This window comes from Aquarana catesbeiana, linkage group LG01 (assembly GCF_042186555.1).
Source record: "Aquarana catesbeiana isolate 2022-GZ linkage group LG01, ASM4218655v1, whole genome shotgun sequence".
In the NCBI taxonomy this organism is placed as follows: domain Eukaryota; kingdom Metazoa; phylum Chordata; class Amphibia; order Anura; family Ranidae; genus Aquarana; species Aquarana catesbeiana.
The window spans coordinates 12,098,715-12,242,893 of NC_133324.1; the positions used below are offsets into that span (position 1 = coordinate 12,098,715).

The 144,179-nt window shown below is 41.8% G+C and overlaps 1 protein-coding gene across 1 annotated transcript; it reads left to right on the forward strand.

Moving 5' to 3' along the window:
* Positions 1-29,985: 29,985 nt before the first annotated feature.
* LOC141124158 (vomeronasal type-2 receptor 26-like) lies at positions 29,986-106,251 on the forward strand. Its single transcript, XM_073612239.1, has 4 exons — positions 29,986-30,729; positions 89,318-89,539; positions 97,716-97,839; positions 105,359-106,251. Exons 1-4 carry the CDS (start codon positions 29,986-29,988, stop codon positions 106,249-106,251), a joined length of 1,983 nt encoding a protein of 660 aa, XP_073468340.1.
* Positions 106,252-144,179: the final 37,928 nt, after the last annotated feature.

Consider the following 144,179-nt stretch of genomic DNA (forward strand, 5'->3'; position numbering starts at 1 on the left):
GGGATGCGGCCAAACTCTAATCTTTTGTGGTATTTTGAAAACCTTTCCTGCAGTGTTGACGTTGCAGAGTACAAAAGCATTCTGATGATGCACAAAGTTATCAATAGGATTAACAGCAACCCCTATCTTCTTCCCAATGTTACTCTGGGCTATCATATATTTAGTACTTGCAATCATCCAATACATACTTTGGCATATGCCACAAAGATATTGTCTGGAGAAAGGGAAGCTCCTAACTATTACTGTAAGCAACATGGAGAAGTGGCTGGTTTTATTGGTGACACTACTTTTCATACAAATTATGCGCTGGCCCAGTTACTTAGTCTGTATAGGTATACACAGGTAAGTGATCACTGCAATATATTATATATGTAATATGGTGTGTACGATAGATGGCTCAGTACAGTCTAGGTGGAATTTTTGTATCTTTTATTTCTCTAGAATGAGTGCAGATCAGAATTAACAGAAATGTGAATATTTAAGGCACACAGAACATTGTAACTTGAAGAAAATTATTCTGTGATCATCCTCACAGCCCACTCATTCCCACCATTTTTATTTGCCTGGATGTGAGAACAATCCAGATGGCTCAATCCCACCATATCCCTTTGGTAGGTCCTTGGGGATGTCTTCTGGTGTTTTTAATGCCCAGAATATTAGCTCAACAATTAAAAGCTGTAGGAAAACAAGTTGTGCCATTGGTTCAAGTCTCCTTTAAGTAGTTGCTTTTAAACTGGTCAGAACTGAATGTATGTGGACATCTGCCAACTGTAGTTTGTTTCATTCTGATTTGGAATTCAGACAATCTTTTCATTATTTTGAAATTCAGATGTATCTGAATTTCTGAAGTACAATAGTAATGACCAATCTGAAATAATGCTATGGAATTTGGTCGAAATTCAAATTTGATTAGTTTTCAAATTGATTTAAATTTTCAAAGAGAATAAAACATAATAGAACATAATGGAATGAAATAGAATAGAAAAGAAAATAATAGAAAAAAAATAACAATGGAATAGAATACTGTAAAAAAGAAAAGAAAGACTATAACCAGCCCCAAAAATGCAAACAGAACAAACTCAAATAGAATAGAAAATAACATATTTTTCGCTCCATAAGACGCACCTGACCTTAAGACGCACCTAGGTTTTAGAGGAGGAAAACAAGAAAAAAAATATTCTGAACCAAATGGTGTCCTAAAATATTTACCAGTGCCCATGAAATGCAGCTAGACCATTGCCATAAATGCAGCCTCTCTGTGCCCACCAATGCAGCCTCGCTGTGCCCATATTTGCAGCCTCACTGTGCCCACCAAGGCAGCCTCTCTGTGCCCACCAATGCAGCCTCGCTGTGTCCACCAATGCAGCCTCGCTGTGTCCACCAATGCAGCCTCGCTGTGCCCACCAATGCAGCCTTGCTGTGCCCACCAGAGAGGCTGCAATTGGTGGGCACACAGAGGCTGCAATTGGTGGGCAAAGAGGCTGCAGTGGTGGGCACACAGGGGCTGCAGTGGTGGGCACACAGAGGCTGCATTTGTGGGCACAGAGAGGCTGCATTTGTGGGCATAGAGAGGCTGCATTGGTGGGCACAGTGAGGCTGCAATGAAGTGAAGCTGCATTGGTGGGCACAGCAAAGCTGCATTGGTGGGCACAGCAAGGCTGCTTTGGCTTAAGCACTGGTGCCACAACACTGCAACCCCTCACAGATACTCTAGTTGGAGCACAGGAACGAACCCTGCTGCAAAATATTGCATCACAAATTGTAATTACACGCCCCTGTTGAACAGGGGCTGAAAAATTGGGCCTTAGCCACTGGTGGCGGCGCTCAGAAACAAAAATATTCTTACAAGCTATCAGCATGATCATTGAGGAGGAAGAGGATAATTATTCAGCATAAGAGGATAGTCACTCAGCATCAGCGTAGGCAGTCTTGAAGGAATCTGTCATTTTAAAAAAAAATATTCAGTAACATCAGCATCAGGTGCTTGGTATCTGGTGGTGATCCAAGACTGATTCATTTTTATGAAGGTCAGTCGATCGACCGAGTTACCGGTTACAAAGCCTCCAGCAGCACTGAATGTGCATTCCGAAAGAACGCTGGATACAGGACAGACCAGTAGCTCAATTACATACTGTGTAAGCTCTGGCCAGTGATCCATCCTCAAGACCCAGTAACCCAGAGGATTTTCGGTGGGAAAGGTGTCCAAGACAGATCTTGCCCCTAGGTATTCCTGCACCATGTGAAACAGACGCTGGCGATGGTTGCTGGAACCGATCATACCTTGGGGCTGCAAACTAAAAAAATTGTCTGAACGCATCGGTCAGACGGCCACCTTCTCCGCCGCTCCTTCTTTTACTGACCGAAGCCTCAGCAACACGTTTTTCAGGAACAGGAGTTTGTAACCTCCCAGTCTCTGGGAACGCGTTGCACAGACCTTTCTGCAAGGCCTCCCGAAGATGTTTCATCCTCTGCTCCCTCTGTGACGGCAAGATAAGGTCTGCAACCTTACCCTTGTAACGTGGATAAAGGAGGGTTGCCAGCCAGTAACGATCCCTCTCCTTGATACCACGAATACGAGGATCCTTCCGCAGGCTTTGCAGGATCAGGGAGGCCATGCAGCGTAGGTTTGCTAAGGCATTCGATCTGGAGTCCTCTGGGTCACTAAGGACGACATGATCCACAGGCACCTCCTCCCAGCCACATACAAGTCCATGCGTTTCTTGGGACTGTAAATGATCCCTTAAAGACTGCTGCTGATGCTGAGTGCCAGGCTCCACCTCCATGCTATATAAGAAGGAGAGGGCACCCGGTTGTAGATGTCACTATAGCAACAACATTGATTGGTGGTTTTCAAAAATGCTGACTGTATTACCAAAAAGTATAAATCTATTTATTTCATAATGATACAATTCATCACAAATAGAACAACAACCTTTGATTAAAATGTGAGGTAAATTAAAGCTGGTTCGGTCCATGGGACCCAATTGTTGCATGCATTAAAATGCCGGACTGGACTAGACAAAAAAGAACCAAAACGATACAAAAACCAAGACAAATCACACACAACGAAGAACAACGTCCGGACGCTTAAGGATCTCGCAGGGTGTCACTGGTAGTGTGATATTAAATGTTAATTATATTTTATTGGTGGGATGTCAATAACTCTTTTTCCAAAACAACCATGGCAGCCACAGAGATCCTATAGGGATGGATGGGGAAGGGTGAGGGGGAGGGGGAGGGATGCAAGTAAACTACCTCCTAATTGGTAAAAGAACTCTGGTATTATGGCTACGGGGAGATATAAATAGCCTATTTTGTTGATTATTTAAATAGGAACGGTAAGGATCCACAAAAGTGCAATCTGTCCCATAAGATGGAGTTCAATGAATGGAAATATTGATATGGCAGAGTCCAATTGAAGGTGGTAATCACCGTGAAATAATACAACAAAAAGTCACTTACAATGAAATGATAGATGTATATAGCAGATACCTTAATTGGTAAGATTAATGAACTTTACTATTTGTTGCTCTACTGAATTAGAGATTGATCCTATGGAATTCCATCAAAGTAATGATGCAGTGTGATATAAACTTCATAAAACAAAAGGCTTGTTTAGGTGGTGCATGCAGCTCCTAGTATAACGTCAGTCACTGGAGGGGTAGCGGGAGATATGAAATAGTACACTGCTAACTTCTCCTCCTTCTTGATGGGGTGCCAAGACGTCCGCCCGTTGAAACGATCTCCCGGCTAGTAGTGTGTCCCAGATAGAGCATGGATCCACTGCCAGTGGGAAAGGGCACTCTGTCCTCTCGAATACCGGGTTGTACGGGTAAGGGTCTCGGATCACTATACGGCTGCAGCTGCCTCCTCATAGTCCTTCTCACCCACACCGCCGCATCTGTGACGTGTCCGCGTTGATGACGTCAACGCGTTTCGCTAATGCCTATAGCATAGCTTCTTCTCGGACGGTACTTGGGCTGGTGAAGGCACTCCTTTTTATTTTTACGGCTGCGTTCAGTCACTGCCCAAAAGTGCTTGAGTTTTGCTATGTACAGGTCTCGAACGGACTAATGATACTTTAGTTCTTCCGTCATGTGTTGCCAGTTCGCCATTACTGAGGATTTTTTTGAACATTCATAAAGTGCCCAGAGAAGAGAGAATTCAAATCTTATAAATTGATAGCAGTGTTATTCAATATTGTTATTACATTTCCATTGGGATATTTAATTAACTACAATGCCTGACATGATGAGAAAGTAATCAAAAAGAACAAAGAACAAGAGGGACACTAGGGGAATATAAACAAAACCAAAAACAAAAAATGAAACATGTAGTGCACCAATGCTATTAGGCATAGAATGGAACTATTGTGATCATCTAAGTTGGTAAAAACGGTTGCAAATTTAATTCTGTGTTTAACCCTACAGGAGTAAGCGATTTCAGACGGTACACCCACCACTTCTCTTTTTGTAAGTGTATACGGTCGAAATTGCTGCGTCTAGAGGGCAAGTTTAAGGCATAAATTCCTTTTACCACCATTGCCCGGGAAACGCCCCCGTGAAATTGGGCAAAATGTTTTGCTAGGGGTTTTAAGGGGATTTTGGTTTTGTCATTGATTTCTCGCAAGTGTTCACCAATGCGGACTCTGAGCTGTCTTTTTGTTTTAACGATATAGATTTTGGGGCATGGGCATGTTATCATGTAAATTAACCGGGAAGTGGAACAGTTGATCAAGTCGCGAATTTCAAATGTCTCACTTCCATGTGCATCCATGAAGGTGGAAGTCCTATGTACATAGGGACAGATTTGACATCTGTTACAAGGATACATACCCAAAGTTCATGGGTAATCAGATAACCAAGAGTTATCTTGTTTCCGGGTAAATTCCGACTGGATCAACATGTCCCCCAAGTTTTTGGCATGTCGGGCCACCAACTGAGGAGACGTGCACGCAATCTTGCCCAGACCTGGGGAATTAGTTAATAGGCCCCGATGTTTCTCTAGAATTGAACGGATGTCATTCCACTTGGATCCAAAAGTAGTTATTATTCTTACTGGATTATTGGTTTTTGGATTAGGTGGAGTGGGAGTACTATTTGGCTCAATTGATAGCAGACTCTGGCGGTTCCTAGCCTCAGCTTTTCTTCTGGCTCACTTAATTTGCCGATGCGAGTAACCTCGCTCTCTAAATTGAACATAGAGATCCTGGCTTTCCTTTCGATAGTCACTGGCCTTTGAACAGTTTCTTTTCAGGCGTAGAAATTGGCCTACCGGAATGCGATTTTTAATCCAATGGGGATGGTGACTGGAGGCACTTAAAAATGTGTTTGCTGCCGTTTCTTTGCGAAAGGTGGAAGTATGCAATTGCCCGTTCTCCAGGCTTATTTGCAGATCAAGAAAAGATGATTTTGTTTGGTTGAAAGAGTATGTCAGATGAATGTTAAATGCATTGACGTTGAGTTCATGAATGAACTGCAGTAGGTTGGCCTGAGTACCCTGCCATATCACAAAAATATTGTCGATATACCGCAACCAGGCATGAACATGTCACGGTACATCGACGAATGGAACACCATCTGCTCTTCCCAGTAACTCAAATGGAGGCATGCGTAGGATGGAGCCCACGCAGCCCCCATAGAAGTACCACGAATTTGCGGATAATAAACTGTTAATAATTATTCCCCAGCATGAATTTCAGAAGATCGATCAGAAATTCATTTTGCGGTCCTGATTCTGGATAGGTGGTAGTTAGATTTGGTGTGGGTGGGATTCATTGATTTGTTTGGCATCACCACACATTTGCTTCCGTCCCATGTGCACACATCACTTCCTGCATTTGTTCTGCTGATGTAAATCAGTAAGGATTATGCAAGTATAAATGAGAGCTCCTTTTATTAAAATATATATGACTTGTTTCACAGCTGGGCAAATTTTCCAGCAAATTTGGACCTTTGAGTTGCATGACAAGTTGTACCCCATGATTCTCAATGATAACCATTCATATCTGTGCTACTTTAAGCGCACCAACTTCAACGTAGTCCCTGTACTACTTTGGTGTGACTTGAGGTATATCGGGTACAATTTTACACAGGCATTCCCAGAAGTTGGGGCCAAGTTGCAGCGGCAAAGTGGCAGCAAAATAGTGTGACTTTCAGGTCGCAGCCATGTGAATGAGATTCAAGGATAACACCTTTGAATTTGACCCTATTGTCACTTGTGCATCCTGAAGGTGTAGCAAATTCATCCCTGCACTACCTTGGTTTGACTTTGATGCAATTTGAGGTCCATACACCACAAGATTACACAGACATTGCTTCAAGTCATGACAAAGCTGTGCAATTTTAAGGTCGCACAAGTGCAAATGGGGCCTTATTCAAAGGTGTTATCAATTAATCTCATTAGGTTACTTTCACACTTGGGTGACTTTTCATGGAGCTTTGGACCTCAGAGTCACATGAAAAGTTGTCCCCCTTGATTTCCATGCATATTTATTAGAGCTGCACGATTAATCGTCATCGTGATTTTTTTCCCCTTTGCGATCTTGAAAAAAGCGTTTCACAATTCTTGCTATGCAAAGAACTCTCTCTGCTCTTCTGAAGCCACAGCTGTCAAAAGAAAGTAATAGAAAAACTGGGAAGTCTGCCAAGAATTAGAACATTCTTTATCAGTGAACTTAACTAGAAACCTTGTAACAATTTGTCAATGAAATAGACTTCTGTGTAAGTTAAGAAAGTTTAACCACTTAAACACTAAACCTTTTTCTGACATTTGTTGGTTTCAGGTTAAAATCATTTTTTTTTTTTGCTAGAAAATTACTTAAAACCCCCCAACGTTATATATATTTTTTTTGTAGAGACCCTAGAGAATAAAATGGTGGTTGTTACAATATTTTATGTCACACTGTATTTGCGCCTTTCAAATGCTATTTTTTTGGAAAAAAATGACTTTAATGAATTAAAAAAAAAAAAAAAGTTAGCCCAATTTTTTGTGGGATAATGTGAAAGATTTTACGTCGCGAGAATCGTGATCTTTTTATTCTAAGCAAAAAAATTGTGATTCTCATTTTGGCCAGAACCGTGCAGCTCTAATATCTATGCAACTTCACCCATGTTCACATAGCTCTGAATTGACATGTCAAATCGTAGGCCAAATCGGCACCTATTGATGGCAATGGAACTGTCCGAATTGGTGCGATGCCACAACGATTCCCAAAAGTAGTTCCTGCACTACTTTGGGCGACTTCAGGGGGCAATTTCTTACCTCCCAACTTTTTGAGATGGGTATAAGGGACACCTATTAGCAAAAGTAGGTAGGTATAGGACACCTTCTTAAAGGAGAACAGTTGGGATCTATGTGATTTCACTAGACATCTGTGCAGGAAAGTGCACTGATGTCTCTGAAATCGCTGACAAAGTCGGGCTGAGTCACACTTGTGCGACTGGACATCAGAGTCTCATGACAAGTCATACCCCATGATTTTCAATGTGTACCATTCATATCTGTGCGACTTCAAGTAACACCGACTTCAACGTAGTCCCTGTACTACTTTGGTCTGACTTTGATGCGAGTTGAGGTCCATAGACCTCAAGTTTACACAGGCATTCCCTGGAATTGCGGCAAAATTGCTGATGCAAAATCGTGGGAAAGTTGCGTGTCTTTCCCTGCGACTCCTGCGTCCATAGACGTCAAGATTACACAGGCATTGCTTAAAGTCGCATTAAAATCTCGCAACTTTCAGGTCGCACAAGTGTGAAAGGTGCCTAAGTCACTGTGCTGAGTACTATTATACCTAGAATATAAAATAGTCCCACCATCAAACACTAGTAAACGTATGTTCTCAATATAATTGTGCTCAAATGGCTGAAAATCACACAGATGGTATCACCTACTGAAAGCTTGCATTATACTCAGCAGCATATGCTGAAAAGAGGCGAATGCCTATTAGCCAATGCCACATCGGCATGAGCATGCTTGTCACTATAATATTAATGCCTGAAATGCAAAACATTATTGTATAGAATCAAACATTAGTAAATGTATTTTCTCTGTAGGTAAGTGCTCAGCTCTGTAGCATAGCGGTATACCCTGCTGCCCCCAAAAGTTCAAGCCATGAATTCAAATCCCACTGACAGCATCACCTCCTGGAAATGTGCATTGTACTCAGAAGCATAATTAGCCAAAGCACATCAGCTTGCTTTATTCCATATTTTAACTCTTCAAATGCATGCAATGGTATGTACTTATTCAATAATATTATGGTATGGAATTCAAAAATTCAAGGAAAAAAGTGTTGTAGGGTCCCCCCAGTACGTACCAGGCCCTTTGGTATGGATTTTAAGGGGAACCCCACACCAAAATGTAAAATAAATTTGATGTGGGGCCCCCCAAAATCCATACCAGACCCTTATCCGAGCATGCAGCCTGGAGGTCAGGATAGGTGGGGACAAGTGAGCACCCTCCCCTTCTGAACCTTACCAGGCCACATGCCCCAAAGCACCTTTTCCCCATGTTGATGGGGACAAGGGCCTCTTCCCGACAACCCTGGTCGGTGGTTGTCGGTCTGCAGATAGGGGATTTATCAGAATCCGGAAGCCCCCTTTAACAAGGGGGCTCCCAGATCCTGCCCCCTATGTGAATAGGTATGGGGTACATTTTACCCCTACCCATTCACCAAAAAAAGCAGTGAAATGTAAAAAAATCAATATCCGGTTTTTGACAAGTCCTTTATTGTAAAATAGCTCTGAGCTGTCTTTTTCTCTGAGCCATCTTCTCCAGACGCTGTCTCTCCCTCCTCCATCTTCTCCCCGAGCTGTATTCTCCCAGAGTCGTCTCTCCTGCCGCCGCCATCTTCTCCATCTGCTGTGTTCTTCCGCACCGCTGGTTACCCGCTAATAAAAAAAAAAGCTGCTCTTCTTCCATGGCGGTCTTCCTCCGCTGTGTTGTCACCCGCTGTGTGGCGTCTCTTACATAGCCATGGAGCGGACTCTCCGGGTGACATTATCGGATGGCCACAGAAGACCGCCACAAGAAGAGCGGCTTTTTTCTTATTAGTGGGTAACCGGCTGCGCTGAAGAACACATCAGCGGGAGAAGATGGTGGCAGCAGGAGAGACAGCTCGGGGAGAAGAAACATCAAACACTAGTGAATGTATTTTCTATGTATTTTCTATGTATGACTGTGCTACACCCAATAGGCTAGCAGTCAGCACTTCTACCTTGAAGAACTCATGGGTTCAAATCCCACAGAGAAATACTAAAAGATTGAATTGGTGAAAAAAAGGCAAATGACTATTAGCCAATTAGCCAAAGCAGCATATGCTGAAAATAGGTGAATGCCAATTAGCCAATGCACTTTAAATTTGGCTGATTCTATTATATTAACTCTTCAAATGCATGCAATGATATGTAAGTATTCAATACTATTATGGTGTGAAATTCCAAACACCACACACTAACTAATGGGCAGATTACATTTTTTTGTTTGTTCATTTTAATTCGCTTGTGCACTGAAAAAATAAACACAGCTGGGGGATGGTAGGTTGGCTGGTAATTGAACTTGTACCGTGAGTGCTGTGGAGACATCTGAGCAGACTACTTAGCCATTGTGCTAAGTATGAGACCTGCATAACAGTGTAGTATGATTAAAGAATGAATATAAATAATTACCGCTTTAAAGTCACCTAAATTAAAAAATAAAAAACAACATACAACAAATAGGTAACCTAAATGTTTAATACATGTAACTTTACAGAATAGCAGACATTACTATGTAATAATCATTCATAAATGTATTCGTTAGCAAAAGAAGGAAAAAACTAGGAATACTAATTGCAACATACATCAATAGATGCACACGAGGTAGAGCACATCTCACATAAAAATGTTTCTTTCACATACATGGATCATGGTTACAGTGCAGTACTATATAGCAACTTGGTAGGATTTGGCATTTGCATATACGCGGAAGCGCCAATTAGCGCCAGTTTAGAAATTACTAACATGTGTTTCTCACTAATAGTGCTAATTTTTCATTCACACATTCGCCTGTTGAAATTTTTATTTGGCTAAAATGGGAGCTATTATTTGCCATAGTGCCCAGTACTTCCTGGTGCTATAGTAAATGACCCCCATAGACTTTAACAGTGTTCGCATGCTCTAACAAACTTTTTTCCTGTTTACATATTCTGGTGCGAACCGAACAGGGGGGTGTTCAGCTTGTCCCTACCTAGCAGTAAAAAGGGTCGCTGGTTTGATTCCCAACCACACCACAACACTACCTGCCTGGAGTTTGCATGTTCTCCCTGTGCCTGCGTGGGTTTCCTCCGGGTACTCTGGTTTCCTCCCACACTCCAAAGACATGCTGGTAGGTTAATTGGCTTCTGTCTAAATTGGCCCTACTATATGAATGTGAGTTAGGGACTTTAGATTGTAAGCTCCTTGAGGGTAGGGGCCCATGTGAGTGTATAATGTATATGTAAAGCACTGCGTAAATTGACGGCACTATAGAAGTACCTTAAATAAAAATAAATAAGTCTTCACTAATATTATGGTGTGAATCTCCAAAACACCATACACTAGCTAACCAGCAGTTTACATTTGATAAACTTTATTGTATGGTATATAAACCATCAAACACTAGTAAAAGTATTTTGTATATATAAATGTGTTCAGCCCAATAGGCTAGCAGTTAGCACCTCTACCTTCAAAAATTCAGGTATTGAAAGACTCATGGGTTCAAATCCCACAGAAAAATCCTAAAAGACTACTATTGGTGGAGAAAAGGAGAATTACTGTTAGCCAATTAGCCAAAGCAGCATACAGTGAATGCCAAGTAGCCAATACACTTTAATGTGGTTGATATTAGTGAATTAACTCTTCAAATGCTTGCAATGGTATGTAAGTATTCACTAATATTATGGTGTGAATCTCCAAACACCACACACTAGCTAACAAGCAGTTTACATTTGATAAACTTTATTGTATAGTATATAACACATCAAACACTAGTAAAAGTATTTTATATGTATAATTGTGCTAGCCCAATAGGCTAGCATTTAGCACCTCTACCTTCAAACATTCAGGTATTAAAAGACACATGGGTTCAAATCCCACAGAAAAATCCTAAAAGATTGCATTGGTGGGAAAAGGAGAATGCCAATTAGCCAAAGCAACACAAATATACATATATATATATATATATATATATATATATATATATACTCTGAAAATAGGTGATTGCCAAATAGCCAGTGCACTTTAATGTGAATGATTTTATTGTATTAACTCTTTAAATGCATGCAATGGTATGTAAGTATTCAATTATATTATGATGTGACATTCCAAACACCACACACTAGCCAAAGGGCAGTTTACATTTCTTTGTTTGTTTATTTTAATTCACTTGTGCACTGAAAAAATAAACACAGCTGGTGGTTGGTAGGTTGGCTGTTGTTTGAACTCAAACCATGAGTGGTGTGGAGATATCCAAGCAGACCACTAAGCCATTGTGCTAAGTACAAGACCTGCATAATAGTGTAGTATTATTGAAGAATGAACATAAATAATTACTGCTTTATAGTCAACTAAATTAATAAATAATAAATCAAAAACATGAAAAAAACAACATACAACAAATAGGTAACCTAAATGATTAATACATGTAACTTTACAGAATAGCAGACATTACTATGTAATAATCATTCAGAACTGCATTTCTTAGCAAAAGAAGGAAATAAAAACTAGGAATACTAATTGCAATATAAATCAATAGATGCACGGGAACTAGAGCACATCTCTGATAAAAATGTTTCTTTCACATACATGGATCATGGCTACAGTACAGTGCTATATAACAACTTGATAAGAATTGGCATTCGCCGTTTTGTTTCCATTTGGCTAAAATGGGAGCTATTATTTGCCATAGTGCCCAGTACTTCCTGGAGCTATAGTAAATGACCCCCACTATATTGCCCAAATGTTTGATGAAATAAAAAAGATGATCTTAGGCCGAGTACAGGGATACCAAACATGACATGCTTTAAAATTGCGCACAAACGTGCAGTGGCGACAAAATAAATACATTTTTAAAAGCCTTTAAAAGCCTTTACAGGTTACCACTTTAGATTTACAGAGGAGGTCTACTGCTAAAATACTGCCCTCGATCTGACCTTCGTGGTGACACCTCACATGCATGGTGCAATTGCTGTTTACATTTGAAGCCAGACCGACGCTTGCGTTCGCCTTTGCACGAGAGCAGGGGGGGACAGGGGTGCTTTTTTTTTTTTTTTTCTTTATTATTTTTTTGATTTTTTTATCTTATTTTTAAACTGTTCCTTTCATTTTTATGTTTTTTAATCATTTTTATTGTTATCTCAGGGAATGTAAATATCCCCTATGATAGCAATAGGTAGTGACAGGTACTCTTTTTTGAAAATATTGGGGTCTATTAGACCCTAGATCTCTCCTCTGCCCTCAAAGCATATGACCACACCAAGATCGGTGTGATAAAAGGCTTTCCCAATTTCCCAATGGCGCTGTTTACATCCAGCGAAATCTAAGTCATGAAATGCTCATAGCTTCCGGTTTCTTAGGCCATAGAGATGTTTGGAGCCATTCTGGTCTCTGATCAGCTCTATGGTCAGCTGGCTGAATCACCGGCTGCATTTTCAGGTTCCCTGTTGGTACAGGAGAGCCAGAGAAAAACATGGAAGATGGTGGGGGGGCATTTCCTCCCACTGCTTGTAAAAGCAGTCTAGAGGCTAATTAGCTGCTAGGATTGCTTTTACATGAAAGCCGACCGCTGGCTGAAAAGAATGATACCAAGATGATACCTAAACCTGCAGGCATCATTCTGGTATAACCACTCAAAGTCCAGCAACATACCAGTACGTTGCTGGTCCTTGTTGGGCATATATTGTAAACTTTTTTTTCATGCAGCCTGTGGGCTGAATGAAAAAAAGATATTGATTGGTGGGTATGCCCACCATTAGAATACCTCCCTTCATCCACCAACTTCTAATGATGGCCATACATGCACCATTTATATATGCTGAAGCATGGGGGCATCCTCCCGCAAAAGGCAGGAGCAAATCGCTCCTCCACCTACTGCTGCCCCCACGCTTCGGCATATATGCTGATGTATGTAACTGTGGTGGTGAAATCACCTCCGACAGCGCTGGAGTCACGGCTTTATATATCGTGGGAGCAAACGCTATTGCTGTCAAGATAAATAAATCTGCACTGCAACTGAATGGCGTACCTGCTAAGCAAATGATGGTTAACAATAAAACAAAGTAACATTACAGTATAACAGTAAGACTTACCATACCTGCAAAGCAAATACAAAAAAAAACATAGTAAAAAACAAAACATTTAACACAACCTGTGCCTAAAATATATATATATATGCCGAAGCATGGGGGCATCCTCCCACAAAAGGCAGGAGCAAATCGCTCCTCCGCCCACTGCTGCCCCCACGCTTCGGGATATATGCTGAAGTATGTAACTGTGGTGGTGAAATCACCTCTGTCAAGATAAATAAATCCGCTCTGCAGCTGAATGGCGTACCTGAAAACAAAAAAATGGTTAACAATAAAAAAACAAAGTATAAAAAAATTGCATACCTATAAAGCAAACATGATAAAAACATAACAATAAAACATTGCAGTATAGAATACAATAAAAAAGAGCTGAACAATAGAGAGAGAATAGAGAGAGAACAATAAAACAACAACTATTTTTGTTTTTTTTATTTTATATTTTTATTGTGTTTTTTTTTTTCTACTTTTTTTTGTTTTTTTTTTTACACTTTTTTTTGTAACTTTAACTTTTTTACTGGTACCAGGTTTGGGTCTCTCAAAATGCGATGGCATCTTAGGAGACCCTGTGAAAGTGTGTCCTAGTCTGTGCAGTGCTATACCCTACGCTGATACTCCACTAGTGTAGCGTTCAAAACATTCACCCATGCAAAGACCAGGATTGTCAGGACAGGAGGAACAATAATACTGGGTGTCACGCCTAAATCCGTGCTTGCTGCAGACACAATATCTTTTTTGGGGGGCTCGTTGGGTAGGGGCACTCGGGAGGACATATTGAAAATGCCTCTCATGCAGCCGGCTTACTGCATTTGGTTGGGGATGGTGAGGTGGAGCACCGTCTGGATACAGAAGGGCTCTGACGATCTCTTCCTGGAATTTAAGGAAGGATCCAGTCCGTCCTGAAGCTCTGTATAGCACATGAGCATTCAGCAAAGCCAATTGAAATAAATAAACAGACACTTTTTTGTACCAGCGTCTGGCCTTACGGGCAACTAGGTACGGCGCCAACAACTGGTCGTTGAGGTCCACCCCTCCCATATTTTGGTTATATTCGTGGACACAGAGGGGTTTCTCCACAACACCAGTCGCCGTAGGAATTTGGACCGTCGTGTCTGCATGAAGGGAGGTAAGAACGAAAATATTCTTATTGTCCCTCCACTTCATAGCAAGCAAGTTATTACACTTCAAGCAGGCTCTCTCCCCCAGCCTAAGACGAGAATCTACAAGCCGCTGGGGAAAGCCCCAGCGATTAGATCGCACGGTGCCACATGCTCCAATCTGATGATCAAAAAGGTGACTAAAAAGTGGCACGCTCGTGTAATAATTGTCCACGTACAAGTGGTACCCCTTTCCGAATAAGCGTAACACCAAGTCCCACACTATCTTGTCAGCACTTCCTATGTAGTCAGGGCAGTTTGTCGGCTCTACGTGACTGTCTTTGCCCTCGTAAACCATAAATCTACATGTATAGCCTGTGGCCCTGTCACAGAGCTTATACATCTTGACCCCGTATCTGGCACGCTTGCTGGGAAGGTACTGTTTGAATGACAAGCGGCCAGAAAATTTAATCAGGGACTCATCAACGCAGACAACTTGATGGGGAGTAAACAAGTCTGCAAAACGTTGGTTGAAGTGGTTTACGAGGGGCCGAATTTTGTAGAGCCGATCGTATTCAGGGTCTCCACGAAAACGACAGAGTTCATTGTCGTTGAAGTGCATGAACCGCAAAATCTGCTCATATCGTGCCCTGGCCATGGAGGCAGAGAACACGGGCGCATGGTAAATTGAGTCAGTGGACCAATATGACCGCAACTTACTCTTTTTATTCAAGCCCATGTTGAGGGAAAGGCCCAGAAAGATCTTAAATTCGGAGACCATAATTGGTCTCCAATCTCTGGCAAGGGAGGACTGGGGATTAGCGGCGATGTGTTGACCAGCATATAAATTGCTTTGGTCCACAATAGATCTATAGAGATCTTCGGTGAAAAACAGCGAAAAAAAATCCAGTGGCGTAAAATCAACTGTTTTCACCTGAATTCCGGGTTGGCCAGTGAATGGGGAAAGTACGGGTGCTGCGGAAGTGGTGGGTTCCCAATTCGGATTGGCGAATGCAGCAGGAAGGGCACTATGGGCACGACGGGCCTGTCTTTGTCTTCTTGGTGGCAGTGGGACACTACTAGTGCTTGCCACCTCGCCAGCTTGAACTGCACTTATGGGACCCGCCACGTCACCACGTGATACTGCAGTGCTGGATATACGACCAGGGTGTACTAGGCCGCTGGTGCTTGCCAGTTCACCAGAAGGAATAGCGGCACTAGTACTTCTCTGCTCCATACGAGGGACCTGCGGTTCTTGCACTTCAAGGACAGAAGAAGAAGTTTGGGGTCTGGTACGCCTGACCTTAGCAGGGACCACAACTCTGTTGTCAGAGATATCGGTCATGGAGCCGCTGTCCTCTACAGGATCGTATTCTGAGCCTGAATCTGACAGATGAGTGACTTCCTCTTCACTATCTGTCATGCTCAGAAACGTGTAGGCCTCTTCACTAGTGTACCTTCGATTTGCCATTTTGGGCTCTAAATTTAGGGGTACACTAGTGAGACTCACAGGCAAAAAAGCTCCTGACTGTTAGCGACTGATTCAAAATGCTACCAAAAAACTGATAGTGATCGCAGGGATCAGGCCTGACTCTGCGAACGCTGCAGTTGTGTGCTTAGTGTTTTGTAAGTGTCAGTGATCGATCGATACTGCACTTGGGTGGGCTGGGCTGGTCTGGGCCGAGGGGCAAAACACAGGTGCTAGCAGGTATCTGGGCTGATCCTGCTAACACTGCATTTTTGGGAACACTAAACTGCTGGGGACGCTAGTATAGATCTGATCGGATCAGATATTGATCCGTTCAGATATTATAGCACTAAGGGAGGTGTATGCTGCGTGCGTGGGTGTTAGCGGTACTGGCGCTAATCTGACATGGCCTGGGGCAACGCAGACCTTATCTGATCCTAAAAACATAACTTATATCACCGCCAGGCAATTAGGGGGTTAAACCTTTATAAGGTAATAAACAGTGGGTGCCCTAAAACTATAATAAACTACAAAAAACAAACTAACTAACCAGCGACACCCGAAAGGGTCAAAGGGTTAACAAGGGGGCAATCAGGGGGTTAAAACCTTTAGTTGGTAGTATATGGGGGTCCCTGTCGCTATAAAACACTGACAGCGAACCTATATACTTACCTCCCTAACTAGCGTCACCTGTGTCACTAATACAGCAATCAGAAAAACGATCGCTTAGCGACACTGGCGATAGGGGGGTGATCACGGGGTTAACCTTTATTAGGGTGGGTTAGGGGGGGTACCCTGGATCTAAAGGGGGGTACCCTAGACCTAAAGGGGGCTAACCTAACTGCCCTAACACTTATAACTGTCACAAACTGACACCAATGCAAAAAAAAAACTGCTTTTGGTGTCAGTGTGACAGGGGGTACATGGGGGTGATCGGGGGGTGATCGGGGGTTGAAGGGGGGTGACAAGTGTGCCTGGTGTGTTCTACTGTTAGTGTAGTGTTGTGCAGACTTACTTGATGTCTTCTCTCCTCGGCGCCGGATCGAAAAGACCAGCTTGAGGAGGGATGGCATCACTTCCTGTGCCTCTGTTTACATTACAGAGGCACAGGAAGGATTTTCATTCGCCGGGAGCGATCGGGAGGGGGTGGCCACGAATGGATGGCCTCCCCCTCACCTCTCATCGCCCGGGAAGAAATGACGACTGCCTCTGGCACCGGGGGGGAACCAGTCGGACCCCCCGCCCGTGGGAAGGCAATCACGTACCAGGTACGTGATTTTGCCTGCCCGTGCCATTCTGCTGACGTACATCAGCGTGAGGCGGTCGTCAAGTGGTTAAAATCACTGCTCCTGAAAAAACGGCCGTTTTTAAAACTTTGCATTGATCCATGTCCCCTGGGGCAAGACCCGGGTCCCCAAACACTTTTTATGACAATACCGTGCGTATAAGCCTTAAAATTAGCACTTTTGATTTCTCCCATAGACTTTTAAAGGGTGTTCCTCGGCTTTAGAATTTGCCGCAAACACCCCAAATTGTTCGCTGTAGGGCAAACTGGTGAACAGCCGATGTTCAAGTCGAACATGAGTTCGACTCAAACTCGAAGCTCATCCCTATTAGGGAAGATGGTAGCTTTGTTCTAAGCAGTCCCTTATGCTCTGTTCCATTCAAGACTGTTGCAAAACAATATCCTTTCTGCCTGGAGCAGGAGAAGCCAGGATTTGGATTGTCCAATGCGTTTGACTCCAAGCGTACGCCAGAGTCTCAACTGGTGGCTACTAACCGAGAATTTGCAGAAAGGGAAAACCTTCATGCCGATCACTTGGAAAATAGTGAGAACCGATGTCAGCCTTGTAGGCTGTGGAGCAGTACTAGAAAGGAATGCTGTTCAGGGGTAATAGTCAGAGTCCTAAAAGACTTTGCCCATCAACATTTTAGAAATTTGGGCAGTACGCCTGGCCCTAAGAGCCTTGTCGGGCAGACTGCGGGGATACCCTGTCAGGATTCAGTCCGACAATGCCACGGCATTGGCCTATATCAATCACCAGGGTGGCACCAAGAGTCGGGCGGCCCAGAAAGAGGTAGACTATATTTTGGTTTGGGCAGAGGAACATGTTCCTTGCCTATCTGCGGTGTTCATCCCAGGGGTAGAAAATTGGCAGGCAGATTTCTTAAGCCACCAACCATTGCTCCCAGGGCAGTGGTCCCTACATCCAGATGTCTTTCTGGCCATTTGCTGGAGATGGGGAACCCCGGACGTGGATCTTTTTGCATCCAGGTTCAACACAAAACTAAACAAGTTTGTGTCCCGAACAAGAGACCTGCTCGCTTGCAGGACAGATGCATTGGTAACCCCTTGGGATCAGTTTTCTCTGATCTATGAGTTTCCTCCAGTTCAGTTGCTCGCGCGTCTGCTGCGCAGGATCAAAGGGGAATAGAAACGAGTGATCCTAGTGGCCCCGGCCTGGCTCAGGAGGTTCTGGTTTACGGAGATTGTAAAGATGGCAGTGACAGATCCTTGGGTTCTATCAGCCCGCCAGGATCTGCTGTCACAAGGGCCGGTATTCCACCCTGCCTTACAAATGCTAAATTTGATGGTTTGGCTGTTGAGGCCCTCATTCTAAAAGATCAGGGGCTTTCAGGCTCGGTGGTAACCACCCTGATTAATGCTAGGAAGCCGGCTTCTAGAGCTATCTACTATAGGGTCTGGAAGGCCTATGTTTCTTGGTGTGAAAACAAGGGATGGCATCCTTGCAAGTATAGCATAAGCAGGATTCTAGACTTTCTACAGTTGGGGGTAGAAATGAAGCTAACCTTGAGTACTATTAAAGGTCAAGTCTTGGCCTTGTCAGGGTTTTTTCCAAAAACCTCTTGCTTCTCACGCCCTAGTACAGGCCTTTATGTAATATGTAACACACATGAATCCACCGATTAGGTCACCGGTGTGCCCATGGGATCTGAATCTGGTCTTGTCAGTCCTTCAGGGGCCTACCTTTGAGCCGATGTGTGATGCCCCGTTGGCCATGGTCACAAGGAAGCTAGTATTTTTGGTTACGGTAACTTCCGCAAGAAGAGTCTCAGAGCTGGCAGCGTTATCTTGCAGAGAACCATTGGTGGTGGTCCCAGTCTCTGAGGATAATCAGGAGTATGAGGTCAGTCAAATTTTGGTTTCCCAGCTCTGTAAATGCATTCTTCAGTACCTCATGTATTGGAAAGGGATCTGGTCCTGTGGAGAGGTCTTGGATCACTGCATCTGATGTCTTTGCACCTCATCTTTTGAGGAGGTTTCCTCTGAGGTTTTCCTCAAGCCCTGGCCCAAGCAGGGGAGGGGGAGGCCTCGTAAGAGGGGTTACTTTCATGAATCTGCAGTAATGTTCATGTCTGTCTGTCTGTCTGCTTACCTCTCTGTTGTGTTCAGCTTAGAGACCGATCTATGTTAACCTGTGTGCCTAAATAATCTTCCCTCACGCATTGCTACACCCAAGTCTCTAACAGGAAATGCTATTTAACCCTTTGCACTGCAAGCCAAGCCTTGCTGATCAATATTGTGTGTTTGGCTTCCTGTGTGGTTCTTGCCATGTGCGCTACATCTTATTATGTTTACTGACCTTGGCTTGTTCTTTGACAATCCCTGTCTGCTTAATACCCTAACCTTTGGCATGTTCTCCTGTCTATCCCCTTCTGTTCATTCCCCTGACCCTTGTCTTATCGTCCTGACTATCTCTTGTTGTCCTTGACTGCTGCTTCCTCTTCATCCAGCAGTAGCCTACCATGAGCGTGAGCTGGGAGACCCTGGGGGCCGTGACCTGGAGCCAGTTACAGCGAAGGCCATCCTCACCATCAGAGGCCCTGGTGAACACCTGCTGACTCTTATGCCCCGTACACACGGTCGGATTTTCCGAACGAAAATGTGCGATCGGAGCGTGTTGTCGGACATTCTGACCGTGTGTGGGCTCCATCGGACATTTTCCATCAAATTTTCCGACACACAAAGTTTGAGAGCAGGCTATAAAATTTTCCGACAACAAAATCCGATCGCGTCAATTCCGACTGTGTGTGGCCAGTTCTGACGCACAAAGTGCCACGCACGCTCAGAAGAAATTCCGAGACGGAACAGCTCGGTCTGGTAAAATGAGCATTCGGAATGGATACAGCCCTTTCGTCACGCTGCAATGTTTTAAATAGTTTAATACAGCGCACTCTCTTCTTCTTTATAATGTGAGAAGAATGAAGTAGTTTTGCTGCTCATATTCACACAGACTTCTCACAAACTTCTTCCTTTATTCTTTATCGGGATTTTCTCAATATATTTTGATTTGTAACATCTGACCAAATTTCTTTTTGGTTGTTTTTAATTTTTTTTTTTTTTCAAGGCTGTTTTTGTCTTTTTTTTGGGTTTGTATTTTTTGCAAGGCTGTGTTTTTTTTGGGGGGGGTGGGTTTGTATTTTTTGCAAGGCTGTGTTTTTTTTTGTTTTTTGGGTTTGTATTTTTGCAAGGCTGTGTTTTTGTTTTTGTTTTTTGGGTTTGTATTTTTTGCATGGCTGTGTTTTTTTTTTGTTTTTTGGGTTTGTATTTTTTGCAAGGCTGTGTTTTTTTTGGGGGGGTTTGCATTTTTTGCAAGGCTGTGTTTTTTTTTGTTTTTTGGGTTTGTATTTTTGCAAGGCTGTGTTTTTGTTTTTGTTTTTTGAGTTTGTATTTTTTGCACGGCTGTGGTTTTTTTTGTTTTTTGGATTTGTATTTTTTGCAAGGCTGTGTTTTTTTTTTTTTTTTTTTTTTTGGGTTTGTATTTTTTGCAAGGCTGTGTTTTTTTTTTTTTTTTTTTTGGGTTTGTATTTTTTGCAAGGCTGTGTTTTTTTTTTTTTTTTTTGGGTTTGTATTTTTTGCAAGGCTGTGTTTTTTTTGTTTTTTGGGTTTTTATTTTTTTCAAGGCTGTGTTTTTATGGATTTGTTTTGTGTTTTACTACATAATATTTTTGTGTGTGTTTTGTGTGTCAAGTTACCACAACACCATTGTTATCTTGTATTATTTAATCTCAATGAGATTGTTTGGTGTTGGTGTCTCTTGTTAATTTCACATTGTATTTTTGAAACGTACCTGCCTCCTCACAAACAAACTGTCCTTTTTGAAGGAAAACACACATAGGCAAGTATAATTGAAACAAAAAATCCTTTATTAAGGGCTCAGAACCAAACAAAGAGGGAGGCAATGCTGTAGAAACAGCTGAAATTGGCAAAGCCTTTGACCCCCAGTGCAGACATCGATTCTTTTCCAGCAAAATTGGTGGCCTAAGGAGTCCTTATCTAAGGGAGTGCAGTCTGGTCCAGAAGTCCCAGAGATCCGGAAAGCAGCAGATGACATGTATTGTCCCCAGGCTGTGGTACTACAAGAGGCTGCATATTTGGCCAGACCAGACTGAACCCAGGGTCATCACTCTCCACTCTTCCTTCCACACTTCCTTCCCCCCGGCTGAGGCTTCTGACACCCAACCTGGGCCTTCCAGGCAGCAACATGTGGAGGAGTCTGACCTGCCAGAAAATGCAGCCTGTCATAGTACCACAGCCTGGGGAAATAGATGTGATCTGCAGCTCTGGATGTCTGGGAATCCTGGACCTTCTTGCGCTCCCTTAGATAAGTGCTCCTCAGGCCACCAATTAGAACCTTCAAATAGGTGATGTCTGCCGTGGGGATCAGCTGCTTCACAAATTCCAACAAATTCTCCAGTGCTGCCTTTCTCTTTGTTTGGTTCTTATATTCAGGGTGGCTTATCTGCCACAGACAGGGCAGCTCCCTGAACATATCAATGAAGATTGGCATAAAGTCCCCATCTTTCAAGATATCCATTTTCACTGCAAGACACAACACAAGACAAACCCTAATGTCAGCCTAAAGTCTTCTAAACTTTTGCAAATACAGGCCTCAATCTAGAAGCAGTATAGGCTCAATGTTAAATCTTTCCTTTGCTATCATGATCGGCGCCTCCGTTACTCCTTCCTCCGCTCACAGATCGTACGTACTACTCACGCGTGTTACGCTTTATAGACACTGCGTATGCGTGAAACTCCGCCCGCCCCTGAGTTCTTTCTTGTCTATTCCACGCCCCTTTTCGTTCGTCGCAGTGGGGAAGAGCACATGGCGGAGACACAGCAGGTGTCAGATAATTACACCAACGAGGAGGAGGAAAGCCCGGAGCCAGAAACGTCCCGATCCAGAAGGAGACGATATAAGGCATCAAATATGTCCTTTGGGGAGATGTTGGAGATGGGCAACATAATGAAGAGGGCCGATTATGATGGAAAGTATGGACCTTACCCCAACCCCAATGTCAGAAAGGCCAAGATCATGGCGAAAGTGGTCAAGAGTCTGCACTGGAATTTCGGGGTACGACGAATGAAAGATCAGCTCAGTAAGCGGTGGTCGGACCTGAAATTAAGAGAGCATGAGCAGTACAGAAAGATCTGGAGAGTGCTGCAAAAAAGTAAGTAGTTGTGCTGTGCTCCAATTCTTTTCATGTTTATAACATTATAACATTCGTGCTGCTCCATGTGCCTTTCTTAACTGTTATCCCTTTCTAAATGTCAACTTTCATTTTCATGGGCACATTATTTAAGGCCCACTTGTCTGAAACTAATTTGGTTGTGTAGATGGGTTTGTTACTAGAATGAAATGCAAACTAGATTCTGTGTAAGGAGAGGACACTCAGCAGCTGTTCACACATCTGGATGCTGGAGCACTAGTGTGAGACACCAGAACACCCTTTTTATTAGGGGGTCCCACACAGGTGCTCCAGTGTATACTATAGGGGTGTCTCCATCTGTGAAGCTTGTACAAGACAGGTAAAGTATTCAAGCTTAACAAAGGACAATAAAAAGGCAACATCTTGGAACTCAGCCAAAATAGACAATTGTACCCCACTTCCAAGCAATGTTTCATATTCCTATTTCTGCCATCAAATATCTGTGTGCTAAGTATACCTATTTTTTTTTTACATTGGGGATAAAAGACTCGGAGGACACCCCTCATCTGTGGAGACCAGAGACCCCCCACCTCTGGAAGAAGGGGAAATCCACCCAAGCCAAGCAGAGCAGGAGGAGGAAGACGTGGTGGAAATTGTCACCACATCAGGTAAGTGTCTGCGACCACAGACTCAGGTAAGAGATGGATGCTGGCATATTTATAATACATGTTGTTTTTTAGTTTCTATCTTTTTAGGTGATCGTGATGTTGTGGATCCAGGGCATTTCACCTCAGAAAGTGCACAGATCCTGATCGGGGAGATCATGGGCTGTAATAGGGACTTGGAAAACATCCAGAAAAACATCAATGTTGTTCAGCAAAAAATGAAGAACATCATTGATGTTTTAGGGAGAGTTTAAAACCCCTTCAAATCACTTTGTTTTTTGTTGTGCTAAAAATAATTTATATTTTTGTGATAATTTTGAGGAAAGCCAAATTTTGAAGAGGCACACAGTGTGTCAACATGTGCTACAGTGTATCTGCCATCACGGAAGATCAATGGACGCGTTTTGGGGGTGCAAAACCTTCCTCAATAATAAAGTAGCTGTGAGGAAGGGGTTGCACCCCCAAAACACGTCCCTTGATCCCCCATGATGGCAACTAGCACATGTTGACATTCGGCAATTTGTGTGCATATTCAAAATTTGGCTTTTTCAGGGGTGACTTCACCCCATCTGAACGCAATCTCAAACACAGTTTATAAATACTCATGTCTGATATTGCCTTCAAGTTCTACCAAATGTGAACTTTGTAAGTTCAAGATTTGTGTCTTTCTTGTTGTTTTTAAACATGCCTGTTTTATCTTAAATGGACATTTCTACTTTTTCTAATGTGACCCCAAACATTATTATACAAAAAACATGTTGGTTTGTTTGAAAAACCTTTTGTAAATGCACATGTGATTGTGCTGGTATTAAAAAGATTGATAATCAAGAATGTGCGGATTATTGTCTCAACGCTCCAACACTTTTGTGGTGCTCTAATTGGTGTTTTCTGTGACAATGGGTGTTATTTCCTAAGGGCAAATCCACTTTGCACTACAAGTGCAGTTTCAAGTGCACTTGTAGTGCAAAGTGTCTTTGCCTTTAGTAAATAATACCCAACAGTGCTTTGTAAGGTTACACAATCACGCCATTTTCAGGACTCACCACATTTCTGTCAGGGTCAGCTAAAACAAACACAAGCAGTAAATGTCACCAAAGATTTGCTTTTTTTTATTTGAAAAAGGTTTTACACATTGTCTGCCATATTGATAGCCCCCCTACCCGCAAAGAATTCAAGGTATCTTAGCCGGACATCACGGGCACTCAGGGGGGGCAAGCCAGGATGGACACTTTCAAGCGCCATCAGGGTTGGTTCATTTGGAATTGCAGCCTCAGGCCCAACTGAGCCAGCATAGTTGGCAGAATGTTTGCGTAAAAAGTTGTGTAGAACACAGCACGCCAGGATAATGTGATTCAGTTTGTACTCCGCCATATGTATGGGTGTAAGAAATAGGCGGAACCGGCTGGCCATGATTCCAAACGTGTTCTCCACCACTCTTCTGGCTCTGGCCAGCCGGTAATTAAAAACCCTCTGGTCTGGGGTGAGGGTCCTCATTGGGAATGGCCGCATAAGATGGTCCCCCAGCGCAAATGCTTCATCCGCAATGAAGACGAATGGGAGACCTTCCACATTGTCTTCTGGAGGTGGCAAGTCCAAGCTGCCATTCTGGAGACACCTGTAGAACTCAGTCTGGGCTATGACTCCACCATCGGACATCCGGCCATTCTTCCCCACGTCCACATACAGAAATTCATAAGTAGCCGACATCACTGCCAACATCACAATACTATTGAACCCCTTATAATTATAATAGTATGACCCCGAGTTGGGTGGTAGGATGATGTGGACGTGTTTCCCATCAATTGCCCCTCCGCAGTTAGGAAAGTCTCACCGCTGGGCAAAGTGGTAGGCCACAGTCTGCCATTCCTGTGGCGTGGAAGGAAACTGTGGAGTAAAACAAAAAAAATGAGTCTTTTTGCACATAAACATGGAAAGCAGATTAGACACAAACATTCTTGGCCAACATCAAGATACCATTTATTTATGGGAAGTTTTAAAGACCAAAGTATAAGGTACACCTATCAGATTCACCCTCCCCCCTCTCATGGGCCATTTCTAACATTATAGGGGGGACTCTTGGACAGTTAACCCTCTCCACTTCATTGACAGATGAATGCCTATATAATGTGTATTACTTTGAACAGCCCCTCCTTAGTTACACTTTTGACAGCCCACTTGACAGGTAAGAAGTGTCATAATACAAAGATATAAATACACACTGTACACATTTTAGCACATTTGGACATTCTGCTATTACCTATCAAGATAATAATAGAATACAAAAACTTTAAACAGTACCATTTGAAAGTATACAGGCAGGCCCTTGCACTACATGCTTTTGGAAATTCATCCATAAATCTGAGCACAGAAGAGATGGGTATAGTGTGTATGGGTTTGGCAACCTGTTAGACAGGTTAATTGGTTGTCTGCGAGCTGGTGGTAAGTAGGCTTGGAGTTTTTTCCTGGGCATTCCCCAGGTTTTGTTGTTATCTGTTTTTGACCTTCCAATGCCTCTTACTGCGATAGCCAGCTATAAGTGAGGCTGGTGGCAATGTTTTTGTAATCATGTTGGGGTGTGTATTGGTCCAGCAACGCACCAGCACCTTTGTAGCCATTGTGCTATTTGCTGGGTGTCTGGAGTTTCCTGTACTTTTAAGAAGGGGTGGGCTCCCTTCAGTCCACCTGCCCTCACTTAACCATAAAGAATGCATGTGCCTCCACTGTGGGGACACCCAAATTTTTAGTGTTAGGACCACAGATTACAGGGTGCCGTGACATGGCTCTGTGGCTTACGCATGCGTTTGTAAATGCGTGCGGATTGAACCCCTGCTTTTAACGCGTACTGTTAGACAGGTTAATTGGATGTCTGCGAGCTGGTGGTAAGTAGTCTTGGAGTTTTTTCCTGGGCATTCCCCAGGTTTTGTTGTTATCAGCAGATAGATGATTGAGGATAGATAGAGAATTGGTATCAGCTGACTTAGCAGTTGGGGGAGGGAGGGTTCAAAATGATTTGGGGACCCACAAAAAAAAGCCGCAGGCACTCTGCCTGAATTTGAAGCACCAATCACATTTCAAAACATTTTAGGGGGTGTTTGGGGTAAAGCACTACTATGGAGCTAATAAATTACATGGTTAAGTGACTACTTGAAGTGAATATAGGGTCAGGAGACCATGCTGGGGAGGTAAGTGAAGGCAAATATGTATGAAGGACAAAAAATAATAATTACATAAAAATCCAGCATGCATGAGGACAAAGGGGACATTCACAGCATATTACAATCATGGTAATTAGGGAATGAGGAAATAAATACAATATATTATCAAACATTAAATACACTAAAATTTGATATTAAAGGATAAAAATCTTACCTTAATATACACCTTCTGTAGGACCTGGATGATGGCAGAACAGGTCTCTGGGATAATGATCCCCAGAGCCTGGGGGGAGATCTCTGTCGAGAACTTCAAGTCCTGCATGCTTCTCCCCGTCATCAAGTACCGCAGGGTAGCGACGAGCCTCTGCTCCGGAGTGATGGCTTGCCTCATGCAGGTATCCTGCCTGCTAATATAAGGGGTCAGCAAAGCCAACAAACGGTGAAATACGGGGTACGTCATCCGGAGAAAGTTCCTGAAATCATCAGGATTATTCTCACGGATCTCACGGAGCAAAGGCATGTGACAGAACTGGTCACGCTGGAGTAACCAGTTCTTATACAGATACAAACCCACAAGCACAAACTGAACAGCAAAAAACGATCTGAAAGCCACGAGTCTGAAAAAGCGCGAATCGTCTCTCACCAAACTTTTACTAACACGAGATTAGCAAAAGGAGCCCAAAGGGTGCCGCGCTTGGTTCTGAAATGGCCTTTTCTAGTCTCGTTGTACATGGTGTATGTCACCACGTTCTTGGCGAGCGGAAATTCCGACAACTTTGTGTGACCGTGTGTAGGCAAAACAAGTTTGAGCCAACATCCGTCGGAAAAAATCCATGGATTTTGTTGTCGGAATGTCCGATCAATGTCCGACCGTGTGTACGGGGCATAAGACTCTGCACCCTGGGGAATCTCATGCTCTAGCTCTCAATGTGATCTGTGTCCGTACTCCAGTGGACCTGCTTTACTGAACCACGCAGAGCTCCATCCGCAGCAGTCAGCCACAGGGTCCACTAGCTTAGCGGTGCACTCCTGACCCCAACGGTATGCATCTGTCACCTGGCCTCAGGTGACCTGACAAACAGATCCCTTTGTACCCAGATTGGGGAACTCTACAATTGTGCTAGTTACACAGATGATAATGTATCTCATGTGTCCAGACACTTTAAACATATTACGTTTGAGTTTGCAGATGTGGAAAAAAGTTAATGGGTTTTGAGAGGGAGATATGGGGGATTTTTACCTTAGGTACTAGAAGCCCTGGCAGTTTGAACTCTATGTGTGATTTAGATCTGTTCTTAAAACAATGATTTAGTTTGATGAATTTATACAGATTATTTCAATATGAATTTTCCAATCTGTTTCATGATAAGACCTAACTGCAGTCTCTATATTCTGGTGATTTTATTGTCATCTTTACCCGTATCCCCATTTTATTTTTATTCATGTATGTTCGTTTTCACCGATCCTAACGCCCAAAAAAAAACATTTGTGCCTGATGTTTTAAAAATGCTGCAGAACTTTTCTTTATATTTTTTGCGACATCTACCTACTAATCATTACAGATTTAAAATGTACCACTGATTATTTCCTTGTCATATCTGATTTTAATTGTGTAATTGTATTGTGTACTCTCATTATATGCCATCCCCCTTTTTGGGTGGGGCTAAATTGTATACTTGTATATATATTCTGTCCTTTTCATTTAGCAATATGCTGTGAACAAGGCCACGTGACAAAAAGAGTTAGCTTGCTTTTTAAAGTCACTGTCATGCCATAAATATAGTCTTCCTAAGGATTTTGGTGTTGCCAGCTCTCTCTACTAATACTGGGTAGCAGCAGTATGACACTGGTTTGCAGCAATCCACAATGGTTGCTATGGGCAACGGTACTTAAATAATACAGCAACAGTCACAGTTTTAGCAGTACAACACTTTCCTGTTTGACCCCTGTGGCAACTTTGCAGCAAAGTACTGTCCTCTGGCTCGATCATTGCCGGTTGCTAGGGGCAATGGCCAAAAAGTTGGTATAGGCAAATCCCAGAGGAGCCCCTAAATTTAGCACTACCCCCAAAGGGGCTGCAGATGACTGGTTTCCCCACTCCTGCACAGCCAAGCAACAAGCATTTTCCACTCTTCATCCAGACATAAGGAACAGTCTTTGAGCTTGTTTTTGTTCTTTTATCAGGGGGTAATGACGGGTATGAGGAATAGGAATTATTGGATGCCTGGCTTGACTTAAATAATACCCAGGGGCAACTTCCTCCCTATATACATGATCTTGAAGTGTCCTCCTTCCTAGACTGCAAGTCTCTGAAGATGAAATAAAAAAGCCCCTTAAAGACTAGGAACTCTCAGTCCTTTAGAAAGTAGCAACATTGTTTACTGAGCAGGATACAGAAGTATCTCCCACTCCAATGTAGACACTGATCTCAGCTCTACTGACTGCAGGGCTACCAGCCCACCTGGCTGCTTCTCTACCCTCCAACCCGGCTGCTCCAAAGATCTCCCAGGGCAAGGGACAGGAAGGATTAAATACAATGCTGTCCTCCAGAAAGGCTTGCTACATGTGGCAGTCTCTCCCCTTGTGAATCCCTCGGTGTGATAATGTACTCACACTGTGCTCCTTGCTCCCTGCTGTTCCTTAGGCAAGATTCTTTTCAAACCAAACTGGTGTCAGGAACCCCCCTAAGCCAGCCCGAGCTCCATCCTGGAGAGAGAGACCCCGACGACTTAGGGGTTTCCTCCTAGGTCACCGTCAGTCTCCTCTGCACTCCATCTTCCACCCGACTCCCCTGCTGGCATGACTCATCCATATTTTAGGGCTGGTTCAGTTACCCTGCCAGGAACCTCTCTGTGGGGATTGGCCAAGTTCCCCTTAATATGCAGATCAACCCTCCTGGCTGTGCATCGTAAGCAATCAGCTTCAATTTTTCATTTTCAGAACCTTACTGAACAAACTGAAGACAGAAGCTGCTTGATTGCCATACACGACTGCTCCAGATTCTGTCTGATCCAGTTTTAATAAATCCCCCTACAGAGGACCCTTGTCTGCATATTTTACCTAAAAAAGGTGAACTTAGTCTTCAAAAACTTCTCTGTCCTAGATACAGTCAGGATTGACAAAGGGGATCCAACCCATAAACTTGTTTCCCAGAAAAGCAGGAAGTGTGCGGTACACTAACCGGCTGGGGTTGTAGGTACTGTGTGGAGGAGTCCTGACAGAGGAGACATTGACATGTGGCATACTTTGCCTGGTCTGACAGCAGGAGATGGAGGAGGTGAAGGACTGTGCCAATATCTTGGAACATTGCTGACCCCAGTGTTTGCCTCTACTCATAGACATGGAGGCCACGTGCAAATCATCTCACTATATGGTCACATCTGAGTGCATACTGAGCTTGAATGTTTTTTATTACTAATAAAGTCTTTTAAACTAGATCTATGAACTTCATCTCTTCCAGTTTTGTTTTGTGGCTCTATGAAACCAAATTAAATACAATATATATCAAGGAGGGGGGGGGGTAATTGTTTTACAGCAGCCATATAGTGAGGAGTTGTGGATAAATTAAGTGATGGATGTGAGGGTGGAGAAGGTAAGTAGGCATTGTGTGCTGTCATATACTTAGATGTCTATGATTACAATTCTGACATTATTACTTCTTTTTATTAGAATAGAAAAAGATAAATATGATCAAGAGACCTTTGTGTGTCTTATTTGTTTCATTTCTCATATTTTTATTGTTTTATTCATAACGTTCCATTAAAATATTTCCCAACATATTATCCAGATCAATCATCAAGTCACTGACCCTCGCCTGAGTGATGGAAAAATGTATCCAACTTTATTCCGTATGATGCCAGAAGAACGGGTCTATTTTGTCGCTATTATAAAACTTTTGCAGCATTTTGGGTGGAACTGGGTTGGAATAATAACATCATGGGATGGCAGCGGTGATGAGGAGGCCCGAGAACTGAGTAAGATGATGAGAGAACATGGGATCTGTACAGATTATATCATTCCACTCACTGTACATAATATAAGGGATATTCGGATATTGGGGATTATTAGTAAATCAGCAGCTAGGGTTATCATAACGTGTGGAACTACCATGGTAAACTTTATTTGTTTGTGTGATTATATACCTTCTGTTATAGAAAACTTCACATTTATTTACCCACCTTCATGGAGTAAAATAAATCATCTATATTATACGAGCTTTAAAGCCATCAACTACAGCTTCATATTTCAATGGCCAGGGAACGTAAACATATACATCAATATTTATCCCCGAGGTTTCAACTTCTTCAACTGCTTATATGACCCAATAATGGAAGATTATTGGATTGATCGGTTTCGCTGCCTTTCCCCAAATCCATTCAAAAATTATGTTTTTCAGAAGTACTGTAAGTTTTCTCTAAATAATTGTACAGATACAAAAGATCTTTCACTGGTATTTTCTACTATCACATCTCTGCAAACATATGTATACAGGGCTGTATATTTTCTGGCCCTTGCCCTACATGAAATGTACAAGAAGAAAAATACATCTGAACAACATGGATTCCAGCACAGAGTAAGTTGGATAATAAATGTTATATTACTATGATCCCATCCTATATTATATAATAATTATGTGAATGGACAGTTATCTCTGCCCTCCTTCTCACTGTCTGGCCAATCAGGAGAACAGCCATCACACTAATGTTTGGTTTCTCTGTACAGTTTTTAAATATAACTAACCAATTGCCGACTGGCTAACACCGATATACGTCGGCAGAATGGCATGGCTGCGCAAAGCAACGTACCTGTACGTTGCTTTGAATCAGCCGCCGTTGGGGGCGCACACCCGCTGCGTGCTCCGTGACTGTGCCCGTGGGACCCGCGGACTTGATGTCCACCGGTGTCCCACGATTGTGTCACAGAGCTGCTAAACGGGGAGATGCCTATGTAAACAAGGCATTTCCCTGTTCTGTCTAGTAGGGATGAGCTTCGAGTTCGAGTCGAACTCATGTTCGACTCGAACATTGGCTGTTCGCAAGTTCGCGGAACAGCAAACAATTTGGGGTGTTCGCGGCAAATTCGAATGCCGCGGAACACCCTTTAAAAGTCTATGGGAGAAATCAAAAGTGCTAATTTTAAAGGCTTATATGCAAGTTATTGTCATAAAAAGTGTTTGGGGACCTGGGTCCTGCCCCAGGGGACATGGATCAATGCAAAAAAAAGTTTTAAAAACGTCAGTTTTTTCAGGAGCAGTGATTTTAATAATGCTTAAAGTCAAACAATAAAAGTGTAATATCCCTTTAAATTTCGTAGCTGGGGGGTGTCACCCCATGCCATGGGTGCGGAGCGGCCCGAGGAGAAGAAGATAGAAGACGCCGCGTAGGAGATGCTGGACGAGAACGCCGGAGGAAGAACCAGAAGAGCCAGAAGAACCAGAAGAAGAAGATGAAGGAAGATAGAAGAAAGAAGAAGCATTTAAATAAAGGTATTGTCAAAAACTGTCTCTTGTCATTTTTAACATTTTTGACAGTTTTTTAGTGAAATGGTAGGGGTAAGTACCCCCTTACCATTTCACACAAGGGGGGCCAGGATCTGGGGGTCCCCTTGTTAAAGGGGGCTTCCAGATTCCGATAAGCCCCCCGCCCACAGACCCCCACAACCACCCGCCAGGGTTGTGGGGATGAGGCCCTTGTCCTCATCAACATGGGGACAAGGTGTTTTGGGGGGCTACCCCAAAGGACCCTCCCAATGTTGAGGGCATGTGGCCTGGTATGGTTCAGGAGGGGGGGCGCACTCTCGTCCCCCCTCTTTTCCTGCGGCCTGCCAGGTTGCATGCTCGGATAAGGGTCTGGTATGGATTTTTGGGGGGACCCCAAGCCGTTTTTTTTTTTTTTTTGGTGCGGGGTTCCCCTTAATATCCATACCAGACCTGAAGGGCCTGGTATGGAATTTAGGGGGATACCCACCTCATTTTTTTTTTTTTAATTTTGGTTCGGGGTTCCCCTGTGGGGAATTCCCATGCCGTTTTTATCAATGAACTTCTATGTGTATTGTCGGCAATGCAATAGCCGCGGGTAGTTTTAAATGAGTTTTTTCCTTCAAAATGTCATTTTGCTGTCAGACTGTTCTAAACACGGGAAACATGTGCCCCTTTACAGGCATACTATAGACACCCCCCAGGTACAAAATTTAAAGGGATATTACACTTTTATTGTTTCACTTTAAGCATTATTAAAATCACTGCTCCTGAAAAAACGTCCGTTTTTAAAACTTTTTTTGCATTGATCCATGTCCCCTGGGGCAGGACCCAGGTCCCCAAACACTTTTTATGACAATAACTTGCCTATAAGCCTTTAAAATTAGCACTTTTGTTTATTCATGTTCGTGTCCCATAGATTTTAACGGTGTTCGCGTGTTCAAACAAACTTTTTTCCTGTTCGCATGTTCTGGTGCGAACCGAACAGGGGGGTGTTCGGCTCATCACTACTGCCTAGTGATAAGACAGAGATCTACTGCTCCCTGTCATCGGGAGCAGTGATCACTGTCATCTCACTTGTAGCCCATCCCCCCACAGTTAGAATTACTCCCTAGGACACACCTAATCCCTTCATCTCCCCCTAGTGTTTAATCTCCTTCCTGCCAGTGTCATTTACACAGTAATCAGTGCATTTTTATAGCACTGATCGCTGTATAAATGACAATGGTCCCAAAATAGTGTCAAAAGTGTCCGATGTGTCCACCATAATGTAGCAGTCATGATAAAAATCGCTGATCACCGCCATTACTAATAAAAAAAATTAATAATAAAAAAATCCATAAAACTATCCCCTATTTTGTAGACGCTATAATTTTTGCGCAAACCAAGCAATAAACGCTTATTGCAATTTTTTTTACCAAAAATATGTAGAAGAATACGTATCGGCCTAAACTGAGGAAAAAACAGATTTTTAATATATTTTTATTGCTTTTTTTTCAAAATTGTCGCTCTTTTTTTGTTTATAGCACAATATAAATAAAAACTGTGATCAAATACCACCAAAAGAAAGCTCTCTTGGGAAAAAAAGGACATCAATTTTGTTTAGGTGCAACGTTGTGCTCTGGTCAGGAAGGGGGTAAAATCTTCCGGGGCTGAAGTGGATAAATAAATGTTGTTTTTTTTGTTTGCCTAAATAAAGAGGGGGAATGATGGGATTTTTGGTTGTTTATTAACCACTTTAGCCCCGGACCATTATGCTGCCTAAGGACCAGAGGTCTTTTTCCAATTTGGCACTGCGTCGCTTTAACTGCTAATTGTGCGGTCATGCAATGCTGTACCCAAACAAAATTTGCGTCCTTTTCTTCCCACAAATAGAGCTTTCTTTTGATGGTATTTAATCACCTCTGCGGTTTTTATTTTTTGCGCTATAAATGGAAAAAGACCGAAAATTTTGAAAAAAAATGATATTTTCTACTTTTTGTTATAAAAAAATCCAATAAACTCAATTTTAGTCATACATTTAGGCCAAAATGTATTCGGCCACATGTCTTTGGTAAAAAAAATGTCAATAAGCGTATATTTATTGGTTTGCGCAAAAGTTATAGCGTCTACAAACTAGGGTACATTTTCTGGAATTTACACAGCTTTTAGTTTATGACTGCCTATGTCATTTCTTGAGGTGCTAAAATGGCAGGGCAGTACAAACCCCCCCCAAATGACCCCATTTTGGAAAGTAGACACCCCAAGGAAATTGCTGAGAGGCATGTTGAACCCATTGAATATTTATTTTTTTTGTCCCAAGTGATTGAATAATGACAAAAAAATAAATATTTACAAAAAGTTGTCACTAAATTATATATTGCTCACACAGGCCATGGGCCTATGTGGAATTGCACCCCAAAATACATTTATCTGCTTCTCCTGAGTATGGGGATACCACATGTGTGGGACTTTTTGGGAGCCTAGCCGCGTACGGGGCCCCGAAAACCAATCACCGCCTTCAGGATTTCTAAGGGTGTAATTTTTTGATTTCACTCTTCACTGCCTATTACAGTTTCGGAGGCCATGGAATGCCCAGGTGGCACAAAACCCCCCCAAATGACCCCATTTTGGAAAGTATACACCCCAAGCTATTTGCTGAGAGGCATGGTGAGTATTTTGCAGCTCTCATTTGTTTTTGAAAATGAAGAAAGACAAGAAAAAACATTTTTTTTTTCTTTTTTCAATTTTCAAAACTTTGTGACAAAAAGTGAGGTCTGCAAAATACTCACTATACCTCTCAGCAAATAGCTTTGGGTGTCTACTTTCCAAAATGGGGTCATTTGGGGGGGGGGGGTTTGTGCCACCTGGGCATTCCATGGCCTCCGAAACTGTGATAGGCAGTGAAGAGTGAAATCAAAAATTCACGCCCTTAGAAAGCCTGAAGGAGGTGCTTGGTTTTCGGGGTCCCGTACGCGGCTAGGCTCCCAAAAAGTCCCACACATGTGGTATCCCCATACTCAGGAGAAGCAACAGAATGTATTTTGGGGTGCAATTCCACATATTCCCATGGCATGTTTGAGCAATATATCATTTAGTGACAACTTTGTGCAAAAAAAAAAAAAAAAATTGTCTCTTTCCCGCAACTTGTGTCACAATATAAAATATTCCATGGACTCGACATGACTCTCAGCAAATAGCTTGGGGTGTCTACTTTACAAAATGGGGTCATTTGGGGGGGTTTGAACTGTCCTGGCATTTTATGCACAACATTTAGAAGCATATGTCACACATCACCCACTCTTCTAACCATTTGAAGACAAAGCCCTTTCTGACACTTTTTGTTTACATGAAAAAGTTTTTTTTTTGCAAGAAAATTACTTTGAACCCCCAAACATTATATATTTTTTTAAAACAAATGCCCTACAGATTAAAATGGTGGGTGTTTCATTTTTTTTTTCACACAGTATTTGCGCAGCGATTTTTCAAACGCATTTTTTGGGGAAAAAACACACTTTTTTAAATTTTAATGCACTAAAACACACTATATTGCCCAAATGTTTGATGAAATAAAAAAGATGATCTTAGGCCGAGTACATGGATACCAAACATGACATGCTTTACAATTGCGCACAAACGTGCAGTGGCAACAAAATAAATACATTTTTAAAAGCCTTTAAAAGCCTTTACAGGTTACCACTTTAGATTTACAGAGGAGGTCTACTGCTAAAGTTACTGCCCTCGATCTGACCTTCGCGGTGATACCTCACATGCATGTTGCAATTGCTGTTTACGTTTGACGACAGACCGCCGCTTGCATTCGCCTTAGCGCGAGGGCAGGGGGTGACAGGGGTGCTTTTTTTTTTTTCTTTATTATTTTTTTGCTTTTTTATCTTATTTTGAAACTGTTCCTTTCATTTTTTTTTTTTTTAATCATTTTTATTGTTATCTCAGGGAATGTAAATATCCCCTATGATAGCAATAGGTAGTGACAGGTACTCTTTTTTGAAAAAATTGGGGTCTATTAGACCCTATATCTCTCCTCTGTCCTCAAAGCATCTGACCACACCAAGATCGGTGTGATAAAATGCTTTCCCAATTTCCCAATGGCGCTGTTTACATCCGGCGAAATCTAAGTCATGAAATGCTCGTAGCTTCCGGTTTCTTAGGCCATAGAGATGTTTGGAGCCACTCTGGTCTCTGATCAGCTCTATGGTCAGCTGGCTGAATCACCGGCTGCATTCTCAGGTTCCCTGTTGAGACAGGAGAGCCAGAGAAAAACATGAAAGATGGTGGGGGGGCATTCCCTCCCACGGCTTGTAAAAGCAGTCTAGAGGCTAATTAGCCGCTAGGATTGCTTTTACGTGAAAACCGACCGCTGGCTGAAAAGAATGATACCAAGATGATACCTAAACCTGCAGGCATCATTCTGGTATAACCACTCAAAGTCGTGAATGGCGTACCTGAAGACAAAAAAATGGTTAACAATAAAACACAGAACAATAGAGAGAGAGAGAATAGAGAGAGAGAGAGAACAATAAAACGACAACTATTTTTTTTTTATATATATATATTTTATTTTTTTATTTTTTTTTACACTTTTTTTGTAACTAACTTTTATAACTGTAACCGGTTCCAGGTTTGGGTCTCTCAAAATGCGATGGCATCTTGGGAGACCCTGTGAAAGTGTGCCTAGTCTGTGGAATGCTGTACCCTACGCTAATACTCAACTAGTGAATGGTAGCGTTCAAAACATTCACCAATGCAAAGACCAGGATTGTCAGGACAGGAGGGACAATAATAGCGGGTGTCACGCCTATACCCGCGCTTGCTGCAGACACAACATCTTTTTTTGGGGGGTTCGTTGGGTAGGGATACTCAGGAAGACATAAAGAAAATGCCTCTCATGCAGCCGACTGCATTTGGTTGGGGATGTGAATGGGGGAAGTACGGGCGCTGCAGAAGTGGTGGTTTCCCAATTAGGATTGGCGAATGCAGCAGGAAGGGCATTATGGGCACGACGGGCCTGTGTTTGTCTTCTTGGTGGCAGTGGGACACTACTTGTGCTTGCCACCTCACCAGCTTGAACGGCACTTATGGGACTCGCCACGTCACCAAGTGTTACTGCAGTGCTGGTTTGACTACGACCGGGGTGTACTAGGCCGCTGGTGCTTGCCAGTTCACCAAAACGCTACCAAAAAATCTGTTAGCGATCGCAGGGATCAGGCCTGACTCTGCGAATGCTGTAGTTATGCGTTTAGTGTTTTGTAAGTGACAGTGATCGATCGATACTGCACTTGGGTGGGCTAGGCTGGGCCGGGCGGAGGGGCAAAACGCAGGTGCTAGCAGGTATCTGGGCTGATTCCGCTAACACTGCGTTTTTGGGAACCCTAAACTGCTGGGGACGCTAGTATAGATCTGATCGGATCAGATATTGATCCGTTCAGATACTATACCACTAAGGGAGGCGTATGCTGCGTGCGTGGGTGTTAGCGGTACTGGCGCTAATCTGACGCTGCCTGGGGCGACGCATATCACCGCCGGGCGATCAGGGGGCTAAACCTTTATTCAGTAATAAACGGCGGGTGCTCTGACACTATACAAAATAAACGAACTAACCAGCGTCACCCGTAACGGTTATATGGTGATCAGTGGTGAAAGGGTTAACTAGGGGGCAATCAAGGGGTTAAAACATTTATTAGATAGTATATGGGGGTCCCTGTCGCTATAAAACGCTGACGACGAACCTAAATATTTACCTCCCTAACTAGCGTCACCAGCGACACTAATACAGCGATCAGAAAAATGATCGCTTAGTGACACTGGCGACAGGGGGTGATTAAGGGGTTAAAACTTTATTAGGGGGGGTTAGGGGGGTATCCTAGACCTAAAGGGGGCTAACCCTAACTGCCCTAACACAGTAACTGTCACAAACTGACAACATGCAGTAATCAGAAAAAAAAAAACTGCTTGGTGTCAGTGTGACAGGGGGGGAGGGGTGATTGGGGGGTGATCGGGGGGGATCGGGGGTGTTTTGTGTGCCTGGCATGTTCTACTGTGTGTGTAGTGTGTTTTCACTCACAGTGCAGTCTTCTCTCCTCGGCGCCGGGAACGGAAAATACCGAGCCGAGGAGAGATGACATCATTTCCTTTGCTGCTGTTTAGCATACAGCAGCAAAGGAAGATTCTCATTGGCCGGCGGCGATCGCGAGGGGGGGCCACGAACGGATGGCCTCCCCCTCACCTCCGATCGCCGGGGACAAAAGAGGACCACCTCGGGCACCGTGGGAGGCAGATCACGTATATCTACGTGATTTTGCCTGCCTGTGCCATTCTGCCGACGTATATCGGCGTGAGGCGGTCCTTAAGTGGTTAATGGTATGGTACTAATTGCTTTGTATATGCCATGTTAAGGAACACATTCAAATACTCCAGATTTAAATATATATATGTAGCGCCCACCTACTTAGGTGGGTGCTAAAATTAGATAGTTAGGTTTAAAGCTAGGCCAAATTACCAGTATTTTACCCTGTGGGGTAAGCTGGTGGGTTTAATTTGTTTGGGAGGTTGGTTAGAGTAGAGGAAGGTGTGGCCACCTACACTCTGCCTGTGGAATTCCCTTCATTTTCTGGAAAGTGGGAGGAATAAAGGAATAGAGTGGCAGGTAGTTTCTGGATGACCCCTCTGGACCAATCATTGTTTTGCTTGGGGAGAGGCGGGACTTCTATAAAAGACAAGTCACATGTTTTCAGTTGTTTTGTTTTTTTTGGAGAACCAGAGAGGAAGGATGTAAAGACTGGTGCAGCTTGGGTGCTCTCCCCTTGGGGGGAGGGGGAATATGCATGTGGAGAGGAGACTTCAGGAGACTTTATAAGAAGGTTGCTACTACTGACAAATACAAGGACTGGGAGAGGATCCCCTGTGGCATCATGGACGATCGCTCGGTAACACATGTGAGTGTAACCCAGGGGATCAGTGCTTCTGAGAGACTTTAAAGGGGTTAGAGTGCGGGTCCAGGAGGAAAAGGTACAGAAGTGGGCCTTAAAGAACTAACACCTTGGAGGAATCCAAAAAGTCATCTCTTTGGACTTTATTCAGAGTATCATCCTCAGAGTTTAAATTGGAAGTGCTGTGCAGTCAGGAAATAGTAACTAACAGGAGGAAGGAAAGATGCATTACATATCTGGAACCAGTGTAAGATGGAAGTTCTTCACAAAGGCTTTACATATTCTGGATTGAGTGTTGTGTTCTAATTGCTTAAATCTTTGGGAGTTATTCAGAGTGGCTCTTCAATGCAATACCGCAACGAATACCAGAAACGAAATTAAGTTTTAAAGTTTAAATGTTTAATGGACTGTCTGCCGTGTCAATCTGTGAGGGAAAGGGGGTAACGGGAACATACTTCAGGAAAGAACGAACTACCCAGCAGCTCCTACGGGGGTAGTGCGCTTTATATATATATATATATATATATATATTGTACAGGATGTCAAGGTTGGGTCCTAGGTGGGTGCTATGTGGCACCAGTGTTTGGGGTATGGTCCCTTTAAGAGAAGTGTGGGTACTCAGGGGTCTCACCTGTGATGGGTGAGAAATTCTGAGGTAGCCATGTATGATGGGTGAGAAATTTCCGGGGTAGCCATGTAAAGGAGAGGACTGACTCGCAGTCCTCTCTGTATTACTAGAGAAGGTATTTGGGACTTGGAATTTCAGAGGCCCTGAAGTGACAAGGGCCTCCACTCCTGACTACAGGGATTCCAGTCCCCAAAGGGTTAAGAGCCTCCAGGAAGCATCACTTGAAACAGGAAGCAGTATTATTTAGAGACAAGAAAAGTTAGATGGCCGCACTCTGATGCATACACCTTTATTGGAAAAGATTAAAAAGCATGCAGTCACAGAGGTACAGGAACAATGACAGCTGACACGTTTCACATAGCTATGATTAAGCACCAATAATGGTGTGAAACACATCAGCTGTCTTTGTTGCTGTACCTCTGTGACTGCATGGATTTTTTTAATTTTTTCCAATAAAGGTGTATGCATCAGAGTGCGGCCGTCCAGCTTTTCTAGTTTTTAAAGCTGGATTCACACCAGTTCGGTGCAAATTCCAACTCTGTTTTCTCGATTAAAAAGAGAAAAAAACAGCTGTACGGCGGTTCCTCTCCGGTGTAGGTGAGGATCAGCTGAGCAGGGAGAGGGGGGAGGTGTAATGAGGAGGGGGAGAGAATGTCTGTTCACAACGGAATGCATCTGCGAATCAGATGCGTTCTCATAGAAGAATATGTGCCTTCAATTCGCACCGCACTGCCTAGAAAACGCACACGTTTCTTGGGCAATGCAGAGTGTGAATGCAATGAACATACTGTATGTGAACCAGATGCATTAAAGCTAATAGATTTTAAAATGTTATGCAAATTGGATGCGGTGTAAACTGCATCCAATTCACATAGTTGTGAACCCAGCCTAAGCCCAGGTTCACACTGGACTGCGGGAGTGAAGACAACTCGCACTATTTCACTCCCGCTTGTCAGTCCCGATTTCGGCCGCGATTACAGAGACACATCTGTGCAGTTTCTGCACAGATGTCAATGTAAATTGCAGGCCGAAATCGCAAAAAGTAGTACAGAAACTAATCTTTGAAATCGGTGCAGCGCCGCAGATTAGGACGGTGCCATTGCCGGCAATTGCCACCAATTTGACATGTCAAATCGCACCAGTGTGAACCAGGACTGAATCATGTCTGCAGTTATGAAAGGAACCCTCAAAAGGTGAGAGGGAACACTTGTACCCCCCGGTACTTGGGACTTTAAAGGCGAACAGTCGAAGATTATAAAAACATATTGTTTATTTAGAAAAAGTTCTTTTTTAAAAAAAGGGGGAAATAATCAATAAAAACATGGTAACAATCTGTACATAACAGTCATATATATATCACAGTTTGCATATAATCAATATTCTATGAATTCCAAACTGAATCCAGATTTCTCCATAAGCCTAACATGTTTCAGGACGATGTCTCTTCTTCAGAGGCGTTTTTATAGGAGAGAGAAATAGGTATATTCTGAAAGACAGGCAAAAACAAATTTAAAGCGGAAGTCCCGCAAATTTATTTATTTTTTTAAAGTCAGCAGCTACAAATACTGCAGCTGCTGACTTTTAAAATAAAGGCACTCACCTGTCCCGGAGTCCAGCGATGTTGGCACCCGAGACCGAACCGTCCCTCATTCCTCGGGTGCTGCTGCCGCCATTCTCAGTGAGGGAATCCGGAAGTGAAGCATTGCGGCTTCACTTCCTGGTTCTCTACTACGCATGTGTGAGTCGCGCTGCGCGTTCTCAATGGTCCCCACTATCTCCTGGGACCTGTGTGTTTCCCAGGAGACAGCGGGGGAGTGCGGGAGGGGACGTGACTCCCGCGGGAGTCTATTCCCGGAAGTGGGTGCAGATACCTGTATTATACAGGTATCTGCACCCCCCTCCCCACTGAAAGGTGCCAACTGTGGCACCGGAGGGGGGGAGGAATCCGATGAGCGGAAGTTCCACTTTTGGGTGGAGCTCCACTTTTTTTGAATTAAAATAAAGTTTTTTTTTTGTAAAAAACAATATATACATATACATGTACAGGGTCCATACGTTGTTACATACAAATATGACTTTCGACAGTTGATATAAGAGATCTAATACTGTATGCTAAAGCCTTAGCATATTATTTTCCCCTTATTTAAAGTTTCCAGTACTGATTGTCAACGCAGTATAAATCATGTAATACATTAAACAATGACTCTGTACTTTAAATGTTTGGTGTCCTTTCCCTTTCTTCTCTTATAAACAAAGGTGCTTGTCTGGCGACAACATCACATTCCAGTTATGAATATAAAAGAGACCTAGTATACGCTAGGCAAAACGTACAAAATATGAGAGTGAAACATTACTCTCTTAACTTACTATTGTTAGTGTAGTAATTCTTAACCAATTTAAACAACACTTATTCACCATGGTTTCAGCATATCCGAATAGGGTAAAAGTTATGTATAGAGCTAAATATCCAACTTCCTGTCTCCATCTCACATTTGCAGTAGTCTATCTCTTACCAACTGTGTTGGGGCTAGCCCTGGGGTATCCAGCCATGGTTGCCACATTAAATTGAATTTTTTTGGAACATTTCCATGCTGATACGTGATTTTCTCACAAATCAGCATGTTATTTACCAGTTCGACCCATCCTTTAGCCGTTGGTATTCTTGGAGTTATCCAGAGCCTCGTTATGGCTTTACGTGCCATATATAAAAGTCTGATGACAGCAATGTGACCGTTCGGTGAGAGTGTGGGTATCTCCAAGGCCTCAAGCAGACAATCAACTGGGTCATGCAGAACCAGAATTTGAAATACTTGAGAAATAGTGTTAAGAACATATTTCCAATACCGAAAGAGTTTTGGGCATTTCCACATCATGTGTAACAAATCGCCATTGTCCCGATTACATTTTGGGCAGAGTGGTGTGTTTCTGAGTCCCCATTTGTGTAATCTGACCGGTGTTCTGTATACCCTGTGAAGCAAGAACAGGTGTAAGAGTCTATGTGAAGTAGAGACCGACACCTGAGGGGCTGAGGTTAAACATAGTTCCCATTTCTCCCCATCAATGGGCCCCAGGTCTTTTTCCCAACCCCGTCTACTTGGGAGTTTAGATGCATCGTGAATAGAGTGAAGTAGCCTGGAATATATTCTCGAGATCATTCCTTTCCTCCCTTCTGCCTTCAGCACATCTGACATCAGGGGATGTGTCACCGCCCCAAGAGGGGACACCCTTCTCTCACTTTGAATGGCATGTCCTAGTTGCAGGTATTGAAAAAACTGTGTTCTGTGTATCAGAAACTCCCTTAGTATATCTAAGAAGGATTTAAACACATTAACATTGAACAGTTGAAAAATAAAATGTATATCCTTAGCTTCCCAAGAGCGAAAATCTTTGAGTTTAAGAAGCTCTTTATAGTATTTGTTCCTCCATATAGGTGTGAACTCACATGGACCTGTAATTTTCAGAATAGACCTGGTATATTTCCACAGGGTGTTCAGTAGGTTTATTGTAGGGAGTGTGTGTGACATGTGCACAAGACCTGCCTCTAGATGGGATATTGCTGACAATGGGGATCCAACTGGTATCAATAAAGATCTGATGGGGTCTTCCACACCTATATCACTCCAGTTACCCAGTTGTTGTAGTTGGGATGCTACAAAGTAGAATCTGGCATGTGGTACAGCCAGACCCCCTTGTTCTTTAGGGAGCTGTAGTGTATGTAGGCTAATCCGCGGTGTTTTAGTACCCCATATTAAGTCTCTAAATTGGGTATCTATTTGAGTGAATATGTGTGGAAACCAAATAGGAGCATTATGAAAAATATATAAAAGTTGAGGTGCACCATTTTAATTAGTTTTGCTCTGCAAGTAGCTGAGAGAGGGAGTTTCTTCCACGCAGAACACTTTAATTTGAAGTTACGTAGTAAAGGCACTAAGTTCAATGTGATATATTGGTTTGGGTCTGCTGTGATTTGTACACCTACCCTGTTTCCCTGAAAATAAGACCTAGCATGATTGTCAGTGATGGCTGCAATATAAGCCCTACCTTCCAAATAAGCCCTATCCTGTTTCCCCGAAAATAAGCCCTACCCTGAAAATAAGACCTACAAGGACGTTAACTAGGGTTTATTTGGGGGGTAGGGCTTATATTGCAGCCATCACCGACAATCACGCTAGGTCTTATTTTCGGGGAAACAGGGTAGGTAGCGAAATTGATCAACTGTAATGACATCTCTTGCACAATCAGGTAGGGGTCTGGAATAAGGATCCAAAGGCATAAGTACCGATTTATTCCAGTTGATACTAAACCCTGACAGCCCACCGAAGTCGGCTATCAGATGCATCACATTTTCCAGAGAACTGTTGGTATCTCCTAGATATATGAACGTGCCATCAGCATAAAGTGAGATAACATCCTGTCTAGTGCCTCTACGAAAACCAATTATGTCTCGTGCTGCTCTAATATGTATGGCTAGAGGTTCGAGGGCTAGGGCAAACAGCAGGGGTGAAAGAGGACACCCCTGCCGTGTGCCCCTAAAGAGTTTAAACGATTCCAAAATATCCCCGTTGATACGCATTCTTGCTGTTGGATTATTGTATAGCAATTGAACCCATTTCAAAAAAGAAGGGCCCACGCTAAATTTTTTTAATGTTGCCCAGAGATATGGCCATTCTACACTATCAAATGCTTTTGCCGCATCTAGTGAGAAAATGGCCCTGTTGCCCATGTTGTCAGTAGGTATCTGTAAATTAAGAAATAATCTGCGCAAATGTTGAAATGTAGATCTGGTTGGTATAAATCCTGACTGGTCTCTATGTATCACCTGCTGAATACAATTGGCTAGTCTGTTGGCTAAAACTCTGGCCAGTAATTTAATATCAAATGTTAATAATGAGATAGGTCTATAAGCATCAGGAGATAGAGCATCCTTGCCAGGCTTTAGTAGTACTATAATAAGTGCCTCACTCATAGATGGAGGGAGTCTTCCAGTTTCAAATGCATAATTATAAACCTGTAGGAGAATCGGAATTAGCTGTGCGGCATAAAGTTTAAAAACTTCTGCCGGTAGCCCATCCGCACCAGGCGCTTTTCCATTTTGGGCATGGGCTAGTGCCTCTAGAAGCTCCTTCTCTGTCAGTGGGGCATTCAACAGTTCTGCATCTGTTGCAGATATGCAGGGAAGAGGGTATATGCCTAGAAAAGAGCAAATATCTTCTTGTGATGGGTGAACTTTAGTTGTATAGACCTCTTGAAAGAAGTCCTTGAATGTGTCTATAATGGCCTGTGTGGAGTAACACAGTGTGCCCTGTGTGTTTGCTACAGCCACAATATGGGATGATGCTTGTTGTGACTTAGCTAATAAAGCCAACATATGACCCGTGTTTTCCCCCTCTTAAAAGTGTTTCTGCTGCAAAAAAAACTTTTATTTTCTGCTAATTGAAGGGATAATTGTTTGAGCATGGACTGAGATGCCAACCATCTTCTTCTCGTATTATCAGTTGGGTTTGCTATAAAAAGAGTTTCTGAACTCTGTGCATCTGTTATTAATTGATTCTCCCATTTCTTTGTGTTGGTTTTAATGTACAAAATTTCTTTAATGACTTGCCCGCATAGGAATGCTTTGGCTGCCTCCCATACAGTGTCAATACTCGTGGATCCCACATTCTGCTTAAAGAAGAATATTAAAGCTATTGGGAGTGGGTCAGGGTCTGGTAAAAGTGTGAGCCAAAACGGGTTAAGTTTCCAAAGATTATTCCCTCTTGTAGCCCCCATTCGCACATCAATTGTGAGTGGGGAGTGGTCTGAGATTTGTCTAGCATGATATTGAGATGAATCAATCATGGGGAGAATACAATCGTTACCCAGACCCAGGTCTATCCATGAAAGGCCCCCTACTGAGGCTGATTGGCATGAGAATACCCTAGCATCAGGGTTATGCATTCTCTAAATGTCCGTGAGGCCCAGCTCCGTCAGTAGACGGGCGAATGGGGAAAGCCTGTCACTCCTCTGCGGATCACTCTGCCGTCCACTTAGTTTGTCTTTCCCCGGGCTTTGATGTGTCTATGCTGATTGGAGAAGGACGTCAACAAAGACCACCTAAAGGAATCACCTTGTTCTCTTTTGGGCCTCTCTTCTAAAAGTGATTCCCTATTGGTTTCAAGGGCATATTGAAACTCACGGTCAACAAGCCGGGGATCATAATCTTTATCAATAAATTTGGCCTTCAAAAGTGCCGATTGCGCTTTAAAGGAATCAATGTTTGAGCAATTTCTTTGTAATCTAAGAAATTGACTCCGTGGTACCGAATCAAGCCAAGACCGGTGATGGCAGCTATCTGGTGGTATAAAGCTATTCCGGTCTGTGGCTTTAAAGTGTGTCTGGAGCTGGAAACCACCATCGCATATCTCAATTTCTAAGTCTAAAAAATTGATTTTCAAAAAATGAATCGAGTGATTCAGCACTCCCCTTCCATAGGAGGAAGATGTTGTCAATATACCGTGTCCACATAATAAGGGAAGGGTCCCTATTGGTATAGACGACATCCTCCTCCCACTTCGCCATAAATAGATTGGCGAGACTAGCACTTAACACTGCTAGTTACATTTTTGTGGCAATATATATGTTTTATTCGTTTTTCGGGTCTTACATTTATTGCCACAAGTTTGACGCTGTTATTGCACTTTACCTATGTACTTGTCCCCAATACTCTTTTTTTGCATATATACTTGTTTTTTTCCCCAATTGGGGTCACTACATGCACATCCGTGTCACTGGTTATTTTTCCGGGCTGTATGCTTTATTGGGCTGGGCTGCCATAGGTTTGATCTCCCGTCATTTGCCTGCCTTTGTGGGAGGATCGTATCCTCCCCTTATGCACGTATTAGCTGTGGTTCCGCCCCTTCACTACAGTCACCCAGCCGTCATATGTCTGACCCCCTGGCATTTGCCTGCCTCCGTGGGAGGATTGCATAATGCACGTACTGGACACGTCACTCTGTTCGGCTGGAGGATGTCGTTCTCACCTCCGTAGCCGCTGTTCCGCCCCCTTCACTGTCTCACTACGTACGCGCCTCACACACATGCGCTGTACATTCCTTCTCACTCAGATGCGCGCGCACATTGTTGCTACTGCCATCCTTTGGTTTTATAATACTGTTCTGAGGGATATATTCAACGTGCCGTTTGTTCCATACTCCTTGGTTCTGGTATCGTTTTGAGGAACACAGCAACGTGTGAGCCATTCCATCAACATTGCCCGTCCGGGCCACCTGTAGCCCATCACCACCTTAGTCTGTCTGACCCTACTCGGCGTATGCCCCGTTGGGTCCACCGATTCTGGTAAGCCTCTTCACTTTTGGTGGTGTTGTGCATGTCTCTACTCCAGATGGTTTATATATTTGAAGTGTTCAGTTCCTGAAGATTCCTCATCTCTTTCCCAAGGATGTCCCTTCTTTGGCAACTATATTTTGAACTGCCGGTTTAATGTTTTTTACATTGGACTTTTTTATATTTCATAGCGCTACACTTATTTTGTTTTCAGAATTGGTATACCCGGGTAACGGGGAATGAAGTTTGCTAAATTCGTGAGGAGACTGGGTGAGAACGGAGGAGGAATGTATAACCCTGCCAACACACATTTAGTACCATATAAAGAGCAGAGTAGAAATACATAACGACCATCCGGATCAATTTTAACCTCCAGAGGGGAAAATTGCACACCCCTCTTAACCAGGACACTCGCTCCCCTTGAGTACACTGAATATGTAGCATGATATTGATGACAAAACGGCCTTTGTGCATATTGTGGTGTAGAAGTCAAGGAAAAGTGAGTCTCCTGTAAACATATCACATCAGCATGCAATCGCTTGATCGTGCGTAGCACGGCCAATCGCTTGACCGGGTTGTTCAAGCCACGAACATTCCAAGACATCAATCTAGTAAGCTTAGCCATAGTATTATCTTATCAATAAAAGCAGAATCATACTGTATTAGCGTACTATGAATATATAATAGTATCCCTTGCCTTCTGGCACAATTAGAGTGTGACCTTGTAGAGGAGCCAACAGCATTAAATGGGGTCATTTTACATATGAGTAATCTATTCATATATGCAATAGTGAATTGGGAAGTTATGATCATCATTATAAACAAAAAGCAATAAGGAAACCATGGTGAAAAAATCTGGAAAAAAAGAAAAGAAAAAAAAAGGAGATAAAAAGAAAAAACGTTGCTCATAGTGTTAGCCAACCGGGCTTTACTCCTTTGCCAACGGGAAGTTAGGTGTTTGTAATAGACCATCCTAAGGGGGCAACAGTGGAAGCGCACTACTGTGTCTTATAGCTTCTCAGCAGTGAAAACAGAAGCCTTAGGCTCAAACGATCTTCTATGAAGAAAGAAAAAAAAACAAAACAAACTCTGTTAGCCGTCTCCGCCTTAGTAAGTGGCTTGTGAGAAGGGTTGGAGAAGGTGACTTTTCCGCTCATCCTTATGGCTATAACCCCGTCAAGATGGTGGTAATCGCCTGTTGCGAGTCGCACGGAGTGATTGGTCCTCGCGGTCCAGCCATTGTGCTGCTGCCACTGGTGAATCAAAAAATTGCACTGAACCCATCACCTCCACCCGTAGGCGGGCTGGGTATAACATGGCATATTTAAGATCCAATTCTCGGAGGCGACGCTTAACATCATTAAATTTCGCCCTTTGTTTTTGCAGATCGGCGGAAAAATCTGGAAATAGGGAAATTCTGGTGTTGTCTATCTTCAAAGCATCTGGTTTTGTTCTGGCATTATATAGGATTGCATCTCTGTCTTTATAGTTGAGGAGTTTAAACAGAAATAGACGCGGAGGAGCTCCTGGCACGCTCCACAGTAAACATGGGGGAGAATGCTTCTCTGCCAAAAGCTTTAGTTAGCCAGCTTTCAATAAACTCTACAGGATTCTTCCCTTCCGTTCTTTCTGGTAATCCTATGGCTCTGACATTATTCCTCCTCATCCTGTTCTCAAGGTCCTCTAAGCAAGAGGTATGTTGTGAGACCAGATGATTATTATATGTTAGGTCCCTCCGCATGGGCTCCATGTCATCTTCCACAGAGCTTACTCTTTCCTCCAGGGCTGAGGTTCTTTCCCTGAGTTTCTGTGTGTCCTGACGTAGGAAAGATATTTCTGCTTTCACCCCTTTTTTATCTCAATGGAAATATTACAGGATGTCACCCCGTGAAGATATCTCTTAATGTGGGTTCTCCCTCAGCAGGGGGGCTAGTGTAGCCATGAGGCCTAGTCAGTGTATTTGGTGGCGTACTCACTGTGTCCCATGCCAGTTCAGAATTGTTCACATCCTCCAGCAGCACTGTGTCATCAGCATCTGAGGTCCCTCCAAACGAATTCTCCGGGGCACCAAGAGATGCTGTTGTATCAATGCAGAGCGGCATGGAGAATAACTTTTCCGCCGCCTCTCTATGTAGCTCCTTTGCCGTGCGTTGTATCTGGGCGCCATTTTGTCCCATGAGGTCGCCGGGCCTGTTCTGATTTTGTCTTTTTGTTGCGGCCATCTGCGATCTTTTAGGGTCGGGACTTTTCGGTGTCCGGTAAGTCGTTGGGTGAGTGGAATATGTCAGTTTCTCAGGATAAAAGCTCGGATATTCGGCGGAGGGAGCTGAAAGAGCATCTGGCTACATCCGCTGCCTGGCCACGCCCCTGGAGCTCCACTTTAACATAGAAATTTCATTCAGAATGACCATTGCAGCATACCCAGAATGTCCAAATACATACCAGTATTCATGTAAAGAAATGTATATATGAATGTATGCAAAAAATATTTTCCTTGAAGATTTTAAAAGGATCTCCGCTACCAACTGTCCATCAAAAAGGTGATGGTCCCCGCCTGTGCCCAGCAGAGCCCACACAAAGGTCCCATAGAAGGAGGAACATAAAACTATTGGAACTAGGGGAGTTCTTGCTCATGTGTGGATAGCTTTCCCCCCCTTTTTTTATATGTAGTCCCATGTCATTCAACCTATCTTAAATCTATGTTACTTTACTATCCTCCTACGGTCCCTTACGGGTATGCTGTGGTGGCCGTCCTACGGGACCTTTGTGTGGGCTCTTCTGGGCACAGGCGGGGACCATCACCTTTTTGATGGACAGTTGGTAGCGGAGATCCTTTTAAAATCTTCAAGGAAAATATTTTTTGCATACATTCATATATACATTTCTTTACATGAATACTGGTATGTATTTGGACATTCGGGGTATGCTGCAGTGGTCACGCTGAATGAAATTTCTATGTTAAATTTGTTTTTGCCTGTCTTTCAGAATATACCTATTTCTGTCTCCTATAAAAATGCCTCTGAAGAAGAGACATCGTCCTGAAACATGTTAGGCTTATGGAGAAATCTGGATTCAGTTTGGAATTCATAGAATATTGATTATATGCAAACTGTGATATAAATACGACTGTTATGTACAGATTGTTACCATGTTTTTATTGATTATTTCCCCCTTTTTTCCTTTTTTTTTTAAATAATTTTTTCTAAATAAACAATATGTTTTTATATTCTTCGACTGTTTGCCTTTAAAGTCCCAAGTACCGGGGGGGGTACAAGTGTTCCCTCTCACCTTTTGAGGGTTCCTTTCATAAATACAATTTGGGATGTTGGCAATAACCTGGAGAATTTAATATTTTCTCCTTGTGGTTCATTACTTTATTCAGAATCATGTCTGCAGAGCCAGCACCCTTTCTCCTACAAGCAGGGAAGGTGTAATCATGGAATCAATGCCTGGAGCGGTACACACCTGTTTCTTTATTGCCTGGAGGAAGCAGGATTAGGTGTGATTGTGTGATAAGGAGTTGGAGAGAGACACCTGTTTGGAGTGCTGTATGTTTGCTGGAAGCTGCCATATAATGGAAAATTGTATACTCACCTTTCCGTAATTTTCCTTTCCTGTCGTATCTTCATGGCAGCATACACTTTGGGTTGTGACTCCGCCCCTCACAACCTGATAGGACCACATAGCTATAAGTTGCAAAGATGGCCCCCGCCCCAGTATTCTCCGTATATATATCACCTTAGACGGGTGGGAAATTGTATGCTGCCATGAAGATACGACAGGAAAGGAAAATTACGGAAAGGTGAGTATACAATTTTCAGTTTTCCTGTCGCATCATGGCAGCATACACTTTGGGGAGTAACTCGCAAAGACTGGGTGGGGATTCAAACTAAGTTTATTAATCAGAGAACAGAAGAATTGGCCTGGATAACGGCTCTTCCGAAATCCACTGTGGATAAACAGGCGGAATCCACTTTGTAATGGGTCATAAAGGTGTTCCTGAAAGACCAGGTAGCCGCTCTGCAAATTGTCTCCGCCGAGACTCTACAATATGCCGCCCAGGAGGTTGCCACTGCCCTGGTGGAATGTGCCCTTCAGCCCTCAGGTACTTGCTGACTGCTCAATGAATAAGCCTTTTTTATGGTCTTCACCAGCCATGACGCAATGGTGCGTGAGGATGCCGCTTGACCTCTCCTGAATCCATGCGGAATAATTAGGAGACTTTCCGTTTTCCTGATGGATCTGGTAGCTGAGAGATACTCCAGGACATTACCCTTGATGTCCAGTGGGTGAGGATCGCCCTGTTCCGTGGTGAGTGCCGGAAGGTTAATCTCTTGGTTGAAGTGAAAGGATGAGGATACCTTGGGTATGAACCGGTCTGAAGGTTTTAAGACTAATCTGTCTGGCAATACTACCAGATATGGATCACTAACCATTAAGGCCTGCATCTCTGACACCCGCTTAGCCGATGTTATGGCTATCAGGAATGAGACTTTTAGCGTCAGGTCCCATAAGGATATGTTCTCATTCGGAAAGAAGGGTTCCTTAGATAGAGCTTCCAGTACAACTGAGAGGTCCCAGACTGGGAAGGAAGGTTTCCTAGGAGGTCTCAGCTTTAGACAGGCCCGTTGGAACTGAACCACAAGGGGATCTTGTGCCCATCTGACTCCTGTCAGGGCGGACAAGGCCGAGACTTGGACCTTTAGAGTACTTGATCTAAGACCCTTCTCTAGGCCTAGTTGAAGGAACTCCAGGACCTGTGACACCGATGGTGAGGATGAGTCCCAACCTTGCTGTTGAGCGAAGGCGGTAAACTTCTCCCAGACTCGCCTGTAAATAATATTCGTGGTAGGTCTCCTGGCCTGGAGTAGGATATCCACCACTCTCTGGGAGCATCCTTGCTCTATGTACCTAGCCCTTTCAGCCTCCAGGCCATCAAATGTAGCTTCTCCGGGTTCGGGTGAAGAAGATGACCCTGGGAGAGTAGGTCTGGTGACAACGGAAGGGGCAGGGGATCTGCCGTATTCAGCTGTATCAGAGCGGTAAACCATGGCCTCCTCGGCCAGAAGGGAATTACTGCCACCACCAGTGCCGATGACTCCTTGAGTCTCAGGAGAAACCTCGTTATGAGTGGAGTTGGAGGAAAGATGTATCCTAGATGGAAATTTCAGGGGTGCAGGAGACAATCCGTCCCCTCCGCCGAAGGGAATGGTATTCTCGATAGAAATCTCCGACATTTCGCATTCTCTGGGGTTGCCGCCAGGTCTATCTCTGGAGGACCCCAAGTCCGGGATATGAGGGCATAGGCCTGTGGGTTCAGAGACCACTCGTGATTGGAGGTGAAATTCCTGCTCAGCGAGTCGGCCAGCACATTCTGGACTCCTGGAACATAGACTGCCCTTAAGCTTAACAGGTTCAGTTGTGCCCACTCTAGAACAGGACGGACCTCCTGCATCATGGACCTGCTTCTGGTGCCCCCCTGCCTGTTGATATAGGCAACCGCGACCTTGTTGTCCATTCTTAGAAGAACATGTTTCCCTCTCAAAAGCGAGCCGAAGGACAGGAGCGCTTGGAATGCTGCTCTCATTTCTAACACATTTGACACTGTGTCCTGTGCCCTGAATGGCCAGCGGCCTTGGGCCGCAAAGTGCTGATGGTGGGCTCCCCACCCCTGCAGACTGGCATCTGAGGTCACCGTCTCCTGGTAATGGGTGATTATGTGCTTGCACCTTCCCAGGTTGCGAGGCCGTATCCACCACAGCAATGACTGCTTCACCTCTTGAGGGATGTGAATCGACTGCGACATCAAAACACCGTTCCACTGGCGCAGGAAGGAAATCTGGAAAGGCCTCGAGTTCCATTGCGCCCACTGAACCATCGGAATGGTGGATGCCAAGGAGCCCAGGATACTGAGGCATGTTCTGGCTGGTAATCTCCTGGCCGAGATGGCCTTCTTCACTTTCTGAATCAGGGGGGAAATCTTCTCCTCTGGAAGTTCCACCGTGTTCTCTCTCGTGTCCAGCTCGGCCCCTAGAAAGACCATCCTCTGAGTGGGATGAATACTGCTCTTCTTCCAGTTTATCAGCCACCCTAGAGACTGTAAAGTGGAGACCAGGATTCCCCGATGCTGGATGAGAGACTCCTTGTTGTTCGAGAGAAGCAGGATGTCATCCAGGTAATGGTGGACTCTCAATCCCCTCTCTCTCAAGTGGGCTATCATGGGCAATAGGACCTTCGTGAATGTCCTGGGTGCGGTGGAGATCCCGAACTGAAGACTTCGGAATTGGAAGTGCCAGCTGTTTATCGTGAAGCGGAGGAATCTCTGGAACTCTGAGTGGATCGGGATATGTAAGTATGCGTCTTGCAGATTGATCGAGAGCATCCAGTCCCCCCGATTTATTGTTTGAAGGATCGACTGGAGGCTTTCCATCCTGAATGTTTCTACCCGGATTGACCGGTTGAGTTTCTTTAGGTCCATAACAGGACGGAAGTCCCCTGACTTTTTTCGTACTAGAAAGAGTGGGGAATAGAAACCCTGACCTCTTTGGGATGGTGCAACTTCCACTATTGCCTTTTTCCTTAACAGATCCTGGATGTACTGGACCAAAGACAACCTTTTCTCCCTGGAAGGAGGAAGCCTGGTTGCGCAAAAGTGACCCCTTGGGGGGCGGTTCTTGAACGACCACCTGTGTCCGACCCGGATGGTGGATACTGTCCATGGGTCCTTTATCAATTCCGCCCAAACCAACCCGAATCTTGTGAGCCTGGCACCCACTACCACTGGTTGGGCAGACGTAACTTCAAAAAGGTTTCTGTTCTTTGGAAGCAGGCGTTTTGGTTTTCTGAAATTTGAGGAAGGACGTCTGAGGGTTCTTCCAAGTTCTCCTGTACTCCTTCCCAGGCCTATAGGACTTTGCATCCCTGTATCTCTCCGGGAAATTGCGCTTGAAGGGAGGCGCTCTTTGTTGTTTTGGCCTTCTGTCTGAGGGAATAAGACCAGACTTCCCGCCTGTCACTTTGGATATTGCTGTATCCAGCTTTGCACCAAAGAGGTTAACTCCATCATATGGAATCCTGCACCAGTTGGACTTTGAGGCCGGGTCGGCCGACCAGGGCTTAAGCCATAACGCCCTCCTGGCCATTACCGTTGCTAGCATAGACCTTGAAGCGGACCTAATGGTGTCCACAGAGGCTTCCGCCACAAAGTCTCCTGCGAGACTGAGTTCCTGTAGGGCTTTAACGATCTGGTCCTGATCTGCGCCTTCAGCAACGAGCTTCGCGGTGTTCAAAGACCACCCGGAAATAGCTTTCCCGACTGCGGCCAAAGCCACTGCTGGTCTGCAGGCGCCTCCTGCAAAAACGTAAGCCCTTTTAAGGTCCGTGTCCACCTTCCTGTCCAGGACATCCCTGAACGTCACTGCATCTTCAATGGGAAGCGTCACATGCCTGGCTAGGCGCATCAAAGAGGCGTCCACCACTGGAGGGGAAACCAGGGGAGCTACTCTGGGCTCTTTCAGAGGATATAGCTTAGTAAGTCTGTTAGAAAGACTAACTTTCTTCTCTGGATTCTGCCATTCTTCCTTAATAAGCTCATCCAGTTCCTCTATAAATGGGAAGGCTTCAGGTACCTTCTTGAGATTCGGGAAATACTTCCTTTGCTTCTGCTGTACCTCCTCAGGTTCCTCCCAGTTAATCACTTCCTTGACCGATTTTGCAAAGGGTCCTATGAGCGAGAAATCAAAGCCTGCTGCCGCTTCCAGTTCTTCCTCGTCTGATGGGAACTCTTGTTCCCTAGATGTACTAGGATGGGATGGTGAGGCGCTCAGGGCTGTAGCCTCCACATCTGGGGTTGAGATATGCGGAGCAGGGACCCGGTAGGTTCCACAGTGACTAGCTCCTTCTCCCTGGTGGCTTCGTCCATACACCTGCGGCAGGCCAGCCTGTCTGGTAGAGCTGTGGCCCCGCATACCCAGCAAGCATTCCCCGCTGGACGGGGAGGATGTGCAGGAGACTGGCGTCTACGTGCAGGGGATCTTCTATAATGGGAATGTCTATGCCTGGAGTAGGAACGGCTCCTCCTACGGCTTCCCCTGTGGGCTGAGCGACTTCTGCCGCGTGAGCGGCTTCGCCTATGGCTGGACCGGCTTCTCCTGCATGAGGTCTCTCTTCGCCTTGACTTAGACGATCTTGATGACCTGGTAGGGCTGACCGATTAGGCAGCATTAGTACGATCCTGCTCTCTTTTTCAATCTTCACTACTTACCATGAACATCCCCCCCCTTACCTATTGGGCTGATGGTGATCTGCTGGGGCAGCGGTCTCCATAGAAAGGATAACTGTGATACCCTGGAGGGATACAGGCAGGTATAAACATGCAAGCATACAAACAGAGGAACCAGGGGGAGAGAGAAACACTTACCCCAAGGAGGGAGCGTCAGAGGTGAGGCAGAGCTGATAGCAGAGTTGATAGCAGCGTCAGATATGCTCAGGAAGCTGGAGGCATCAGAAATTACATCTCTGAGCTTTTTAAATAAACCGTCATGGCCGCCGGGGTCATGAACCGGCCGCACATGTGCAGTAGCGCCGAGCCGCTCTCGGCGCCATCTTGGAACCTGGCAAATGTGCCAGGACGCCCTAAAAACGTTTACTGTGCATGCGCGGAAGCGCTGAGACACCCGAGGACACAGGGGAGAGACAGAGGAGAACCACAGAGCCCAGCAAGCTGCACCAAGAGATGGAAAGACAGATGGAGACCGCTGCACACAACTAAGCCTGTTTAAGGCTTATACTGGAGCCGCACATACCCCTGAGACCACCAGAGTGGGGTTCCTTCCATCTAGCTCATTTAGAGGCTGTACAGGCAAGGACTTCCACCCAGGAGAGGCTAGAACCTGGCTGGGGCGAGTTCGGTAAGGGGGTGCTTCTGACATCTTCAGTCCTTCTCAGGTGAGGAAAAATAAGAGAATACTGGGGCGGGGGCTGGAAGTGTTTTTTTTTTTGTGTTTGCTTGAGGAAAAATAAACACCTCTTTGTTTAAAGTTAAATGGCTTTGCACTTGGTCCCATGGAGCTAAAACCCCCAAACTTTACAACTGGTGTCTTAGATGCTGGCAGATTGCATTGCAGCCGCAAAAGCCATTTAAACCTGCAAATGACATTTAAAGAGACAGTGCCTATTGCATGCCTTGGGTGAAATCAGTTCAGGGACTGCAAGCAGCAGGAAAAGACATGGAGGAGGTAATTAAGACACTTATGCAAGCCATCATGACCCCCACCCATCTTGAACTGGCTGCAGGTCGGTTTGAGTGTGAAGGGTGGGTGAACCACCTTCCTGCCAAGGCTCTACTGGACTCCGGCAGCATGGTGACACTGGTACATGCCAGGGTGATCGGAAGACTGGGCCTGGTAGGTAAGACTCTACAGGTAAAATGTATTCATGGGGACACCAGGGAGTACCCCCTGGTCCAGGTTTCCATTGTTTATGGCCATACCTCCATGACACAAGAAGTTGGGGGGGTGAAACACGCATCTATCACCTGCAGACAAATGGACTCATTACCTGCCGTCCCTGAGAGATGACCTGCAGCACTGGATAAGTCATGGAGACCCTGCAACTGTGGGCCAGCTGGTGGAGTTGGTCAAAAGATACACCATGGTGGAGGACCTGCTTAGGCCTGGCAAGCATCGGGAACCCACACCAAGGGCAGCCAAGCTAGCTGCAGCACCTAGGAGGGAAGCCCTGATTTCCCTGAAAACTGCATCCTGGCCTCAACTGCTCAAAGCCCTCGGAGGTCAGTCCTTGTCACAAGAATAGGGGGCATACAGTGTTGTTGGTGCCGGTCCTGGGGACATACCTGTGCATCCTGCCCTACTTTCCAGTTAACTGCCCTGGTGTCACACTACTGAACCCCCGATTCCTTTGCCCATAATTGAGGTGCCATTTGAATGAATTGCTATGGATCCGGTGGGGCCATTATTAAAATTGGCAAGGGGACACCAATATATATTATTAGTCCTGGATTATGCAACTAGGTATCCAGAAGCAGTCCCTTTAGGAAAAAACTTCCTCTAAGGCCATTGCCCAGGAGTTGTTTCAAATGTTTTCATAAACTGTGTTCCCCAAAGAGATACTGATGAACCAGGGCACCCCTTTTATGTCAAAGGTGATGGTGAACTTATGCAAACTGTTTTAGATCAAGCAGTTGTGGACACGCGTCTATCACCTGCAGACAGATGGCCTCGTTGAGAGGTTTATAGGACCCTAAAGTCTATCTTAAAAAGAGTGGTCCAGAAGGATGGGAAATGTTGGGACATGTTGCTCCCTGCCTTGTTGTTTGCCATCTGGGAGGTTCCACAGGCATCCACAGTTTCTCACCATTTGAACTGGTATACGAGCGGAGACCCCTAGCAAAGGAAACATGGAAATGGAGGGACCCCCTAGGGAGTCTGACTTTTTAGGCACTACCACAACAGTATATATATAAAACATGTATAAAGTTTATTGTACACATGAAAAACACATAATAAACACATATGCATAGTATGGTACAAACGTTTAGCAAAATGACATGGTACACAATCCTGAACCCAACGAAATTTCAGAGATGAACTGTGGTCTCCTTCAACAGGGGTTTTCACAGGAAGTACAGTGTCTATAAGATTTAAATACATGAATGAATGACTTTTATAGCGCTGCAAATGCGAACTGAATCGCCTCAAGGCAAATACATAGTAATCAGCCAACAGGTCCTAACATATAATGCTACATAATTATTGAATAAAACAGACATGGCAATACTTACATCATAATTGCTAAAAAAAGTACATTTACGCATCCAAAAAAATCTTAAAGTGAGGAATACAAAGGCATGGAGCTTGTCGCAGATCCCATCCACCAAATGATGGTCAATAGGAAAAAGAAAGGAGGCCATGAAATGGAAGGGGATAAATGTCCCCTTCCTCAAACCCGACAGCCCCACTGGGTTCCGAGTGATCAGACCAACAGTGGGCTGGCATATGCACTGGGGCCCAAAAAGAATGAAGAGTCTGGAAGAAAAGCAGGGGGAAAAATGAGAAAAAAAGGGAAACAAAGGTATAAGTAGCGATGTATCTAAAAAAAGTGGATGTTAAAATTAGGAGGGGGAAGCAATGTTTCCCCTCCAAACAGTAAGGGCATCCAAAAATAGTAAAGACCTACCTAGGTTAGAAGATGGTAACACTCACAGACCGGTGAAAAATGGGGGAAGATGGCTGGGAGGTCTGGGGAATCAAAAGCTGAGGGAACCGCTGTTTGATGGGAATGCTGTTAAAAAATAAAAAGCACCCAACAGGGTATATATATAAGACAGGAGACATATCACTGTGCAAATTGGTGTATCAAAAAGAATGACCATTTGTGTAAGAAAGAAAAAAGTATGTAATACCCAGATAGCTGTAGTTCCAATCACAGACTCCTCCAAAAAGTGTCCTGCGCCTGGCCCTATCTGACCTGCAGTGACTGAATGGTATAAATAGGAACCCAAACACACAGCTGATCCGCAGGATGCCGATCAGCTGAGTGCTGTCTGTCCTCGACCAAACCTACATGGGCGGGCCCCCTGAGTCATCACTGCACCGCAACTCCACACAGCGCAGGCGCAGAGGACGCTGAGTGCATGCGCCACACGGGCATCGAGCAGGCCAAATGGCGCACGCCGACGTCATGCGGAAGCGCCACGGAGGGGCAGGAAGCAATGAAGTCCCACTTGCGCGGCAAGATTATCTCATGACGGGAGTCGCCATGGATACCAAGAGGAGGGGATGTCCGCAATGGTGTGGTGGAACCCACATCTCTGGAGGCCTCAAAGGAGGCTATCTTGGGTGCAAATGAAATGGGCTGTATAGCATAACAAGGCCTAATAAAAGAAAAACAATGGTACTTCAGAGTCAAAGAATAGATATGGGGAAAAAAATAAAAATAAGAAAATGAAAAAGTCCCACATATCAAGCAGCCGATTAGGCATAATAAGTATTACATAGTACAAAGTGGAGGAGATTAGCAGCAGACTCCACGCCATGGTCCTCACAATATTTGAGCACAAAAACAACAAAGAAAAAGGAGAATAAAAACCGAAAGGGACAGGCCAGATGGTAAAAGCTGGTAATATACAAGCATCGCAAGACTAATGCCGCGTACACACGGTCGGACTTTTCGTCTACAAAAGTCCGACAGCCTGTCCGACAGACTTCCGGCGGACTTTCGGCGGACTTGCAGCAGACTTTCTAACGAACGGACTTGCCTACACACGACCACACAAAAGTCCGACGGATTCGTACGTGATGACGTACACCGGACTAAAATAAGGAAGTTCATAGCCAGTAGCCAATAGCTGCCCTAGCATGGGTTTTTGTCCGTCGGACTAGCACACAGACGAGCGGATTTCGGGGTCCGTCGTAGTTACGACGTAAAGATTTGAAGCATGTTTCAAATCTAAAGTCCGTCGGATTTGAGGCTGAAAAAGTCTGCTGAAAGTCCGGAGAAGCCCACACACGATCGGATTACCAGCCAGCTTTAGTCCGTCGGCGTCCGTTGGACTTTTGTAGACGAAAAGTCCGACCGTGTGTACGCGGCATAAGATGTATAAACAGATAAAATGAAGATGGACATCGCTGCGCAATTGCCATCTTCATTTTATCTGTTTATACCTCTTATGCCCTGTACACACGGTCGGACTTTCTAATGGAAAATGTGCGATCGGAGCTTGTTGTCGGAAATTCCGACCGTGTGTAGGCTCCATCAGACTTTTTCCATCGGAATTTCTGACACACAAGTTTGAGAGCTGGCTATAAAATCTTCCGACAACAAAATCCGTTCGCGTAAATTCCGACCGTTTGTAGACAATTCCGATGCGCAAAGTGCCATGCATGCTCAGAATAAATTCCGAGACGGAAGTGCTTGGTCTGGTAAAATTAGCTTTCGTAATGGATAGAGCACTTTCGTCACGCTGCACTCTCTTCTTCTTTATAATGCTAGAAGAATGAAATTGTTTTGCTGCTCATATTCACCCAGAGTTCCCACAAACTTTTTTTCTTCATTATTTCTCGTGATTTCATGAATATAATATTTTTATTCGTCAGATCTACCAAATAATTTTTTGGGTTTTATGTTTTTATATTTTTTATTATTTTGTTGTTTGTTTTTTTTAATCCAGATCTCCTGTTTTTTTATTTTTTACTTTTTTGGTGATCTCCATAATTTTTTTGGGTGTGTTTTGTGTGTCAAGTTACCACAACATGATTAAGGATAAAAAATGCAGCGCTTGGTGCGAATCAACAGTGCACATGTATGTGACTAACAACCAACATTAAAGTGATGAAAGTGATAATAAGTCAAGCAAATGATTAGTCCATAATCATGTAGGAAACCCCTCTCAGTGGGTATCCTGTGAATATCCAACACCATATGATGGTGGGTCTGTGGGTGGACGGAAGGTTAATCTGATGTAAACCGCAAGGATGATGTTACAAACTTCCTGGGTGCCCTGTGAATCCCAGGGGTGGTATTCCAATAATCACTATCCACAGCAGAAGAGAAATAAATACTCTTACCAAAATTGTTGGACATGTTTGCCATACGGCTAGGTGTCATATAGGCTTATGGATCAGCGATCCCAGTGGAGGCTTGACGTCTATGGCAGGTTCTCCTGGTTCCTCTGTGCAGATTGAAAGGGAGATGTGTAGTCTGAAGCTCAATACAGGGGTCCTACCCACATCAATATGGAGGGGGTTGCAGCTTTCAGTAAGCCAACAAGAGGACATATAAAAGGGAGTAAAAAAATCCACATGGTGCTTGAATCCATATAAAAAAGGTTTATTCAAAACCAGACATGAATGGCAATCCAGATAAAAAGTGATTACATAGAAAATTGTAATGAAGAATAAAAATTGTATATAGCGTGGTACCGAGAAAAATGGCTAGTAGCAACCCGACATGTTTCAGACCGAGAGTCCTTCTACTGGGGTATATGGTTTGATTTCCCCGAAATGATGTACAAAGCCTTTTCCTGTTGTTAGTTTCTATATGAGTAATTAATATTCTATTTTGCTAGATGAAACATCCTGTATCTTTACCATATAATAATGAAAGGGTTGGACTTTTGCTGTGATGTCATCCTCATTATGTAAATGGAAACAGGGAAATAAAAAGAACAGATCATTCTAAGAGCTGCATGTCTTGTATGCGTGTCATCATTTCCATCGGAATGATCTCCAGATCTGAATGGTTTTGAAGGAACACTCTAGGCAGGATATCATACGAGGGTTCACTTGCTTTTAGAACATACTTACACCCCATCACTAAGTATACCTTTTTTTATCACATAGGGGAGAAAAGACTCAGGACATCAGAGACCAGGGACTCCACACCTCCGGAAGAAGGGGAAATCCCCCAAACCCAACCAGAGGAAGAGGAGGGAGATGTCTTTGAAATTGGCCAAATTGTCACCACTAGTGTCTGCGGCCACAGCTTCAGGTAATAGATGGATGCCTGCATATTTCTAAAACATGGTGTGTTTTGTGTTTATTTTTAGGTGATGGGGATGTTGTGGAAGACTAATGTCATTTCACCAGTGAAAGTGCCCAGATCCTCATCGGGAAGATAATGGGGTGCAATTGCGATTTAGAACAGATAAAGGAAAACATCAATGATGTTCAAAAAAAATGAAGAGCATCATTGATGTTTTAGGGAGAATCTAAAACACCCAGAAGTCCCTAACTTTTTTCTATTTTTTTTTGTTTTTATGACTAATTTTTTATGCATTTAAAAAAGCCAAATTTTGAAGATGCACACAGTGTGTCAACATGTGCTATCTGCCATCACGGAAGATCAATGTACGCGTTTTGTGGGTGCAACCCCTTCCTCGCTACTAAAGTAGCTTAGAGGAAGGGGTTGCACCCCCAAAACATGTCCATTGATCCCCCATGATGGGAGCTAGCACATGTTGACATTAGGCATGGGATCAGGAGGGAAATCATCATTTTGAATCCCAATTTGTGTGCATCTTCAATATTTGGCTTTTACAGGGGTGACATCACCCCATCTGATGAAGGCAATATCAACCCAGTTTCGACATATCTGATATTGCCTTCACTTTATAAAAGTTGAACTTTGTAAGTTCCAGAGTTGTGTATTATTTTATGGTTTTAAACATGCCTGTTTTACCTATAAAAGGCCATTTATCATTAATGTGACCTAAAAAAATGTTATTATACAACAAACATGTTGGTTTGTTCAAAAACCCTTTTATAAACGCACATGTGATTGTTGATTATCAAACTTTTTACTCAAAGCACAATGTGTGGCTTCTTCTTTCAATGCTCAAAAGCAGTTTTGGGAGTAAAGTTGTTTTTTTCAGTTGCAATGGGGGTTATTTACTAAAGGCAAATCCACTTTGCACTACAAGTGCAGTTTCAGTGCAGTCTCAAATGCACTTGTAGTGCAAAGTGGATTTGCCTTTAGTAAATAACACCCACAGTGCGTAATAATTTTACACAATTTTACACATTCACGCCATTTTCAGGACTCCCCAAATTTCGGTCATGGTGCTGAAAATTATGAATATTTTTGTCAGTAATGCATTACATACATTAACAACAAAAACAAGGTGTGTGTGTAGCAGACCCACAACATAATAATAATAGTTAGCTGAAGAAGAGATTGTCACCACATGTCTCAAGGAAATTTCGTTTGCACTGTTGAAGAAAAAGGCCAAAAAAATAATACCATTAAAAGAAAACCGAGGAGACAGCTAAAAGAAAGACAAGCAGTAAATCAAAGCAAATATTACTTCAGTTTCAAATATATTTTTATTTAAAAAATGTTTTAGACTTTGTCTGGCATATCAATGGACCCCTCCCTGCAAAGTATTCACGGTATCTTAAACGGACCTTGCGGGCACTCTGGGGGGGCAAGCCAGGATGGCCAGTTTCAAGCGCCGTCAGGGTTGGTTCATTATAAATTCCAGCCTCAGGCCCAACTGAGGCAGCATAGTTCACAGAATTTCTCCTTAAAAAGTTGTGGAGAACACAGCAAGACAGGATGATGTGATTCAGTTTGTATTCTGCCATGTGTATAGGTGTAAGAAATAGGCAGAACCGGCTGGCCATTATTCCAAACGTGTTTTCCACCACTCTTCTGGCTCTGGCCAGCCGGTACTTAAAAACCCTCTGGTCCGGGGTAAGGGTCCTCATAGGGAATGGCCGCATAAGATGGTCCCCCAGCGCAAACGCTTCATCCGCAACGAAGATGAATGGGAGTCCTTCCACATTGTTTTCTGGAGGTGGCAAGCCCAAGCTGCCATTCTGGAGATGCCTGTAGAACTCGGTCTGGGTGATGACTCCACCATCCGACATCCGGCCATTCTTCCCCATGTCCACATACAGGAACTCGTAAGTGGCCGACACCACCGTCAACATCACAATACGATTGAACCCCTTGTAGTTGTAATAGTATGACCCCGAGTTGGGGGGTGGGACGATGTGGATGTATTTCACATCAATTGCCCCTCCACAGTTGGGAAATTCCCACCACTGGGCAAATTGGGAGGCCACAGTCTGCCATTCCTGTGGCATGGAAGGAAACTGTGGAGTCAAACAAGAAAAAAAAAATAGTAATTTTGCACATAAACATTGAAAGCAGATTAGACACAAACATTCTTGGCCAACATCAGTATAACATTTATTTTAGGGAGTATTTAAAGACAAAAGTATAAGGTCCACCTATCAGATCCCCCCCCCCTCTGATGGCCCATTGTAAAAAAAAATTTGGGGGGGAGATGTTTTGGACAGGTAACCGTCTCCACTTCATTGAGAGATGAATGCATACATAATGTGTGTTACTTTGGCCAGTCCCTCCTTACTTATACTATTGGCAGCCCACTGGACAGGTAAGAAGTGTCATAATACAAATATATAAATACACACTGTACAAATTGGAGCACAATTTTAACATTCTGCAATTACCTATCAAGATAATAATAGGAGAAAAAACTTTAAACAGTACCATTTGAAAGTATTCAGGCAGGCCCTTGCACTACATGCTTTGGGGAATTCATCCATAAATATGACCACAAAAGAGGTAGGTATAGTGTGTATGGGTTTGGCAAAGTCAGCAGATAGAGGATTGGTATCGGCTGACTTAGAGGTTTGGGGGGAGGGAGGGTTCCGAATGATTTTGGGAACCCAAAAAAAAGCCTCTGGCACTCTGCATGAATTTAAGGACACAAATAACATTTGTACACATTTTATGAGGTGTTTAGGGTAAAGCACTACAATGTAACTGACAAAATACATTGTTAAGTGACTAGACTGGGTGGATATGGGCCCAGGAGAGCATGCTGGGGAGGTTAGTGAATGCAAATATGCATGAAGGACAAAAAACAAACTTTAAAAAATTCCAGCATGCATGAGGACAAAGTGGACATTCACAGCATATTACAATCATGGTAATAAGGGAATAATGAAAGAAATACAATACATTAGCAAACATTAAATACATAGAATGTGATGTTAAAGGAGAAAACTTACCTTAATATAGTCCTTCTGCAGGACCTGAATGATGGCAGAACAGGTCTCTGGGATAATGATCCCCAGAGCCTGGGGGGAGATGCCTGTCGAGAACTTGAGGTCCTGCAGGCTTCTCCCTGTCACCAAGTACCGCAACGTGGCAAATAGCCTCTGCTCCGGAGTGATGGCTTGCTGCATGCAGGTATCCTGCCTGCTGATATAAGGGGTCAGCAAAGCCAACAAATGGTGAAAAACAGGGTCTGTCATCCTGAGAAAGTTCCTGAAATCGTCTGGATTACTCTCACGGATCTCACAGAGAAAAGGCATGTGAGAGAATTGGTCACGCTGGAGCAACCAATTCTTCGTCCATAAACTCCCCCCCATCCTGTTCATGGATTGGGATTGTGTCAAAGCTAGAAGCCCAACACCAAGCCCCTGCACAGCACGAACTATATGACGAGTACGTACACGCAACATGGCTTCAAAACAGTCGGCTGGTCAGAACGAAGTAACAGAATGCACTGAAAAACAGCAAGGCCTGTGAAGAGCGACCTGAAAATCAGCAACGAGCGTACAAGAACGCACTGATAATCAAATACAAACTCACTGCATGCACTGAAAAGCAGATACAAACCCACAAGCACAAACTGAACACCAGGAAAACGATCTGAAAACCACTGAAAAGCGCAAATCGTCTCTCACCAAACTTTTACTAACACAAGATTAGCAAAAAGGAGCCCAAAGGGTGGCGTGCTTAGTATTGAACTGCCCTTTTATAGTCCTGTCATACGTGTTGTACGTCACCGCGTTCCTGACATTCGCAAATTCCGATAACTTTGTGCGACCGTGTGTATGCAAGACAACTTTGAGCCAACATCCATCGGAAAAAATCTGATGGATTTTGTTGTCGGAATGTGCGATCGTGTGTACAGGGCATTAGTCTTGCGATGCTTGTGTATTACCAGCCTTTACCATCTGGCCTGTCCCTTTCGGTTTTTATTCCCCTTTTTCTTTGTTGTTTTTGTGCTAAAATATTGTGAGGACCATGGCGTGGAGTCTCCTGCTAATCCCCTCCACTTTGTACTATGTATTACTTATTATGCCTAATTGGCTGCTTGATATGTGGGACTTTTTCATTTTCTTATTTTTATTTTTCTTCCCCATATCTATTCTTTGACTCTGAAGTACCATTGTTTTTCTTTTATTAGGCCTTGTTATGCTATACCACCAGTTTCATGTGCACCCGGCGCGGCAAGATAGCCTCCTTTGAGGCCTCCAGAGATGTGGGTTCCGCCACACCATTGCGGACACCCCCTCCTCTTGGTATCCATGGCAACTCCCGTCATGAGATAATCTTGCCGCGCCGGTGGAACGTCATTGGGTCGTGCCCCTCTACGGCGCTTCCGCATGACGTTGGCACGCGGGAACTGTTTGGGCTGCTCGCTGCCTGTGCGGCGCATGCTCGTGGCGTCCTCTGCGCCTGCGCTGTGTGGAGTTGCGGTGCAGTGATGACTCAGGGGGCCTGCCCATGTAGGTTTGGTCGAGGGCAGACAACACTCAGCTGATCGGCATCCTGCGGATCAGCTGTGTGTTTGGGTTTCTATTTATACCATTTAGTCACTGCAGGTCAGGTAGGGCCAGGCGCAGGACGCTCTTTGGAGGAGTCTGTGATTGGAACTACAGCTATCTGGTTAAACCATACTTTTTTCTTTCTTACACCAATGGTCATCCTTTTTTGATACACCAATTTGCACAGTCATATGTCTCCTGTCTTGTATATATATACCCTGTTGGGGGCTTTTTATTTTTTAACAGCATTCCCATCAGACAGCGGTTCCCTCAGCTTTTGATTCCCCAGACCTCCCAGCCGTCTTCCCCCATTTTCCTTGTCAAAAGAAGTTTATTGAGTATACAATGTTATAAAGATACATAAAGTAAGTTTACAAGGATCTATAAAGTAAGCTCATTGTTTTACAGTAGGGTTTATATAGGTAAATATCATGAAATTTCAAATATTAAACATTGGGTTCACGTAAATCTAAATTAAAGATATATATCATTTCCTTAGTTACTTTTGTAGGTATTTAAATGATTTATACCTACTATACATATTGTTTACAGGTAGAGTGTATATAGGTCAAATAAATTCTGATAATGAGCTTTAATCGTAAGGTGGAGAAAAGGAAAGAGAAAGAAGAAAAAGGGTTGAAAGGTAGAGGTATGGTCCACAAGGTTGTCCCGCTCGTCAGTTTATTATTCTTTTTAGTTCTCTTTGAAGCCTTAGAATGGGTGTCTCTGTAAGTCATTTAATCTGTTACCATGGCAACAGGACAGAGTCATTGAAGTTTGACAGGAACTGTTGTTTTATCCAAGGATGCCAAAGTTTTTCAAATTTCGGAATTTGATTTTGATCGATGGCTACCATCTTAGCATGGGACATTGTATTATTCATTCTGTGAATTGTTTCTGCTAGTACCAATGTAGGAGATTTCCATGCCTTGGCCACTGTTTGTTTTGCAGCCGTTATTAGTTGGATCATAAGTTTGAATTGAGAGAGTGTTAACCATTCCGGTTTTAGATTAAGTAAAGTTAAATATGGATCTGGTTGTATTATTTTTTTAAATATTTTAGATGCAATCACGAAGACTTCCTTCCAGAAGGTTTGGATTACTGGGCACGTCCACCATATGTGTAAATATGTGCCTATTTCTGGGCATCCTCGAAAACAAAGAGCTGAGGTATTAGGTGAATATTTTGCCACTCTAGCGGGTACAAGGTACCAGCGAGTTAGGACTTTATAATTTGTCTCCAGTGCTAAGATGTTGGGTGAAGATGACTTAGATGTGAGCCATATGTTAGACCAGTCCGTGTCTTCTAAAGTTCGTCCCAGGTCCTCCTCCCACCTCTGAACGTAAGAGGGTCTATTAAGATTTGCTACTCCATAAAATTGATTATAAAGTGATGAAATTGTACCTTTAGCAAATGGATCTTTTGTACAGATTGATTCAAAAATGGATAATTGGGATAATGGTGTATCCCCCTTTAGGAATGGTGTATAGAAATTTTTGATTTGGAGATATCTGAATATCTCAGAGTTTGGTAGATCATATTTTTCTCTAAGCGATGGGAATGAAAGGAATGATTTAGATGCTATGAAGTCATTTAGTGTCTGAATGCCTGATGTTGTCCAAGCTTTAAAAGAATTTGGGTAGATCCATGCCGGATAAAAGGCCGGATTTCTGATAAAAGAAAGGAGAGGATTGTGTGGAGATTGTAATTGATATTTGGTTTTTAGTTTATCCCAGAGAGATAAGAAGTGTTTAGTTATGGGATTCTGAATTTTAAAGCGGTCTTTAGGATCAAGCCATAATAAATTTGATATTAATAGAGGGTCATTTTCTGAAGCCTCTATAAATACCCATAATGGGATTTCCTGTTTTGCATGGTATTTGGACAGACTGGCCAAATGTGCTGCTCTGTAGTAGTTAGTAAAATTAGGGTATCCCAGGCCTCCTTTATTTTTGGGAAGATGTAGTGTGTGTATAGGTATACGTGGTTTAGAAGAGCCCCATATAAACGAAGTTGCTCTTTTTTGTACTATTCTCAAAAAATAGGAAGGAATTGGAATAGGGAGGACTCTGAATAGATAAAGCAATTTGGGTAGAATATTCATTTTAATTGCATTAATCTTCCCTATCCAGGATAAAGGAAGTTGCGACCATTGTTTTATTAGATTTGTGATCTGTCTTAATACAGGAGGATAATTGGCTGAGAATAAGTCAGAATGAGATGCTGTTAAATGAATTCCAAGATATGGGATTGATTTTTCTGCCCATGTGAATGGGAGTGCAGCCCTAGCCGGGATCAATTCCATGTTTGTGAGTGAAATATTAAGCACTAGGCATTTCTTAGGATTAATCATAAGGCCGGATAGGGCTGCAAATCCATCAAGAGCTGGTATTAAGTTAGGACCAGAGACCTGTGGTGATGATAGAAAAAGTAATATATCGTCTGCAAATATACATAATTTGTGTGTAATACCTCCTACTTCAATGCCAGTTATAGTTTGGTTTGTTCTGATGTATTGGGCCATGGGTTCGAGTATAAGGGCAAATAATAAGGGAGATAATGGGCAACCCTGTCGGGTACCTCTTTCGATATTAAAGGCTTCAGATTTGTATCCAGCATATTTTATATAGGCTTTGGGTTTATTATATAATGCTTTGATCCATGTTAAAAAATGGGGTCCAAAACCCCATTTTTGTAATGAATATTGCATATATTGCCAGGATACTGTGTCAAATGCCCTCTTAATATCGAGAGATAGAAAACATAAAGGGATTTTCCGTTTTTTTAGCAATATGTGCCAATAACACTGCCCTGCGTATATTATCGCCTGCCTGTCTATTTGGCATGAAGCCTACTTGATCTCTATGTATTAATTTTCCTATAATGCTATTGAGGCGTTTTGCTATTATTTTTGCTAATAATTTAATATCAAGGTTTAACAGAGAGATAGGCCGATAATTCACACAGGAAGTATCATCAGAAAGGGGTTTTGGGATCATACAAACAATTGCCATTAGTGTTTCTTGCCGAAAAGAATGTCCATCTAGAAGTTTGTTAAAAGTTTCAGTGAGAATGGGAGAGAGTATTTCTGAGAATGTTTTATAGTATAAAGCCGAGTAGCCGTCTGGGCCTGGTCTTTTGTTAAGTTTTAGGTCTTTTATGGCGTTAGCAACTTCATCTATAGTTATAGGCTCATCCAAACTGCTTTTTTGATTCTGAGATAACTCAGGTAAGGTTATTTTTGAGAAGAAGGATTCAGCTTCTGTAGGATTAAATTCATTGTTTGTCTTGTATAAAGTTGCGAGATGTGAGTGAAATTTATGGACTATTTTAACTGGATTACAAGTGTAAACATTTTTTGATAATTTCAAACGTATTGGTTTGAAAGATTTGTTAGTTGAATTTAATGCCCGAGCCAAATATGTACCTGTTTTGTTTGTATTCATGTAGAAATTGTGTTTGGAGCGTTTGAGGGATTTATCAACTGACTCAGTGAGAAATAGATCGTATTCCAAACTAGATTTTTCCAGATGAGATTTTGTACTCTGAGATGGATTATCTTGAAATGATATGTAGGCTGCATTAAAATTGAGTTCTAGTTTTTTTGCTAGATTTTTGCGTTCCCGTTTAAATAGTGCCATTTGTCTTTGTATTGTACCACGCAAGACAGGCTTATGAGCTTCCCACAGTGTTATTGGGGAGATGTCTGTTGTATTATTAATTGATATGTATTCCTTTAAAGCTTGTTCAATGGCCATCTGATGTAGTGGGTGTTTGAGCATTATGTCCGGTAAGTACCACGTTGGGTCATGCGCTTTTGGTATGGCTGAGGCTATAGTAGTGTATACTGCATTATGGTCAGACCACGGAATCGGAATTATATCTGATGCAATAATTTCTGGTATCATTCCTATTGTTAGAAAAATATGATCTATTCTGGTGAAGGTTTGATGAGGGTGCGAGAAATAAGTGAATTTCTTTTTCATTGGGTTACTTTCTCTCCATGAATCTACCAGATTGTATTTGGAAAGAAGTTGAGAAAAAGGTAATCTAGAGGTTATTTTGGATGGTGTAAAAGATGATTTATCTAGAAATGGGAGGAGGACCTGGTTCGAATCCCCACACATTATCACTGTTCCTATTTTGTGTGTATTAATCACTTGTAATATATGTGAGAGGAATGGTGTAGGTTGTTTGTTAGGAGCGTAGTAGGAAATCACCGTGATTGCTGTATCCATTATATAACCCATGAGTATCAGGTATCTACCTTCTGGGTCTTTAATTTCTGATGATAAGGTGAATGGTGTGGATCGGTGAAATGCAATTAGAGTTCCCCTTTGCTTGGTACAGGCAGAAGCCGTGTAAATTTGTTGATAAAAAGGAGAAATATATTTTGGAGTAGAATCTTTGGTGAAGTGTGTTTCTTGGAGGCATACTATGTGAGCCTTCTTGTTATGGAAAGTACGGAAGGCTTTGGTCCTTTTTTGAGGGACATTTATTCCCTGAACATTCAGGGAAAGTATATTCAGTGGTGCCATGGCAATAGATCAAATAGTTTTGACTTACTTTTTGTTATGCAGAGCTGACTGCGGAGATCAACCTGTGTGGACTGAAGAGATGAATAGATAGAAAAGAAACCAGTGAATTCTGGAGTAAAGAGTAAACAAAAAACATATGAGATTAGATGATACATTGTATAAATTATTTTTTGCAAGTAATCACAATTTACCCGTGAAAGAGAATAAATATCTCTCTCAGGGGAATAAGTGCCTTCGTCACACTCCCACATAATATGGTTGGGAGAATGAGGAGGGCTAATGGGGGTACACGGATCTTCCGCTTACAGGAGAGAAGTGCTATAACAAAAGACATCAAATGATGTTTCATTAATTGGAGTGCAGAATATAGTTTTTGTTGAAATTATTTATTCCAGGGTGGTTGTATATGGTTAGTCTTGCCCTAGGCTAAATAATTCAGTTAGAAAGGTACTGTTAATAACTTTGGTATTGATGAAGATAGTTTGAATTATTTTGGGATTTTAACCCTTTTAGAGTAAACAATTACATATTTTATTCATATGTAACTGTTTAGATATGTTAACTCATAAAATTGAGGTTGTATTGCTTCAGATTAGAATAAACAAAAACATAATTCTAGGAACTAGTTAGGTAATAATATATTTGTTTTAAGAAAAGAAAGAAAAAGCTTCCATTACTTCTGGATTATTGAACATATTTGTCCTAAAAAGTAATAAATCTATTGTTATTACCTGAAAATATATAACTGAACAAGAATTTCCTTATTTCACTTATATATTCTAAGGCTATATGAATCAGAAGTAATAAGAAATATAACTGGAATGTAACATGATCCCACACAGTGTGTGACTATCAGAATGCAGTTACATTCAGTTATAAATATAGGTTTTTTATAGAGAACCATCTCTTAGTATAATAAATGAAGAGATATCAGGAATTAGGATGTCAGTCCATTGAATCTTCTTGATCCATGGATGATGTGGCATAACGGCCTCTTTTGTGAGAATGATGATTCCCATTTTGTTCTGAAATTTTCTGGGTGCTGCCTGAAGGTGAAGATGATGCCATTCTTCTGCGTGGGGGAGTGTTGCTGCTTGTGGGTTCTGTCAGATTTAATTTTAAAAGGGTTTGTTGTAGTTCATCTGCTGATCTGCTTCTGTAAATTGTACCTTGGTGGTTAAATCTGACTGAAAAGGGGAAGCCCCATTGATACATAATGTTGTGGCGTTGCAGTTCCATTAGTTGGGGTTTCATGGAACGTCTTTTAGTAATAGTAAGTTGGGATAGGTCAGCAAAAATTTGATAATTATGTCCTTGAAAATTAAGTTCCTTTTTTTCTCTTGCAGCAATTAGTATTTGTTCTTTCGTTCTGTAATAATGAAATTTTGTGATTATATCACGTGGGGGTCCATCTTTCTTTTTGGCTGTGAGGGCTCTGTGTACTCTGTCCAGTTCTAAACGTTCAATAGGGATATCTGGCTTTAGTTCTTGTAATAGAGCAGTAATAGTAGATTGCAGGTCTGTCACAGTTTCAGGTATTCCCCTTATGCGCAAGTTTGAACGTCTGGCTCTATTTTCGTAATCTTCGAGCTTAGTTTGAAGTATTAAATTCTCTTTTTTTAATTGTTCCAATTCTGTTATATTTTCTTGGGTTGTAATTTCAATTTCATCCATTTTTATTTCTAAGGCTGCGGTGCGGTTTCCCAGCTCTCTTATTTCTTTGGTTAGGCTTTTTGTTATTTGGTCTGAGGTTTGTTTTAAAGCCTTATGAAGCATCTTTTCAAATTGTAATAATATTACTGGGGATACTGAGGAGGCTTGTGGAGAAGTTTGTGAGAGGATTTGTTCTGTATCTGACTCAAATGGAGAGTCTTGCTGTGACATTTTCTGTCTGTGAGAGCGCCCTGATGCTGTATCTTGTGAGGTGACTGGAGCTGCTTCAGCTGCAGTGAGTGCCTGTGAGCTCTTTGTGAGGTGATTTTTATTTCTGCCACGGTTTCCTCCCAGTACCATATTTCCTGCCCAAACTTTCACAGTTTGTTCCCTGGGGCAAAAAGGTTCAAATGGATACCTTTTGAGCCTGCAGGCTCCGCTTTGTCCTTCTCTTCTCTCCTCAGCGGTGTGGAGCTCTAACAATGCATGTCTGCTCCGCTAGGCTCTGCCTCCTGCCCTCCCCCCCATTTTCAACCAGTCTGTGAGTGTTACCATCTTCTAACCTAGGTAGGTCTTTACTATTTTTGGAGGCCCTTACTGTTTTGAGGGGCAACATTGTTTCCCCCTACTAATTTTTACATCCACTTTTTTTAGATACATCACTACTTATACCTTTGTTTCCCTTTTTTTTTTCTTATTTTACCCCCTGCTTTTCTTCCAGACTCTTCATTCTTTTTGGGCCCCAGTGCATATGCCATAAAACAAGTAAAAATTCGCGCTGAACTGAAAAAAGCAAGCGGCGCTGAAAAGTTAAAAAATGAAATTGAAGAGTGGGAGGAATCCAATCACCAAATATATTGTGCAGATGTAGAAAGATTCACTCGTCACCACGTGGTAATGTAGTCTGCTTACCAGAAGGTGTTAAGGATTAGGCATAGATGATAAATTCTCAATAGCATCCAGCAAATCCAGCCCACTGGAACCCCTCATCAGACCACAACATCCGTGGGATTTCCTTCACATATAAACATCTCCCAATGGTCACTTCAGAATTAGGCATTCAGGCATGTAGTCATCATATATCCGAGAAAAGAAAATGAAGGACCCATAGTGAAGCCCGTAATGATAGATAAAAAAACTTTTATTGTAGTAACTTACAGTTGAAGCTTAAAACAGCATGCATCAATGATAGGAACAAACGGCTGCAGCAATCAGCATACGGATGTCAACCTGCCTGACATGTTTCATCGTAACAGATGTCTTCAGAGGCATGGCTACAGCTACAACCGCACGCTATATATATGGTATAGTTAGTGGATAGATCAGAGGGGATATAATCAAACTCATCACTAACAGCTGGGTAGGATGTGTGTCTTGTGCAGAGTGCCCTGGTGCTAACAGGATAAACCTGGTTAGCAACTGATGACAGCACACGGCCAATCAGAAAAAACAGAGGATAGGAACAAAAAGAGGATGGCAACAGATGACTCAGTGCCACCTCATTGGTTAACCTATCTCTCAATGAACAGAAAAAATTGAAAAATGCCAGATAAGCATGAACAGGTGACGAGGAAGAGCGCCGGCTGTGCGGTCCGGCTCAGGGACATGAAAAAGGCTAAAAATGTATTTTTGATTGATCAGACAAAAACCTGATATCATATAACTCAATATACACAATAAAAAATGGAAGAGAATTAACACCCACACAGATAAGCTATGGGATTAACGCCTGTCATGCAGTATAGATCAAAGGCATAGAATAAAACGCTAGACTTTGTATAACAAATCAGTGCCTGCATGGGATAAAAACACTAACCTATGTATAACAAACCAGCGACTCACATGCAACTAAGCAATAGACATTGTGAATGCGATTAATCGCACACACTTCAATAAAAATACATGCATGCAATATACATCAATATATGTGTTAAAATCAATACAGATGATTGTAAACATCATTTAAAAATATTGTTTTCAAAAAATATTGTTTTAAAAAATATTGTTTTAAAAAACTGACCTAGACCCAAGATTTGCAAATAAATAAAGGAGAAAAAACAAAAAATAAATAGAATGAATAAAAGAGTGTATTGATGCTAACTGTTATTAATGAAGCTATTAACATCCCACTCTACGTTTAACCCATATGGCGTATAGCATTTGAGGGTGTGTATCCATCGCGTTTCCAACCTCGAGATTTCTCTCTTGGTGTAACTACCTCTCCAATGGGGTGTGAAACGATCAATGGCGGTAATCAGAGTCCCTACTGGATTTCTGTTATGACATTCTAAATAGTGACGTGAGACCGTGTGCTTAGGAAAACCTTTCTTTATGTTTTTTATATGTTCCTTTATTCGCACATTCATGGCTCTCATAGTGCGGCCTACATACTGTAGACCGCATGGACAAGTCAATAAGTACACAACATTTTTTGAGGTGCAGGTGATGAAAGTATCTATATCATAGACCTTTGTGGTGGAGTTAGATTTAAATTGACAAATTTTCCTATTTTTATCGCCATTTATGCGACACACTTTACATTTGCGACATGGGAAAAAACCTTTTGAGTTCTGAAAAAAGGAGACCCTATTGGGGGCATCAAGAACATTAGGGGCAACCTGCAGCCTTGGGTACTCCCCTATAGATAACTTGTGGGCGTTCAGGTAAGGATGGGCCCAACACTTTATCGTTTTTTAACACGGCCCAATGTTTTCTAAGAATTTTCTTTATATCATAATGTTGTCTAGAGTAGGTGGTCACTAAAGAAAACTCATGAATATTATTATTCTTAGTGGTTCTATCTGTGCCCTTTATCATATTGGCCCTATCCAAGCCAGCAACCTCATTTATGGTTTTGTCCAAGTCTGCACCAGAGTACCCCTTCTCCACAAATTTGGTTTTTAAGTCAGAGGCCTGCATCAAAAAGTCGTGTTTAAAGGTACAATTACGCCTTAGGCGAATAAACTGGCTTTTAGGAACCGCTTTTAACCAGGAGGGATGGTGACAACTCCCCTGACTAATATAGCCATTACGATCTGTCTCCTTGAAAAAAGTGGTGGTTGTAAATTTATTGTCACAGATCCGTATATTCAAATCCAAAAAATGGATAGCAACCTTGCTCATTTCAAATTGCAGAGAGATACCAAGGGTGTTCTGATTCAGCTCCTGCATGTAATTGGTCAATGATGTTTCATCTCCATCCCATAGGAGGAGGATGTCGTCTATATACCTGCCCCAGTACACCAATTCTGGCCGTCTGTCAGCATAGACGACATCCTCCTTCCACTTGGCCATGAACAGATTAGCCATACTGGGCGCAAATTTTGCGCCCATGGCTACACCTCTGGTTTGGAGGTAGCAAGAACCCCCAAACCAGAAGTAGTTATGCATCATGGCAAACCTTAGCAGGAGTAAGATGAACTCCCTCTGTGGGGGGGCCAGTTGGTCATCTCTACCAAGGAAGATCTCAACTGCATGCATACCATCTAAGTGGGATATGATGGTATACAAAGAGGACACATCAGCAGTAGCCATGATGTAACCCTCCTTCCACACCAAGGTATCCAGTATCTGTAAGACCTGGGAAGAGTCCCTCAAAAAAGAAGGGGTCTGGGATACCAGGGGTTGTAAAAATCCATCTATATATTTCCCAATACGGGAAGTGACAGAATCTAGCCCGCTGATAATGGGCCTCCCAGGTGGGTTAACTAAACTTTTGTGAATTTTTGGTAAAAAGTAAATTACCGGAATCCTGGGAGCCATAGGGACCAAAAAGGCTTTTTCTTTTTGTTAATCAGTTGTTCGTTAAACCCCTTTTCAATAAGTTTCTGCAATTCCCTTTTATATCTGACAGTATGATCATGATGAAGGGGAAGGTATGTGTCAGTATCCGAAAGAATTCTCCTCATCTCTGAGATGTAGGCAACCTTGTCCAAGACAACTATCCCTCCCCCCTTATCAGCAGGGTGAACGATTATGTCGTCCCTATCTTTAAGGGTTTTCAACCCGTCCTGAAATTTCTGATTGTTTGGATCCCTCCGAATTTTCAATTTTTCCAGATCATTCAAGACTAGATCTTTAAAAACTGAAATGGATGGTGGCACAAAACCCGGCGGGTTGAATAACGAGGCATTCGCAAGGGCAGAATATCTAATTCCATTAGTAGTATGTTCGGATCTAGCAATGGGTTGAGACAGGAAGTGTCTTTTAATGCTCATCTTCCTGATATATTTCTGTACATCAATAAAAGCATTGAATTTACTCAATGGTTTATCAGGTGCATATTTAAGCCCATGATTTAGTACAAATTTTTCATTTTCACTTAAAGTGGCCTTGCTGAGATTAAAAATCCCGATATTGTTTACAGTCTCCTTCTTTTTCGTTCTGTGCCTCCTCCCCCCTCTGGACCCTCTTTTGGTTCGCCGTCCCTCTTGTTCTTTTGGGAACCCTTCGGAAAAAAAGGGGTGGAAGGTGGACCCAGGGGGGGTGGAGGACCTCTAGGTGGATATTGAGAATTTCTAGGCGGATAATAACCAGGAGAATCCCAATTAGAGCGTTCCCTGGTGTGATAACCAGCCCTGGGAGTGTGCTGTGACGGATGATCCACAATAATTCGATTGTCATATCCATCATAGTGGTCAGTGTATTCCCTATTAAGGGGTTCATAATAATTGTTAGTAGGAAAATTAGCAGAATTATTCCTAGGTGGATGGCTATACTGAACGTGACCTTCCCTCCCATCATGGGTCCTAGTCCGCGGCTGCCTTGGTTTAGGTCCTTTTCTAGGACCCACCTTCTTCCAGCCATTCCCGGGCTTACTCCCCCGAGAATTGCCAGCATGATGGGAAGGAATCACAGGCATAGAAGTGGATTCAACGTGTGGTCTATTCAGAGACTCATTATTTCCATTAGCCATAGCGGCTCTTCTAATTTGCCATTTAAAAACCTGATTGGTTCTGTAATCCTCCTGATCTCTGGAATACTTTTTCTTTTTTCTTTTTTCTACCAGTGCATATGCCAGCCCGCTGTTGGTCTGATCACTCAGAACCCAGTGGGGCTGTCGGGTGTGAGGAAGGGGACATTTATTCCCCTCCATTTTATGGCCTTCTTTCTTTTTCCTATTGACCATCATTTGTTTGACGGGATCTGCGGGAAGCTCCGTGCCTTTGTATTCCTCACTTTTTAAGATTTTTTTGGATGCGTAAATGTACTTTTTTAGCAATTATGATGTAAGTATTGCCATGTCTGTTTTATTCAATAATTATGTAGCATTATATGTTAGGACCTGTGGCTGATTACTATGTATTTAAATCTCATAGACACTGTACTTCCTGTGAAATTCCCTGATGAAGGAGACTACAGTTCATCTCTGAAACGTCATTGGGTTCAGGATTGTGTACCATGTCATTTTGCTAAACGTTTGTACCATACTATGAATCCTTTTCATATGTGTTTATTATGTGTTTTTCATGTGTACAATAAACTTTTATACATTTTTATATATATATATATATATATATATATATATATATACTATTGTGGTAGTGCCTAAAAAGTCCCACCCCTAGGGGGTCCCTCCATTTCCATATTTATTTGGGATGTGGCAGACCTTTGAAGGGTTGGGTCCTACTTACAGTTGAATGTGAAAAACAAGCTTTTCAATTGTAATGGTTCCCGATCCTGGCCGTGATCGGAAACAGAATGTCACCCGACTCTCTTCCCTGACGCGTTGTGTCACTGTTCACGTGACTTTTTCAAAAGGTATAGAGTCGAGTGCACAGCGGTGACTAATATAGCAGGGCGGTTGCCATAGTAACCCCCTGTTCATGTTATAAATCCTATTAATGCAATAACAACATTTCACTTGCTCATTTACAAAGACATGCCATAAAACATATTAAATAAATAAAATAAATTAAGTTTTAAAACCAAATACATAATGTCAAACCGAGATAATAGATGCACAGCACCATCTAGTGGACAATTTAATAATAATTTTTCAAAGCTAAAAAAAACTACATAAAATCCATTGCATAAAAAACTGCTTATGACGCAGACCTGCCATCTAGTGGGTATCTTGAAAGAAGCAGCCTAATAAATAACAGAAAGTAAGAGAGGCAGCCCTATTAGAAAAGCAGAGAAAAAACACTCTAAATAGTTTAGAGATCATAGGATAAAAATATATAAGTGACAAATCATCATGATTGACTAATGTGGAAGTAAATAAATAACTTTGACAACCAGAGAATGAGTGAAGTGGAACTAATGCATCAAAGGGAGATAATTTAAAATTACAAAGCAATTAAAATCAATAATTGGAGATAAAACAATTCAAGTCGAATTCAACATTGTGTCCCAATGGCGCTAATGTACGGAGCTCATGTATCCAGCGAGATTCTGACTGACTCAATTTTATCACTTTATTATCACCCTTCCAGTGGGGTTTGTATTTTTCTATCCCCCATACCATAAACGAGGAGGGGTCTCTATTGTGGACCTGGTCATAGTGTCTAGATAGACTATGTTTTGGGAAGCCATTCTTTATATTTTGAGTATGTTCCCTTAGTCTCTTCCAGAGTTCCCTTTTGGTTCGTCCAACGTACTGGATCCGACAAGGACATTCCAAAAGATAAACCACCCCTTCTGTTCTGCATGATATAAAGTCTTTTATCTGGTATTCTCTATCAGTAACAGATGATTTCTTTTTCAATCCTTTTTATTAAATTTTCAAGGTATACAAATACATAATTCAACATCAACAAATACATTTCATAATATGAATATAAAATCGCTACCAGGGGCCCGGCACGACCCCCTCTAGTAACTCACACAATTACCATCATACCTTTTAATATTTTACCCAATCCCTTTGTGCCCACCCCACCCCCCCCAACCCTCTGGCTCTATCAGGAGAAACTCTAACACCATACCGCAATAGATTAGTCTGCCATTGAAAGATAATTCGAGATTTACCAATTGCCCTTTCATACCTTTCCCACACACCTAGTCTCGAGACACTTTACAGCCCGGCCTACAGGAACCCCCGGTCCATACCCAGCCTACAGGCACCCCCGGTCAATACCCATCCCCTGGAGCCACGGTTCCCATATATTCCTAAACTTCCCATAGCTTCCTCTTCTAATATAAGTTATTCTCTCTGTTCTCACCAGCCCATTCATAGTTCTAACCCAACCCTCCGGGGTAGGAGGGGCCGCCGATAGCCAGGACTGGGCTATCAGTTTCCTCGCTTGATAGAGGCATCTAACCACTGCTGTAATTTTTAGCTTATTTCCCATGTTCTGGCCAATCAAGCCCAGCATGCACACCTTAGCCTCCAATTCCAGACTTATCCTGAACCTAGATTCGATAATCTTCAGGATCTCGGCCCAGTATCTGGCTAATTTCGGGCATCTCCACATCATATGTATGAGATCGCCCGTCTCACCACATCTAGGACATTTCTCATCTAGTCTACAGCCGAACCTGAACAACTTCTTTGGGGTGTAATAAGCTCTGTGTATCAGCAAGAGATGGGACACCCGCTGCGACGGAGAGACCGACACCAGAGGGCCTAGCGCCAGTATTCTGTTCCACTGGTCGTCTGTCAACTCCCCCGCATCCGCCTCCCATCCCTCCCTGGCACGCCCGAGCGTTTGAATATTTGCCATTCTAGCCATCAGTTGTCCATAGATCCTTGAAATCATTCCCTTAAAATTAGATGTTAATACCACACTATTAAGGAGGGGGGCCTTGCTCCATTCCACCGTCCTGGACTTAAACTGTTTATCCAGGGCATGTCTGATCTGGAGGTAGTAGTAAAAGGTTTCCTTTGGAATTCCAAATTCACTTCTTAGCTCCAGAAAGGACTTGAGGACCTTATCCTTATACAATTGGGCCAACCGGACCAAACCACACTCTTCCCACCACCTGTTTTTCCCAACAAAATCTAGTTCCTTCAACTGCTTATTGTTCCATATAGGTGAGAACTCCGTAAAGCCCTCATATCCCAACTCCACCTTCACTACCCGCCAGATTTTTGCCACCAATTTGTATGTTGGTAGTGCGCAGTGAATAGCCTCAGCCTCTAATGCCCCTGCCAAGGATTTGTGCGGGTTACCTGATAGCATAATTTCCCTGCTGTTGTTCATCTCCCCCCTCTTTTCACATCCTCCCAGCTGTTGTAGTTGTGCAGAAAGAAAGTACTTGTATGGATGAGGAACCGCCAACCCTCCCTCCCCCGTAGAGCGTTGTAATGTCTGAAGACTAATCCTAGCCTGCCCTTTTTTCCATATTAACTCACGGAAAAGGGAATTTATTTTAACCAACCAGTCTCTTTTTATCCAGACCGGAGAGTTGTGGAGTATGTACATTAACTGCGGCATCCAAATCATTTTAATCAGGTTTATCCGGCCTGCTACCGACAGAGGGAGCCGGCACCAGATATCCTTTTTCCTTTTAAATCTTTCAAGGATTGGGACTAAGTTATCACTAATAAACTGATCAGGGGTACTAGCGATCACTATTCCCAGATACTTAAACTTTTCCACTATTTTAACTCGGGGTACTCCCTGGGGCAGCAGGCCACTAGCCGAGTCAACCGGGAGGAGGACCGACTTCTCCCAGTTGACCATCAGCCCCGATATCCTCCCAAAACCTTCCACCAGCTGCATTGCTTTTATTAGTGAGGGCCCTGTGTCCCCCAGGAATATTAAAACGTCGTCAGCATATAGGGCTATTTTTTCTTCTCCCCCTTTCCTCTTAAATCCCTGCAAACCGGCAGCTTTTCTCACAACTTCTGCAAAGGGCTCCATTGCCAGGGCGAACAGCAGGGGTGAAAGCGGACAACCCTGCCTAGTTCCCCTCCCAATGGATATCTTCCGCGAGTATGCGTTATTAATTTTTAATCTGGCGCTAGGATGCTGATACAGTATTTTAACAGATGATTTAAAACTAGATTTTTTCTTTTTAATTTCATTTGTATGCCTACAGGTGTAGCATGTTTTACAAGGGTAAAACCCCTTACCATCAAAGAAGGAAAACTTTTTTTGAGCAGGGGGGTCCAACACGTTCTTTGCAATAAGGTCCCTCAGGGTCGGAGCTCTCCGATAAGTACATTTCGGCTTTTCTTGTAGTATTGTTCCTAGATGTCGATCAGCTTTCACAATGTTCCAGTATTTTTTGGAAATTTTCTCTATTTGTTTATGCTGGATACTGTAATCCATAACAAGGGGTACAAACACTCGTATATTCTTTATTTCTAGTTGAACCTTCAATACGTTTTTTTTCTATCCAGAGCCCCTACATCCTTTATTTTTTCTTTAATAAAGCTGTGTTGGTATCCCTTTTGAATGAATCTCTCACCGATAAATTCTGCTTGTTTCATAAACACTTCCTTTTTAGTACAATTTCTTCTTAGCCTAATTAATTGACCTTTAGGTATGTTCTCCAACCAAGGGGCATGGTGACAGCTATCCAATGGAAGGTAACTATTCCTATCAACCTGTTTAAAGTGTGTTTGTGTTATCAATTTTCCATCTTCTTTTGAAATTTCCAGATCTAAAAATTGTATCTTCTCATCACTTATCTCCCATGTCAATCTAATGTTCTTATTGTTTGAGTTCAAATTAAAACCAAAGTCCATCAAGCTTTCTCTATCGTCAGCCCAGATAACAATAATGTCATTGATGAATCTCTTAAATAGGAGGAGTTGCTGCGGCTTCCTGTTATAAAAAACATCCTCCTCCCATTCAGCCATGTAGAGATTAGCTACACTGGGCGCATATTTAGCGCCCATCGCTATTCCACAGATCTGTTTGTAATAATTACTTTCATACCAGAAGTAATTGTGGTCCAGGCTATATCTTAAACAGTCCACAAGAAACTTCCTCTGTACAGCCTTCAGTCCGCTAAATTCCTTCAAGGCCCATTTGGTCACTTGTATTGCTTCCTCATGATTAATTATAGTATATAGCGGTGCCACATCCACTGTTGCAAGGTACACTGATCTATCATCAAGTGTGATTGTATCAAGTAATTGTATTAAATGTTTAGTATCTCTTAGATATGACTTTGTTTTCCTCACTAATGGCCAGTCTATATACTCCCCTATTCTTGCTCCAACCAAATTTATTCCATTGACTATCGGCCTTCCCAGTGGTTTTTCCTTGTTTTTATGGATCTTAGGGAGAGTATATATTACTGGAATACGACACCCAAGAGGCTGCAGGTATTTCGCTTCTTTTTTATTTAGTAAGCCTTTGGACTTCCCTTTTTATATTAGATCAGCTAGGTCATCTTTATATCCTACTATTGGATTGCCGGACAATTTCTGATAAGTGTCTCTATCCCTTAGTTGTCGATTCAATTCTTCTTGATAATCTTTCTTCGATTGAATCACTATGGCTCCTCCTTTTGTCGGCTTGTCTTACCACAGCATCTTTCCTCTCCAAGTTTTTTAATGCCGTTCTTTATATCACCAGGGTCATTTATCTTTTTGACCTTCAAATCTTGGAGATCCTTTAGGACCATTCTTCGAAACATGTCAATGTGTCCTTCTGTTCCAATTGGGGGATTAAACAAAGATTTATTCTTTAAATCACTAAACTTGATCTCATTTTCCACAACAGTATTTCTTAATATATTTTCTCCTGGTTTATTTAACATGTATTTCTTGATGTGTAGGCTCCTAGCAAATTTGTTGATATCTACATAGGCATTAAATGTATTCAGATTCTTTTTTGGTGCGAATTAAGGCCTTTATCCAATACTTTCATTTCATCTTTCGACTCCACTAATGTTTATTATTCCTTCTCCTATTACTCTCTTATTCTTCTGTTTTTTTGTTCCTGCTCTACATCCACACCTTGTTTTGTGTTTCTCCCAGATGGGTTTTCTGACCTTCTTCTCGGAGATCTTCTTTATCTCTCTTCCCGATCTTTGTCATTCTGATGATCTTGATTTCTTTCTTCCCTCCTTGTTTCTTTCCTCATTGTATGATCTGGGCTCCGCCTGACTGATCTCCGAGGTCCATTCTCCAACTGATAACGCCTGGGAGAATCTCGGCGTCTCATCTCTAAAAAACGCCCCGGAGTTCTATCTCGTCTTTCATACTGAGGTTTAGGTGTTCTCCCTCTTTCATATTGGCCTCTAGGGATTCGTCCTCCCTCATCAATCATCTCAAAAAAAGTTTTCCTTCTTTGATGGTAAGGGGTTTTACCCTTGTAAAACATGCTACACCTGTAGGCATACAAATGAAATTAAAAAGAAAAGATCTAGTTTTAAATCAACTGTTACTGATAGAGAATACCAGATAAAAGACTTTATATCATGCAGAACAGAACGGGTGGTTTATCTTCTGGAATGTCCTTGTTGGATCCAGTACGTTGGACGAACCAAAATGGAACTCTGGAAGAGACTAAGGGACCATACTCAAAATATAAACAATGGCTTCCCAAAACATAGTCTATCTAGACACTATGACCAGGTCCACAATAGAGACCCCTCCTCGTTTATGGTATGGGGGATAGAAAAATACAAACCCCACTGGAGGGGTAAAAATAAAGTGATGAAACTGAGTCAGTCAGAATCTCGCTGGATACATGAGCTCCATACATTAGCGCCATTGGGACACAATGTGGAATTCGACTTGAATTGTTTTATCTCCAATTATTGATTTTAATTGCTTTGTAATTTTAATTATCTCCCTTTGATGCATTAGTTCCATTTCACTCATTCTCTGGTTGTCAAAGTTATTTATTTACTTCCACTTTAGTCAATCATGATGATTTGTCACTTATATATTTTTATCCTATGATCTCTAAATTATTTAGAGTGTTTATTTGCTGCTTTTCTAATAGAGCTGCCTCTCTTAATTTCTGTTATTTATTAGGCTGCTTCTTTCGAGATACCCACTAGATGGCAGGTCTGCGTCATGAGCAGTTTTTTATGCAATGTAGTTGTTTTTAGCTTAGATGAATTATTATTAAATTGTCCACTAGATGGTGCTGTGCATCTATTATCTTGGTTGGAGATTAGGTATTTGGTTTTAAAACTTCATTTATTTTATTTATTTAATATTTTTTATGGCATATCTCTGTAAATGAGCAAGTGAAATGTTGTTATTGCATTAATAGGATTTATAACATGAACAGGAGGGTTACTATGGCAACCGCCCTGTTATATTTGTCACAGCCGTGCACCCGACTCTATACCCTTTAAAAAAGTCACGTGAACAGTGACGCAACGCGTCAGGGAAGAGAGTTGGATGACGTCCTGTTTCCGATCACGGCCGGGATCGGGAACCATTACAATTGAAAAGCTTGTTTTTCACATTCATCTGTAAGTGTATTACCATTAATAAATTAGTCTGTTTTAAATACTGCACTATGGAGTCCTCCCTTCCCTTCCCTTTAACGGTCTAATGACATCTGACTGAGATTCTGGGGCATCCTGGAAACGGATGGTGCCACTGAGGGGGCTGTGGAGCGGATCGGCTAGTGTGAAACTGTCAGCAGGGCTTACTTTGCTCTGTTATGAGGTGAGAGGCTGGGGGAACTATTTTCCACACACACTGGAGATTGGTTGAACGGTGTCACTGGAATTTCTTTGATGAACTGCTATTCACATTGAAGGAGATTGTCACAATCAGATTGCACTGTGTGTGGGAACTTTTTTTCACCTTAATTTTCCTTTTTTTGTGTTTATTTCACCATTTGATGATTTCATTATTTAAGCATTAAGCACTTTGTTTGGATTATCTTGAACTATTTTTACACTTCATTGTAAATTTTTACAGAAGTTTTGCACTTTTTTGCATTTTTGCACATTGTTTGCTGTTTAGCTACTCATTTTATGGCATTAACTTTTGCTAATCTTTTTTCAGCTTCTTTTGCACAGATTGCGCATTTTGCACATTCCTTGCATGCACCAATATTTTGCACCTTTGCGATTTGTGCACATTTTCTTGTGATTTGTTTAGATGGTTGTATTCACATTGGAGATATTCATTTATTTTATATTTATTTTGTTGCATTAATTATTCAGGAATCCATATTTTTAATTCATTTGTGATTTATTTTTGGAATCTATTATTCTCTATTTGATTGTTTATCTCATCGTGATTTAGGATTTCGTTCATCTTGCAGTAATTTAGTCATTTTTTCAGGAGGGGCCTACCAAGCCATTCATTTATTTCCGATTTGTTATTTGTGTTGTTTATTCATTTATTGCTATAGCATTGGTTTTTCTAATCACTGGCTATACAATTTAATGAGAGATTAATTGTAGGACACAATATCCCTCTGGATTTATCCTTTTGGAATCTCCAAAGATGTTTGCATCATTACATTAATTTGTTATGGTTATTTTTAGTAAACGCCACTTATACTTTTTTGTTATGAACAATTTGGGGTGTTCGTGGCAAATTTGAAAGCCGTGGAACACCCTTTAAAAGTCTATGGTAGAAATCAAAAGTGCTAATTTTAAAGGTTAATATGCAAGTTATTGTCATAAAAAGTGTTTGAGGACCTGGGTCCTGCCCCAGAGGAGATGTATCAATGAAAAAAAAGTTTTAAAAACGGCTGTTTTTTCAGGAGCAGTGATTTTAATAATGCTTAAAGTGAAACAAAAAAAGTGTAATATTCCTTTAAATTTCGTACCTGGGGGGTGTCTATAGTATGCCTGTAAAGGGGCGCATGTTTCCTGTGTTTAGAACAGTCTGCCAGCAAAATGACATTTCTAAAGGGAAAAAAAGTCATTTAAAAGTGCTAGAGCTTGTGTCGGCTATAATGAATTGTCGGTCGGGCAATACACATAAAAGTTCATTGATAAAAACGGCATGGAATTTCCCCACAGGGGAACCCCGAACCAAATTTTTTTAAAAAAAAATTGTACCCCTACCATTTCACAAAAAATGTGTGAAAATGGTAAAAAAAGACACTACATGCCTTGGGAAAAGTCCTTTATTAAAAAAATAAAACTGTCCCACGGAGTCTTCTTCTCGCGCTCCAGCGGAACGAAAAAAAAAAAAAAAGAAAAGCCGCAAGCCGCCTATGATCTACCTCCATGGGAGGCACCCGGCATAATGACGGGCCTCTCAGGTGACAGATCTTTTATAAGTGAGGGCGGAGCCACACAATGTCATCGCCGGGTGACCCTGCCCCCCTCTGACATAAGGGGATATCCCTATGGCTTTCCAGTAGCGTCAGAGGGGGCGGGGCCACCCAGTTACATAACTGAGTACTTATAAAAGATCTGTCATCTGAGAGGCCCGTCATTACGGCGGGTGCCTCCCATGGAGGCAGATCGTAGGCGGCTTGCGGATTTTATTTTTTTTTTAGGTCCTTTGGAGCGCGAGAAGAAGAAAAAGACTCTGTGGGACAGTTTTATTTTTTATTTTTTTTAATAAAGGACTTGTCCCAAGGCGTGTAGTGTCTTTTTTTTTTACCATTTTCACACATTTTCTGTGAAATGGTAGGGGTACATTTGTACCCCATTACCATTTCACACAGGGGGCGGGATCTAGAGGGTCCCCTTGTTAAAGGGGGCTTCCCGATTCCGATATGCCCCCCGCCCGCAGACCCCCACAACCATCGGGCAAGGGTTGTGGGGATGAGGCCCTTCTCCCCATCAACATGGGGACAAGGTGCTTTGGGGGGCTGCTACCCCAAAGCACCCTCCCAATGTTGAGGGCATGTGGCCTGGTACAGTTCAGGAGGGGGGGCGCTCTCTTGTCCCCCCTCTTTTCCTGCAACCTGCCAGGTTGCGTGCTTGGATAAGGGTCTGGTATGGATTTTTGGGGGGACCCCACGCCATTTTTAAAAAAAAATTGGCACTGAGTTCCCCTTAAAATCCATACCAGACCTGAAGGGTCTGATATGGATTTTGGGGGGGACCCCCACACCATTTTGTTTTTTAAATTTTGGCAAGGGGTTCCCCTTAATATCCATACCAGACCTAAAGGCCCTGGTATGGAATTTAGGGGGACCCCCACACATTTTTTTCTTAATTTTGGTTCGGGGTTCCCCTGTGGGGAAATTACATGCCGTTTTTATCAATGAACTTTTATGTGTATTGCCGGACAGACAATTCATTATAGCCGGCACTATCTCTAGCACTTTTAAATGACTTTTTTTCCCTTTAGAAATGTCATTTTGCTCTCGGACTGTTCTAAACATGGGAAACATGCACCCCTTCACAGGCATACTATAGACACCCCCCAGGTACGAAATTTAAAGGAATATTACAATTTATTGTTTCACTTTAAGCATTAATAAAATCACTGCTCCCGAAAAAACGGACATTTTTTAAACTTTTTTTTGCATTGATACATGTCCCCTGGGGCAGGATCCAGGTCCCCAAACACTTTTTATGACAATACCATTCATATAAGCCTTTAAAATTAGCACTTTTGATTTCTCCCATAGACTTTTAAAGAGTGTTTCGCTGCTTTCGAATTTGCCGCAAACACCCCAAACTGTTGGCTGTTCGGCGAACGGGCGAACAGCCAATGTTCGAGTCGAACTCATGTTCGACCTGAACATAAAGCCCATCCCTAGTCTCCACGATGATATTGCATCTGATATGGCTCTTTAAAAGGTGTTTAAGGATTTTCCAGCTAATACTAGATGGTAGTCCCTTTAAGGTTTAGTCTCCCACTGTCACTCCATATGTTTAGGATAAAGAAAGTATTCCTCCATAGTGTAGTAGATAAAGGTAGTAATGGTTTATTGAAAATAGCAGCTCTTACTGTTAGATATAGATACAGTGACTTGCCAGTCTCTTGCATTAGTTCCGGTCCGGACTGCCCTACGCGTTACGTCATGGAACTTCAAAATGGGGACTTTAGATTTTTCCTGTTTGGCTCCCATAGACTTCAATAGGGTTCGCCGTTCGGGTCAGAACTTTTCTGATGTGAACCAAACAAGGGGGTGTTCAGCCCATCTTAACCACAATGTGTCCTCCTTTGTCTGAGGGTTTTACAGCTAAAATGGCTTCCAGATTCTGATAAGCCCCCTGCCTGCAGACCCCCACAACCACCGGCCAGGTTTGTGGGGATGAGGCCCTTGTCCCCATCAACATGGGGACAAGGTGTTTTGGGGTGGGGTGGCAGAGCCCCCCACCCCAAAGCACACAACCCCCATGTTGATGGCATGTAGCCTGGTATGGTTCAGGAGGGGGAGCTCGCTCGTTCCTCCCCCTTTCCTGGCCTTCTAGGCTGAATGGCCAGATAAGGGTCTGGTATGGATTTTGGGGGCAACCCATGTATTTTTTTTTTTTTAATTTTGGCATGGGAATTACCCTTAAAATCCATATCAGACTCAAAGGGCCTGGTATAGACTGGGGGGGGGGGGGGGGCACGCTGTTTTATCTTTTTTTTAACCAGCATTTTTTTTCTTGTAAAGCTGTCATCAGGGAAACCCATTGACAGCTGATGACTCGTTTATTAAGGATGGCGCAGCCAGTTTCCTGGCCCTGGTCCCTAACAACCAACTTATACTGCACATTTATTGGGCAAAGCTTTGCCCAATCAGCAGTGCACAGTGCATTGCAGGGTGTTCAGCGGGTCGATCATCCGCCAAACACCCTGCAAATTTGAGTGTTGGACGAACAGGGCGAGCAACCAATGTTCAGCCTGAATTCATGCTCGGGCTGAACTGTTTGCCCAACTCTAATTGTGGTAGCGAGTAATGAACAATAAATAAGGATGGGTATGAAAATTCTTCAATCTCTCCATATGAAGTTTTCTCTGTCCTCTGCTTATCTCTCTTATGCCGCGTACACACGCTCGGACATTCCGACAACAAAATCCTGGATTTTTTTCCGACGGATGTTTGCTCAAACTTGTTTTGCATACATAAGTTCGAACAAATGTTGTCGGAAATTCTGAACGTCAAGAACACGGTGACATAAAAGACGTTCGATGAGCCGAGAAAAATGAAGTTCAATAGCCAGTGCTGCTCTTCTGCTTGATTCAGAGCATGCGTGGAATTTTGTGCGTCGGAGTTGTGTACACACGCTCGGATTTTCCGACAACAAGTTTTGTTGTCAGAAAATTTGAGAACCAACTCTCAATTCCAACAGCATCGACGGAGCCTACACATGGTCGGAATTTCCGACAACAAGCTCCCATCGAACATTTGTTGTCGGAAATTCTGAGCCTGTGTATGCGGCATTAGAGTAATATCCTGAGTGTAATACAGGAAAAGTTCAGTTTTTTTACTCTCCTGAACATATACATACAGATCTGTCCAATCGGAAAATAAAATGAATGATTGATGATTTTCTGAATTATTATTCTTTTCATATCAGAGAGATGTAGATTGAGACATTGCAGGGGAATCAAAAAGTGAAGAATAAGAGATTATCCAGATTCATTCATTCCTATTCACATTTATAGGAAGGCCTCCTAGTAACCTGAATCTAAGCACTTTGTATTTTTCTAAACAGACTTTAATTCCAGAACTCATATCTGTATATAGTAATGTGTGTATTTCTGTCTTCTGTGAAAAGCTTCTAAAATATGTGAGAAATCTTTATTACATGGACAAAAAAGCTGGCGAGATATACTTTAATAAGAGAAGAGAAGCTCTCACCAATCTTATGTTATACAAATGGATTATGTTTAACAGTTCACATTTTCATAATATCTTGATATCCATTATTAAAAGCCCAGACTTTGTGCCTGAAACATTTCCCGATATGAGTCATCCTTTCCTCTGGAAAAGTGGCAAAGTAAGAAATCATTTGATTGTTTTCTGTTTATATCATTCACTGAGGTGGTTCCTCATTAGGATTTATAGGGATATTTTATTCTGATTTTGAAATAATCCGGGTGAAAGGTGAATTTGAGGGAAGTAGAGAGGACACATTGCTGGAAATGGCAACAAAAGGAGCTCTGTCTACAGAAACATGTAGAAATATCACAGCCTGTACCAGAGTGGAGCAGAGAGGGAGGATACAGATGAGGTGTATATGAAAGGGAAAGTCCATTGCACCATCCCTGGATGGCTTACATACTCAATCACCCCTGAAGTTTGGGATAAATCGTGTTTAGGCCTATTGCATGGGTCCATGTAACCGGTACGGGTCCATCTTACATTCACTGCATGGTGGTGCACTGGCGTTTAATTTGGATTTGCAGCACTGAGATTAGGGATTCAATTACTAACAGTATTTCACAAAATTTTTTTCTGTGGTGAAGGACATAACTGCTTGGAAGAACTTACTGCCTATTTTCTCTGTGTGGACTATATTATTGGCATTTAAGGAGTTGTTTGCAGCATTTGTTATTTATTTTACACCACCTGATTTTATTGGTGGAGCACTGGGATTATAATATATTGCCATATAGAAATACCAGGCAATATTCTGGGAAGGATTTTCCATTTATGTGTAATTGTATGTTTATCACAAAGACATAATTACTGCACTATTATCATATTTGTTATTCTCTTCATTGTCAATGTTCACATTTAGTTGTAGTATTTATTCACAGCAGTGCAACACATTGCCTGGTTATATAGCTAATATAACCCATAAATCTCGTGCACACCGCTCTCTTAAATTAATATCAAGCTGTAGTACCCTAAAATCTATAAAACGTTGTGACAAATGACATAGATTAGCCGTACTCCCACTACTAAGGACCAGTGCTCTGCCCTCCGTGTTACGTCATCGACTTCATCCGCCTTCATAGTGTTGAGGGAAGAGACGTTCCAGTAGCAGTGGTTCTGATTAGGACCCTTTCACACTGCCTTTCTATTGACTTACAATGGAAAGTGCCTTTAAAAAACTGCATCAATGCAGCATGTAGGACTTTTTAAAATGCAGCACACCTGCAGTGAGAAGAGGTCCATAAAATTTAAAGGGATACATTATTCATGCATTTTACTTCTGCCTTTTTAATCCCCAAAAATTGATCAGTCTGAAAGAGACGGTGAGCCGTCAGCCTGATTCCACCTGGAGCGGGGAGCCCATGTGGAGTGTCTCTGCCTCTGGCACTTCATTGTGCAGTTCATTGTATTTCTTTTTATGTGAGGGAGATTTTAACCCCTTAGTGACTAAGGGTAAAACACACGTTAATTTCTGAACACAATTTTGCAGACTGAACATGTGTTAGTAAAACTGTACATATCATCACAGCTACTTTGTGCATCCAGGTGGATTATATATTTTTTATTATCAAAGGAAATGGCCCAATATAGGAAAACATTTTTTTTTAATTTAGCTATATATTTTTTGCTGCTACCATAACCTACCACCAAGGAACTACCCAAAATACATTATTATGTTCCAGATGATCACAGTGATACCACATATATGTATGTTAGTTGTTGTATGTACCTGTAGTACAGTCCAGAAATAATAGTGCACTTTTTTTATCCTACCTAAAATACAATGACACTAACTTAAACTTTTTTTAATCATGCTCAAAATATACAGACCATGACCTTTGACCCCAACATTTGACCTTTACTTGACCCAAACACTAACCCTGGCACTGATCTAGATCATACATTGATCCAGACATTTTTTTCCTTAATTTTTTTCATACCTTTGTAATTTACTTCTTTCTCTCTGCATGGAAAGAAAGGTACAATGTATCTCTCCCTCCATTTAGAGAGAAAAAAAACACAGGGGCAGGCTCCACAGTGACTGATCACTGTGATAGCCAATCAGAGGCTATAACAGCAATCCGGTGACCTGGAACTGGGAGTCCTGGGTCTTAATCGTTCGTATGGGACCCGGAGCTCCTGGTGAGAGCCCGGTCTCTGGACTGGGAGCGTAACGGGACATATTGGAGAAGTTTTTTCATACAGCCAGTTGGACACTAAAGTAAATGGTGTGTAAGATCATTAGAAAGGGAAGTTGGAATTTTAAAAAAAAGTGAATTTATTCTTTAAAGGAAAAACAAAGGATCTTTACTGAAGCAGTTAAGGGCAACACAGGAACAAATTACATCTTCACACATTCCTGTACAGAATTTTCTAAATGCCCTTGATGTAGACATACCTTATTTAGCTGCAAAGTTCATAAAAGTAATCCTTTCAAGGCAACTTAAGCAGTAAATCCACAGAGGTATCAAGTAATCCCTTAAAGTCCACGATTTGGCAATAAACCACAAAAGGCAGTGAGTCCATGATTGGTAGATTAAAGTCTATGTGAGTCCTCAGGTTCCCAAACCCCATAGAGAACCTTGACCAGGTCCCAAAATTGGGGAACAGACCAACAGAGAAATGGCTACATCTTGGCAGTTTTTCCCCAACCGACCTCTCTGGAGAACTGATGAGCCCCTATTTACAGTGCCTTGAAAAAGTATCCATGCCCTTTGAAATTGTCCACATTTTGTCATGTAATATTTTTTTTCTCTTTCAATCAATTTTTATTGATTAAGGTAGAAGTCATATAAAAAAAAAACTGAATGCAGTTACATCATACATGGGTGATTGCTCGCAGTATAAGAGCAAAAAGTGAACAGTATGTATAAGTGTGAATGGGTACATGGGGTATTAATTTATAAAAAAAAAAAGTGGTAGTATGAAGATAAACCTTTAACAGGGTGTAATGCTGGGTCAGGGGGTTGGAATAGGAGTTTAGAAGTAGTTTCTGACCTTGTTCATTGGAGGAGATCTAGAGCCTAGGGAGCAGTCCCATGGAGCTGAATAAAGAAACCGGTGGAATAGAGAGGATGACGTGCTATAACTCGCAGGTTATGTTTGAGACAACTTGGTTATGCTGTCGGTGTGGCTCCTGCCTTTATTTGTGACTTCCCTAATTTCTAGCCCATAGAGTTAAGGTTCCAGACCCAGCATGACCTGTAATTTAAATAACATTTATTAAGATACATTGATTAGATGGTTACAACTAGGACATAGTAATAGTGGGTGTGAGAGTGTAGAAAATGTTAAGAGTACTGAGAGCACTCCTGTTTGGTGCTGCGCCCAATCATACTAGAAGGGACTAGGTATATCCTCGAACAGTGGATCTCTTAATGTGCGTTGTGCACCCATTCTTCATGGGGCATCTTATACCCAAAACTAAAGCCCTAAGGCAACAACAGGGTAGAGAGAGTGTGGAAAGAAAGAGAGAAGAAAGGAGAATAGGATGAGAGGGATAGAAAAGAAAAGTTTTAGATGTCCTGTCGGGTCTCCAGGGTGGGCTCAAGAGTCCTGTTTAGGATTCAAGTGGACGTGTATATAGTCGGCCCACGGTTCCCGAGTGGCCTCAAACCTTTGTACCGCGTCCTGTAGTATACTGACAATTTTCTCATGGGCCATGATCCACAAGATTTTCTTTTTTGTCATGTCAAAGGAGACAAAGGGTCGCTTTCAAGCCCTAGCTATCGTCAGTTTAGTTCCTAGAAAAATTAAATGAATCAGTCGCTTTGCGTTCTTAGATGCCTTCTCTATCAGGAAGTTTCATAAAGCAATATGCAGAGATTTGGTGACTTGGACACCTGTAACCTTGCGCACCATAGAAAATATTTTGTTCCAAAAGCTTCTTATTTTGGGGCATTCCCACCAGATATGAAGCATCAAGCCTGTGTATGAGCAGTCATTGAAGCAGAGGGGGGAGGCTGAAGGATAACATTTTGCCAACCCTGAGGGAACCAAATACCACCGTGTTATGCCTTTGAGGTCTGCCTTAATCAATGTGACATTTAGGATATCTCAATAGGCCCTCAAAACCGTGCCATGCCATTCCTCCAGGTCCCACTCTTGGGAAAGGTCCCTCTCCCAATCCATCATTTAGCTAGGTTTAGAGCTGGCCCTAGACAGTGACTCGTAGATCACCAAGATTCCTCCTCTCTGCTCCATGGCCTGGCCACCCCAGTGTTCATAGATGTTAGGTGGGGAGTATTCCCACAAGGAATGTAAGAAGTGTGAAATCTGAAGAAATTTGAATCTCTCTAAAGTGGGCATTTTGAGTTTGCTAACGCAATAAGCCAGGGTAAGTGAGCCCGAGAAGTTGAAAAAGTGACCAATCCTCAGGCCCGGATTTACACCCTTTGCCGGCCCAAGGCCGGGTCCTTCAATGCTGCCCCCCCCACACACACACCATCATTCTCGTCCTTTATCGATGACTGCTACAATAGATCAATTAAAAACATACCTCCACTATATACTCCCCCCTCTATCATCTCTATATACTCCCCCATCATCTCTATATACACCCCTCTATCGTCTCTATATACACCCCTCTATCGTCTCTATATACTCCCCTCTATTGTCTCTATATACACCCCTCTATCGTCTCTATATACATCATTCTATCATCTCTATATACACCCATCTATCATCTCTATATACACCCCCCTCTATATACAGGTATACAGGCAGGCTAGGACGGTATACAGGCAAGCCAGGACAATATACAGGCAGGCTAGGATGGTATACAGGCAGGCCAGGACAATATACAGGCAGGCTAGGATGGTATACAGGCAGGCCAGGACAATATACAGGCAGGCTAGGACGGTATACAGGCAGGCCAGGACAATATACAGGCAGGCTAGGACGATATAAAGGCAGGCTAGGATGATATACAGGCAGGCTAGGATGATATACAGGCAGGCTAGGACGGTATACAGGCATGCCACGGCGGTATACAGGCAGGCTAGGATGATATACATGCAGGCTAGGATGATATACATGCAGGCTAGGACGGTATACAGGCAGGCCAGGACAATATACAGGCAGGCTAGGACGATATAAAGGCAGGCTAGGATGATATACAGGCAGGCTAGGATGATATACAGGCAGGCTAGGATGATACACAGGCAGGCTAGGACGGTATACAGGCATGCCACGGCGGTATACAGGCAGGCTAGGATGATATACAGGCAGGCTAGGACGGTATACAGGCAGGCCAGGACAATATACAGGCAGGCTAGGACGGTATACAGGCCAGCCAGGACAATATACAGGCAGGCTAGGACAGTATACAGGCAGGCCAGGACAATATACAGGCAGGCTAGGACGGTATACAGGCAGGCCAGGACAATATACAGGCAGGCTAGGACGGTATACAGGCATGCCAGGGCGGTATACAAGCAGGCTAGGATGATATACAGGCAGGCTAGGATGGTATACAGGCAGGCCAGGACAATACACAGGCAGGCTAGGACGGTATACAGGCAGGCCAGGACGGTATACAGGCAGGCCAGGATGGTATACAGGCAGGCCAGGACAGTATACAGGCAGGCTAGGATGGTATACAGGCAGGCCAGGACAGTATACAGGCAGGCCAGGACGGTATACAGGCAGGCTAGGACGATATACAGGCAGGCTAGGGCGGTATACAGGCAGGCTAGGACGGTATACAGGTAGGCTAGGATGATATACAGGCAGGCTAGGACGATACACAGGAACGCTAGGATGGTATACAGGCAGGCTAGGACGATATACAGGCAGGCTATGATGGTATACAGGCAGGCTAGGACGATATACAGGCATGCCAGGACAATACACAGGCAGGCTAGGATGGTATACAGGCAGGCTAGGATGGTATACAGGCAGGCCAGGACAATACACAGGCAGGCTAGGACGGTATACAGGTAGGCTAGGACGGTATACAGGCAGGCTAGGACGGTATACAGGCAGGCTAGGACGGTATACAGGCAGGCTCGGACGGTATACAGGCAGGCTAGGACGGTATACAGGCAGGCTAGGACAGTATACAGGCAGGCTAGGTTCTAGCCTGGGGGAGAGAGAGAGAGAGAAGGTGATGATCATGAGGAAGAGAGGGGGGAGAAGAAGGTGCATAGCACAAAGGAGTGGGAACAGAGAGGGGGGTTATTCTGGGGGTCTCACTCACCAATTATGCTCTCCCATTCAGGCTGGTCTCCCCCAGGGCTGTGGCAGCTATTGTTTGAAAACAGAACTCCTCTCACAGCACAGTACAGTGCATTGCATGCATGTGGCTGGAGTGTGGGTGGGCACAAATGGGAGGCGGAGTACTGGATTGGACAAGCAGTGCAGTGAGGGAGGGGTTAGGAAGACAGTGGAGACCGAACACAGCCCGACTCCTGCACAAGCTAGCTGGCTTTCCACGCTCTCACTGTGTCACTGTGACAGGATGCCAGAGGTTGTGGAGCGCCGGAGTTAGAGGGGAATAGCTATCCTTGATCTCCACTCCATACAAGTCTTGCTGCCTGGGGGAGAAGACGCTCCTCCCGCAGCTGCCTACAGACTCCGCCCCTGCTCTCCTTTCTAGTCAGAACAGCTTGTTTATCCTCATCCCCGCCCTGCTCATACATAGCTCCTCATGATGTTAGTGCAGGGGGGCGGCCGCAAAAGCCGAGAAGTCGCCGCAGGAGCAGTGCCGCCCCTGCACTACTGCCGCCCTGAGGCCTGGCCTCGGTGGCCTTGTGGGAAATCCGGCCCTGCCAATCCTGTAAACCCCTTTGTCCAACCACCCCTGAAATGCCTAAATGTTCATACCTGGGGGAATTGTGGATTGTAAAAAAGGAGGGCAAGTGGGCAGATCTGGGAGATTAACTCTGTGTGGCCTTTCATTCTCTACCACAAGGAGTATGAGTGAGGAAGTGAAGGAATATTAAAAGTTGAGCTGAAAATGTCTAAATAGCATAAAAAGTCCAAACTGTACTAAAACAGTCCAAGGGACAAAAAGGAAAATATAAAGAACAAAACAATGTGAAGTTTTGAATCAAGTGCTTGTATGTAGACAATCCAAATCAATCCTCCACCATGTGACGTCACCAACATTAAGGTTAGTATCTGCCATTACTGCAACAGGTGGACACTCTATTATGGAAGGTGAGAAATGCAATGGGAAGTATCAGCTGCAGTGTGTCCCGGGAACCTGTAGTGCAGATGATGTCCCTCTCTCCAGCCATCCATCCCACACTTGGTATAAACAAATGGTAATAGTTGGTGGTTAAAAAAAGATAAAAAGCTGCAGCACAATAATAAAAGACTTGCGGTGACTACTCAGTGCATCCTCGCCCGACCGGTCTCGTCACAATTGGACTTTTTCCGGGGGGTGCAACGCATCGATCAGCGGTGTGTCACTCTGACACACTGCATCATCGATCTTGGTAAAGAGCCTATGTGACCAATCACAGCTGTTTAGAGTGGTAACCAGAAAGTGCCAGCAATCGGCTTTCCTTAGTTCACGCTGACAAGTCATGGGTAGAGGAGAACTGACCAGCGGCTCTCCTGATAGGGGGGTCTGCGCTGCTAATCAGCTCATTGATTATCAATGCAGCTACCATCAGAGGTGCCCATCGCAGATAGAAATAAGTGCCCATCAGATGTCAATCAGTCCCCATCAAAAATGCCCCTCGGTGCCGATTAAAAGTGCTAATCAGTGCCCATCACATATGCCAATCAGTGCCCGTCAGTAATGCCTGTCAGTGCCTCCTTATCAGTGCTGTCTATCAGTGCCATCAGTACCGCTTTTTTTTATAATTATATTTTTTATTGAAGTTGCACATATAACAAACAATGAAAAGAAAGGGATATAACATCCTAGAAAAAAAGATATCACAGTACAACTTACAATTGTGTTTTGTAGGTGATACAACATAGACACCTAGTGCAATTCAAAACAGATCTAAGAAAGTTAAAACAAAATTATATAACAGAAACTAAGAAAAACTTATTTTTTAAAAAAAATGTTGTTTTTTTTAAATTTGTTTATCAAAAAATAAAAAACCCAGTGGTGATTAAATAACACCAAAATAAAGCTTTTATATATATATAAAAATGTAATTTGAGCACAGTATTGTCATTCAAAATGTGACAGTGCTGAAAGCTGGAAATTGGCCTGGGCAGGAAGGGAATGAAAGTGCCCGGTATTGAAGTGGTTAAAGAGAAGCCTTGCACTGAAAAAAAAGAGATATGGCGGACCTTCACATAATAATAATAATAATATTATCTGATTTCAGGTTACGGTATCTCGGTGCTCAGATCCCTGTTTACCTGGCAGCAGAAAAAAGTTTGGCTCTTCAATTCATAAATGCTGCTATGAGTGCATCTCATGTCCTGAAGGAGAGATCTCCAATATTTCCGGTAGAGTTTGTATTTGTTAGTAAGTTATTGTTGGACTGGACAGAAGTTACTTCTGTTTTTAAAGTGTATGCCAGATAAAAACACATATACAGTATAGTACATCCCTATAATGTGTGCAGATTTTCCCATGCTTTATCCTTTCAAAGACCAGGGGCAGATCCAGGGGGGGGCAATGGGGCAATTGCCACCACCGAGAAATTTGTTGCGGCCGGGCTGCAGGGTCAGTGTGTGGGCGGCTCGGCGTGAGCGCGCAGCTGGCCAATCAGCTAGCTGGGTGGCGGGGGAGCAGAGAGATGAGATCATCTCTCACCGCCCTGCATCCCTGCAGTTACTTCCGCCCTCACTGTGCAGGCAGCGTGGGCAACAAAGAGATGACATTATCTCTCTGCTGCCTGACTCTGGGAGTCAGCAAGAAACAAGCAAAACACCACCTTAGCAGGCAGGTGACAATCTACAAGGTGTGGCAGGTGATCTGGCAAGTGACAATATGCAAGGTGTGGCAGTTGATGTGGCAAGTGACAATCCGCAACATATGGCAGGTGACGTGGCAAGTGACAGTCCGCAAGGTGTGGCAGGTGACGTGGCAAGTAACAATCCACAAGGTGTGGCAGGTGACGTGGCAAGTGACAATCCGCAAGGTGTGGCAGGTGACGTGGCAAGTGACAATCCGCAACATCTGGCAGGTGACGTGGCAGGTGGCAATCTGCATCTGGTGGCAGGCAAGTGACAATTCGCAATGTGTGGCAGGTGACGGTGGTAAGTGACACATTCGGGGCTCCCACTGATTCTGCATTATGGTGAGTTGAACCATTTCATTTTATATTACAATGTAATAATAGAAATAATGCGCTTCAATCATCCTGACACCGTACCAACCATGGTGCCATGATGATTGAAGCACCAAAATCAGCCATTTCCCTGATAAATTGCCCACAAAAAAACGTATTTCTGGCAGTGCCCCTCCCGAGACAAGACTCTGGATATGCCCCTGGCAAAGACCCTGCAAATACAAAAAGATACCTGTTGATCCTGCCAGAAATGCACTTAGCTCCTAAATCCTGTTGTGGGCTGACAGCAAACAGGAGTTTGTGGACTGAAATAACAAAAAATGGTGTCAGCCCTGCCCACTTGTATTTTGCTATTGCTACTACTATTACCACTACCACTACCAAAAAGTCGTTTTTTTGCACAATATAAATAAAGTTGGCCTGTCATAGCCTTACACGACTGAATGAATATGCCTGATATTTGACAATGCACAGCATTGCTGACCCCAGCTATTACATCAAAAAAATTTACTCTCTGCCACCTCCCTGACCCTTCCCACCCTACCCCTCCTTACCACCACATCTAGACTACCTTCTCTACTTGTCTTGCCCACTTTTGTTCCCATCACCCTCTTCTCCTAAATGCAGAATTCTCCTCTTCCTCCTCCTCCCCCAATACTTCATTGTCTCTGACCTCTTCTATCCCTATCTCACCCCACCCCTTTCCTACAAATCTCTGTAATTACATACATCCCATTCTGAATATAACACCCCAATATATCTTACCCCCTCATCCCTGACACCTCCAACAGATAGTGGAGGACTAGAAGATGAATGAACCCTGTCCACCATTTACTCCTCCCCATGATTAGACCAATCCAGAGAGAGTGTTGTATTCTCCAATGGTCTGTACTTTGTATGGATTCAATGCATGGATTAAGAGTTATTTTCTTATATGTCTCATCTGGTTGTACTTCATCTCCATTAAATAAAGATTAGAATAAAACAAAATGAAAACAAACATTGTAAAATTCCCTTTAATCATTTTATGTATTAATCACATCCATTTGACGTCCAGTCTATATCTGTCCTTTTTTAAGCATCCCCCTACCTTACTAGCATTGTTCATGTAATACAGATGACCTGACATCCATGGCAGTTCAAACCATTCCCCTATCCTTATTTCTACATCATAGAGACTAATCGCTTTGTAGTCTCAAGACAAGAACTAGGAGGGCTAATTAGACGGAGTTGAGATAACACAGGAAGTGTGCACAGGACAGCTTTGAATTTCTGACATCATCAACAGGTATTTTTTTTCCTTGCACTTATTGAACAGATTTATCACAATATGTTCCTAATGATGTATTTTTTTTTTTGAAAATTCTTTTTTTATAAAATTTTTCAACATACATACAACAGTAGGCCACAGATGTGGCTAGCAACCACCAGCTATAACACAGTTACCAGTGGACAATTACAAACAAAGAAAACATAAGAAAACAAAAAAACATAAAGACAATACTGAAATTAAATCCCCCCTCCTCCCCCCTACGCAGCAGAACTTTTGCCAAACATAAACAGTCAATGCTGGGCCTCCAACTGAAGGTAGGCACCTGATGGCTTAGTGCCTGAACTTTCTGATGCCCTGGGCCATGATACCGGATAAAGTTAGGAGTATGGTCCAGCACCTCCCCCCCCCCCCCATCACAGTCATTAGAATTGTTAGGAAGAAAACAATTCCCCCTCCCAGAGTGATCAGCTCCCCCATTATGAGATAACTGATAGACCTCCGGTACTTCAATTATATTCACCTCCCTTTATAGTTTATCATACCAAAGATAGTTTACCTGGCGTTAGTCCAATACCGTATCCACAGAAGCCATCCAGCCCCCCCCCCCAACCTTGTCAAAATTGGTCAGCGCCCCTCTGCTCAAATAGGCAGCTTTATAATAATGGTACAGCCTTGTTAACCAATGCTTTCCAGGATTCCAAGGTTGGAGCTGAGGAGCTTTTCCATGAAAGGATAATCAGCTTTTTAGCATAGAACAGAAAGAGGGTAAGAAGAGTCCTAATAGCCCTAGTGGTAGCCAAGGGCTCCACCAGATGCAGCAGACACACCTCAACAGTCATGGGGATCGAGATAGAAGTGACTGACCTGATACAACGTGCAACAGCTTGCCAGTATGGTTTGACCTGTAGACAGTCCCAAAATATATTCATAAAGTTTGCTAAGGGTGCAGAGCACCTCCAGCATAAGGATTGTTGGTTCCCAAACATTTTAACAAGTCTGGCTGGAGTCAGGTAAATCCTGTGCAGGAATTTATAGTGTATTTGTCTGTCTCTGGTAGAGACTAGGTTCTGAAATGCAGTTCCCAAGACATCATCCCAGTCGTCTCTGTCCAACCCCAGGGTTACAGCTTCCCAGGCCCGTCTGCAAGGTTACAACAATTTGGTAGTTTTCTGGAAGACATCTTTATATAAGCTGGAGACCAGTTTGAATAATGAGTCGCTGCGTGTCAGTAATTCTAGGTCACTGGGCTCAAGGTCAAGAGGCTCTCCGCCAAACTGGGCTTGAAAAGCATGTCTTATTGAATGTATCTAAAAAAGTGTGTATTTGGTAGGTCATAACGTGATTTCAGTGCATCGAATGTCAGCGTTTTCCTTTCACTACAATGTGGTGTAGAATCTTAATTCTGAACTTAGCTCATACTATCGGGTCCGGGTAATCAAAGAAGTATGGTAAATTGGGGTTTCTCCACAGGGGGAGATTTGGGGAAAACTTGCCATGACTAGAGGGCTTTAGTCCCTGAATCATGGACCATGCCCTGATCACTGAGCTCATGAAGGGTGTCAAATGGTAAGAGGCCCTTAGTCCCCTATAGACCAGGTGAGACAGCGCCTTGTATGAGCCCACACAAGCAGCCTCCAGCGACACCACAGCATCGTCTGGAGGAGTAGTCAACCAACGGTGCGCCACCGTCAATTGGCCAGCTAGAAAATATTTGTGGAAGTTTGGTACTGCAAGGCCCCCCTCCCCCCACGGCTGCTGAAGGATGGCAAATTTAAGGTGGGGGTTCCTCCCTGCCACAAAAAGGAGGAGATCATACTGTCTATGGACTTGAAGATTGACCGTGGGATCCACACTGGAGGGTTCCTAAGGGTATATAGTAGTAAGGGTAGAATCTTCATTTTAGTAAGGTTTATTCTCCTAATGAGAGACAAGGGAAGATTTTTCCAGGAAATAAATTTCTTAGCTATAGTGACCAGTAATGGGGACACATTGAGACTATTGAACTCCGTCACTGAGTTTGTAATTTGAAGTCCTAGGTACTTAATTTGCGTTACCCATTGCAGGGAATTACCGGGGTCTGCCTGGCTAGGCGCTGTATGGTCATGCAGTGGAAGTATTTTGGACTGGCTAATTTAAGGCGGGGGGTTCCTCCCTGCCACAAAAAGGAGGAGATCATACTGTCTATGGACTTGAAGATTGACCGTGGGATCCACACTGGAGAGTTCCTAAGGGTATATAGTAGTAAGGGTAGAATCTTCATTTTAATTAGGTTTATTCTCCTAATGAGAGACAAGGGAAGATTTTTTCAGGAAAGAAATTTCTTAGCTATAGTGACCAGTAATGGGGACACATTGAGACTATTGAACTCCGTCACTGAGTTTGTAATTTGAAGTCCTAGGTACTTAATTTGCGTTACCCATTGCAGGGAATTACCGGGGTCTGCCTGGCTAGGCGCTGTATGGTCATGCAGTGGAAGTATTTTGGACTGGCTAATTTAAGGCGGGGGGTTCCTCCCTGCCACAAAAAGGAGGAGATCATACTGTCTATGGACTTGAAGATCGACCGCGGGATCCACACTGCAGAGTTCCTAGGGGTATATAGTAGTAAGGGTATAATCTTCATTTTAATTAGGTTTATTCTCCCAATGAGAGACAAGGGAAGATTTTTCCAGGAATGAAATTTCTTAGCTATAGTGACCAGTAATGGGGACACATTGAGACTAATGAACTCCATCACTGAGTTTGTAATTTGAAGTCCTGGGTACTTAATTTGCGTTACCCATTGCAGGGGATTACCAGGGTCTGCCTGGCTAGGCGCTGTATGGTCACGCAGTGGAAGTATTTTGGACTTAGTCCAACTGACCTTGAGACCAGAAACCTCTGCGAATCGACCCAGTAGTGACAGTGCAGCATGTAAAGAGGGTCCAGTGTCCCTAATGAATAGAACTAGGTCGTCCGCATAAAGGGTTGTGGTTTCGGAGTGCCCACCCTGAATTCCTGGATTTGAGATGAGGAGCACAGTGCAATTGCCAGGGGCTCCATGAAGAGCGCAAATAAGCCTGGTGATAAGGAGCACCCCTGTCTGGTACCTCAGGTTACTGGAAAAGTGGCAGACACCCCGCCCTTAAGGTGGAGTGCTGCTACCGGACGGTCGTATAGCATTGATATCCATTTGAGGAATATAGGACCAAACCCCATGCGTTGCAGTACTTGGGTCATATATCCCCAGTCAATGGAATTAAATGCCTTTTCCAGATCAAAAAACACCAGAGCCCCTTCAGAGGATGTCTCCCCCATCTATTTGCGTATTGGTGTACACCCTATGGATATTATTATCGGTAGCTTTTTTGGGCTTGAACCCTGTCTGGTCAGGTGATATTAAGTGATCTAGGATTTTCATCAGCCTATTAGCCACCATTTTAGTAAGTATTTTAAGGTCCATGTTTAACAATGCTATGGGCCTGTAAGAGGAGCGGTAGAGAGGGTCTTTATCTGGTTTGGGGAGTAACACCACATGGGCTTCATAAAACGAGGGGAGCAAGCTCCCTGCTTCAAAACATTCCCCATAAAGTTGCAAAAGTCTGGGAGACAACATGTCCAAGTAGGCTTTGTACCACTCTGCAGGGATCCTGTCAGGGCCTGGCGATTTACCATTGGGAAAGGAGGCAATGGCCAATGCCAATTCTTTAGCAGTGAAGGGTGCCTCAAGGTCTGCCGCCACTTCCCCAGGCAACTCTGGTATCTGGAGGGAGCCCAACAGGTGTGTCAGCACCTGACTGTCATACCTTGGGATAGCTGCAAATAATTCTGAATAGTAAGACACAAAAGCCTGCATAATACTTTCTCCATCTCTCACAAGGGTACCCCCAGATGAATAGATGCAGGGGACGGCTGTATGCATTCGAGCATTCGCCGCCAAGTAGGCCAACAATTTTCCATTCTTGTCACCCTTCTCAAATAGCTCCTCTGCTCTGCACTTAAATGTACAGTGCGTAATGTTTTGAAAATGGCCCAATAATGCCCTTCTGGCCATCTGTAGCTCTGTTAGGGTGGAGGGGAGGGAGCGTCAGCGTGGGTCTGTGCACATTGCAGTTCATGAGCATGAAGCGCCTCCGATTCTGAGTTTTTCTCAGCTCTATCGGCTTTGATAGCCGATATATACACCCTACGAGTAGATGCCTTAAACACATCCCAGACCATGGGCCCATCTGCTGAGCCCCCATTGATGTCCCAGTATTCATTCAAATGCGGGAAGACCAATGCCTCAACGGAGGCCTCATTTACCCAACCCGAGTGCAGCATCCAAAGTCCACGACTGCCGCACGTGGTGTGACTCAGCATTACCTGTAGGGGGTATGATCAGAGAGCCCCCCAGCCAGGTAACCGGCCTCCGCAATCTGTGACAACAGAGCTGGGATAGCAAAGGCTAGTTCAATACAAGAGGAAGAGGTACTGACATGGGAAAGATAGGAATAACCTCTCTCGCCAGGATGTTTCCACCGTCATACCTCTTCCAAGGCCGCCGTGTCCGTCCAGTGCCCAAGCTCCAGATTCTGCACCCAGTGCGGGTTAGAGGTGTCTAGCCCATAATCTAGGATGTTGTTAAAATCCCCAGCCACAGGCACTTTCAGTGGGCCAAAGGTGGCAATCTTCTCCAGAAACTGGTACAATACCTAATTTTTGAAGGGGGGTGGAACATATACGTTCACTATTGCCAGTAACTGCGATTCTGTGGATTAAAATGGCCACTCCCCTGGCATAGGAGGAGTGAGTGGAATGTATGGCTCTCTGTATCCAGTTTCTGTTCAGGGACAGAATTTTGCTACCAGTAAGGTGAGTCTCTTGTAAGAGGATAATATAGGGGTTCAGGGATTTAAGGTACTGGAGGACCAATGAACATTTGAGTTTGGAGTTTAATCCACCGACATTTCATGAAATGAGTTTAAGATCACCCATTAGGAGGGGTAGTGCATGGCATAGTGACAGGAGACAACCTATAAATTGAGGAGGAACGGGGGAAGGGACCTGAGCACAGAGAGCCACAGAGCATCACATCACAGCAATTAAACAGCATATATCTTATTAGGAAATTAACAAACCCTTGTGCTCGAGCCTGTAAGACAAACCACAGAGGGAGGAAAAAAAATTCCCCAGAACAGAAAAGAAAAAATTGAAAAACAAAATGAAAAAAAAGAAAAAGAGAAAAAAAGTCATAGAAGGTAACATTCGAAAGACCCAACGCTCTGTTTGCTCCAGGTGAACCGAACCAAGAAAATAGAAAAAATGCCGGAGAAAATTTAGTCCCAACAACATAGGAAACGTTAGTGGATTGTTCTGACCTAATTATGTATTTAACATCAAATAAAAGGGGTTCATTATCAATATTCTTCCCATTATCACTTTTTTCTGCCTATAACACATTTCTTGTGCTCATTGTGTTTGTATTGTTCTTCCTGCAGACAGTGAAAACTGCATGAAATGTCCTGATGATGAATGGCCAAATGAGAAGAAGGATCGGTGTGTTCCAAGAGTGGTGGAATTTCTCTCCTACACTGATGATCCCATTGTTGCAGTATTTTCAGCTGTCTCCATCCTCTGTTGTCTTCTGACTGGTTTAATATTGGGGATATTTATACAGTACCAGGACACCCCCATTGTTAAAGCTAATAACCCTAACCTGAGCTATCTTCTCCTGGTCTCCATCATGCTAAGCTTCCTCTGTGTATTCTTGTTCCTCGGCCATCCAGTAGATGTGACCTGCATGCTGCGTGTAACCTCTTTTGGTGTCATCTTCTCAGTTGCCGTCTCTTCTCTACTTGCCAAAAGTATCATGGTGTGTATTGCTTTTAAAGTCACCAAACCTGGGAGTCCCTGGAGGAAATGGATGGGAGCCAAACTGCCCAATTTTATCATTTGTATCTTCTCACTGGTTCAAGTCATAATCTGTGTCACTTGGTTGTCTATTTCTCCCCCCTTCCAGGATCAGGACACTCACTCTTATCAGGGAAAGGTCATCATTCAGTGTAATGAGGGTTCAGTTATCGGCTTCTGCTCTGTCCTGGCATATATGGGGCTTCTGGCAGCTGTGAGTTTCATTATCGCTTTTTTAGCCAGGACATTACCGGACAGTTTTAATGAGGCCAAGTTCATCACCTTCAGCATGCTGGTTTTCTGCAGTGTCTGGATTGCCATGATCCCGGCCTATCTGAGCACCAGAGGAAAATACATGGTGGCTGTGGAGGTTTTTGCTCTAATGGCTTCAAGTTCTGGACTTCTTGGCTGTATATTTTTCCCAAAATGTTACATAATTCTGTTCAGACCTGACCTAAATATAAAAGCAGCTATCCACTAATATGTGTGGAGGAACACTGGGTTACCAGTAGTCATAGCATTATCTCTATTATTGTTCATTTTGGTATTTACCTAGTATATATATAAAATGTTCATTCTCAATAAACACTTTAATGCTTACCTGTTTGGTGGACAGTGAGTCTAATTTTTGCTCTGGACACCGCTGGTATCAAAAACTTGTGTTTGTTGTAAACCTTGTCCCCCGCAGAGCGTAGTAGTTCCTCCCACCAGCCGTTACATCATAGGCTGATCCGCTCAGAGTGTGACACTGTCTTGTAATGTAACTGTGTGCAGGGAGAGAGAGGAGCTGTCGGAATTTAGCATTGATGTCGGGGGGGGTGCGGGGCCGAGCAGCTATCGAACATCAGCCAATAGGATGGGGAATGGGTGGGCCGCTACGTCTATGTGGGTCCGCCCCTTTCTTAAGCAGCCCAATAATTGGCTGGTGTTCAATAGCTGCTCAGTCCCACCTGTTGTGGTGTAAGTATGTTCTAAAAGCAAGTGAACCCTCTTATGATATCCTGCCCAGAGTTTTCCTTCAAACCCATTCAGATCTGAAGACCATTCCGACAAGAAATTAATGACACACATACAAGGCATTAAGTTCAGAATGATCTGGGCTTTTACTTCCGTGTTTTCACTTATATAACCAAAATGACATCACAACAAAAGTCCAACCCCTTCATTAATATATGGTAAAGTTACAGACATACAGGATGTTTAAATAGAATATTATTAACTCATATAGAAACTAACAACAGGAAAAGGCTAACAGGAAAGGACTTCATTTAACATAAGTCAGGCCATTTACAAGAAATTGAAACTTACTTCTCATAAATGTCACATCTACATATTATTCTAAAATGGATACACATTTCTATAGCTAAAATTGTGGACAGCAAGCTAAAATATCCCTACAATCCCCTCTTTGATCATAAATGTATGATCTCACTTCCTTATCATGGTGGTATTCTCAGCCTGCTTCTGATGATACATACTGAGATAAGTTTTATTGGGAGATGAGGGATCTGAAATGCGAGTGGCTCTATTAATAAGGCACATAATAAGCTTATACACAAGATAAAGGAAGAAGGAAAAAGAACACAATCATGATCAAAATTATGGCAATATCCCTTATCCAAGAGAATATCCTTCCAAATCCAAAACCAACATTTCCAAAAGGACTCCAGGTCTGGGCTATGTTGCGAGCCTCTTGTTGCAGCTTGGCCACCTCTTTTCTATGCTGAGCTATCACATCATAATAGTCTGGTACCTCTATACTGGTATTGTGTACCCAAGTACAACATTCATAATCCTCCGTCATTTCACATAATCCTGTAAGGGCTGAACTCATGATTTCAATGGCTAAGTCATGCAATTCTAGTTGTTTTCTAATAGTCCTAGTTTCAACATTACGTTTAGAAATGTCATCAGAGTTCTTTTCCATCATCTCATCAATAATTCCTGAGTAATTATTTAACCTTTTCATCAAATCTATTCCCCATCCTGCCCAGGAAGGGAGCCATGCCTAGGCCATATCCTTTTCAAGGAATTACTCTCTCCTATTACGATGTTTTAATGGATACCTTGGGTGTATGCTAGCTTCAAGTAAATGACTCCCATCACTATCACCTACCACCCCCATTATGGGCATCAGTGAGGCCAGGTAACACCAGCCTTGGGCCTCTTGTGGAATCCAGGGATAACAAGTCTTCCCACAACAAACATAAGTGTGGTTACCAAACGAGAAGGGCATATTCACAACAGTCTCTTGATCTACTGCTGTAACTATTGCTAGAACCTGAAACAAATGCTGTACAGATTTACTACTATCATTTTCAGAGGCAAGAATCTTTTTTTAAAATCAGCCCGTACTCTGACCTTAACATGGTGTGTTTGATATAAAGAACAAGACTTCCCACTAGGGGCATAGCAATTAGAAATGTTCAAAACCGATTGACTACAGGTATGAGCATTTTTAGTAGAATTCCCTAAATTAAAACACCAGGCAGGATTATGACTTCTATTGATGATGTAAAAGGAAATGGTGTCATTAGTTCTTCTGCTGACATTCAAAAGGTCAAGGGGAATATTTCCTCACAAAAGGGGAGTAATATTTAAAGGTATAGCAATTAGGGGTATCCTAACAGTGCTAAGGTGCAATTTGCCACAAATCCAACATTTCTGAAATCCTGATTTCTGAGCATAAGCATATTTAAATTTTAGCAAAAGCATTCAGCAAAATTATCCTCAATGTCTCTCTTATTTCTAACTTGTATCACTGTAATGTTCTCCTGTGTATGTGTGTTTCCACAAATACTTTTAATGGCACCCAAGTCTTCAGGGTGGTAAATACAGTTAGTGATGATCCAAGTGGGCAGAAACACCATCAGGGTGATCAGGAACAGGAGGCAAAATGCTTTGCCAGAAGTCTGTGGTGAAATAAGCGAGGTCATCTTCTCTGGCCGGACCTGCTTTTTCAGAAACTCCTCCTTCATCTGCTTGGACTTCTGCTTGAGGGCCTCCTGTATTAAGGATCTCCTTCCTGCTCCTGGGGCTTTGGGCATCCTTTTTCACTCAGCTGGCATGGCTACAATTTTCCACCAGGATAGCCGTTCTGGTCACTGCAATCGCTGTGGTAGGAGGTCCAAAGAAATACTCTTGCTTCTTATTTCTGTTAAGCTGTTGGACCTACACAGCAACATTTCTTTAATAGACATATATAACAAAGCATGATGCAGGAGACCATAAAACACAGTAGAGCGGTTTCTCAATCGCATTGCTATACAATCCTTTCATTAGTGAAGACATTAAAACCAAGGTAAGTCCTAGAATAAAATCATGTTGCATCTGTGTGTGCCCAACGCGTTTCATGGCATACCAGCCAATCTTCAGGGGCGGATGCATGATTCAGTAAAATCTGCAAAAGGACATAAATATATCGTGTAATTATGGTCATATCACCCAATAACTAGGGAAAAATAAACAATAAATAAAATAAATAAAAATAGAGATGAAAATTAATGCAGCTCAAGTCAACTTACTCAATTGTAGAGTGCGAGAATGTGCGTGCGTGTCAGAGCACATGAACCAACAAACGGTCTGCAGACCGGGAGCTGAAGTGGGGCCAGTGGAAAGCAGCAACCACAAACGTATTTGTAAGTGTGCAGATGTCCACCTAACAGGTGAAAAATGCAGGGGCTCCAATCTAGATGAACAATGGGAGTCATGAGTGACAAAGTGGGTTGAATGGGGGTGGACCAACAACCCCCAACCCCCAATAGCACATGAACAAAAAAATGTATATGTACCTGGATAGCCCCAAAGAGACACAAAAACCAAGCAGTAAGGGTGTGTCAATGAGGTGAGAGTGGACTAAGAAAGATGGCCGAGGTAGATATGCCTAGTGCTTGTCCAGCAAGCCCAACTAGCGTCACGCTGGCGTATCATGAGGGAGGCACGTCCGGACCGAAAGGCGGCCAGAGCCGCTCATTTCAACCCAAGCGAAGCCCCCTATTGGGTAGCCAAGATCACATAACTTGTCCCGACGTCAAAGGCGTCTGGTATGTCAGGCGGATGCGTGAGGCCGATGCGCTGAGGGGAGACCCGCCCATCTCCTCGCACCCAGTGATGAGTGGCCAAAGGAGGGGATGGGAGGGCACCTGAGAGCATCGCAGCTCCCGGAAGTGCAGGTAAAGGCAGCCCCGTGGTCACTCGGCGCACACCACAGCACTTACCACAATGAAGCAAAATAAACGAATGAAGTAGAGGGTGGTATGAAACCTACACGATAAAAAGGAAAGATTGACGAAAAAATATATATGAACACAATACCATGGGGTATGAGTTACAGCTGATTGGATTGCAGCAGCCCGAGAAAAAGTCGCAACATACCCCTGGGGCCATCATGCATCCTGCATCCCTAGAAGCGAGACATTGAAAAGGATTGCGGGACTTTAAATGAGATTTATGAGAGCATAATCTCCATCCCTATTATTTAAATCGAAAGACAGGGTTTGGGACTTTGAATGAGAAATGCATGAAAGGACTCAGGGATAAGACAATGTAGTACGGATGTGTTTATTAGTATAAAACACTCAGCAGAGCGTGCATTTGAACATACATACATAATAATAGGCATACATCATAATAGTTTTCCCCTCTTTGCAGAGAAGTCCAGACCTTGGATCTCTCTGCACACCCTTTCCATTCCAGTCCCTTAACTCATAATTTGATGCATAATCCTGGAGATCTGCAAGTGACTGTTCAAATGGGGATAGGTCAGATATCAGCATAACAATTTGGATGTCTGCTGTCTGTGAGATAGCAGCTTATTTAGCAGCAAGGTCAGCCAGACCTGCTCATTTCCCCGGCTATCTCTGTCTGTTGGCCTGTGTGTGTTCTGCAGTGTACTATAGCCTAGAGCAAGAACCATCCACAAAAACATTCTGTGTGTCTGGTAGTGCTGTGGAAGATAAATCAGACCTGGGTGATGTGTCTTGGTGAATGAGGTTTATGCAGTCATGTTATGGCACAACCTCATCCCATTCTCCTTTTTAATCCTAAAAGGGTGTTTAAAATGGGTGCTGGGCCTGCAGTGAGAGAAGCATATTTGTTGTGCAATTTTGGACTGGACAGCAAAATCACCTCATATCCTCTCAACCTCTGAGCAGACATGTGCTGTGTATGTACATTTTTCAACAAGATTGACACATTGTGGGTGATGTGAAGTGTGGTGTCGTGTCCCAGAGTGAAAGAAGTGGCCATCTCAACCACCATGGCACAGGACGCTAGAGCCCACCGGGACCATGTTTGAGAAAAAAACTACAGGGCACAGTCTCCCACTATGTTCCTGGGCCAGTACTCCCGCCATGGTTCTGCAATTTTCCCTGACAAACAAGTGAAACATTTTGCCATATTCAAGGAGGCCAAGGCTCGGGCTGGTAACCATTACACATTTCAACATGGCAAAACATGGCAACATGGCAAAACATGGCAACATGGCAAAACATTTAACATTTCATCAGACCATTTTACAGTATCAGACATTTCAGAGACATTGCTTCAAAGACATTGCTTGTCTCAATATATTGTCATTGAAAGAGCAGTCAGGTATCCATTGGCGGCAGTAACCAATCATACCTAGGAAGGTGAGCATGTCCTTCCTGTTAAGTGGGCGGGGCAGACCCATTCAGAGCCGTAGCTCTTTTATGACTGACTCTTCTTTCTCTTTTTGTGAGCACAAATGCTCAACTGTGTTTTTTTTTGTTTTTTTTGTTTTGTTTTTTTCTTTTGACAACATTGTAACTTTTTCTTAGACATTTTGTAACCACATACATGTAACCATTTCAAAAAAGATAGGCTTTCAGCTCGGCAGTCCTCCTCTGAAGAACTACAAATCAAAAAATCATCAACATACTGCAACAGTACAGAACCATGAGGGGCAGTCCAGGGCCCGAGGGTGACTTGGAGTACAGTGGCCGTGTCTCCTCGTCTACAGGGATGAAAAAAAAAACATTCTTTAAATCAATCACAGTAAAATACTCTGCATGGTATGGCAGTAAGTATTGATGGCACATCAGGCACTACAGGGGCAATCAGTACCACTAGGCTATTGATGTCCCTTAGGTCTTGTACAAACCTATAGTCACCATTTGCCTTCTTTGTTGGGTTAATGGGAATATTGTAAGGCGAGACAATTTCCCTTAATATTCCTTTCTTTAAGAAATCCTCTTTTTCTATATGTAACTCCCTCTTTGTCCTTACCCCCTCCCTCTTTTTTATAAAAGTTTCCCCTTTGATTTCCTAAGAAATCATTTTGATAATGTGTTGATACCGGTGTTTGTTTTGGGATGTCAAAACATCCCGCTGCGTCTTTTTCAATCAACGTTTTTTTTTTTCTTGTTTTTTTTTTCCTTGAAAGTCAGTCATACTCTTTGTAGCCCAGTCTGACATCTGCTGTCTCACAGTAAGTGCATATTTAGGGACAAGGATACTGAGATAAGTCTGTATTAAAAGACTGTGCATTTCATCTCAAGTGTTAAATCCGGCGTCTTGTGTCATGAAAGGAAAACTTTATATAACTTCCTGCGTAGTCACTTCCTCTTTTTTCTCTGGCTGCCTGTTTTAGAACTGCGTGTTTTGTATTCTGACCCTCTACAGCGTGTGCAGCCTCTGCAGCTTTCAGCTTCTGTGTTGTGGTTTGTAAGATGGAGGTGGCGGGGCACAGGGAACTAGGGCAGGAGCTAGGGCACATGGTACAGGCATAGAGAAGGTTGATTTAACCCTTAATTTACCACCCCATGACTCTGCTAAACCCATCATGAACAATGTATGGGCTAGGATACTATAGGGAGCCTCGGTCCAACCCATCTCCACAACATACATACTTATTTTTTCTCCTAAACATTCTAATTAGATACTGAGTCTCTTTTTTCTTTTTTTGTTGTGTGCCGACAGGTACAAACAGTGCCTTCAATTGCGGTAGTACTGATGCCGCAAACAATTCCCCACTATCTATTACGGCCAGTGAGATATTAGTACTTGAACCCTGTTGGCAAAAAGCCAAATGTCCAAATTTTGCACCCGACTTCCCCTTCGCAAGAGATGTCAGTAGCAAAAAGAATTATTCAAATAGCATGTTTTATTCAAAAGTTATCCTCACCAATTTATGTATTACCTTAAAAAAGTGTTATTAACGCTCTACTCATATTTTATATGGTAAAAACGTCCCTTAATGTCACAACACTTCACAGACCCGGGACAGACTTGATGAGTCTCCTCTGATCCTCCAATAAGTGACATTACTCCCGGCACTGTCAATCCTTCTTCAAACACACATTTGTGTAAACCAGAAATACAATCAGGACACTTTTCAGACTTTTTTTTTTCCTAAGATGACACTGAAGTCTGATTACAGCAAGGAAGAGAAAATATTTCTACTCACTACATCAATGCCGGAATCATCCTGCCGACTACAATACGATACAAGTTATATCTTCTACATTAAAGTCAAAGCATTCATATGTAAATCATTAAAAGTCAGCACCAAATATTGTATCATCACTCTACATTTCATTATAATACAATGCAATGGAGAGGGGTCATCTTACCTTAAGACACCCGACAAATTCCACACAGACAAACAGATGACCTTATTTCATCTCCTTATTTCATCTCCTTATTTCATCTCCTTATTTCATCTCCTTATTTCATCTCTTTATTTACTTCTAAGAGACAGAAAGACAAACAAAGAGGTTTGGGGTTTTTCTGGCACACTCTATCAGATATCTTTATCAAACTTCTTACAGTACTTGTATTATATTACTTTGGGCTTCTCAGAACCCCTTGGAACGATCTCAGAGTCCCTTTGGAACTATCTCAGAGTTCCTTACACTTCCGTCACCAGAACGGACTTCTACCGAGGTTCATACATTTACATAAATGTTTTTATCACGACACCTTCTGTTATTCCCATACAGGGAAACCGTCCTTTAAACTAAAAGTCACGGTGAGAGAAATAATAATAATTAAATCAGACTCACCGGACTTAGAAACTTGGATGATGACCATCCCATGAATGATGACCGCCCCACATTCTGACACCAAAGCTGATGGGGTGTAATTATGTTCTAAAAGTAAGTGAACCCTTGTATGATATCCTGACTAGAGTGTTCCTTCAAACCCAATCAGATCTGGAGATCATTCCGATGGAAATGATGACACACAGTCAGTACATGCAGATCTCAGAATGATCGAATATTTTACTTCCGTATTTCACATATATAACCAACATGACATCACAACAAAAGTCCAACCTCTTCATTAATATATGGTAAAGTTACAGACATACAGGATGTGTAAATAGAATATTAATAACTCATATAGAAACTAACAGGGAAGGACTTACGCGTCATTTAAAAGAAGTCAGGCCATTTACAAGAAAATGAAATTTAACTTCTCATAAACGTCACATATACATATTATTCTAAAATGGATACACATTTCTATAACTAAAATGGTGGACAGCAAGCTAAAATATCCCTACAATAAGAAAATTTGAAAATGCATGAATTAGAAAATTAAAAAAATAATCAATTTGAAAATTCATAAATTCAAAAATTCATAAATGATAAAATTTGAAAATTCATAAATTATAAAATTTGATAATTAATCAATTCAAAAATGCATAAATTATAAAATTCAAAAATTCATAAATTCAAAAATTTGAAAATATATAAATTCGAAAATTCATAAATTAGAAAATTCAAAAATTCATAAATGATAAAATTTGAAAATTCATAAATTATAAAATTCAAAAATGCATAAATTATTAAATTCATAAATTATAACATTAGAAAATTCATAAATTCGAAAATTCATAAATTCGAAAATTCATAAATGAGAAAATGTGGAAATTCATCAATTTGAAAATTCAAAAAGTAATCAATTTGAAAATTCATAATTTAGAAAATTAATAAATTCAAAAATTAGAAATCTTCATAAATTAGAAAATTTGAAAATTCATAAATTAGAAAATCAGAAAATTCAAATTCATAAATTCAAAAATTCATAAATTAGAAAATTAGAATATTTGTAAAAAAATGCATGAATTAGAAAATTAAAAAAACATAAATTAGAAAATTCATAAATTAGAAAATTTGAAAATTCATAAATTAGAAAATCAGAAAATTCTAATTCATAAATTCAAAAATTCATAAAATTGAAAATTTGAAAATTCATAAATTCGAAAATTCATAAATTAGAAAAATCATAAATGATAAAATTTGAAAATTCATAAATTCAAAAATTCATAAATTTGGAAACTCATAAATTATAAAATTCGAAAGTTCGAAAATGAGAAAATGTATAATGAACAAAGATAGGGAAAAGGGGCAGTGACGTCCCCGGGACTTTGTCAGTGCTTATAAATACTGGGTGCATAAGACTAAAAGAAACTATATGCAACTACACATATACAAAACACTTTTTATTGAAAAATACATAATAACAAAAAGTTAAAAGCGATCCACTATATTGAAGAGGCAATAGAGGCCCATCAAACTATGAATATCATTCTGTTATCATTCTGATACCAATTTTCAGCTTTTGGTGCTCTCACATTTTGAATGACAATTACTCAGTCATGCAACACTGTATCTATGTGAAATTTTTGTCCTTTTTTTCCCACAAATAGAGCTTTCTTTTGGTGGTATTTAATCACCACTGGGTTCTTTATTTTTTGCGCTATAAAAGAAAAAAGACCAAAAAATCTGTAAAAAAAATGCATTTTTCTTCATTTCTGTTATAAAATTTTGCAAATTAGTAATTTTTCTTCATATATTTTGGCCAAAATTTATACCACTACATATCTTTGGTAAAAATAACCCAAATCGGTGGATATTATTTGGTCTTTGTGAAAGTTATAGAGTCCAAAAGCTATGGTGCCAATATCTGAAAATTAGTCACACCTGAAGTACTGACGGCCTAATTTCTTGAGACCCTAACATGCCAGAAAAGTACAAATACCCCCCAAATGACCCCTTTCTGGAAAGAAGACATTCCAAGGTATTTAGAAAGATGCATGGTGAGTTTTTTGAAGTTGTCATTTTTTCCCACAATTCTTTGCAAAATCAAGTTTTTTTTTACATTTTTTTTCACAACATTTTCATATTAGCAGGTTATTTCTCACACACCGCATATGCATACCACAAATTACACCCCAAAACACATTCTGCTATTACTCCCGAGTATGGTGATACAACATGTGTGAGACTTTTACACAGCGTGGCCACATACAGAGGCACCTTCAGGCGTTCTGGAGCACCCAGGGCAATTCTGACATTTCTCTCCTACATGTAAAAATCATCATTTATTAGCTAGAAAATTACATAGAACCCCAAAACATTATATATTTTTTTTTAGCAAAGACCCTAGAGAATACAATGGGGGTCATTGCAACTTTTTATTTCGCACGGTATTTGCGCAGCAATTTTTTAACTCGTTTTTTTTTTAAAAAAAAAAACAGTTTTGTGCTTTAAAAAAACCAAAACAGTAAAGTTGGCCCAATGTTTTTGCATAATGTGAAAGATGAAGTTATGCAGAGTAAATAGATACCCAACATGTCACCTTTCAAAATTGCATGCGCTTGTGGAATGGCGCCAAACTTCGCTACTCAAAAATCCCCACAGGCAACGCTTTAAAATTTTTTACTGGTTACATGTTTTGAGTTACAGAGGAGGTCTAGGGCCAAAATTATTGCTCTCGCTCTACCGATCACAGCGATACCTCAACATGTGTGGTTTGTGGTTTCATATGTGGGCGGAACTTACGTATGCGTTCGCTTCTGCATGTGAGTACACAGGGACAGGGGCGCTTTAAAATTTTTTTTGTTCATTTTACTTTATTTATTTTAGTTTGATTCTTTTTTTCCAAAAAAAATTTTTTTGACCACTTTTATTCCTATTACACCGAATGTAAACATCCCTTGTAATAGGTATATGGCATGACAGATCCTCTTTACAGTGAGATATGGGGTCAATAAGACCCCACATCTCACCTCTAGGCTGGGAAAGCCTGAAATAAAAAGAAAAGATCCTGACTTTGATCGTAGCGGTGAGTCGGTAGAAGCACCTGAGGGCGGCGGGAGGGGGGGACGTCCCGCCTCGCCTCCCATAAGAATGATCAAGCAGTGGAACAGCCACTATGATTGTTCTTATGGTGTAGGGAATCACTGGCTGAAAAAGCTGATATCTGAATGATGCCTGTAGCTGCACCCATCATTCAGATATCCCCACACAAAGTCAAGGACGTTGTATGACAGCCGGTGGGCGGGAAGTGGTTAAAACGCATTTTTTTTTTTAAACACAAAGTTGTCCATTTATACAATATTTCTAACACATAGCATGTACATACCAAAAATGACACCCCAAAATAGATTCTCCTACTCCTCCTGAGTACGGCGATACCACATGTGTGAGACTTCTACAGCCTGGCCACAAACAGAGGTCGAGTACAGCTGAGTATGGCCGAGTATGGCTGAGCATGGCTGAGCATGGCTGAGCATGGCCGAGCATGGCTGGGTATGGCTGGGTATGGCTGAGTATTGCAGGGTATGGTGGGGTATTGCAGAGTATGGCAGGGTATTGCAGAGTATGGCTGAGCATGACTAGGTATGGCTGAGTATGGCAGGGTATTGCAGGGTATTGCAGGGTATCGCCGAGTATGACTGGGTATGGCTGGGTATCACCAAGTATTGCAGAGTATGGCTGGGTACAGCAGAGTATTGCGGGGTATTGCAGAGTACTGCGGGGTATTGCAGAGTATTGCAGGGTATTGCAGAGTACTACGGGGTATTGCAGGGTATTGCGGGGTATTGCAGAGTAGTGCGGGGTATTGCAGAGTACTGTGGGGTATTGCAGAGTATTGCGGGGTATTGCAGTGTATTGCGTGGTATTGCAGAATATTGCGGGGTATTGCAGTGTACTGCGGGGTATTGCCGGGTATTGCAGAGTATTGCGGGGTATTGCAGAGTACTGCGGGGTATTGCAGAGTATTGTGGGGTATTGCAGAGTATTGCAGAGTACTGCGGGGTATTGCAGAGTATTGCGGGGCATTGCAGAGTATTGCGGGGCATTGCAGAGTATTTTGGGGCATTGCAGAGTATTTTGGGGCATTGCAGAGAATTGTGGGGCATAGCAGAGTATTGCACAGCATTGCAGGGCATTGCAGAGTAGTGAGGGATGGCTGATCATGGATGGATGGATGGCTGGATGTCACTGTGCAGCATTGTGAGCACTACACATCCAGCCCACAGCGCTGCAGCCATCCATCCATCCCCCTCTCCGTTCACAGTGTACCGATTGGTACACAGGAGGGGAGGAGAGGAACCGCCATCATCAGATGACGCCGGTTTGTTTACATGTGATCGCTCCGTCATTTGATGGAATGATCACATGGTAAATGGCCGCAATCAGCGGCTATTTACCGGGATCCGTGTTCGGGGGTGCACGAGAGGGGAATTCTGAGAGGACGTCATATGACGTCCTCCCAGAGTTAATCAACTGCCCTGCAGGCATCATTCGGCTATGGGCCGGTTGTTAAGTGGTTAAATTAATAAATTTGAAAATTTGAAAATTCATACATTAGAAAATTCATAAATTATCAAATTTATAAATTATAAAATGTTAAAATTGATACATTAGAAAATAATAACATTCATAAATTAGAAAATCCATAAATTAGAAAATTAGAAAATGTATAAATTAGAAAAGTTGAAAATTAGAAAATTAAAAAATAAGAAAGAAAATATGAAATTTGAAAGAATAACTAACTAACTAATAATAACTAACTATTCAATTACAAGTATTGGAATGTCCTTTCAAATTTGGCTGTTAGTGAACGTAGCAAATACGAATTTATCTGAAGTTACGAATTATCTGAAATAACGAATGCTGCATCTAAACAAATGGAACTAAACAAATTAATAATGAATACTAATAGTAATAATAATAATAATAATAATAATAATAATAATACAAATAAAAAGTTTTTATTTTTATTATTGTTATTTATTATTATTAATTAGTTAATAAGAAAAAACTTATTAAACAGGTTTTCTTTAATTTGGATATTTCTAAAATAAGGAATTTGTTGAAATTTGTTAAAAAACAAACTCAGAAAGAAACAAATTGCTGATGTCTAATTTTGTCTTCTGAGGGAAAATATCACACAACTGTTCCTTGGAAATGTTAGGCAATGACACTTTCACAAGTCACCAGATGTAACTGTATGAGGTGTACATCTGACCAAGAAAAATGTACCTTGTAATAAAAGAAGAATAAATTACAGTCAGGTAATAATCTTTAGTCTCACAGTGAAGATACATTTATATACTTCCATGTGGTGTCATTTTCATTCTTCTACCGTACTTTGTGGAGAAGTTACGAGACATCATGACCATCAGACACCTCCCTCCATTGTAGGAAAATATATTCCCCTGTGTATAAATCTTTATTGTGAAATGTGGTGAAAACTTTATCTAACAAGCCCCTTTATCATCTGTTTTCTAATCCATCCAATCAAAACATATAAGAATTATCACATTTTATCTCGGAGGGGATCATTTCCCAAAATTTGTAGATCAAAGTAATAATATTAAGGTTTAAAAGAAAAAAACGATGATAATTCCTACTTGGGCTGCTTTATAGAATAGAACAGAATAGAAAAGAATAGAATAAAGCTGAATAAATGGAAAGGTTTCACCAGCAATGTAAACATAATCAACAATGTTGAAAATAATTAATGAGACATTTTTAATCATAAGGGTTTCCAAATGTCACAATATAATTAAATATATGAAAATCTGGCCTGATGATACAATGCATAATCCACACTGACTGTAGCATGCAAGCAAGGTAAACATAGTTGAAGAACAAGGTAACATAACAAATACAACGGAGTGTTGAACCCCCACGCGTTTCGTCCATGAAGTGGACATCTTCAGGGGGATCGTTAGCTCTGTGAGACACAAATAATTTTCAGAATTTTAAAATGTCATCTTTCATCGCAGTCCAGATATATATGTAACATAGTGGTATATTTACCGCTTGAAGGTATATTAAATAAAGGGATTGGGTCACTTAGCTCTTAGCATATTTACAAGGGTATAGAATGTAAACTGTATATATTATATTTATGGGATAACTAGAATCATGTTTGTCAATATGTGCACATCAAATTATCCTAAGGTTCCAGGAGTACAGCTGACCAATATAAACAACAATACATCAATCTATGTGTGGGGGTATTAGAAATAATAAAGGATAATAAATAAGTGTGGGCGAGATAATAAATGAAAGGTGAGAACTGCAGTGTTGGGTGTCGGAGGGACGGCCCCGGGGGAAAGTGGGGTAGTGAGAAGTGATGGGGGATGGGAATAAAAATGAAATAGTGATGAAATGAAGAATATATATGTGATGGGCGACTGAAATGCCGGCAAACATGTGAAAAAATATTTATTCAAAGAGTATATAAAATGGTGTGTGATGAGTGCCAGCAGGTTTAAAGGAGTGTAAAATAAGTGAAAAAAATGTTATATTATGTAATTCTAAATGATTGGATCAAGTCTTGTGGTTTAGTTTGTACAGCAAATGTGTCTTGTATAGGCTGGAAGTTGTTTGTTGTTGGAACCTAACTACAGATAAGGAAGAGAGGTAAAAACTCGGGAACGGAGGAGGATGTATGCAGTGCCCCCCGTCCTGCCTGTGTGGATTTATAGTGGGACTCACAGGCAGATGGTCATTAATGTGTGCCTGGGTGATGGCAATTAGGGTCATTGTACACAGGTGCCGTCCCCCCCCCCGGAAAAATGGTGTCTGGGCCGTGGGTTAGACAGACCAAAATGTGGCTCGCTCAGCGTACCGGAAGGCCGGTGTGCCACTGCCATCATGTCCGCCGCAAAGCGCGAGACGTCACGGGGCTGTGCGCACGCCGAGTGATCTCACACATGCGCAGTAAGCTGCAGACAGTCCAGAGATGGACAAGAGACGCACTTTTAATTTATTATCTCAATGACACCCACACTTATTTATTACCCTTTATTATTTCTAATACCCCCACAAATAGATTTATGTAATGTTGTATCATTTATATTGGTCAGCTGTACTCCTGGAACCTTAGGATAATTTGATGTGCACATATTGATAAACATATATATAGTTAGCCCATATATATAATATATACAGTTTACATTCTATACCCTTGTAAATATGCTGAGAGCTAAGTGACCCAATCCCTTTATTTAATATACTGTATGGTCATTAATTGGGAACTTGTTGCAGGTGCCGACTCTCCTGCTCTCTCCTATTTCCTGGCGGGCATCATTAGTGTGGCTTCCTGTAAGCTTATTGGACTGGGTCCTTTCCACATGGAGAGGTGGGGGGCAGTCACATGACCCTCCCGGATCACTCCACGGCTTTTTACACTTCTGGTCATGTAATCACATACTCCACCTTTAAGCAGTAAACATACCACCTCGTTACATATATATCTGTACAGCGGTGAAAGATGATACGCTTTAAAATTCTGAAATGTATTTATATGTCTCACAGAGCTAACGATCCCCCTGAAGATGACCACTTCATGGACGAAACGCGTTGGAGATTCAACACTCCATATTATTTGCTATGTTACCTTGTTCTTCAACTCTGTTTACTTTGCTTGTATGCTACAGTGTGGATTATGCATTTTATTATCTGGCCAGATTTTCATATATTTAATTATATTGTGACATTTGAAAACCCTTATGATTAAAAAATTCTCATTAATTATTTTCAAAATTGTTGATTATGTTTACATTGCTGTCTAAAGCACCAATGGGGAAACCTTTCCATTTATACATTACTTGTTTCGGGGTGTGCAGCGTTTACATCTCTCGCATATGTGTTTTCTCTCTTTTTTTAGAGTAAAGCTGAATAAAATAGAGTATACTATAAATGAATAGAATAGAATAAAACAGAATAAAATAGAATATAAAGGAATGGAATAGAACAGAATAGAAAAGAATAAAACAGAATAGAAAAGAATATGATAAGAAAGGATATGATAGAATAAAAAGTATATAAAGAATCAAATAGAATATAAAAGAATAGCATAAAACAGAATATAATAGAAAATAAAAGAATACAAAAGAATAGAAAAAAAGAACAGATTAGAATAGAAAACATAGAATAGAATAGACAATAGATAAGAATAGAATAGAATAAAATAAAATAATATAACTGTCTTCCAATATTTGAATTTCAAATTTCGAATAGAATTAAATTATATAGAAAGAATATAGCCTAAATTTGAATAGATTAAAATAGAGAGAAGTATAAGAAAATTGAAAGAATATAGCCGTCTTCCCAAATTAGAATTTTGAACAGAATAGAATAAAACAGAAAGAATATAGCCATTTTATATTTGAAATTAGTATTTCAGATATAAAATAATAAATAAAAGCTGCCTTCGGAAATTCACATTTTGAAATAGGAATTTTGAATAGAAAAGAATAGAATTGAATAAAATAGAAAGAATATAACCATCTTCCAAAATTTGAATTTAGAAATAGTTGACCAGAATAAAATAGAAAGAATATAGCTTTCGTTCAAAATTAGAATTTTGAATTTCAAAGTTTGAATTTTTTTCAATTTTGAATTGAATAGAATAGAGTAAAAGAGAAAAATATAGCCACCTTCCAAAAATCTAATAGAAAATCAGATTGAATAGAATCAAAAGAATATAGCCTTCTTCCGAAATTCAAATTTAAAATAGAATAGAGTAAAATATAAAAATATATGTGTGACTTGAATTTAGAAACTCAAATTTTGAATTTAGAATATAATAACATAGAAAAAAAAAAATAGAAAAATGTAGATGGTTTCCAAAATTAGCATTTCAAATAGAATTAAAAAATAGAAAACATACATCTGTCATCCAAAATTTAAATTTAACTTTCAAAAAATGTAATAAAAAAAGAATAGAATAGAACAAAATAAAATAAAAAGAATGTAGCTGTCTTCTGAAATTTGAATTTCAAATTTTGAATAGAATAGGACAATACAAAATAGAAAGCATATAGCCCTCTTCTGAAATGCTAATCTTGAACAGAAAAGAATAGAATAGAAAAGAATATGATTTAAAAAAAAAGAATATAGCATTCTTCTGAAATTCAAAGTTTTAAAATTGAATTTCAAATTTTAAATACAATGGAATAGAAATTATATAGCTACCTTCTAAAATCCATAATTTCAAATACAATAGAATAGAATAAAATCTATAGCCAAATTCCAAAAATTGAATTTAAAATTTTGAATAGAATAGAATAAAATAGAAAGAATATAGCTGTCATCCAAAATCCAATTTCAAATAATTAGAATTTCTTTGACTAAAATAGAAAGAATATACCTGTCTTCCAAAAATCTAAAGTTGAATATATTTAAATAGAATGCAGTTGAATAAAGTAGAAAGAATATAGGCGTCTTCCCAAATTTTAAAAGAATAGAATAAAATAGAAAATATATAGCTATTTTCCAAAATGTGTATTTCAAAGATAATAAAATAGAAAAATATATATGTGTGTTGGAAATTCTAATTTTGAAATATGAATTTTGAATAGAAACAAATAGAATAGAGTAAAAAAGAAGGAAAATAGCGATCTTCTTAAATTCAAATTTCAAATAGAATAAAATAAAATAGAAAAGATACATAAACTAACTTTCAAAAATTGAATTTTAAAGTAGAAAGAATATAGCCAGTTTCCAGAATTTGTATTTCAAATAGTATAAATACAAAGAAAAAAATCTGTCTTTCAACACTCAAAGTTTAAAAGAATTTAAAACTTGCATAGAAAAGAACGGAATGCAATAAATCGAAAGAATATAGCCATATTTTGAAACGTAATCTTCAAATTTTGAATATGATAAAACAAAATAAAATAGAAAGAATATAGCTGTCTTCAGAAATAAAAATTTTGAAATTTGAAAGAATACAGCCATCTTTCAAAATTCAAAATATTGAATAGAAAATAATAGAATAGAATAAAATAAAAAGAATATAGCCCGTAGACGTGGTTTATCTGGATTTTGCAAAAGCATTTGACACAGTTCCCCATAAACGTTTACTGTACAAAATAAGGTCCGTTGGCATGGACCATAGGGTGAGTACATGGATTGAAAACTGGCTACAAGGGCGAGTTCAGAGGGTGGTGATAAATTGGGAGTACTCGGAATGGTCGGGGGTGGGTAGTGGGGTTCCCCAGGGTTCTGTGCTGGGACCAATCCTATTTAATTTATTCATAAACGACCGGAGGATGGGATAAACAGTTCAATCTCTGTATTTGCAGACGATACTAAGCTAAGCAGGGAAAAAACTTATCTGCAGGACGTGGAAACCTTGAAAAAAGACCTGAACAAATTAATGGGGTGGGCAACTACATGGCAAATGAGGTTCAATGTAGAAAAATGTAAAATAATGCATTTGGGTGGCAAAAATATGAATGCAATCTATACACTGGGGGGAGAACCTCTGGGGGAATCTAGGATGGAAAAGGACCTGGGGGTCCTAGTAGATGATAGGCTCAGCAATGGCAGGCAATGCCAAGCTGCTGCTAACAAAGCAAACAGAATATTGGCATGCATTAATTGGGGGATCAACTCCAGAGATAAAACGATAATTCTCCCGCTCTACAAGACTCTGGTCTGGCCACACCTAGAGTATGCGGTCCAGTTCTGGGCACCAGTCCTCAGGAAGGATGTACTGGAAATGGAGCGAGTACAAAGAAGGGCAACAAAGCTAATAAAGGGTCTGGAGGATCTTAGTTATGAGGAAAGGTTGCGAGCACTGAACTTATTCTCTCTGGAGAAGAGACGCTTGAGAGGGGATATGATTTCAATTTACAAATACCGGACTGGTGACCCCACAATAGGGATAAAACTTTTTCGCAGAAGAGAGTTTAACAAGACTCGTGGCCACTCATTAAAATTAGAAGAAAAGAGGTTTAACCTTAAACTACGTAGAGGGTTCTTTACTGTAAGAGCGGCAAGGATGTGGAATTCCCTTCCACAGGCGGTGGTCTCAGCGGGGAGCATTGATAGCTTCAAGAAACTATTAGATAAGCACCTGAATGACCACAACATACAGGGATATACAATGCAATACTGACACATAGGCACATAGGCTGGACTTGACGGACTTGTGTCTTTTTTCAACCTTTTTTCAACCTCACCTACTATGTAACTATGTAACTATGTATAGCAACCTTCTGAAATTCAAATTTTGAGTTTCAAATTTTGCATAGAATAGAATAAAAATAGAAAGAATATAACTGCCTTTCAAATTTTTTAATTTGGAATAAAATAGACTAAAAAAATAAAGCATATATCTGTCCTTCAAAATAGAATAGAACAGAATAAAACAGAAAGAAATGTGGCAACCTTCTGAAATTTTGAATACAATAGAATAGAAAATAGAAACTATATAGTCGTCTTCTAACAATTCAAAAATTCAAATTTCAAAATCTGAATTTCAAATTTTGCATAGAATAGAATAAAATAGAATACAATAGAAAGAATGCCATCCAAAATTTTGAATAAAATAGACTAAAAAAGAAAACATATATCTGCCCTTCAAAATTAAAATTTTGAAATTTTAATTTTAAATTCAAAACATAATAGAATAGAATAGAAAGAATATAGAAATCTTCTGAAATTCAGGCTTCAAATATAATAAAATAGAAAACATATATAGCTGACTTCCGAAATTTAATTTTGGAATTAGAATTTTGAATATTAATATAATAGAATAGAATAAAAGAGAAAGAATATAGCTGTTTTCCAAAATTCTATTTCACATAGAATAGAATAGAATAGAATAAATATATAGACAACTTTTGAAAATTGAATTTTGAAATTTAAATTTCAAGTTTAGAATAGAATAGAATAAAATAGAAAGAATATAGCTGTTGTCTGAAAGTCAAACATTGAAATTTGAAACTTCTGATATTTGAATTTCAAATGAGTTTGAAAATAGCGAATATACGAAACAAATTCCAACAAATCATTCTAACATAACAAATCTGAAGAAATGAAATGAGGAATCTAATGAACAAATCCAAAATGAAACAAAACAAATGTTTCCGTTGTGCAGATCTCTACTAGCCCCTCCCCCATAAAGCCCAGATCGGGGGAGGGCTGCAGTGATGTCCTTCTGGAACTTCATCCCATCTCCACACAGGATCTCTGGAGATCAGTCGGAGTGACCATCGGGGTCACCTCTCTTACTAAGGTCCTTCTCCCCCGATTGGTCAGTTTGGTCAGGTGACCAGCTCTGGGAAGAGTCCTGGTTGTGTCATTCTTCTTCCATGTGAGAATTATGGAGGTCGCTGGGCTCTCGGGAACCTTCAGTACTGTAGAAATGTTTTGTACCCTTCCCCCGATCTGTGCCTTGCAATAATCCTGTCTCTGAGCTCTGTAGGCACTTCCTGTGACCTCATGGCCTTTGCTCTGATACAGAATACATTGTCAGCTGTGACCCCTTTTATAGAGAGGTGTGCGCCTTTCCAAATCATTTATTTCCCACAGGTGGACTCCAATCAAGGTGTAGAAACATCTCACCAACCATCCAGAATTGGGAGGCTCCTGAGATAAAAATGTTAATGTAAAGGGTGTGAAGACTTCTGCCAATGTGAGATTTCAGTTTTTCCTTTTTCATACATTAGTAACATTTCTAATATTGTGATGTCACTTTGTCATTATGGGATGCTGGGCGTAGATTAATGAGAAAACAATGAATGGAACATCTGTAGTATCATCCGGGGGCAACATAACAACCCTGAGAGAAGTGAAGGGGGATTTATGAATGATCTGTATGATGAGAAAATGATCCATTCACCAGAAAAATTGTCCGTTTCATCCAAGACACGTTCATCTTATTTGTATTAATAATAAGATTTATTCCCAATATGTGACATCTTCAAAAAAAGAAACTTCCGACTTCAACATTTTGTGTCTCTATGTACACAACTGTGCAAAAGTTTTAGGCAGGTGTGAAGAAATAATGTAAAGTACAAATGATTTCATATCTACAGATTTACTTCTTTATTTTTATCCATTTATAAAATGCAGAGTGAGCAAGGAGAAGAAAAATCCAAATCCAATCAATATTTGAATTTTCTTTGTCTCCAAAACCTCATCAGATCTTTTAGGTCCACTAAGGCTGGGTTCACACTGCTGCGGTGCGGGAACGCAGCGAATTTACTGCGGGTTCCCGCATCGCACCAGCTCGCACGGCAGTTCACACTGCCATATGCGAACTGCTGGGGAGTGTCATACAATGTTAATGACACCCCCAGTTCAGCCCGCATATCGCAATGCAAACTGACAATTCGGACATTTTCGGATCGCATAGGTGTGAACACCCATGCGATCCGATTTTGGTCCGAACAAAAAAAAGGGTCCTGTGCGAGTTTGGACCGAATGCGGTGCGATATCAGCCATACTATCTGTATGGCTGATATCGCACAGCACAGACATCGCATGTGATGTGAACAGCAGTGCGCTGCGAATCACATGCGATGTCTGCCACCGCAGCAGTGTGAACCCAGCCTGATACACACCCAGTCTATGGATGAGATCAGTAATCCGGGTCACATACTCTGCAGCCGTGGAGCACAGCATGGGGTCCGGTGCGTCCCCCGCTCACCAATTCAGGTGTGAATCGGATCCGACATTTCTGTCTGAATTTGTACCTGAATCGGAACAGAAGACACACAGGACCCTTTTTATATGTGGAGCGCGGCCGCCCCGGAGCTCCATTGAGAGCCGGTCACACTCTCCTGACATGTGAATCGGATGCGGTGAAACCCCCATATGTGAGAACCCGGCCTAATAGTCAGCAAGAAATGAGATCACATTTTACATTTGTTTTCTAATTCAAATCCAATTCAATTCAAATTTGATTCTATTAAAATAATTAGTTATTTCAGAAAAATGTAATTTCCTTATTTTGGATTGGTTGAAATTTGTTATTACTGTAATTGGAAAATTCAGACACATCCGGATCTCCGAATAACAGAAATTTCCTCCAAATTTTGATTGGGAATGAAATGAAGCGCACATGTCTGATAGTAACCCACCGACAACAGAAGTGTCCAGGGAAGCCGATCATACACAACAATTTGTACCCCATTATCTTTCTTCTGTGGAATTCAAGAGATACATGAGAAAAAATAAAATAAAAAAATAACAAATAATAAAGACAAAAAAGTAACTAAACTGACAAATAAAGACTTTTAAAGTGTAAAGTATGGAGAATTCTGAGTACAAAGTGTGTGGATGTTTCGCACACAATATGAAGTCATGACTAGAGATGAGCTCCATGTTCATAATTATCATTTATGAAATAATATTTACCAGCCGGGATCGTTCCTGAGCCCAACAAGAGTATCTGTGAGGGGTCACCGTGTTCTGCCACCACCAATACCTAAGACCCAGTTCTTCATCAGAGTATATAGTACAGTCCATATGGTATATATACTGCAGGTCAGAGTATATAGTGCAGTCCATATAGTATATATACTGCAGGTCAGAGTATATAGTGCAGTCCATATAGTATATATATTGCAGTTCAGAGTATATAGTACAGTCCATATAGTATATATACTGCAGTTCAGAGTATATAGAGTATATAGTGCAGTCTATATAGTATATATTGCAGTTCAGAGTATATAGTGCAGTCCATATAGTATATATACTGCAGTTCAGAGTATATAGTGCAGTCCATAAAGTATATATACTGCAGTTCAGAGTATATAGTGCAGTTCATATAGTATATATATTGCAGTTCAGAGTATATAGTATAGTCCATATAGTATATATACTGCAGTTCAGAGTATATAGAGTATATAGTGCAGTTCATAAAGTATATATACTGCAGTTCAGAGTATATAGTGCAGTCCATAAAGTATATATACTGCAGTTCAGAGTATATAGTGCAGTTCATATAGTATATATATTGCAGTTCAGAGTATATAGTGAAGTCCATATAGTATATATACTGCAGTTCAGAGTATATAGAGTATATAGTGCAGTCCATATAGTATATATATTGCAGTTCAGAGTATATAGTGCAGTCCGTATAGTATATACTGCAGTTCAGAGTATACAGTGCAGTCTGTATGGTATATATACTGCAGTTCAGAGTATATAGTGTAGTCCATATAGTATATATATTGCAGTTTAGAGTATATAGTTCCCTCAGTGTAGTATATGTAATACAGTGCAGGGTATATAGTGCAGTGTACAATATATAATACAGTGTATTGAAGTGGTTAAGGGGAGCCTATTAGACATATGCACTGACAAAAATGTGTTTGTTTTTGTTTTTATTTTATTAGTTTTTTACTTTTTACGGAGATTAGAAAATTTGCAAATTCAGAAATTCGGAAACCTGAAAATTCGGATTTTCAAATTTCCAAATTTCCTGAATTTCAAATTTTCGGATTTCCGAATGTCAAATTTCCAAATTTTCGAATTTCCAAATTTTCAAATTTCTAAATTTCTAATTTTCCAAATTTGAATTTCCGAATTTTCGAATTTCAAATTTCCAAATTTTCAAATTTCCGATTTTTCAAATTTCCGATTTTTCAAATTTCTGAATTTCAAATTTCCGAATTTTCGAATTTCGAGTTTTCAAATTTCGAATTTCCAAATTTTCAAACTTCCAAATTTTCAAATTTCTGAATTTCGAATTTCTGAATTTTTGAATTTCGAATACTCAAATTTTCAAATTTCCAAATTTAAAATTTTCAAATTCCAAATTTCAGAATTTTCAAAATCTGAATTTCAGAATTTTCAAAAATTCAAAAATTTGAAAATCCGAAAATTTAAAAATCTGGAAAAAAGGAAGAGAATCAGTAAAATGTGAAATAATAACTAACTAATAATAACTAACTATTAAATTATAGGTATTAGAATTTCCTTTCAAATATGGCTGTTTGTGAATGTAACGAATACAAATTTATCTGAAGTTACAAATTATCCAAAATAATGAATGACGCAACTAAACAAATGGATTGGAACAAATTATTAATAAATAATAATAATAATAAAAAGGTTTTATTATTATTATTGTTTTAATAGATTGTTGCATTCCATTTGTTTCAATGTGGAATTCATTATTTCAAATAATTAGTAACTTTGGATAAATTTGGATTAGTTAGATTCACTAACAGCCAAGTTTGAAAGGAAATTCCAATACCTATAATTTAATATTTATGATTAGTTAGTTATTATTTCAGATTTTCGTTTTTACGAATTTTAAGATTTTCATTCTTTTGAATTTTCATTCTTATTTTTGGATTTTCAAATTTCCACATATTTGAATTTTCAAATTTATGAAATTTCCAATATTCAAATTTCCTCATTTCAAATTTCCTAATTTTGATTTTTCAAATTTATAAAAGTTCTAATTTATGAAATTCCAAATTCAAATTTTTGAATTTCTGAATTTCTGAAATTCCAAAATTCCAAAATTTTGAATTTTTTAAAATTTGTAAATTAGAAAATTTGGAAATATGAAATTCGGAAATTCGAAATTTCGGAAATTGAAAAATTCAGAAATTCGAAATTTCGGAAATTGAAAAATTTGGAAATTCGGAACTTTCGGAAATAACAAATTTGTCAAAATTTGTTAAAATACTAATTCCAAAGTAAACAAATTGCACATGTCTATACTGCAGTAAAACTGCACTTACGCACAGAAATATACTGCGTTAAGCATGCACTAGAGCACGGAAATATACTGCAGGAAACCTGCCCTGACAATATAAAATGACACTAAAGTATACATGAACGGTCACACTACACTCACACTGCACTATCACTAGATTCACACTAAACTCATATTCTACACTGACAATACAATCACAATAGCACACAATCTCACTAGTAGCACTGAACAGAGTCCTGTCCTATCTCTCTCCATGCCAATATCACACTGCAAATGGCAGCTATGAGGAGAATATTTTTATACTGTGGGGTTTCCATTGCTAACATATATTCAATGCAAAATGATGGTTAAAGGCAGTGATTTTACCCCCCGGAATGGAATGGAATATCTAACATACCTTTCCTCACATGTCATCCATGCACTTACATGCCCAAGCAATCTTTTCTATGTTTGAGAAATGACCCAAAAATGTAAGAACCGTATCACCCACCATAGATATTCCATGAGAACCAATCACCTTCTCTGCCAGTATCTGGGGATTTTACAGAACTTGGACATTCAGAGTTTGATCTTCGATTTATAGCCCTGGATGATGTCCCCACACACGGGGGAGGGGGGATATAATTTTGGCTCTATAAAAACTGTGGGTAGGAGAGAGTCTCTTCTTCATGGAGTAATTGGTGGATACTGTATGGAATATTCTACATATGATAATGTGTCTCAAGTCTGTAAATCATTTCTATGACATTGTTATGTCAGTATTTCTATAATATTGGAGGCTCTCCTCCTCCTATATCTCCTGATGAAGAAGATCTATGAACTGAGAATCTGCTGCAGAAATCATCATCAGCTGAATGTTAAAAATCATTCTGTATTTCACTGTAGAGACCCCTTAGACTGCTGTGCGGGGGAGGGGCAGGTGATGGAACATATGGAAGAGATGGATTGGAAGATTTAATACATAAAAGAACATTACAATGTGGTCCAAACTCTTCCTCTAAATGTGGCCACCTTCAATTCCCATCCCCCACCCATGTCCTCCGACAAATCCCTTTCTAGTGGCCACACACTATATGGTAAGTGTTTTTTAGACATCCCACCTATCAGAGATTACCGGACATCTCATTTCATATGATCATTAATACAGAGCCCCCCTCCCCCTCTTTGCAGTCTCTACTCTTTTGAAAAGACGGTTACATGATTTTGTGATGTTTGTGGGAAATTAGGAGCCCCCTTCATGACTTCCCCAATGTCACACAATAAAGTCATTGATGGGGGACAATTGTTTTGTAGATTTGAACTTTTATTGTATTTTTGGAATTTGTCTCTTTGTGGTGACCATGGTCACCATTTGATTCTCCGGACCTTTTCTCCCCAAATCCCAAAAGTTTTCACAATGTCTCAATTCTGTACATTAAATCTTTAAATTCTTGTCTTCCCTATTGTATTATAGAATCATCGTTTTTTTTGGGACAGAGATTTATTTTGGTAGAAAATCTGGATACACATCTTTTTTTCCCTGTTTTTTTTTTACAGGGAATAAATATTAAAAAAGTAGAAAAGGGGATTTTTTTCTGTGATTTTATTGTAATTTTTCCCAAAGCAACAATTAAAAAATGTGCGCACCCTCATAAATTTACCCCACAAAATAATCACCAGGGTCTGCTAATTAAAGTGATATCACACCAGTGTGACTTTTATATGACATCGGAATAATAAAGCTCAAAGTGAAGACCCGTGCTTTACTTTCAGAGAGCGATATTCTCCTTTCGGTGATATGATGCACGCCGGGGAAGAAAATGGTTTGTGGAAATTGTTAGTGTAACTTTAGGATATCATTAAGTCAGGTTAATGAGGACACAAGTTAGTATGATGGGGACTTTTATACAGGATGGTAATTGCTAAACACTGGAATGACATTGTGTTCTTTTATGTGAGTATTTGATGCTTGTACAGTGAATGTCGTCCAACTCATCTGACCTTGTTTGACCCCTCCATTTTGGAAGGTTATATATATATATATATATATATATATATATATATATATATATATATATATATATATCCAGTATCTCACAAAAGTAAGTACACCCCTTACATTTTTGTAAATATTTTATTCTATCTTTTCATGTGATAACACTGAAGAAATGACACTTTGCTACAATGTAAAGTAGTGAGTGTACAGCTTCTATAACAGTGCACATTTTCTGTCCCCTTTAAATAACTCAACACACAGCCATTAATTTCTAAACCACTGGAAACAAAAGTGAGTACACCCCTAAGTGAAAATGTCCAAATTGGGCACAAAGTGTCAATATTTTGTGTGGCCACCATTATTTTCCAGCACTGCCGTAACCCTCTTGGGCATGGAGTTCACCAGAGCTTCACAGGTTGCCACTGGAGTCCTCTTCCACTCCTCCATGATGACATCACAGAGCTGGTGGATGTTAGAGACCTTGCGCTCCTACACCTTACATTTGAGGATGCCCCACAGATGCTCAATATGGTTTAGGTCTGGAGACATGCTTGGCCAGTCCATCATGACCTTTACCCTCAGCTTCTTAAGCAAGGCAGTGCTATAAAAATAATAATATAATAGATGAGCATCTTAATGAGACACAATGTACAGGGATAGGGACAATTGTAGACACGCACCCACACTCACTCAGGTTGAACTGGATGGACTGGTGTCTTTATTCAACCTTACTAACTATGTAACTATGTAAGGCAGTGGTCATCTTGGAGGTGTGTATGGGGTCGTTATCATGTTGGAATACTGCTCTGCGGCCCAGTCTCTGAGGGGGGGGGATCATGCTCTGCTTCTGTATGTCACAGTACATATTGGCATTCATGGTTCCCTCAATGAACTGTAGCTTCCCAGTGCCGGCAGCACTCATGCAGCCCCAGACCATGACGCTCCCACCACCATGCTTGACTGTAGGCAAAACACACTTGTCTTTGTACTCCTCACCTGGTTGCCGCCACACACGCCTGACACCATCTGAACCAAATAAGTTTATCTTGGTCTCCTCAGACCACAGGACATGGTTCCAATAATCCATGTCCTTAGTCTGCTTGTCTTCAGCAAACTGTTTGCAGGCTTTCTTGTGCATCATCTTTAGAAGAGGCTTCCTTCTGGGATGACAAATATGCAGACATATTTGATGCAGTGTGCAGCGTATGGTCTGAGCACTGACAGGCTGAACCCCCCACCCCTACAACCTCTGCAGCAATGCTGGCAGCACTCATGCCCCTATTTCCCAAAGACAACCTCTGGATATGATGCTGAGAACATGCACTCAACGTCTTTGGTGGACCACGGTGAGGCCTGTTCTGAGTGGCACCTGTCCTGTTAATCTGCTGTATGGTCACACACATGCAAAAAAGACATTTACCTCCAACAAGGCTTGTTTAAAACACCTAGACATTTTCAAAAAACATTATCAAAAAATATGGGGATTTTGTCACACCATATTGCTATATGGTAGTTAAGCCCACTTACTGCGACAAAGTACCCCATGATTAGTGGGTCCTACACTATTCATAGACTGGGATATCCTGCTTCTCTGAACCATGGGAGCAATACACTCTATATGGGAGAACTTGAGGTCTCCATCCATGACACAAGTGGACACTAATGAGAGGTACTTAATGGGGGAGTGGGGTGCTCCTCACCCAAAAGGATTTGGTCAGAATCCATACAATAGACAAACAAGATATTTGGGGAGCACACCAGTGTTGTGTTGTCACATGAAAAGATACAATAAAATATTTACAAAAAAGTGAGGGGTGTACTCACTTTTGTGAGATACTGTATATATATATATATATATATATATATATATATATACAGTATCTCACAAAAGTGAGTACACCCCTCACTTTTTTGTATATATATATATATATATATATATATATATATATATAAAATTTCCTTCTTGATGGGTCTGGATTAGGGATTGACTCAAACATCGGCTGTTCACCAGTTCACCGAACAGCGAACAATTTGGGGTGTTTGTGGCAACTTCGAAAGCCACGGAACACCCTTTAAAAGTCTATGGGAGAAATTTTATTTAATCGGGCACCAAGGCGATTACCTTTGGTCTTTGACCATTAGCAAGACCAGTTTAACCCTATTGATTCTACCTTTTTAATTACCTCAAGGTAATTCATTCACTTTTCATGTTTTTGGCTTGTGGAAAGGTACCTTTAGATACCCACTGCCCTGGCCATCCCTTATCATTTTTCTAATAAGAATTTTGTTTTATATATTTCAGAAATATTACCCTGTTAGTGCTTCAGATAAGGTGCCCAAGCGGGACAATAGGGACGTTACATGTATTGATTTTATCGCTACATCCATACCAATCATTGTTTTGAAGCAGTCCTGGTAAGGTTGGTTCTTGTTTTGTGTGTTCATGTGTTTTTGATTCTTTTTTGATGTCCTTGTGCTTCAATATTTCAAGCAACCTAAGCATAGATTTTCTATGCTATAATTGTATATCTTGGATATGTTTATGTATTTTTGAATATGTTAATGAGAAACCTATTTATGCCATTCTCATTCTCAGTATATAACAAAAGTCACACCATCAATCTCCTGAAGAAACTCTACGCAGTGAAACATGTTGAGAATGACAGTGCTTTGCTTGTTATAAAGCTTCATAAATTCAATGTTGTCTTGCGATATGGATGTAATTCCTTTTCTCATGTTTTTTACCTTTCTATTTAAATTAAATATTCAAATTTTATGCAGCCTGACAATTTTTGACCTTTACACTTTAACACCTTAAAAGTCCCGAGGTTTGTTACCTCTTTGTTCCCCTTTTACAAATTTTGACATTTTTATATTGGGATGTGGTGTTTCTCTGTTTGGATTCCTCCATCTTGCTCTTTCTTACACTGAAGAAATGACACTTTGCTACATTGTAAAGTAGAGAGTGTACAGCTTGTATAACAGTGTAAATTTACTGTCTCCTCAAAATAACTCAACACACAGCCATTAAAGCGGGGTTCCACCCAAATTTTGAACAATATCTGTATGTATTCTCTTCCTTGCCTAGATTCTGACATGCCATTTAAAAAAATTTTAATCGCCGTAATTACCTTTTATTTTTCTATTCTTCTTTGCGCTTCCTGGTTCTCCTCCCATGGGAGTAGGCGTGTTTCTAGCCTCTCCCAGACTCCTGGGAGCTAGTCTCAGGCTTCCCAGGATGCCACTGAGCATGTGCAGGAACGAGCGGTGAATGCTGGGAGCACAGCATTCACCACATCCAGGAAATAAATGCTTGTGGGCTTCAAATGCCCACAATGAAGATGGAAACCACCTGCAGTGAATAATATGTTATTCTTTCCGACGAAATCTGACACAGGCGGACATATTACACACAATATGTGAGTATGTAATGCTGAGAAGAAAAGTTTGTGAATGAACTCAAAAAAAAAAAAAATGATAGATAGGTGGACCCCCGCTTTAATGTCTAAATCGCTGGCAAGAAAAGTGAGTACACACCTAATTGAAAATTTTCAATTTGGGTCCAAAGTGTCAATATTTTGTGTGGGCACCATTATTTTCCAGCACTGCCTTAACCCTTTTTGGGCATGGAGTTCACCAGCGCTTCACAGGTTGCCACTGGAGTCTTCTTCCACTCCATGATGACTTCACAGAGCTGGTGGATGTTAGAGACCTTGCACTCCTCCACCTTAGATTTGAGGATGCCCCACAGACGCTCAACATGGTTTAGGTCTGGAGACATGCTTGGCCAGTCCAGCACCTTTAAACCTCAGCTTCTTTAGCAAGGCAGTTGTCGTCTTGGAGGTGTGTCATGAGGTTCCATGTTGAACTTCCAGTGACCAGTATGAGGGAGTGAGAGCGATAACACCAAATTTAACACACCAGCTCCACATTCACACCTGGGACCTTGTAACACTAATGCAAATTTGCATTGTTATACAAGCTGTACACTCACTACTTTACATTGTAGCAAAGTGTCATTTCTTCAGTGTTGTCACATGAAAAGATAGAAGAAAATATTTACAAAAATGTGAGGGGTGTACTCACTTTTGTGAGATACTGTATGTGTCCTAATATAGATCTGAAAAACATATTGGTTCTTTGGATAAGACATACATTTTCTACTGACTTTTGTATAATTACTTATTCAGGGTTCAGGGCCCCACTAGGTATTAGGGGTTTTCTTTAATGTGGAATAATAAAAGTGATATGAGTTTATTTAATAATGCAGACTTTTGATTTATAAATTTCTTAGTGGTCAGCCTTGGGTTTAAAATCCATTTAAAATAATGTTTCTGCTCTCATTTAGTGTCCTGGGATTAGAATGCAAGGCTGACATATAGTAATCATATGTATTGTTTATGTACAGAAGCCCTTGAGAGAATATGAGACATCGGGGTCTTTTAGACTCTTAGGCTCGGTTCACACCTAAAACAACCGCAAATCGCACAGCAACGCTGTCTGTCCCTGTTCTCCGTTTCAGGGATGAATCAGGGCAGAATCTTTGCTTGAATTTGGCCCTGAAACGGAGGTAAAGACGCACAGCGTTTCTGTGCAGTGCGCTCCGCAACCGCCCCGGAAACATGTGAATTGGCTCCAAAGAGAGCCGGTCACATTCTCCTGCTATGCGAATTGGATGTGAGGAAACCCACATCCAATTCACATAGGTGTGAACCCAAAATTAATGTTATCTCTACACTCTGTTAGGAACAAAGCACAATCATGCTCAAATATCTTCTTCCTTGGCCATGGAGATCGGGGAATGACAACACTTAACCCAGAAGGGATCAGAGCACATCACTTTTGGGTCCGTTCTTCCTGCTGATCTCATACCTGACACTCACCTTGGAGATCCTGGGCAGCCAGGTGGGACTGGTAGTCCCTAGACACAGAGTTGGGGGGCAGAAGAGGTGGTAAGCATTTAACAGTATGCAGGGAAATAATTGGACAGCTTGACAGTCACTCAAACCACTTCCACATGAAAGCTGACAAGAAAATGTTAACAAACTCCCAGGTGCTATAATGGTGAGGAGTCTGTTTACAGGTCAGTGCTGTCACCAACATAAACCTTATGTTGGTGTAACAGAAAGGGTTAAACCAATTTCTTACTGACCTTTGCAGCCAAAGGCACCATGGAGCAATTCATTCTAAAATTCTTGAATGTACAGTAGCTAATATTCAGGGCTGAGCACTCTGCTCTCCCCTCATCCTGTGTACCTGATCTATGTATACATTAGAGATTGAAAGTCTGGCAGGCTGCCAACTAACTCCTGGAAGGTGGATCAGAATGAAAATACTTCTGCTGGAAACTTTGAATAGTATTTACTTCACAGTGTCTGCACCTATAGAGATGACCAGGAATTTATCTGAACAGACTCTAGACTTAAGCGGGTATGGAACACCTGACATACTATTCAACATTGACAAATTATGAATTCAACTTTTTGAAAGAGACAATGAAGGAATCCAGCAGCACAATGAGATATAAGTAGAAATATGGCCAAACATTTGTAGTCACCTGACCATCACACCTATATGGGCTGGTTGGGCATCTCATTTCAAAATTTCGATCATTAATGTGGAGTTGCCCCTCCCACCTTTGTGCCTATAACTGTCTCCACGTTTCATTGGATTTTGGACCGTATTTGTGGGAATGTGTGCCCATTTAACCAATTCGACTGATGTTGGTTGAGAAGACCTGACTTACACATCAGGTTTAGGTCAGGACTGTGTTCGTGACATTTGAGTTCCTGCACACCAAACATATCAATCCATGCCTTTATGGAGTTGGATGTGTGCTCAGGGGGACAGTCATGGTAGAACAGAAAAGGTTGAAAGAAAACAATTGCCTACATATACTGTAGAGGGGTAAATATTCTCGGACCTCTCCTATTCTCAATATACATCTCCTACCTTGGTCAGTTGATTGACTCCCATGGCTTTCAATACCACTTCTATGCCCATGACACCCAAATCTATCACTCAACCTCAGCTCACTCCATCAGTCTCCTCACTTTTCACCAACTTACTAACAAACATATCAGCCTGGATGTCACACCACTGCCTCAAACTCAATCTATCCAAAACTGAGCTCATAATATCCCCCCCCACACCACAAAGCTTCTAATTCACTCGCTGGTCATCTCTCACCTTGATTACTGCAACTCCCTCCTCATTGGCTTACCTTTAAATAGACTATCCCCCCTTCAGTTCATCATAAATGCTGCTGCCAGGCTCATCCACCCTACAAACCGCTCAGCGTCTGCTACCCCCCTGTGCCAATCCCTCCACTGGCTTCCACTCACCCAACAAATTAAATTCAAGATATTAACAATCACTTGAAAAGCCATCCACAACTCGGCCCCTAGCTACACCACTAACCTAGTAAAAAAAACAAAACAACTAAATGTTTCTCTTTGTTCCTTCAAATACCTCCTGCTCTCTATTTCCCTTGTCGCCTCATCCCACACTCACCTCCAGGACTTCTCCAGAACCTCTCCTATCCTCTGTAACTCTATACTCCAATTTGTCTGATTATCTCTTACTTTGTCCACTTTCAGATGATCCCTGAAAACTCATCTCTTCATAAAAACCTATTTGTCCCTCAATTAACAACTGTACAACTTATGTTCTCCATCAGCCCATCCCCCACAGTTATTACCTCTTGAATCTCTTGACCCACCCTCTTAGAGTGTAAGCTCTAATGAGCAGGGCCCTCTGATTCCTCCTGTATTGAATGTAATTGCACTGTCTGACCTTCTGTTGTAAAGTGCTTCATAAACTGTCGGCGCTATATAATTCCTGTATATCGTACTGGTACTGGTGGTACAGGCTTGCACTTGTACTAGATAAAGCTCATACTGGCTGTTTATCTTGAAGATTTCTTTCCTCTAACGCACTGATCAGTAGGGATGAGCCGAACACCCCCCTGTTCGGTTCGCACCAGAACATGCGAACAGGAAAAAAGTTCGCTCAAACACGCGAGCACCGTTGAAGTCTATGGGACACGAACATGAATAATCATAAGTGCTAATTTTAAAGGCTTATATGCAAGTTATTGTCATAAAAAGTGTTTGGGGACCCGGGTCCTACCCCAGGGGACATGGATCAATGCAAAAAAAAGTTTTAAAAACGGCCGTTTTTTCAGGAGCAGTGATTTTAATAATGCTTAAAGTCAAACAATAAAAGTGTAATATCCCTTTAAATTTCATACCTGGGGGGTGTCTATAGTATGCCTGTAAAGGGGCGCATGTTTCCCGTGTTTAGAACAGTCTGACAGCAAAATGACATTTCGAAGGAAAAATTCCATTTAAAACTACCCGCGGCTATTGCATTGCCGACAATACACATAGAAGTTCATTGATAAAAACGGCATGGGAATTAAACACAGGGAAACCCCGAACCAAAATTAAAAAAAAAAAAAAATGACGTGGGAGTCCCCCTAAATTCCATACAAGGCCCTTCAGGTCTGGTATGGATATTAAGGGGAACCCCAGCCAAAATTTAAAAAAAAAATGATGTGGGGTTCCCCCTAAATTCCATACCAGACCCTTCAGGTCTGGTATAGATTTTAAGGGGAACCCCGCACCAAAAAAAAAAAAAAAAAATGGCGTGGGGTCCCCCCAAAAATTCATACCAGACCCTTATCCGAGCACGCAACCTGGCAGGCTGCAGGAAAAGAGGGGGGGACGAGAGTGCCCCCCCTCCTGAACCGTACCAGGCTACATGCCCTCAACATTGGGAGGGTGCTTTGGGGTAGCCCCCCAAAACACCTTGTCCCCATGTTGATGAGGACAAGGGCTTCATCCCCACAACCCTGGCCGGTGGTTGTGGGGGTCTGCGGGCGGGGGACTTATCGGAATCTGGAAGCCCCCTTTAACAAGGGGACCCCCAGATCCCGGCCCCCCCCTGTGTGAAATGGTAAGGGGGTACTTACCCCTACCATTTCACAAAAAAACTGTCAAAAATGTTAAAATTGACAAGAGACAGTTTTTGACAATTCCTTTATTTAAATGCTTCTTCTTTCTTCTATCTTCCTTCATCTTCTTCTTCTTCTGGTTCTTCTGGCTCTTCTGGTTCTTCCTCCGGCGTTCTCGTCCAGCATCTCCTCCGCGGCATCTTCTATCTTCTTCTCCTCAGGCCGCTCCGCACCCATGGCATGGAGGGAGGCTCACGCTCTTCTCTTCATCTTCTTCTTCATCCTCTTCTCTTCTTCCTTCTTCTCTTCTTCATTTTCTTCTCCGGGCCACTCCGCACCCATGCTGGCATGGAGGGAGGCTCCCGCTGTGTGACAGAGTCTCCTCGTCTGACGGTTCTTAAATAATGGGGGGCAGGGCCACCCGGTGACCCCGCCCCCCTCTGACGCACGGTGACTTGACGGGACTTCCCTGTGACGTCACGGGGAATGCCACAGGGAAGTCCCGTTATGTCCCGTGCGTCAGCGGGGGGCGGGTTCACCGGGTGGCCCCACCCCCTGTTATTTAAGAACCGTCAGATGAGGAGATGCCGTCACACAGCGGGAGCCTCCCTCCATGCCAGCATGGATGCGGAGCGGCCCAGAGAAGAAAATGAAGAAGAGAAGAAGAGAAGAAGGAAGAAGAGAAGAGGATGAAGAAGAAGATGAAGAGAAGAGCAGGAGCCTCCCCCCATGCCATGGGTGCGGAGCAGCCCGAGGAGAAGAAGATAGAAGATGCCGCGGAGGAGATGCTGGATGAGAATGCCGGAGGAAGAACAAGAAGAGCCAGAAGAACCAGAAGAAGATGAAGGAAGATAGAAGAAAGAAGAAGCATTTAAATAAAGGAATTGTCAAAAACTGTCTCTTGTCATTTTTAACATTTTTGACAGTTTTTTAGTGAAATGGTAGGGGTAAGTACCCCCTTACCATTTCACACAGGGGGGGCCGGGATCTGGGGGTTCCCTTGTTAAAGGGGGCTTCCAGATTCCGATAAGCCCCCTGCCCGCAGACCCCCACAACCACCGGCCAGGGTTGTGGGGATGAGGCCCTTGTCCTCATCAACATGGGGACAAGGTGTTTTGGGGGGCTACCCCAAAGCACCCTCCCAATGTTGAGGGCATGTGGCCTGGTACGGTTCAGGAGGGGGGGCCGCACTCTCGTCCCCCCCTCTTTTACTGTGGCCTGCCAGGTTGCGTGCTCGGATAAGGGTCTGGTATGGATTTTTGGGGGGGGAACCCACACCGTTTTTTTTTTTTTTTTTTGGCGTGGGGTTCCCCTTAAAATCCATACCAGACCTGAAGGATCTGGTATGGAATTTAGGGGGAACCCCACGTTATTTTTTTTTTAAATTTTGGCCGGGGTTCCCCTTAATATCCATACCAGACCTGAAGGGCCTGGTATGGAATTTAGGGGGACTCCCACGTCATTTTTTCTTTTAAATTTTGGTTTGGGGTTTCCCTGTGTTGAATTCCCATGCCGTTTTTATCAATGAACTTCTATGTGTATTGTCAGCAATGCAATAGCCGCGGGTAGTTTTAAATGGAATTTTTCCTTTGAAATGTCATTTTGCTGTCAGACTGTTCTAAACACGGGAAACATGCGCCCCTTTACAGGCATGCTATAGACACCCCCCAGGTACGAAATTTAAAGGGATATTACACTTTTATTGTTTGACTTTAAGCATTATTAAAATCACTGCTCCTGAAAAAACGGCCGTTTTTAAAACTTTTTTTTGCATTGATCCATGTCCCCTGGGGCAGGACCCAGGTCCCCAAACACTTTTTATGACAATAACTTGCATATAAGCCTTTAAAATTAGCACTTTTGATTTCTCCCATAGACTTTTAAAGGGTGTTCTGCGGCATTCAAATTTGCCGTGAACACCCCAAATTGTTCGCTGTTCGGCGAACTTGCGAACAGCCAATGTTCGAGTCGAACATGAGTTCGACTCGAACTCGAAGCTCATCCCTACTGATCAGTGTGTTAGTGCAAAATGGTATCAAGCTGCTTACTGCAGGTGTTCGTTACATTGCATGATGCTTTGATTAGTCAAAGCATATTTTTGTGATTGGCACCATCCAATGGACAGTGCAGTCACAGTACTTTGTTTGTGCAGGCTAGGGGGCATGTAAGAACAAGAAAAAAATGAAGCTGTAATATAGTTTCCCATCCTGTAACATCCACCTTCCACCCACTTATGTACAATAGGCAGACAGAAGGTAGTTAATATACACAAAAAATCATAATGATGATGATAAAGTCATTCATAATGATGATGATGATTTAACAATATGGCTGAATTTGTTTAATCTGGTCTACAGTATTATACATTGTATCAATGTGTTATATTTACAACATTCTTTTCCCCAGCATTGTTTTCTGTGTATTCAGTTCAGGTTTGAAAAGCAAAATGTACAGTTTTGGAAAAAACATACACAATAATATTCCAGCACTGGAGGTCAGTATGGCGAATATCTCCACAGCCACCATGTATTTCCCTCTGGTGCTCAGATAGGCCGGGATCATGGCAATCCAGACACTGCAGAACACCAGCATGCTGAAGGTGATGTATTTGGCCTCATTAAAACTGTCCGGTAATGTCCTCACCATGAAAGCCAGAACAAAACTTCCAGCTGCCAGAAACCCCATATAACCCAACATAAAGTAGAACCCGATAACTGACCCTTCATTACACTGAATGATGATCTTCCCAGGAGAGGAGTCCATGTCATACTCCTGAAATGGTGGAGAGATGGACAACCAGAGAATGCAATTCATAACCTGAATGGATGAGCAGAATAACATGACTGTATTGGGAGGTTTGACTCCCACCCATTTTCTACAAGAGCTTCCAGGTCTGGTGGCTTTGAAAGCAATACAGACCATGATGGTTTTGGCTAGGATAGAAGATGCTGAGATGGTGAAGGGAATTCCAAAAGTGACTTGTTGCAGCATACAGGTAATATCCACAGGACGGCCAAGGAACAAGAATACAGAAAGGAAGCTCAGTATGAGGGAGAGGAGCAGAATGAAGCTGAGGTTTCGGTTATTGGCTTTGACTATGGGAGTCCTTCGAAACCAAAAAAATAGTCCAAGTATAAAGAGAGATGTTGCAGCAAATATGACTGAAGTTATAGAAAAAAATAAAACTAGAATGTCCTCCTTGTATGATAAATACTCAATGACCTTGTCAATACAAATATTTTTAGCTTTGTTGGGCCATTCATTTTCAGGACACTTCTGGCAGAGTTCACTGTCTGTAGAGTAAAAATAAGTGAAAATAACATTAAGCATAGTATACAGAGAATGCAACTATTTGACAGTTTTGACCTCTTCAGTGTAATAATTTTCCTGACCATTAGTTTTAGATAAATGTTGGAGGCTTTCTCAGACAGACAGTAGGAGGAAGCTGGTTCTCGTTGCTCGTGCAAAGTGTAAAGTGGTTACAGAATCATTTTAAAGGACTTTAAAAGTTCTCATTTTCTAATCAAATATCAGAGTTTCTATTAAAAAAAAATCAAGCTTACCAGAATGGTTTGATATTTCTCCTTCTGAACATGGAGCACAATTATAACAACATGGGTGATATCCTTCTCTTACAGATTTTCTGAACCCTGGAAGACATTCCTCAGAGCATCGACCTCTTGGGACCTAAGATAATATAGAACAATATGAACTATTCAAGAGCAAAACT

Bases quoted from the DNA above. Each gene is read 5' to 3' on its own strand.
- LOC141124158 (XM_073612239.1), top strand. From the start codon at position 29,986: ATGTATCCAACTTTATTCCGTATGATGCCAGAAGAACGGGTCTATTTT. The intron at 30,730-89,317 runs GTAAGTTGGATA...TTCTGTGAAAAG, and splicing joins AACATGGATTCCAGCACAGA to CTTCTAAAATATGTGAGAAA. The intron at 97,840-105,358 runs GTAGAGTTTGTA...TTCTTCCTGCAG, and splicing joins AGAGATCTCCAATATTTCCG to ACAGTGAAAACTGCATGAAA.